Raw genomic sequence first — 141,503 nt, forward strand, 5'->3', positions numbered from 1 at the left:
AGGGAGGAGACAAACAGTGCTGAGTGGCTGAAGACTCAGACCCCAGCTAGATTGGCCTCCTTGTTGCAAGCGTAGAGGGGGAGGGGTGTCAGGTTTTCTTTGGCTCCTTAGACACCTGTCCCCCAATGTCCTTCTCAATTGTCTGTTTAGGGTGGGTGTTTGTCATGAGCTCCAGGGGCTGAGCTAAGGTTAGGAACTAATGAGAATGAAGTGCATAGCCAAAGCTGCCTTGTTTTGCACAGTGAGGTCATGGCCAGGGAGAGGTCTCCTGGCCTGGACAGCCAGCCAGTGTGGTGGGGCTGCCCTCTGCCTGACTTCCTGCGTGGCCCTGGATGTTCCCAGGGAAGGGGGAAGGTCCCAATATCAGTCAATGGGGTGGGAAGCGCGGAAGAAGACGGGCAGGAAATTCACCCCTCCTCTTGCCTCTTTTTTATAACCCGGGGGAGAATAGAGCAGAACCATGGTCACCCCTTGACCGTGATGCAGGTGTTACTACTCTGTGTTAGCTTAGAAAACTGGGCTCTGAGAGTCCAAGGCCCCTGAGGTCCTGACAGGCAGGGTTAGGAGAAAGCTAAGGACTGCCTGCCACCCCCTCCCCATCCACCTCTTAATTTAGGAGAAATTTTTATTTTATAAAAGAAATGCACCCACAGGTTGGGGCTCCAGAAAGCAAGTTTGGCCTTCTCCATTAAATAAGCATAAATTACATACATCAAAGTTTTATCAGATTCTTGGCATTTCATTTCTAAAGCCTAGTTAATTACAAAGGAAAGGGGGGGGGTCTTGTCAAATCACTGGGTGCTACACCTGAAACTAATGTAAGATTGTGTGTCAACTAAGGGACGCCTGGCTGGCTCAGTCGGTTAAGCGCCCGACTTCGGCTCAGGTCACGATCTCACGGTCTGTGAGTTTGAGCCCCGAGTTGGGCTCTGTGCTGACCGCTAAGAGCCTGGAGCCTGCTTCGGATTCTGTGTCTCCCTCTCTCTCTGACCCTCTCCTGCTCGTGCTCTCTCTCCCAAAAATAACACACACACACACACACACACACACACACAGATTGTGTGTCAACTCTCCCTCGATTAAACAAAAAGGGAAGGGGACATCTACAACCTACTGGTTGTAGGGCAGGGAAGCAGTACCCACCCCCCCCACCCCAACCCCATCTCCCAGGCCCGGTCCCACAAGAGGTTGATGCCATGGTCTGCCCTGCATTGGAGGGAGGAGCCAGAGTCCTCTCCCCAGAGGGGCTTGTTCTGAGTAAGGCAAAGGGTTTGGCCTGGGTCCCATTGTGTGAACCAAATAAGAAAGTATCCTCCCCCCAGCATGCTCTCAGTGGCATCAGAGGGCAGTGCTCTCTTTGGGGGTCTTTCTCCTCCCTCTCTCCCACCCCCAACCCAGTACTACCTTGTGTCCTCCTCTTGGTCTCAGCTCAAGGGGCTAAGGGGTCATGGGGAAAGCCACTCACACCCACAGCCTGCGGCACCCCAGAGGATGCGGACATCAGACAACCGGAGTCAAGGAGGCAAGGGGAGGGGGTCCTAAAAGTAGGGGAAACCTTAAAAAGAGCAGAGCTTACTTCAAAAGGAAGGCCTGGAAAAGCATGGCCACATAATCCCCTTTGCCTGGGCACTCTGCCTCTGAGCCTGGGTTATGGACCCAGCCATTACTGAGATCAGAGATCTGAGCGGGGGGTGGGGGCTGTGTAAGAACACAGCTTCAGGCCCAACAGGGCTCCTGCAGGACACATGGCCCCAAACGTGGCTCTCTGGAGCCACCAACTCCCCTCAGGAGTGACTGTGCTGCATTTTCCTGTGCCCCACGCTGTGTGAGACATCAGAAACACCCTCCTCTCTCCTTTTTTCCCCCCACAAAGTACCACTTACCTTTTAGGGCCAAGTCTTGCCTGCCCCTATCCCACTAGCCCGTGTCCTCCTTGCCCATGACACCTTACACGGCTTCTAGTTAATCCTTTATTTCCCTGTTTTCCTTCCCGGACCCTCCAAGCCCCAGGCCTGGCCGTGCTCCTTGGGTCCCACAGCTGGGGGCACTGAGGTGCAGAACGTACATCACAGACACCTGGATGGGCCAGCAGATGGAAGGACAGCTGTGTGGATGGATGGACAGGAGGCAGCATGATTCATAAAACAGGACAAAGGAAACGCTGCCCCCTTGGCAGGAGAAGGACCGGCAGGGGCTTTGAAGGGACTTGTTGGTGCCCAGTATCCATGGCATGCACGCCCTCCAAAAGCTCCTGGAGTCCAGGCTCCTCTGTGGTAGGCTAGGGGATTTAGCCCTGGACAAGGGTGGTTGCCCCCTGCCCAGGGTTCCCAGCAGTCAGGGACAAATGGCCCCATCTCTCCTGGCTTGGCTGGCTCATCCGTAAAATGGGGGTGGTAGTGGCACATCCCCAGATGAGGGCTTGTGTGTGAAATTCCTACCCCAGGAGACAAAGGGGTGTGCTGAAAGGTGCAGTGTGGCTGTGAGGGTGAGGACAGGGACTAAGCGGGCGAGGGGACCGCAGCCGGCTCCTGGGCTCCCCTCACAGCCGCAGGGCCTGCTGGAGCATGCGCTCATCTGCCACCTCCTGTGGGAGCGTCACCACCAAGCCCTTGTTGTCCTGCATCGTCTGGCAGATGATCTCGTAGGCCTTTCGGTTCCCAGACCAGCAGCGCCGAGCCACCTGCAGGGTGGGGACAGATGGGGCGGCTGCTGGTGCCAGCACCGGGTCCCCGGCAAGGCATTCCGGACACACCGAGGGCAGGCTGCAGATCCTGACCGTCTCCCATTTGAGGGACCCTCTGTGCTATGTGTGATGCACCTGCCCTATCTGTACCTCTGGCTCAGCCACCTTCTCTCTTGGCTGGATGACTCACTTAGCTGCCTCTCCGATCTGAAACTGGCCATCCTTCGACCCAGCCTACTCCATGTCCAAAAAAGAGCTCGCCTCCACGCAGGGGCAGCAGGCCAGGTATCGGGGAATCACCCTCCACACCCTCCTCCCTCCACCCCATCTTCAGAGAATCTGCATGCATCTCAGCTCTGCCTTAAAGTCTCTCTCCAGTCTTCTTCCTTCTCTCCCCCCTCAGTCTTCAGGGATCCCCCCGCCTCCCTGCTGTCATATTTGCCACCCCCCATCTTCATGCCCCCCTCACCTCCTCCATCCCTCCCCTCACTGCCTCACGGCCCTCAGGAGAAGTCCGCCGCCTCCTCTGGGAGCTCCCTGGGAGTCAGCCCCTCCAGGGATCCCCCCACCCCCCCACTCTTACGCTCACTCTCTCACCCGACATCCACCCACTCACTCAGCACCCCTCCCCATCATCGCCTGACCTCCCATTTGGGCCCATCACCCCTTCTCGCCACCTGTGATGTGGTCACAGAGAGGGAGGGAGTCCCCGCAGGGTCACACACACATGCACACACAGAGAAGACTGCATCTCCGCACACAGGTGATAGCAGGTGATCTCTGCCTTCAGAGATGTGGAAAGAAAACGCTTTAAAAGGAGGCCCTCAGCCCCAGAAGTTGGGGGTGCTCTCACTGGGAGGGAAGGGCCGGGACCCCTTGTGCACACAGATGCTGAAGCTGGACTGGAGGAGTAAGGCCAGAGGCAGGGAGACACAAAGGGGACTCGGAAACAGCCCAGAAGGATACACAGAGGGACCCCGGTCGCTGGAGAGGAGAGACGCTAATGTGCAGGTGTGGTGTGACTGTTTTCTGGGGAGGAAGGGAGCAGAACTCTCTCTCAGGTCTGCAGTCCGGGGAGGCAGAGCCCCCCACTGGAGACAAGGCCAGCGGAAAGGCCTGGGGTGTGACTTACCCCATTGGACACGTCCCAGCTGAGCATCATCCTGGCCTTCTGCTCAGCCTCCTGGGTCCCATCCAGCACGAGGCCAAATCCTCCATTGATCACTTCACCCCTGCAAGAGGCAAAGGGGTTTCCAGGTCACTCTCCAGGCCTGCCCCTGCTTGGAGCCAACAGAAGAACACACACGTTTGGGGACACTTTGGAAGCCTCAGCTCACAGAGGTAGTGTGGCGAGCACCTGCAGCCTGGAGCCCACACCCTCTCCACAGCCTAGGGGACGCTGGGGTCACTGGGCTCTGCACTGCCCACCTGTACCTCTGGGCTTTACCCATCCCCCACACCCCCCTTCAGGATCCTCTCCCGTGTCACCTCCTGGAGGTGACCTCTTCCTCTGTGGTTCTAAGTGTATCTTATAAAGACACGCTTCCTTGAGGGTCTCTTGTGTTGCTCAATTCAACTGTCATTCTTCCCGATTTCCCTTTATGCTCTTTTTCTTGCCTCTTCTTTCTGCTTGCTTACAGTGTATTTTGGGGTCCTGATAACTTGATCTGAAGGCTGAGTTCCTTTATTTCCCATATATCTTGTTTTCCAACGAACAGATTTCTCTGAGCACTGTTTGGACCCCCTCCTGTCACAGATCTGATACGTTCATGTGCTCATTATCGTGTCTTCCCAGTGACACGTGCCTCTTATTGAAGTACGTTAATGCTATCCGACTTTCCGCATGCTTGCCCTGAGGTTTTGTGCCATCGGCTGTGAGCACCCTCTCCTTCCTGGCACCCTGGATCTTCATCCTCACCCTTGGTGTCATTATCAAGGGCTGTGGCCTGTGCCGGACCTGACTGCCACACCTGCTCAGCGAACATCACTACACCCCTCATTCCCCCATCAGTTACACACACAGGAAACGCCCTCCATCTCGTCAGCACTTGCCAGGACTTTACTGCCAAACACGAACCCCTGGGACCACGGCATCCAGCCTTTCAGTCTCCACTTCCAGCCAATTCGCTCTTGCTCCTTCCTGCACCCAAAAGGTGCATCTAGCTTCTCTAGTCTCAGATCCTTCAGGCCTTACCTGCTTCTCTGCCCAGTTTGGGCTCTCCGGACAATCGCTGCCAGTTCCCACCAAGAAGGCGAGATGCCCTCTACCCCGGGAGCCAGCCGTGCTCCCCTCCCCAGGAGTGGGAGCCAAGCACCCCCACCAGCGGGCAGCCGCCCCTGCCCTGCCCTCAGCCTGTGTCCCCGCAGCTGGACAGCCCCGTGCCTGCTGGCGGGCTCCCTGCACATCTCCCACCAGCTCCTGCGCAGATTCAAGGTCATCGTCATTCACCTGCTGATGTTGGGTAACAGGGGAAAGCCGGTGCCAGCCAGAGTCACCAAGCGAGGACCTCAGTGTGTCCTTCGACCAGAGAAGTCTTTGGACAATCAGAAGTACATCTGTCCAGTGCACGTTTAAGTATGAGATGTGCTCTAAGACATTGTTTAGTGAGGAAAAGTGTTGGTATTAGGATAAAGATAGTGGGTCAAAGGTATGCGTTTATTCCTCAAAGACGTGGACCCTCAGGGCTGAATCTTGCTGTGAGATCACAAGGTACATCTGAGGGTGACATGAAAACACGGATTGAGAAGTCTCAACACCCAACCGCGAAGCCCTGTCCCTTCAGCTCAGCTCCCAGAACTGGCCGCACCCTCCCTACAAGGACAGGTGACAAGAGCTGTGTTTACTGAGCAGACCAACCAGTTTAAAACCAGAGACTGAGCACTGACCTCTTCTGCTCTGCAGCCCATGGTCCAAAGGTCCATGAGCACACCCGGCCACGGGCGCCATCTCTGAACACAAGCAGACAGCAAGGACCACTGCACAGACAGCACAAGGACAGACTCCAAACAAGCGACCAGAAAGAGGGGCTCTGAGGAGACAGAGGGAGAGAAAGACGACACACAGCTGATGCAGATGAGGCTTGTCTTGGAAACGTAAGAGATCCAAAGCAGGGAGCAAATAGACAACATAAAAACTGAAAGCAAATAAAGAAATGGGGGGGGGGGGGCGAGGGGGGCTTATCACTTAAAAATGGATTTGTGTAGAAAAAGAAAAAAATTAGCTGACAAGTTGGAAGTGATTTCCTCCTGGACCAGGAAAGGTTGAGGTTCAAATTTTTTTCCCTGCTGATTTTTGTAGTAAGCCTTGAAGGAGTATCCAACAGATTAAATTATGTGCGTGAGTATGATGAGAGTCCAAAGTGAATCTGAGGCACCTTCCCAAAAGAGCCCTCGAGGACTGCCAGGATGGGGGGGGGAAGGGGGGGGTTGATGCCGGCCTCTGGCTAGCCTGCAGCCCTGTCTGCACAGCCTGGGGGCACAGCCAGAGGGTGGGAGCAACTTGGGAATTGGCAGGGAGCCTTTCCTCTCTCGGGAGCTCCCCACGCAGGGGGTCCTGCCCAGAGGCCCTCAAGTCATGGATGCTTTCTCTGGCCAGCTCTGCTCCGCCCCTTCTTGCCCTCTGTGGTTCCGTTGGCAAACAGCAGGTGGATTCTGGGAGGTGAAAGATCTGGGTTCGATCCTGGCTCCACCCCCAGCTCTGTGGCCTTGGGCACATTACTCAACTTCATTCTCTTCACCTCCAGCACCGAGTCAGCAAGCCCAGTGCCAAGACGCCAGGCACCCCACAACCAGGCACTCTTCGTCCTGATTTTCTCTAGCTTGTGTATCGGAAAGAACACGTACTCCGGTCACATTTTCCATTAATTAGAGCCACCTGACGGCTCCAGCTCGGAATTCTGGCCTCGAAGCCAGCCCACCGGAATGCTCTGGGAAGCTCCAGTGCTGAAGGACTTGGCTCGGGAGGGCAAGGCCAAGCTTAATCCGGACAGCACGGGCTCAGAGATCAGTTCAGAGATTGCCCTCCCGGGAGCAGTCCTCTCCGAAGCAGCAGCGCCCCCTGCTGCCCGGGGGAGCCAGGAATCCAACTTGACCTGATATCCCAGACCCAGCCAGGTGAGGCCAGGTGAGCTGGGACAGGTCCAGCTCATTAACCTCCTGGTGCCTCAGTTTCCTCATCTGTAAAATGTATTTTCCTTCTAAGATTAGGTAAGAGACTAGATTCAAAGAGTTTATTTAGCAAATGCTTGCCACATCATCCATGTGTAAAAAATTTTAGTTATCATTATTCTTTGTGAATGACTATTCCTTGTGATATTGTGATTCATAATAAGAAATACACATTTATTTGGTCTTCGCTCCATTTCTGACACAAAGTTCCTAAAAACACTTGGAGTTTTGTAAGAAACAGAGCAGTAAACGTGTCTTTTGCTATGTTAATGAGGTGACTTTTGGACCACCTCTAAGGATGGGGGGGGGGGGGGTGGAAGTGCTAGTTTCCAGCGGGATCCAACCATATCTTTAGGGGAATCAGAACTTTCAGTCCCATATCCCCAGACCTCCAATGAAGGGAGAGGGGCTGGAATTTGAATGCTCATCAGGGATCAATGATCTTGTCAATCATGCCTAAATAATGAAGCCTCCATTAATACCTGAAAGGATGGGTTTGGAGAGGTTCTAGGTTGGGGAACCAGACTTCCACATGCCACCATATCAGGCCCCAAATTCCGCAAGAACAGACACTCCTTTATTCGGGACCTCTCCCTATGGCTCTTGATTTGCACCCTTTGATATCCTTTGTAATACATAGATAATCTAGTGAGTATACCGGTTTCCTGAGTTCTGTGAGCTGCTCTAGCAAATTAGTGGAATCCAGGGAGGCTATTGTGGGAACCTTGGCTTGGTGGCCAGTCGGTCAGAAACACAGGCAACAACCTAGACCTGCACTTGGCAGTCTTGTGGGACTGAGCCTTAACCTGTGGGGTCTGCTGCTATCTCTGAGTAGATAATGTCAGAACTGAGTTGAATTGTGGGTGTTGGAGAATTGCCTGGTAGTGTGGGAAAAACCCCACATGTTGGAGTTGGGGGTGCAGAATTAGAGCATACCTACTCATGACGGAGCTACAACTGTCAGCCATTATAGGACCCTCCCATGGACCCCAGTCAGACTGCAAACAGGCCTGGCAGGGCAGAGCCATGAGCTGGGGACCCAGGAGAGCTCAGAACCCAGGTCTTCAGCCTCCCAGCCCAGCTGCCCTGAGAATGTCAGTGGAGGAGGCCCGGGACCAGATAGCGCTGAACATTCCTGAGAAAAACTGTGAAAGCGAAGGGAAAACTGACATGAAAGGGGCAGGTGTGGTTCCTACGGCCTTTGTGTCCCGTGTGACAGGTGAGACCCCAAAAGGTAGAGTGGCTGGGGCACGCCCTCTGATTTCCAGCTCACGTGAAGAACACCTCACAGCCAAACCGTTAGCAGAGAGAGCTCAGGGGAGGCAGGGCCCAGGACCCTCGAGGGAATTCCCAAGACTTCTACACCAGCCGGCACCCACAGCACCCAGTTCTCCAAGAACCTTACCAGCCGACACCCCCGCCATTATGAAGAGCGACCCAGGTGGCACCTCGAAAGGCATCTCCCACGAAGTTCTGCACAGCCATGTCTGTGGAAACAGAGGCCGCCACCCATCATTCCCTGAATGAGGTGGGCCGGGGGAAGGCCAGGCCAGGCCAGGCTCCGCCCAGGGAGACAATGGGCTGAGTAGGGCCTGAAGGACAGACAGGGAAAGGGAACTAGAGACAGACTGTAGAAACAGCAATAATTTATGTTTGCAGAGCCGAGCAAAGCTGGAGTATTAACAAGTGCCCAAGTACCCACTGTTAGCCTTCTGGATAGTTATGCGTTCTAGCACTGAATGCCGCATAAAGTGCCCCAGAAGCAGAAAGAACACAAGGATTAAAGGCGTGGTGGTACTGATTTTAGCTCAGGCACACAGAGAGCCAAAGAGAGTCACTTCCGTCCTTAAAACAACAACAGAAAAATAAGGGTAGGGGAGAAACTACAAATTAATGACTGTCTTTGACCGCATCAGAGAACTGAGGTCCCAGGGCAGCTAGCTCATTACAATCTGAGACAGGCCCTTGCACAGAGAAACAGCACCCAGACTGGTCACTTTACATGTGTGTCTAACAAACTGCTAAATGACAAGCATGAGCTTGCCCCAAACCTTGAGGCCCCTGGGACACAGACATAAGGGGGTGTGTGTGTCCTAGCAGGCCCTTCCTCCAAAAATGCTGACTGGGCGCTCACAGAGAAGATAAGGGAGGACCCCGAGAATGCTCTTCTCCTTGTGCCAGGCTGTGAGATGTGAGAAATGCAGGTCTAGAAACTGGTAACGGCCCGGGAAACATTCTCCCCCAGGGCCTCCTGGGATGTCATGACCCTGCCACGTCTTGGCTCTAGCCCACTGAATCTGATTTCAGACTTCCGACCTTCAGCACCGTGAGAGAACACATCTGTGTTGTTTTAAGCCATTAAAGTTTGTGGTACTTTGTTACCGTGGCCATAAGATACTAACATCAACGATATTAATATCAGAGAATTTCAGAGCAAAGACTATTATTAGAGACACAGAGGAACATTACATGATGATAAAGAGTCTGTTCTCCAGGAAGACATCATAAGCTGAAATGAGTGTGCACCTAACAACATAGGTTTACAATACTTGAAGCAAAAATGGGTAAGACCTGAAAGGAGAAGTAGATAAATCCACAAACTCACTGCTCCCTTCTCAGTGATTTACAGAAAAATTAGGAAGAATATCAGTAAGGATCCAGATGACCAGAACGGCATTAGCAACCAACTGAACCTAGCTGGCATCTGTAGAACCCACCAAATAACAGCAGAACACATGTTCTTCTCAAGTGCACCAAAATAGACCATGTTCCGGGCCACAAAACAACACTTAACACATTTAAAAGAACAGGATGAATACAAACTAAGTTCTCAGACCATAATGGAATTAAACTAGTAACAGGGGCACCTGGGTGGCTCAGTGGGTTAAGTGTCTGACTCTTGACTTCAGCTCGGGTCGTGATCTCATAGTGGTTCGTAAGATTGAGCCCTGCATTGGGCTCCATGCTGAGAGCACGGAGCCTGCTTGGGATTCTCTCTCTCCCTCTCTCTCTCTCTACCCCTATTCTGTATGTGCACGTTCTCTCTCAAAAATAAATAAAATAAACTTAAAAAAAAAAAAAGACGTCAGTAACAGAAAGGTATCTGAAAAATCTCCTAAAACTTGGGAACTTAAAAGCATACTTCTAGTTTGGATCCAAGAGGAAGTCTTATAGGAAATTAACAAATATTATGAACTGAGTGAAAGTGAAAATATTTAAAAATTTGTAGGATGCAGTGAAAGCACTGTTTAGAGGGCCATTTATAGCATTAAATACTAGAATTCGAAAAGAAAAAAGGTTTCAAATCAGTAACCTCCTCATCTGCCTTATGAAGCTAGGGAACGAAGAGTGAGTTAAATCCAAAGCAAGCAGAAAGAAGGACACGCTAAAGATTGGAGCAGAAATCAGGAGTGCCTGGGTGGTTCAGTCAGTTGAGCATTGAACTCCTGATTTTGGCTCAGGTCACGGTCACACTGTTGGGAGATCAGGTCATGAGATAGAGCCCTGCATCGGGCTCCACACTGAGTGTGGAGTCTGCTTGGGTTTCTCTCTCTCCCTCTTCCCCTGCTTGCACTCTCTCTCAAAATAAATAATAAATAAACATTAGCACAGAAATTAATGAATTGGGAATTAATTAATGAATTTGGAAGCAGAAAAACAATAGAAATGGGTGCCTGGGTAGCTCAATCGGTTGAGCATCCAACTTCGGCTCAGGTCATGATCCTGCAGTCTGTGAGTTTGAGTTCCATGTCAGGCTCTGTGCTGATAGCTCAGAGCCTGAGGCCTGCTTCAGATTCTGTCAGAGCCTGGAGCCTGCTTCAGATTCTGTGTCTCCCTCTCTCTCTGCCCCTTCCCTGCTTGTGCTCTGTTCCTCTGTCTCTCAAAAATAAACATGAAAGAAAAAAAGAAAGAAGAAAGAAAGAAAGAAAGAAAGAAAGAAAGAAAGAAAGAAAGAAAGAAGAAAAGCAATAGAAAAAAATTAATGAAACTTAAAGCTTTTTATTGAGAAGATCAATAAAGTTGATAAATATCTTTACAGACTGATCAAGAAGAAAGAAAACACAGATCACCAACATCAGGAATGACAGAGGAGACATCACAACTGACCCCACAGATATTAAAAAGATAAGTAAAGGAATACAATTCTATACCTACAAATTTGATAACTTATATGAAACGTATCAATTCCTTGAAAAAAGTGTTACAGATTGGGTTCCTGAATGTCCACCTCCTTTCCTTGGGATCCCATCCATAATGGAGGGAGCACTCCAGTGCTGGGAATGAGCAAGCTATACCAGGCCTAGAACCCACCAGCCTCTGTGATGATTATAATTGTAGTGGGTACAGAAGCAGAATGGTAACAGCAGCTGCAGCAGATAACCAGTGAACACTGGCTGTGGGACACCTACTTAATGCTGCACAAGTATTAATTCATTTCCTTCTTCACAACAACCCTCTGAAGTAGGCACAATTGTTATTTCCATTTTACAGATGAGAATATTGAGGTTCAGAGACTTTAAGTCTTACTGAAGTTTGCCCAGCAAGTGACAGGGTCAGGTGCACACCCAAGTCTAGGGCATCCAACTGTCCCGTTTTGCCTGGCACTTGCCCAATTTAAAAATGAAAAGTCCCAGGTCCCAGAAACCTCACTGTGCTGGGCTGGGTGACCCTATGCCAATTCTCTCAGATGCCAGAACATTTTTTGCAGCATTATAACTCGCTGAATGAATCAAATGATTTCTAAACAAAGTCAAATCCAACATTAAAAAATTAAAAAAAATTTTTTTGTCTTCCTCACCTGCACAGAAGGCAGAACCATCGTAAATATTGGAGGTCTCCCTAAAGGGACTGTCTGTGCCACTCACATCATGGTGGTCTCGGCTCAGGACCACCGGTGCCTGCAGCAGGGAAAGATATGAGGTATCAGCTGACAGTGTTTACCACAGCTGCCTGGCAGAGGGCAGAAGTCAAAGGTCAGGCCATACCAGACACCCTTCAGATCCCTCCCCCTGGAAATAGACCTTCTTCAAGAAGAGGAAGCATAGGAGGCATTGTCTGTCTCCTACCTAACGTTCAGATTTCCTGGTCACTTCTTTGAGACATCCAGATGGCTAACAGACACATGAAAAGATGCTCAACATCACTCATCATCAGGGAAATACAAATAAAATCCATGATGAGATACCACCTCACACCTGTCAGAATGGCTAAAATTAACAACTCAGGAAACAACAGATGTTGGCAAGGATGTGAAGAAAGGGGAGCCCTCTTGCACTGTTGGTGGGAACGCAAACTAGTGCAGCTACTCTGGTGACACTATGGAGGTTCTTCAAAAAATCAAAAATAGAACTACCCTACAACCCAGCAATTGCACTAGTAGGCATTCACCCAAAAGATACAAAAATACAGATTCAAAGAGGTCCATAGACCCTGATGTTCATAGCAGCATTATCAACAATAGCCAAACTACAGAGAGCCTAAAGTCCATCAACTGATGAATGATGTGGTACATACATATAAAGGAATATTGCTTAGCCATCAAAAAGAATGAAATCTTGCCATTTGCAATGAGGAGGATGGAGCTGGAATGTATTATGCTAAGAGAAATAAGTCAGTCAGGGGCTCCTGGGTGGCTCAGTTGATTGGGCAACCAACTTTGGCTCAGGTCATGATCTCACAGCTCGTGAATTCCAGCCCTGCATCAGGCTCTGTGCTGACAGCTCAGAGCCTGGAGCCTGCTTCAGATTCTGTGTCTCCCTCTCTCTGTCCCTCCCCTGCTCACATACTGTCTATCTCTGTCTCTCTCAAAAATAAACATTAAAAAAATTTTTTTAAAAAGTCATTCCGCGAGAGACAAATATCATATGATTTCATTCATAGGTGGAATTTAAGAAACAAAGATGAATATATGGGAAAGCGGGGTGGGGGGGGGGAAGAAAAGAGGGAAACAAACCATAAGAGACTCTTAATGACAGACAACAAACTGAGGGTTGATGGAGAGAGGTGGGTGGGGGATGGGCTAGATGGGCGATGGGTACTAAGGAGGGCATTTGTGTTGAGCACTGCATGTTGTATGTAAGTGATGTACTACTGAATTCTACTCCTGCAATCAATATTGCACTGTATGTTAACTAAAATTTAAATTTAAAATAAGTTAAAAAAAAGAAGAAGAGGAAAAGCATAGATGTTTCAGATGTACCTTGCTAAAAGGGGAGCTCCCATTTCTCTGAATTAAGAGGCCCTCTTCTTCCCTTGAACCAGCCAGGCTTGCTGTCGCCTCTTTGTATGTGCCCTGAACTGCCAACCCCCCGGTATTCTAGCACCTCCCAGATATTCAGGTTTCAGTTCTACATCAGCAACTCAGAAGGCCTGTTCTGACCACCCATCAGACAGACCACTGCCCCCGACCCCCTCACCCCTACCTCATGTAGAGTCACCACTCTCCCTACTCCATAACCCCTACCCCATCTAGAGGCATCACACACACACACCCCGTCACCCCCACCCCATCTAGAGTCACCACTCCCCCCCCACCCCATCACTCATAACCCATCACCCCCACCCTGTCACCCCCATTCATTTTCTTCTCATGTTCATCACCATCTGAAGTTCCCTCTGAATTTATGCTTTTGTCCTGCGTTGTCAGTTTCCCTTCCCCAGTGAGTGGAGGAGGCCGGGACCCTGTCTACTTTGTTCTCTGCCACGTGGTCCCCAGTGCTTTAGAATAAGCCTGGGGTAGAGGAGGCCCTCAATCGAGCATGTGGAATGAATGAACGATTAAGACCTGGCTCTCTAGGCCAACCAGCCGACTGCAGCCTGGATGTGAGCGTTCCTGTGGAGCCCTCCTGGGGCAGCTGCCACAGCTGTCCTCATCTCCGTAAGCACGCTGAGTGGTGGCGCTGTGGCAGTGTACCCGAGATGGTCTGGGAGCTGTCCTTGCTGCCACTGGAGCCACCCACCAGGACAGCCTTCACATTCATCCAACTTGATTTCCCTTTCACATCTGATCATTAGCACTGGCACTCCCAAACACAGGGATGCCAGCAAGAACCCTGCGGCACGCGCTTAGAAAATGAGCCCCCAGAGGAGTGTGCCCAGAGCTCCATGTCCCCCAGGGTAGGCTGGCTGACGGGGAGGAAAATGAGGGAACACCAGGGAAATTTGTCATGGTTTATAAAAGGAGAATTCAAGGAAGATGTGGGAAGTGCTTGCATGGAAAGTGACTCTCTTAATCTTCCCACCCAGGCCTTGAGATTGACATAATTCTCCCCTCACAGAAGATGGCACCTGTGGCTCAGAGAGGGCATCTGACCCGCCAAGGTCACACAGCAGGGAACATGTCAGAGGCTGGGTTGCAGGACAGGCCTCATCACTGCAGGTCCCCAGTTATCTGCCTCCCACCTGACATAAACACAGAGCCGAGGGCCTCAGGGCAGTGCCAGCACCCAAGGGCAGGAGCCCAAGGGAAGTTTCCTGCCTGCAGCACAGAATGTGTCACCTTGATCTTCCCACGGGCGATGGCTTGGTTGAAGGCCACAGCGATGGCCACACGGCCTTTCTGGTCTGAGTACAGGATCCTCGCCTGGGAGCCCACCACCTGCAGAGAAAAGGGAGGGAAGAGGCACCTCAGGGACCTAGGGATACGCAGGGGATAGATGTGGGTGACAGGTCCCACCAGCAGCCAGATGGTCCCCTCTAGGGAGGTCACGGAGGACCCGGAGGTGTGTGGTACAAGGTAGACCCTCATGTCCAGCCCACCGGGCAGTCACACCAAACCCCTGCCTGTCCACGTGCAGTCTGGGACCCCAGCTGTCCCTCCGTGATCCACTGCCTCGAGGGTCAACCCCAGGAGTGGGCTCTGAGACCCTGACCTGCCCATCTCAGGGATGCTACCTCTTATGAACATACCCTTGCTTGAGTCCTTCCAATGACAATAATACCACCACCCAATGTAATTGTGGCCTGTGCCCGGCACAACTACAAGCACTTTGCACACAGTCACTCATCGGTGAGTTAATGAGGAAGTTGCTATTGTTCTCACCCTAGGCTCCATGTTTCAGATGAGAAAACTGGGGCACAAGGGCCAAGAACCCTCCCACAACCGCCCCGGGCAGTCGGTGACATGGCTGAGAGCCCGCGGACTCATCCATCAGGATGCCGCACCTCTGGAGGGTAAGACAGGTTACTCCCACGAAACGGAAACTTCAGCAAGTAAAAAGGAGTCACTGGCACAGTGGTCCTCAACCAGGATGACATTAGGGAATGACTGGAGACACGGTTGAGTGCTGTCGGCACGGGCAGGGGTCCTGCTAAGCATCCTGAGACAGCCCCCCCATGACAGAGTATCCAAGTCCCCAGGCACACAAGCAGATATTTGCACCCCCAAGTTCACAGCACTCACAACAGCTACAATGTGGAAGCAATCCAGGTGCCCACTGACGGACGAAGGGACAAGCAAGGTATATACATTCTATGCAGACAATGGAATATCATCCAGCCTTGAAAAGGAAGGAAACTCTGACACAGGCTACAACATGGATGAACCCTGAGGACATCACGTTCAGCGAAAGAGGCCGGTCACGAAAGGACAAATACTGTAGGATCCCACTTATGCGAGGCCCATAGAGTGGCCAAACACACAGAGACAGAAGTAGGTGGGGGTCAGGGGCTGGGGGAGGGTGTTGGGGGAGCCATTTTATTTGATGGGGACAGAGTTTCAGTTTGGGGAGATGGAAAAGGCTTGGAGAGAGATGGTGGTGATGGTTACACTCAATGGAAGTGTACTTGAAGTCACCGAGTTGTACCTTTGAAATGGTTAATACGGTAACCACGTGGAACTAGCCACACAAAAGTCTGAGGGAACAGTATTCTAGGCAGAGGGAACAGCAAGTGCAAAGGCCCAGAGGTAGAAAGAAGCTGGGCCTATCCCAGCAAAACAGGCCGGTCAGCTAAAGCATAGGGGGCATTTTATGTCAAAGTGTAGTCTGCCACAATTGAAAAAAATGATTTGGCCCCAAACATCAGTAGTTCTGAGGCTGAAAAGCCCTGGATTCTCCAGGTGTTTCCCTTCCAGCCTGGCCACGCGTCCTGGAATGGGTTGGAAGGTTCTGGAGCCAGTGATGGAGCTATGCCACCCCTGACCGCGAGCCTGAAGCCAACGCTCCGTCTGGACGGCCCCGCCAGCAAACGTGGCCCTTCCTTCCTCGTGACTTGCTATCCAAGGCCATACTGCCCTCACGCCGGCTGCCTCAAAGCCTTGTGGGAAAGACTATAGTATAAACCAGCACTGCAGAGATTTTCGGATGGCTTGGATCCAGAAAAAGGAAATTGGAGACAAACCGACATAGGACTGCCAGCTCCGTCAAGAGTGAACCTTACGCGAAACTCAATTAAAAGTGTTTAAAAAGGATGGCCTTCTGCAATCATCATCGTTCATGAGACAAAGAGCAACGTGAACTAAGTAGGGAGAACACAACCTCCAAAAACTCCAATTCAAACACAGAAGAGACAGTCCCGGTTATTCACGGCCCTTGTAGCGGCCTCCAGAGGGCCACTCCCCATGCCCCTGACCTCCCAACCTCCCGCCAGCCCCTTCCCACTCTGTCGGTGCCCCTCCCTCAAGGCTGGGGTCCTCCTCTTCTCCAGGCCCACCTCTGGATTGGCCCTGCACAATTCCACTCCCGCCCCATCCTCCCCGAGGCCCCAACCCTCGAGTTCAACAGCCGTCCGGTGGGTGTCTCAGACTCTGCGTGGTCACAGAGACCGCTGTTGGCACGGGGGTCTCTGTGCTGAAACACGTGTGCAAGCCACTGGGCAAGGAGGAGGTGGCGCTTTGGGTGGGGGGTGTTGGGCCACAGAAGCCCAGGACATGGGGGCGGTGCTCAAGGGAGTCCCCCTTCTGGCCCTGGGACCCCCAGGGCAAGGACACGCCAGTGCGGACGCGGCAGCTGCGTCTGGCTATCGGGGTCTGTGGACAAAGCCACGTGAGTCAAAGGCTCATTTCTTGCTCGTCTTCCGTACACCAAGGCCACTGCTGCCTCAGGGCCTGTGCATTGGCTGGTCCTCTGCCTCCCCCCACTGTCATATGGCTGCTCCCCCGCCCCCTAGTCCCCCAGCATTTAGAGCTGAACTCACAACTCAGCTCCTCAGAGACACGTCTCTGACCCATCAGTATAAAGCAGTCCCCACTGGGCATCACCTTGAGTCACGTTCGCATGCCCGGGAGCACGCGCATACACCCTCTGCCCAGCCCTGGCCGGGAGTGCCTCCTGCAGACTGCCACCAGAGGGCGTGTGCCAAGCACATGCACCACCACAGCCCCCGTGTGCAGACCGTCAGCAGCGGCTCCACTGCCCTGCCCAGCCCAGCCGGGACAGTAGGCTCAGAGAGGCTGAGCCACTCGTCCCAGGTCACACAGCTGAGAAGCCAGGAGGCCCAACCTGAGAGAGCGGTTTGCAAATCAGCTGGGTGAGCAACGACCCGACCGGCCCTGGTCACTGCCCCCGGGCCCCAGGCCACCCTTTTAAGGTCCCACAGCCCGCCGGGTGAGGTGGCTGCTGCTGCCTCCTCTGAGGCCAAGGAGGCTGCCACCTAGGGAGTCCCACGGGGTGTGTTTGGCACCGTCCCGGGGCTCATGTCTGCCAGCCCGGGCATGGCCAGCCGTACCCCGCCTCGGGCAGGGCAGTCCAGTGGCCCACCCCTGCCTCCCGCCAGGCGGAGCCCTCACCAGCCGGTGCCTGGCGGCCTCCCGGATCCAGCGGATATTGTCCACATACTGCAGCTTCACAGCCGGGTTCACTGCAGGGAGAAAGAGTGGTGTCGCAGGCACCAGGAGCCCCCGTCCCATGGGGCTCGGGCACAGGCCCTCCCTCTGGCAGGCGCTCATCACCATCCATCCATTCCCTCAACAAACATCTATTGAGTCCTCACTGTATGCCAGGCACTGGGCCAGGCACTGGGAACAGAGGAGGCTGTGGGCCATGGAGGAAAGAAGTATGGTGAAGTGGTCACTAGGGTGATGGGTCAGGGGGGCCCCAGGCCTCTCTGTGGAGGTAGCTGTCAAGCTGCAATCGAAATGCTAAGAAGGAACCCACCACACAAAAGGCTGAGGGAACAGTATTTGAGGCAGAGGGAACAGCAAAGGCAAAGGCGTAGAGGTAGGAAGAAGTTGAGTTCCTATCCCAGGAAAGCAGGCCGGTCAGCTAAAGTGTGGGGGACATGCAGTGTCGGGTGGTAGCTGTGTTGCTCAGGAACCTGCTTCCACTAGCTCATGAGAGCAGACGGTTAAATCCTCAGGGATGGTGTGACCCAGTGGTTGACACAGATACCATTAAAATTTCAATTAAATAAACTTACACTTTTTCAGAGAGAGTGCGTGCACATGCACACATAAGCAGGGGAGGGGCAGAGGGAAGGAGAGAGACTCTTTTTTGTTTATTTACTTATTGTGAAAGAGAGAGAATGCACGCATGAGTGGGGAAGGGGCAGAGAGAGAGAGACAGGATCCCACGTGGGCTCCGAGCTGTCAGCGTGGGGCCCAATACGGGGCTTGAACTCACAAACTGTGAGATCGTGACCTGAGCCGAAATCAAGAGGTGGTCGCTTAACCAACTGAGCCACTCTGGCGTCCCAGGAGAGAGAGAGAGAACCGTAAGCAGGCTTCACGCTCAGCCCAGAGCCTAACGCGGGGCCGGACCCCATGACCCTGGGATCATGACATGAGCAGAAACCAAGAATCAGACGCTTGGGGCACCTGGGTGGCTCAGTCGGTTGGGTGACTGACTTCAGCTCAGGTCATGATCTCACGGTTCGTGAGTACGAGCCCCACGTCAGGCTCTGTGCTGACAGCTCAGAGCCTGGAGCCTGCTTCGGATCTGTCTGTCTCTCTCTTGGTCTCTACCCCTTCCCTGTTCACGTTCTTGCCTGCCTGCTGCAAACGCTGCCACGGCTGTGCATGGAGCTTCGATGGGAATCAGCCACTCTGAGAGTATTTATGCAGGGGCCATCTGCAGATGCCGCAGCTCAGGGCTTCTTCCCGGAGGACAGGTTTCTAAGAGAGGATCCCTTCCTTCCCAGGAGGCCTCCACCTGCCCAGTTCCTCCCACCCTCCCCTTGTTCTCCAGCCCTGCACCCTGTATCCTGGACCCGTCCCAGCCCGCCCAGCCTGGATGTGGGCAGCAGGGGCGAATGGCCCTGGGGATCAAAAACAAGCAGCCAAAGGTTGAAGGACCTACGCAGCAAACCAGAGAGAAGGTGGCCCGGACCTGCAGAAAAGCTGCAGAGAAGTGCGGGTAGGAGTCCTGACAGCTGAGGAAGCTTCACAAAACCCCTGCCTTCTCTTCTCCACGTGAGAAGCAACGTCACATGCACTACACAGGAAACGACTGTGGTTAAACCAGGGGCGGGGGCAGGGACGCGGGGACGACCACCACCATCCACGTGGGAAGGCAGTGCAAGCTCTCTGTCGCAGAGACCACAGACCCACGGACATGGGGAGAGCAGAGTGGGCACAGAGGACAGCTACGAAGAATCAGAAGCACCACTGACAGGCACAAACCCCAAGTCCACGTGCTCTCGTGCCCCGGGGGCCAGGCCGAGCACGAGCAGGGAAGGGGGGGCTGCGTCAAGGGGGTGGGCTGCCCTGGAGCCTGTGGTGGGCCACCTGCCTGTGAACGTGTCCCATCCTGCAGCCTCACCTCCGTCAGCAATTGCTTCCTCCAGCACAGACGTGGCCAGCTGATCCGTGACCGTCAGGTCCTGGGGGTCCCCTGACGTGCATACCCAGCGGAAAGGCCCGAATCCCTGGGAGAATATGTCTCTGCAAGGACAAAATGCAGCCTGGCTGCACCCTCCATGGACCAAGGAGGGGGGGTCTATCTACAGTGCTCCAGAACTGAGAGGGGTGTGTTGGGGACGTGGTATGTGGGCCCGTGGAGTGAAGTCAGGGCTTCAGCATCCAGAACTGTTGCTGGACGCCCCTAAGCCGCTAACTGCACAGCAAGTTTCAGAGGCCAGCCCCCCAGGTCCCCTCCCCTGCTCAACCCCACCTTCTCCCCTCAGTGCCCCCCCCCCCACCCCGGGTCTCTGTCCCTCCTCTTAGACCGGCACCATCTCTTGCTGCAGAAGCCGGGACACAGGCAGAAATTCCTTTCTAGTGCAACTACTCTACAAAGACAACCTGAAAATCAGTGAACTAAAAGCAAGTAGTTGGGAGAAAGAGTTTAACTGTGGGGACTTGGCCAGGTTTGCCTTGGGTGAACTGACCTTCCTAGGTGGCCTCCAGGCAGAGGGATGGAGAGGCCTGGGCCCCGCCTGGCTCCTGCACTCACCCAGCCCCCTGGGCCCACCGTCCTCTCTGGACAGGCCCCCCCACCCCCACCCCGCTGCCCCCTGCTGCAGCCTGGCAGTGCAGCCCCCTGGGTCTCTGCCTCCTCACCCATGATGAATCCAAGAAGGAGACCATGGCCTTCCTCCTCTCCCTTCCTCTCTGGTCCCATCTTGTGCACAAATGGGCTGGCAAGCTTCCCATCCCTGTCCCTGTGTTGCTTAAGCCCAAATTCCTTCATGTGGCCTGGTGGCCTCCACCGTCAGCCCGATCTCTCTCTGGTTACCTCCTCCTTCTCCCTACTTGGGGACTTTTCCAACCTGAATGTCTAGCACCCAGATGCCGCAGGTGACCCCATCACTCACCCCATGATGTGCTGGACGTACGAGGGGTAGCGGAATTCTGTCTTGTTGGCGCCTTTCTTCTCCACGTCAGCTCCTGCGGGCACAGAACCCTCCCAGAATCACTTGGAGGGTCTGAGGGCTGGCGGGCCCCGCCCCGAGGTGAGGACTTATACCACTACCCAGATGGTGAGTTAAACAAAGTTTTGATAGGGAAGCCTCCTTGGGTCTCATTTTATGACGAAGAAGGGAGACAGCAAGTGCTGCCATTGGTGTGGGGCCGGGTAGGGGCATACACATGTTTGTGCCCACATTCCCGACATGACACGCCAGAACCTTCGAACTCCAGGAGGGGAGCTGGCACCAGAAAAAGGGCTGGGGGTGGGGGGGTGACTTTCCACTGTGTCTCTCTCTCTTTTTTTTTTTTTTTTACATTTATTAATTATCAAGAGACAGAGAGACAGGGCATGAGCAGGGGAGGGGCAGAGAGAGGGAGACACAGAATCCGAAGCAGGCTCCAGGCTCCGAGCTGTCAGCACAGAGCCCAACGCGGGGCTCGAACTCATGGGCTGTGAGATCATGATGTGAGTCGAAGTCGGACGCTTAACCAACTGGGCCACCCAGACGTCCTGGTACTTTGTGTTCTTAAGGCACATGGATAAACTGAAGCCCAGAGAAGCCAAGGACCTGGCAAGACCAGCTTCCAGAAGGTCCAGGCAGGGGCACCGTGAAACCTGCAGGCCGTGGCCCCCACCTCTCCAGGGCACCTGCCAGGCTACTCCTGGCTGGTGAGAAGGGAGTATTCCCAAGGGCCAAAATCTTGGCCCCTCCAAGCTTGGGAGGCTGGGGGCCCCTCATGTGACCTTCATTTTCTCTCACCTGCTCTCTGGGCCTCCAACAGGAAGGCATTGCCATAGTCCCAAAAGAAGAAGTTCTCTTTGGCCAGTCGGTTGATGGCTGAGACTTGCCTCCTCAGGCTGCAACAGGCCAGCAGTTAGTGATCAGCCCTACCCACCAGCAAGGCCCTGAAAGCAGGCCCTCTGTGCCTCACCGCTGTCACCCCCAGCCCCATCCCGTGGAGCTCAGCCAGCTCTGCTTACTTCCATCCCTTCTGACAGATGAGGAGACAGTTCAGACAAATTCAAGGTCTTGCCTAAGGCTGCACAGCTGGCCCCTGGGGGACCAGGCAGAGGCCAGAGTCCCCAGTCTAAAAGCTCCTGCTGGCTGTGTGTGCCCCCTGGGCCCTGGGAACTCATCACCTTTCCTGGACCAGGCTCTTAAATGCAGCCGGGTCGGAGGCCATGAGGCTCTGCGCCTCTGCAAAGCCCAGCTGCACAGGGTAGTAACCGCCATTGAACGGGTTGTGGCAGGACGTCTGGTCTGACCCCAGGTCCACCAAGAGCTCCCCCGTCATGTCCAATTCGTGGACCAGCCGCTCCCTGGGAAAGACATGAGGCGATCAATGCCTGGGGCAGGGGAAGGCACCGTCTGGGGCCTGAGTTCGAGGCCCAGCCAGCAGGGGATTGCCCTTCTCTCTTGAAAGAACATCTGCTGGAAGGCGGCCTGCCATGAGCTCAGGCCAGGATCTGGGCCTCGGAAGCTGGGAGCAGAGACTCAGGCAGAGCACATTGGAAGCTTCGTGTCTGGGGAGCCTGGCCACCATCAGTACCTTGTCTGGAGGGGGAAGTTCACCCAGGGTCCCCAAGGCTGCCAAATCCCATCCCCCACTTACCAAAGATCTACTACATTGCCATGGTAACCAAGGCTGAGCACCTCCTTCCTTTTCCTTGCTTCCCTAGAAGGGGACAAGAGCAGAGCAGATGGTCCATTGCACCTGCCCCACCAGTACCAAGCTGGCGAGAATGCAGAAGGTCACCGAAGGCACTGTGTGCCAGCATAGGGCCTGAGGCACAGGGACCTCCGAAGGGTGTCCACTGAGGACCCAGAACCGTAAGGGAAACAGAGACGTGAGTGCTCCATCAGGGAAAACTGAGAACCGAGATGACAGCAGTGATGAGCCAACTCGAGGCAATTCACAGAATCAGGACCCTTGCCGTTAGGGCTCTGATTGGGATTGTTCTAGAACTCGTGCAAGGTGATCCTAAAATTGCACTAAAGATGATTCCAAACACTGTTTAGAAAATATAAACGGACAAAATTAAAAAACAAGAACCCCCACGAAAGCCTATTTGGAGGAGCAGAAGGTTTTCACACATGAAGCCCCACGGGTGGCAGAGGTGTCGGAAAGCAGCAACACGTGGGGCGGTGTGGCGCCCACTCGAAGGCACCGTTCGACAGAACACCGTGCTTGGCAGAGAGATGCCAGTGGAGCCAACGCGCTCCTCTCTGCTGAGCGCGAGGAAATCGAAGCAAGAAGAGGGACTACAGGCCCAGGGCTGCGAGGAGGCCTCTAAGCAAGTGGCGAGTGGAGAAGGAAGGACTGAATGGCGGCCGCAGGACCAGCACGGACACTGGAGAACCCCCAGAAGCTCCCTCCGCGCCCGTCTGTGTCTTCCCCGGAAGTATGACCAGACGGGCTGCTTAGGGCACTTTGCTGAACTGACGGGAACTGATTTTGTGGTGAGTGTGTGAGTGTGCACGTGGATGAGTGCATGCACGTGTGTGCCAGCGTGTGCGTGCGTCCGGGATCCTAAGCAGCATTCACAGGCATAGGAGGCAGATCAGGCCAAACCCATCTGTGTCCCACCAGCAGTCTGGAATGTCTCCTGTATTCAATGGAAGCTCATCTGAGAGTTTTATACAGCGGTTGCCATGGGGCCAAACTAGCATTTTCAAGAGATCAGTGTCAAGCAGTATCCGATCCTAGTAATGGGAGTATTTCTCAGTTTGGTTTGTACTTGGACATTTTCCTCCAAGCCCCCTTTGAAGCCCCCTGGGCGACTGATCGTGGCGGGGCTGGAGAGCCGCTGTGTGGTGCGTCCTCCCTGCACAGAGCTCAGCTCTCCAAAGTGTGTTGGAGAGCGAGCTTCAAAAACGGCATCAGATCAGCAGCTGCCAGGGCAGTCCTTCCCCCGTTCCCGCAGTTTAGCCATCAAACCGGAGGGCAGTGTTGACGACACCCCCCTCAAGCAACCAGACCACAAGTGGGGAGGGAGATCGGCTTACCCCGAACCTGGTGGAGTCACACCGAGGAACGGTTCCGTCTTTCAAAGTTTCATTTCCCCCCAACAGATGAGGCGAGCACCTAATACGTGCCAGGCTCCGGGCTGGGCACTCAGGCCACAACAGTGAGAAATACAAGGCACAGCCTTCGCTCAGCCTGTGGCTGAGTATCAGGCATTTAACAGGCCCACGTACAGCAGCCCAGCCTCCGGACCCCTTCTTGTGGCCTCCCCAGGCCCAGGTCAGGCGCCGTACCTGAGTCTTTCAATGCAGTGGTCCAAGCTGTCAGTGACTTCCATCAGCCATCCTTGCTGGTGGCGTTTCATGAGGGCGGCTTTATCCACCTGGGACCACGAGACAGAGGGCCACCCAGTCAGTCACTGGGCATGTCAGGCTCCACCAGGAGGAGGCCATCCCCCGCGTAGATCGCCCATGGCAGCACAGGTGCCACAAGCTGTTTTCCCGTAGTTACTCCCCCTCCTGCATTCCTTGTCAACAGAACCTGGATTTTCAGGGCGACACTGTGACCCCACTCCAAGCTAACTACAGCTACTCTTTCCACTGTCTCCAGCCTCCCTTTTAGGGAAGAACTTCCATTCGATCCAAAACTGACCAGTGAGGTAAAAGAACGAGTTTCTGAGGTATCATCTTCCTGCTAAAATCGAGTCAGTCACAGCTGGCACCTTCCCCCTTCCTCCTTTCTGCCTTCAATGTAGATGCAATGGCTGGGGTGGGGGCAGCCATTTTGAACGCATGAGGGAAACCCAAGAGAATCTAGCGATGTTGGCCCTGACATCGCGGAGCCGCTGAAACAATGCCAGCACTGCGGGCTGCGTGAGAGAAACAAAACCTTATTTGTGCAAGCGGCTGTAGTTTGATTTTACTATTGGCACCCAGGTGGGCTCCTAAGAAATATAAGAGTGTATGACGCAGGCTTAGTACCAACTGAGTATAAATCACAAAGGTGGGTGCCTCTCTATTTTTAGGATTGCTTATTTGCCATCTGGGAATTTTATTACAAATATGTACTGCTCTCTCTGTGGCAAACACTTTTAAAAAATACATGCTGTATTTAAAACAATTTTTTAATGTTTTTATTTATTTTTGAGAGAGAGAGACAGAGCACAAGCAGGGGAGGGGCAGAGAGAGAGAGGGAAACACAGAATCCAAAAGCAGGCTCCAGCCTCTAAGCTGTCAGTGATATGGGGCTCAAATCCACAAACTGTAAGATCATGACCTGAGCCAGTTGGACACTTAACCGACTGAGCCACCCAGGTGCCCCATATTGTTTTTAAGTTTATTTATTTATTTTGAGAGAGAGAGTGTGCGTGCAGGAAGGACAGAGAGAGGGAAAGAGAGAGAGAGAATCCCAAGCAGGCTCCCTGTGGTCAGCACAGAACCCGATGTGGGGCTCAAACTCATGAAGTGTGAGATCATGACCTGAGCCGAAACCAAGGGTCAGATGGTTAACCGACTGAGCCACCCAGGCGCCCCTGTGACAAACATGTTTTGAAGATACAGGGGGAAGTAGGTGAGGATGAGGGTTGAGGATGAGACGAGGGGAAGTCAAAGCTTTTTAAAAACATAGGCTATTTTTCTGCAGATTCCAGGGGATGAGCTAACGTTAGTTGCTGTAACTTATTTTCTACATAGGGGCCAAGGGCACCCCCCCCCCCGGAAATGTGCCACCTTGGCATATTGATTATTTTAAATAAAAGTTGCTTAAGGGACCCCGTGTACAAGGACACTCAGGCCCTCCTCTGTCCCCTTGGAAGCAGGAAATATATCTCCCATGAGAAAGGTACCCCCGACCAACCAAGGTTTGTCTTAAAGCCCCTTGCCTCCTCTCCCTGGCTCCCTTCCTCTCCTTGGCTCTACCGAAGAAAGTTGTAAGAACCACTGGCCAAAGGCTGTGTGCACACACCTCTACTGATGTCTGTCGCCCTCACCTGACTGTGACCTGTCAGAGCTGGGGGAGGCTATGTTCATCTCCAGGGATAAGGGGAGCGGTGCCCACAGAAGGTCAGTTTCCTGGGGCGGGCGGGATCAGCAGGCATTGACCATGGGGGAAGATGGGCACTTTGAAGGCAGGAGGCATAGGCTGCCATGGGAACCCACCCTGGGAGGCTTGGAGGGCTGGTGGGGGGGGTGCAGGAGAAGAGAGGGCTGTGAGTGGGGGCGGCTCTAGACTGAGGGAGGACACAGGTGGGCAGAGTGCCTGCTGGGCTCACCTCTGCTATCACGCCGATGCACCCCACGATGACCGCAGCTTTGGCCTGAGCGCCACTCATTCCGCCCAGCCCAGAGGTGACAAAGACCTTCCCAGCCAGGTCCTTGACCCCCAGGTACCGTCGCCCGGCATTCAACACGGTGAGCTGCAGGGAGAAGAGGAGGAGTTCACTCTCCACTCCGGCACGTCCGCCTCCCACCCCCGGCAGCCAGGCGTGGCCCCTGTTTCTCACCACTGTGCCATGGACGATGCCTTGGGGACCGATGTAGCAATAGCTGCCTGCTGTCATCTGGCCGTACCTGACCACAGAGAAGGCAAGCTCAGGGCTGAGCTCGGTGCTAGGCACAGCTTTAAAAGGCACATGCTTTAAAATTCATTTTCGAGGGGCGCCTGGGTGGCTCAGTCGGTTAAGCGGCCGACTTCGGCTCAGGTCATGATCTCACGGTCCGTGAGTTCAAGCCCCGCGTCGGGCTCTGTGCTGACAGCTCAGAGCCTGGAGCCTGTTTCGGATTCTGTGTCTCCCTCTCTCTGACCCTCCCCCGTTCATGCTCTGTCTCTCTCTGTCTCAAAAAATAAATAAAAACGTTAAAAAAAAATTTTTTTTTAATATAAAAAATAAAAAAAATAAATAAAATTCATTTTCGATTACCCCAAAATGCATTCCTACATTTTCCTTTTAAAAAAAAGAAACCATTATAGAGAAAGCTGCAGTCCCCCAATTCTGGTCCCCTCTGGCCTCCGGGACCTTTTATACACAGATTTTGATCTGTTAAACACTGTAATATAAGTGGCAAAATCACTGTGGGGGCCATTTGGCCGTAACGACGGAGGCGGAAGGTGATCGGGCACCTTCACTTTCTGCGCTCACGCCCATGTGAAGACAGGCCCGCCACTGTTCGCGGCAACTTTGTTTGCGGCGGCCAAGCCCTGGAAGAGCTGGAGCTCCCAGCACGGAAGAGAGAGAAACAAACGGCTGCGTAAGAACACAGCAGAACGCTTCACAGCAAAGAAACAGACCAAAGTCTTCCTGTGCCACGTGGCTCAGTGAAGAAGCCAGATGTGAAAGAACCCGTTCTGTGGGATTCTGTTGGTATGACATTCAATGACCTCCAATGGGGGGGGGTCTACCTGCTGGAAGGAGGGCACGGAGCTGCGGGAGGCAGGGGTGACGCCTTCAGAAAAGGGCGCTCACAGAGCGGCACGCTTCATTCAGGTTTGTGGGCTATGCCATCACCGAATGGCATCGGGGTCACTGTTTGCAGGTGGGGTTATTGTCGTCATTAGTATTCGTATTATTTACATCAACAGCCTCATCTTGTAGGTATTGGTATTGCTTGTGCAGCTGGGCCCCTCACCTGCGGGGGCCTTTCCGCATCAGCACACACGGGTCCTGCTGATGGCTACTCATGGTTCCACACTGTGTGTATCAGAAACCACAGAATGTTCCCCTGCCCCCTCTGATCTCGTTACGCAAACCACACTGCAGTGAGTGACCTCCTGTCTGCCTCACTGGCCCGGGGAAGAAACCAGGAAGGGGTAGGGCTCAGTCATCAGGTGCAAGTATGTAAAATATTACTAGACATTGTCAAATTCCAAAGTGACTGTCACCAGCAATGCATAAGGGTGCCTGTGTCTATCCCTTGATAATTATCAAACACTTGAATATTTTTGGCAGTGCATTTTTCTGTTTTTTTTTTTTTTCTGTTGCCTTAATTTTACTCTTCCCTGGAGACCCCTGAGGTAAGAGATGCTCCAAGGTTTACTGCCGCTTGCTTTTGTCCTTGGTCCATTTCAACTCCCTGTCTCTTTTCTATTGGGTTCCTGTCACCCAGCAACTCTCCCCAGCCCCCTTCTCTTCTAGATCCTATTCTTGCAGGTGTGAGTCTGAATGCCAAGTCTATCCTATAATTTAGATAAGGTACTGGACCACGTGGAACCTCTTCATCTTCTTCCAAAAAAGGGGGAGGCATTATCCTTACCGTGGAAGGTTGTATGACTATTATACAATATAAAAAATGGTTCTAATATAATAGCCATCCAGCCAGGGAGATGAGTGAAACCATCAGAACCCCCCACAAGGCTGCATGGACCCCCTAATCTCTGCCTTGGGGACCCATATCCACTCAAGCAGAGGGCCCACGTCTCCCTTTGTACCACATACTAAGGGTGACCTCTTGATTTTTTCGTGAATTCTCACGGAACTCTTTGAGGCAGGAGCTATGAACAGACAGGACCCAAGTTCCGAGGTTATACAGGGATACACTGCAGAGCTGCGAGCTGACTTCAAATCCTTCTAATTCAGTCCTTTGTGCTCAAGTTACCCACTACATGCTGCTCCCAAAATAACTCTAGGAGGTAAAATTGTGGGATCAAGTTTCCTGCACTTGGAACTTTGACCCCAGTCACTAGGTATAGTCCTCCCGGCCACCCCCAGCCTTGCTAGACCCGCCCACAACCTGCGACCACCTGTTTTCCCACATCTACCCTGGTGCTGACTGTTATCTGTAACTTCATTGTGTCAGCCTGACAGCTTGGCTAAGTTAAAGGTTTAAACCCTTCCCGCCTGTGTGGGTGATTTGCAGCCATTTTAGTCAATTGCCCACAGCACCCGGGTCAATCCTCAGGTGCAGCAGACCAGGTCTGACTCTGCAGTTCTACTCTCTTTAAACCTCCACCCTGAATCTATAAAACAGAAGCATGCCACCTTGTCCAATGTCACACTTAGGAGGCAGCAGGTCCAGGATGCAGACCCTGTCCCTCTGCTTCCACTGGTGAAGAAGAGGCCATCAGGCCTCGCAGTAAATAGTAGTAACAGTAGCTACTTAGGACCAACCAAAAAAGTAATCGGGTTTCTGAACCTCGGTTTCTTCCTCCACAAATTGGGCCAATAAGGGCGCCTAGGTCAGAGGCTTGTACAGAGAGCCAAACACCATGGTATCTATAAAGCTCACCAGGACACCTGACACCTGGTAGTGACGATTATGATGATAACATTGTAAAATCTTAGCCTGAGGCTTAATTGGCTCCCAACACTACAGACCTGATCACCCTTTGTCCCTGGCAAGAGTCCTTGACCCCTTGAACTCAGGACTCACTCCTGAACTCAGGAAATGCCTAGACACTCCTGCCTGTCAATTTCTTTTAGAAACTAACTAAGAAAAGGCTGAAACAGGAAAAGGAACATTTGAGAACAATATAAGCCCTGCCACAGATGAATCAGAAAGTGCCTGACAGTTACCTCAGCTTCATTATAATATTAAAACCACCTTCTGAATATTCATCCTGAGCCCTCATAAAAGAAGCCTGCTTAGCTGTTGAGAGAGTGGCTTTGGACACGATTCCCCATGACCTCCTTATTCTGATGATTAAAGTGACCTTGTGAGGCACCTCCACCTGGTGTGGTCTTTGTGGATAGCTCCTGGGTAGAGCAGACCCACTTTGGGCCAGGTAGCAAAGAGCAACACACCCAGAGATCCGTAAAAATGTACAGATCAGGACATTCACTGTAGCGTTCTTTATAAGCCCAAAGAACCTGAAACAACCCAAATCAGGTGGCAGGGGCGTTAAATAAATCATGGTACAATTGAACACTGCAGGTAAAACAAGAGTGCATTAGACCCACGCTTCCCGAAATGGAACAGTCTCCAGCTATACTGTCCAGGGTGGAAAGGCTGGTGCAGATGGCATCCATAATGGTCTACCTGACTCTGTATGTGCATGAGAAATGTTTGGAAAGACACAATGTGAAATGGGGAGTCTAGGGTGGGAGAGGGGTTTCCTTTTCGCCATACCTCTTTGTAAAATAACGTTCCGGGGGTGGGGGGAATGTTTGCAATTCAGAGCACTCATTGCATTAATTTTATGACAGATGAAACGGTTGTGCTCTGCATTTTGGGGTTTGGGTTGCACAGGTGCACACATTTGTTACACTCATCAAATGGTGCACTGGGATATGCGCCTTTCATGTAAATTTCACTTCCGAAGAAAAAAGCCCTGTAAACAAATGCTGAATTCCTGGCGGTTGTATCTGCTGCTTACTTTGAGGCTGTCAAAAACCAAGTTGGACAGATGGATGCATGGAGAGAAACAAGACTTACATAGTAACTCCCATAGCAAAGAGCTTCTCATACTCTGTCCGGGAGGAGTAGTTGGGAATGACCTGGAAAAGAGGAATGGGAGCCAAAGGCTGGGGACTGGGTGGGGGGGAGGGGGACAGAGCCCTCTGAAACAATGGGGAGGCAGGTGTTGGGGGCACCTGGCTCTCCTGCTGCCCCCAGGCAGGCACTGTGCCCGGCTGCCCCAGGACCCACCATCCCGTTGGTGATGACCAGCCTGGGGGCCCCGGGGCTGCTTGGGAAGAGGCCCAGAGGGTGTCCGCTATACATGACCAGGGTCTGCTCCTCTGTCATCTGTGACAGGTAGGACATCGTCAGCCAGAACTGCAGGGGAGAGCAAAGCACGGAAGGCTCTGTAAGTGGAGGGCCAACACTGAGTCCCAAGTCACCACCCAGGCCCAGAGAGCTCCCACAGCCCCAGCAGTCCTGCCAGTGCCCTGTCCCTTCAGGCCCTCATTACTCTCCAGTGGCTCCTGGTGCCTCGAATAATGCCACACATGCCCTGAGGGCCTTTAGTACCCCCAGAATGCCCAGTGTCAGCATCTCAGGCATCAGGGAGGCAGAGACCTGAGTCCTGAGCCTTAGATTGTTAGATCCTACCAGGCCAGAAGATGTGGGGAGGGGAAAGGCCATACAGTCCAGCGTACCTGAGCCCAGTTGCTGAACACCTGCCCATTTCCTCCATAGGTCACGAGCTCCTGGGGAAACTGGAGAAGACATGGTGTCATCTGAGATGGGGGTCTGGGAAGGGAGGGCCCCCACCTCTGTGCTGTGCCCAATGGCTGATGGCCCTTGAAGAAGGAGTGTTAAGGGCAGGGGGAGAAGGCAGAAAGGGCGAGGCCCAGACACAGTGACCTCTGCAAGAACACTGGCCCCCCCATGACCTTGTAAGAGCTCAGCGTGAGGTGAGAGTCAGAGCTGGATCTGGGATCGCTTTGGGAAGTTAGCCCAGGGTCAATGTCAGGGGTCTGTCTGTGACCAGGTTCTGGGGTCAAGGCCAGGGCTGAGGAAGCTCTCACCTCTGGGTAGAATATTCAAATTCTAGGATCATATTGCCCTCAAGTATAATACTCAGAGACTCACCCCCGCAAAGGTTATCCTTTATCAGATATGGGTATCTGATGTACAGACTGGCTCTCAAGGACCCCCATGACAGATGCATGTGCCCAGACTTGCATCATCCACACAACAGTGTGGGTATTGAGCACTGGAACCATGGCTCATTTGACATGCCCTAAGTGTAAAATTCACCCCCAATTTCAAAGACTTAGTAGGGAAAAAGGTTGTAAAATGTCTCAGTGATTTTTATGTTCCATGTTAAAATGATAACATTTCTGATACATTGGGATGGACAAAATACAGGAGTATATCTGTTCGTTATTATTTGTTTGCTTTTTCATGTGGCTTTTAGAAAGTTTTTTTTTTTTTTTTTTTTAAGAAAGTTTAAAATGCCATGTGTGTCCATCATACCAACGTTGATATCTGGAGGTTCATGCTGTACTCTAGTCACAGACGATGTAGCCACCGGGGGGAGCCGGGAGAAGGGTCTATGGTCCCCCTCTGCACTATCTTTACAACTTCCTACAAATCGATCGTTGTTTCTAAATAAAAAGCTTAAAAGCATTACATGTATGTCTTGAGTTACATTTCTATTGGGCAGTGCTGGCCCCTGCCTCAGTTTCCCCCGGCTGTTACCTGGGCTACGGCAGGGTCCAGGTTGTTCATGATCATGTGCATGATGGCTGCAGCGGCCCTCGTCCGGCAGGGGTACTGCTCGATTGGGTAGGCCCTGCAAGGGGAGTCCAGCCACCAGGTGTGACGAGGGGAGGGCACCAGGCTTCCGGCCTGCTGAAGCCTAGGCCCTCCCTGGCCATAGCACAGCATCCGGCCACAGAGGTGTGCACAGCAAGACCTGGTATCCTGCAGAAGCCGCCTGGAAGAAGGCGGTTCCAGACCACCTAAGCCGGCCCACTCTGGTGCTCACATTGTGTTTAACACCCCTGCCCTTCCAAGGATGGCAAGTTAGGCCCCTACCACCCTCGGGCCACCCCTCCCACCCCTCCCTCCCCCTTGGCGGGCTCCAACTGGGAGAAGATGGACTTCAAAATAAAGCTGAAGTCTGCTTTCCAGAAGCATCTCCTCCGGGTGGAGTTTATTATCCATCCCTTCTTTCCTTCATGTCACCAGTGCTCCTGGCATCAATTCTAGAGCAGATGCCAGGCCAACAGGCCCCAACAGGAATGAAGGGACGTGGTGCCTACTTGATGGGGAGAATGACATCCCCTGGGGGTGGTTCCAGACAGGTCTGGACCTCTGGCACATTCAAGAACAAAGGTGCTTGGAGTGTGAGTCCTGGGCGGGGGCAGCAGCATCTGGGAACTGTGAGAAGGGCAGATCCTTCTGGCCCCCCTGCTCCCAAACTGCTGAATCCACAGTGTGGGGGGAGGCCCAGCCATCTACATTTTCACAAGGCCTCCAGTGCCATGCACAGTTCAGCCTGAACCTAAGCTATCTCCTTACTTCCTGGCAGGACAAGACATGAAGTTTAGAAAGGGATTTTGTACACAATTTGGCTCCAGAATTGCACAGGATTGACTAGCCAGGATGGTAGGCCAAAGAGACCTCTCTGGAAAGGATTCCCTTATCGTCTGGCCAGGCTGGGGGGCCTGCAGCCAGCTCCAGGCTACAGACCCCCACAGGTGACAACACAGCCATCATGCCCTCTCCGTGTGAGGGGCATTGACTCAGCACGCCACAACTCAGCACACCTCCTGGTGTGGACAGCCTGCACTTTCCCCTGCTGACCCCTGAATCGGCCCCTCCCTGGGAGCTTCTGGGCCCCCTTTGGAGCTGCACCTACCAGCGCTCACCTCATTTTAATGTCGGGGCAGAACCGGTACATGTAGATATGCCCGTACAGTCGCAGCTCCTGGGCAAACTCAGGGGCCAGCAGCTCCTGGACGTCCGGGGGGAAGTAGCGCAGGGCATTCCTCAGTGCGAGCTGCGGAGTGGGGGGAAGAGGGGTGAGGGGCAGCAGGGGGGGCAGAGGATCTCCAGGCCAAGGATCACGAGGCTTCCATGATGGGCCATCCTCCTTCCCTACTCAGAAATCCATGGCCCCATCCAGAGACCACCTAGTTCTCACTCCAGGCCCATCTACAAGGTCACCTTTTGCAAGAAGCCTTCCCAGATTGCTCTCCCCCTTCACATAGGCAGACGTCTAGGCCCTCCCTCGTCTTGCTCACTGGAAACCAGACTGCTTGATCCCAGTCAAGGACCAGAGGGTGGCCTGCCCTGAGGCTTGCAGCTACACTGGGAGATGCAGACTCAAGGGCAGGAAAGAGATGTCCCAGGAGCTCACAGGCACCTTGTGCAAATGCAGAGAAGCAACCCTCCACCAGCGCCCACCTTGGCAAGCTGCATTCGCCCACCTTGGCAAGCCGCATTAGACAGCGCACCCTGCACATTTTCCCCCAAATTCAGGCAGGCCTGGGGCAGGCCAGGAGAAAGAAGAAACCTTCATAGGGCTTCTCAGGCAGCCCAACTCCCAAGCCCCCCAACACTCCTCCACACATCCCTGATGTTCCTGGTCCTGCCGCAGGGCCTTGACACTTACCTCTCTGCCACCCTGCCTTCTCTTGGAGGGTCTCTCTCTATACTCAGGCCTCGATCCAGGTGCCCCCCTCCACAGAGGCCTGCCTTGACCTCCCCCTCTTGACTCCTAGCCTCTCTCCCCACCTCCGTTTCCTTCCCAAGCTTTTCACTGCTGGGTGTTCTACTGGTTGTTTGTTTCACTGCTCACAATCTATCTTACTAAGCACAAGGAGGGCCAGAGTTCTAGCAGACCCCTTCATAGCTCCCTTCCTTCCAACACCCGGACTAGAGCCCGGAGGCAGCAAAGCTAGGGAGGCGACCAAGGGTATCTGGGTGGAGGTTGAGGCCATTTATGCAACCAGCTGACCCTGGGGAGCAAACTGTTTTGGGGGTGGGGAGCTGAGGAGCTGAGAGTGGTGAATTTATTCCCTCATTCATTCAGTGCATGCCTACTGAGGGGGAGAGGTGGTCTGATAACCTGAAGACAGGTGGGCTTTGGACACGGGGAGGCAGGAGGTGATGGGAGAAGGCCAAGGCCCAGGACTGGGGACACCAGCTTTGGGCAGGGGCAGAAGTGCCCCCAGGGAGATGGTGCTGGAAGTCCAGCCAGGAGCACGGATTCCTGCCGGCCAAGGGCAGAGGGCTAGGAGGAGGGCGGCTTGTCTGAGGCACCCAGCGGTCCAACACTGTGTGGGCTAAGACACATCCCAGGACTGAGTGACAAGGATGTCACTGGGACCTCAGCAGCAGGGCAGGGTGGGAGGAGAGAAAGGAGAGGGGTAATCCGGGAAGGAGCAGATAGCAAGAGAGGCGATGAAGAAAACCCCAGCTCAGGGTGTTACAGAAACTTGGGAAGGTCTGCAGACCCACTCCCTCATTTAATTTTCATGTGGAACTTTTGTTCCCGTCATCCCTTCTCCCTTAGAAAAAAAGCTGATGAGAAATATGAGTTTCTCCCTCAAGAACAGTGGCCAGGAATACCCTGCAGCAGGAGGGTGTCGAAGTCCAGCTGACGCGGGGGTTGCCCACAGGGTCTGGTGTGGCCTCTGCTCTGCGTTCCTCACCAGTTCCCAGGTGCCGCGCTGCTGGCCCGGGGACCCCACTTTGGGAGCCGCTACAGGACAGCCAGGAGGATAAATGATCCACAGCAACCTGCAGCAGCCGGGTTGGCTCTCCTGACCCGCTGTTGAGTGAAAGAAGCCCACACCTAAGGGACATACTGCCAGCTCTGTTGAGAGGCTGTTCAGGGGCAGGTGTGGCCGTGCCACGTGTTAGAGGTCAGGCCAGCAGTTCTCCTTCAAGGCTGGGGTCTGTTCCCCGCTCCCCGCACCTGTGACAGACACATCTGTGCACGCGTGGTTTCCGTGGCTTTCTGTGCATGTTGTACCTCAACACAAAGACTGTTGTTGTTTTCTAGCTGGTGTATAGCTTCTAACAAGAGCTTGCAAGTGAAACTGAACATTTAAAGAAAAGTTTTGAAAGCAATATATCACACACACACAATCTACACAATATATATTACACGCATACACACACAATCTACACAAGACTTGACCTTACTACCCAACTCCTACTATATTCTATCCTGTTCTAGCCTGTTTTATTTTGCTTTCTGATGAATGCTACTTGCAACCCCCTAACCAGATTTCACAACCCGCTAAGAGGTGGCAAGCAGTGGTCGGAAAAAAACTGTCTTCACTGTTTCCCCTGGCTTCACTACTGGGCCTAAACCTGGTGTTCTTACTAAGGACCTGGATTCGACCTTGTCAAATGCTTTTGCAACCTTGTTCAGCTAATCACATAACTCAAAAAATACAACAGAGGTTCCTGTCAAAATCAATGGTTCTTAAATTGTGTCAGTTGATAGAAATGACTAGGCCATTTTGCTTGCTTTTTTTGCTTTCCTTCCTTCCTTCCTTCCTTCCTTCCTTCCTTCCTTCCTTCCTTCCTTCCTTTTTCTTTTTTCCTTTCTCTCTTTTTTTTGAAGTTTTTATTTACTTAAGTAATCTCTCTACCCAACATGGGGCTCCAACTCACCACCTGGAGATCAAGAGTCACACACTCCTCTGACTGAGCCAGCCAGGTGCCCTTTGGCCATTTTTCAAAATGTCTTTAAAGGCCGTAAGAAATTCAGTCTGTTCTGAAGGAAGAATGCATGTGTGCCATAAACGTAACGGGGATTCTGGCAAGGTCCATAGCCTAAATGCAGCACAGAAGCTCTGTGTGCTGTATTTCCCCTTGTATAAGATTTCCATTTTGTGACCATTGAATTTTTCTTTATCCCTGAAATTCACTAATTTAGTCTAGACCTGTCTTTTTTTTCTTTATTATTTTTTTTATTTTTTAATTTTTTTAATTTTATTTTTTAATTTTTATTTACTCTATCCCAGAGTGCAAGTGGGAGACAGGGGCAGAGGGGGGAAAGGGAGGGAATCTTTTTTTTTGAATGATTATTTATTTTGAGAAAGAGTACATGTGCATGAGAGCAGGAGAGGAGCAGAGGGGGCGGAGAGAGAGAATCTCAAGCAGGCTCCATGCTGTCAGCACAGAGCCCCACACAGGGCTTGATCCCATGAGCCCTGAGATCATAACCTGAGCTAAAATCAAGAGTTAGACACTTAACCAACTGAGCCACCCAGGCACCCCAGTCTAGACATGTCTTAATGTCAACTATTCTATATCAAGTTCTCATTTTTTTTCTGGGATAAACGATATCCTTTTATCTACAATTTCATGTTTTTACTTAGTTCAGGAACATTGTCTTCTATTATATTTTTGCTCAATAACTTTATCCCCTGTGTCTAGAGTTACCTAACAGTCAGGCAGTAAATCCTTCTTCAGTGAAAAAATCTACAAAGTAGCAGCTCTGTTTGCTGACCTGGGTCACTCTTCTGAGTCTCTGGTTGGGAGTTCTCACAAACTTCATGTTTGCCCAAGGTCCGCCAGAGGTCTGAGGCAGGCCTATGGGGGGCCCGGGGGCCCCCACAGAACCTCGGAACCTCAGCAAAGGAGGCTCAGTGAGGAAAGGGTGGGTGCAGTGACGAGGTTGGGAGCCCCCATGATAAGCATGGGGACAGCAGCCAGAGTTGAGTCTACCCTTGGCCCTCCCTCCCACTACCCATGTGAACTTGGGCCGGTCACCCCTGCCTCAGTTTCCTCATCTCTTGGCATGGCCTACTCAGCTGGGTAGTTGGAAGGATTTGATGAGCAAATGTACATTGTGTAGCATACAGTACCTCTACTCACCCACTCTTTTGAAGATCCCTAAACCAGAACCTAAGGAGTATTTCTTGCTTCCTCCCCTGCCCTGGCTTTGTAGCTTCCTTGTTTGCAGGGCTTGAGTTTATTGTAAGATGCCACAGCACCCACAGGGAGCACAAGTAGGCACCCTACTTGGCAACTCACACCCTGGGTGGTCAGCTGGCATGCTAATCACAGGATGCTCCCACAAACACTTCACCTCTGCATATCTCAATCTACACCAGAGGGTCTGCTATTCCATATCTCAATCTACACCAGAGGGACTGCTATGCAGCATATAGAATGTCAGACATGGATTTTCACTGGTCAAATTATGGCCCATTAATCATATAATGTATGTTCCAAGTGAGCTCTTATTGGTGAAATCAGATGTATTCAAGACACATAAATTGGAGAGAATATTCCAGACCACCCCCATTGCCTTAATAGGCCTAAAAATCTAACAAGCTCAGTTAGGGCCAAAGGATTGATTCATAAGATGTTCCAGGGTCAGTCAGCAGGTTGGAGAAGTCTGGGTGCTTGACAGTGTGGTGGGCAGAATAACGACCCCCAAACACATCTGCATCCTATTCCCCAGAACCTGTGAATTTGTTTAATGACAAGGCAAGAGAGACTGCAGATGTGATTAAGGTAAGGGTCTGGTGTGGAAGATTATCCTGCATCATCCAGGTCAGCCCTATGTATCCGCCAGAGTCCTGGTAAGAGGGAGGCAGGAGGGTCTGAGTCAGAGAGAGAGAGAGACCTGAATTTGCTATGCATCTGGCTTTGAAGACGGAGGACGAGGCCACAAACCAAAAACTGCAGGCAGCCTCTAGAAGCTAGAAAAGGCAAGGAAAGAGATCCACACCTCCTCAACCCCCAGAGCCTCCAGAGGGAATGCAGCCTCACTGCATATATTTTTTAACTTGACCCTTGTACAATGCATTTATTGCTGCTGAAAATATATTACACGTACGCATAAACTAGGCTGATCTGATATGTAATATTTGCGTCCAAAGAAATGAGAATCACGAGACTCAGTAAGACAGCAACTGAGCAAGCATGATTTCCATATTCTTGCATTTGCGCTAATGTTTCTTGCTCGTTGCCCAAGGAAACCATTTCAGCTTTCTGACACCCACCATTGTAAGACAATAAATATGTGCTATTTTAAAGCCACTCCGTGTGTGGAGATTTATTACAGCAGCCCTGGAGAAATAATGGACAGGGACAGGATCCTGTCTTGGGGACAGTGTTACTACTGCCCTGAGCAAACCTTTTCCACTGATCAGCTAAAAGGATGCCAGCCTGTGACTTTGTTTATAGCTCACGGAATGTGTGTGTGTGTGTGTGTGTGTGTGAGAGAGAGAGAGAGAAAGAGAGAGAGAGAGAGAGTTTGGCTCAGGCCTTACTTCCATTCTAACCTGGCAGTGTGCTGGTGGGGCAAAACCCACCTACCTGAAAGTCATTGGCTGTCACTACGTCTACCAAAAATGATGGCCATGACTGATTTGGTGCAGCCTTGTTTGAATCACCCCTGTCCTTGCACTCACTCTTGCTCAGTCTTCATTAGGTCTGCTCTGGCCTGACCTGGAGCCAACCAGACCAACTAGGAGGGTCCAAACTGAGGCTCAGACTCTTCCTAGCTGGGGATGGGGTGGCCTCTGCATAGGCTGCTGCTACGGTGACCCAGCTCTTCCTACCTCAGTCTACACCAGAAGGTTGGCTACATCACACGTGCACGCTTCACCTCTCTGACCTTCGGTCTCTTCTTCTGTAAAAAGAGCACACTGATAGCACAGGGCTGTCTTGGGGACTCACTGAATCAACACGCTCGGCACAAGGTCTGGCACACAGAGGTGCCATGTGAGTGACAACTGTCAAAACAATCATGTCCCACACTCATGGCCCTCCATGCTGCCAGCTCTTTCTTCTACTTGGGTCTCTGCCCACCCTGCCCTTCTAGATAATCTGTCGAAAGCTTTTATACTCTCTTTATAACTATATATATGTATATATAGTTAATGAGCAGGTTTATGCTCCTACTCAGACACCCTCAGGGTCTCCCCATGACTCAATCAATAAAGTCAACACTGTTTTTGGCTTTCAGGGTCCTCTATAACTTGGCTGGGCCTGACTCTCCAAGCTCCACAGCCAGCTCGAGCCTACACAGGGCCTCCTCCACCCCTGGTATACTTTGGCCAGGCCCATCTCTGCATTGTCACTCACTGCCTCCCCTTGTCTACAAATGGCCTTCCTTCTTGGACTGAGTCCAAGAACCTTGCCTATGTTGCCAAGACTGCCTCCTCCAAGAAGCCCTCCTAGGTTTCTCCTGCCTACTGAACTCTTGTGGGATTTGGTGGGGGCGCTTAACAACATATCAGTTCATTCAGCAACCCAGTACCGGTGTCACTGAAGATCCAGAAATGAACCCCACAGAGCCCCACTCTTAAGGAGTTCAAGATAGTGTGTTATTAGTGATGGGGACACAGACACACTGGGGTGGTCTCCAGGTCTGGTATCTGATGTCCGGAACAGTCCTTGTGGGTGGGGCAGGGTTTGGGGAACAGGTCACTGAGAGTAATTGCGTCAGGGGGTAGCTGAAGACATTTTGGGTACAGCAACCGCTCCTGTTAGATGATGGAAATTCCTGCACTGTAGAAGTCGTCTTGTGTTTGTGCTGAAAACGCATTGCCTAAAATGTGACAGCCAGACTGCCTATGTTTAAACAGAGAAATCTACTGAAAGAAGAGCGGAGAGTGAAGCACACCAAATAATGGAATACTATCCACCAGTTAAAAGGACGGGTAACTCTAAACTCACCGGTAATGAATGTCCAAAAAAACTGATGTGTATAGATTGCAGCCACTTACATGCTTAAGAAGGACACACACGCATATCGTATGTACATAAAACACATGTGGAAGGATATGCAAAAAAAAAAAAAAATGGCCGGGGCGCCTGGGTGGCTCAGTTGTTTAAGTGTCCGACTTCGACTCAGGTCATGATCTTACCCTTCGTGAGTTCGAGCCCTGCGTCAGGCTCTGTGCTGACAGCTCGGAGCCCAGAGCCTGCTTCGGATTCTGTGTCTCTCTCTCTCTCTCTCTCTCTCTCTCTCTGCCCCTCCCCCACTCATGCTCTGTCTCTCAAAAATAAACATAATTTTTGTCAATGGCCTATCAGGAGAAGTAGGGAACTTACACTTTTATAAGACTTGAGTTCCTCATCTTATACAATTACCTGGAAGGTTTATGTCAAACATCAAAGAGACACATTTAAATTTAAACAAAAAGAATAGAAAGCAAGCTGAAGGAAAAGCAGAAAGCGAGCTGCTGGCGGATTTGGAGGTTGCTGGGTTCGGACTGCCTGGGAGAAATCGCTTGTGTTTCTCCTCTGAGGCGAGTGTTCGCACACAGGACGCTTCTGTGACTTGTTTGGGGGGTCCCCCTCCCCCGACCAATTCTCCACACCAGCTGGGTGGCCCAAGCGTCATTCTGTTCTGACATCATCTGCCTGAGTCAGCTGAGACCCCGAAGCTTAAGGGCTGAGTCCCACAAGACTGCCCCTCCCACCTCAAATGCCATCACACACCCCCAGGCTTTCACCTGTACTGGGGACCAACCCGCTAAGTACCGGGGTTCCCACCACTTCCCTCCTTGGGTTCAGTAATTTGCTGAGCAGCTCACAGAACTCAGAGAAACGTGTCTACTGGTTTATTATACAATAAAGCATATGATCAAGGGTCCGGATGAACAACCAGATGAAGGTACACAAGGCAAGATGTGGGGTGGGCCCAGCACCTCAATGTGTCCTGCAACCCAGCTCTCGGAACCCTGCAGTTATGGGATTTTTATAGAGGTTTCAGCACATAAGCATGATGGATGATTAACTCAATTTCCAGCCGTTCTCTCCTATCTAGGGAATGGGGGGGGGGGGGGGAGGGGGGGGGGAGGGGCGAAAGTTCCAAGCTTCTTATCTTGGAACAGTCTTTCTGGTGACCAGCCCCTATCTAGAGTGGCTTCCTTAGAACAAAAGAATTTCCCTATCACCCAGGAAATTCCAAGGAATTTAAGAGCTCTTTGTCAGGAGCTGGGGTCGAAGGAAGGGAGGGTCAGGGCAGAGGTCAACATCCGTCCTTCTTACTATCTCACCAACCTAAGGCTGGCTGACCCTGGCACCCTGAGGGAAGATGTAGCGGCTTTCAACAGCCCCAACTCCCGGACCTGCAAGCAAACTGCGACCTACACAGGGCAAGGCTGAGGTGGCCCAGCTCCTCAGCTCCCGAGTGCCCCCCTCCCAGCACAGGACACCATCACGCAGCCATAAAGGTGTCACCTGAGATGGGCAGGTGACAGGGCCCTCCATGCCCTCACGGTCAAAGATTGAGCCCTTGGCGCCCAACAGGGAGGTGACCCAGGGGGAGGAAGCTTGAATGACTATTTTGACGTAGTTAAGCTGGGCCAGATAAGCACCATGGAAGAGGAGGCGGAGCCAGGCCCCCAGGGCCCAGGCCCCCCACTGCCCCTGCACCGGAGCTGTCCAGTCCCACCCCAACGCCCCCCAGCGCCCTCCAGCGGCCTGGCCCCACACTTCCCCTGTGCCTGCACTGTCCAGTGGTGCCCCAGCTCCGCCCAGCGCCCCCCAGGGCCCCCCTCGCAACACCCCTTACCCCCAGCACCCTTCCCCCACCCTTCTCCTGCCCTAGCTCTGCCGGGTCCGCCCCAGCATCCCCCAGCGCCCCATCCGCGCTTTGTGAGCTGCCTCCGCAGAAAGTTTAGGGGGCAGCCACTGAAGGGCGGCAGTCTTCACTTAGGGTGGGGTCGTGTGATTCCTTTTTTAATGTTGGTGCCTATTTGTATTTTTTTACTTTCCCCTGCACTGTTCCTGAATTTCTCAAGTAATTCTGAGTAAAGAAAAAGGAGGATACTTTATATCATTGTGCCACCTTCTTTTCTTTATTTCCTCTGGTCTCCTCCACTGCTCCGTGGTGTCATTTTCATCCCCAGTTTACAAGGGAGACAAGTGCGCTCCTGGACGGTCGGAGCTGCCCGTGGTGCAGGCTCGAGCGCCCCCAGTCCTGGGCTGGCTCCAGGCTCTCCAGGCTGTGGGTGATGGTCAGGGACACCTCGGCAATGCTTTCAGCAGCACCATCCCGCCCCCGCTAGGGTTCTAGCCTTGCTGGCTGCACACTCACTGCAAGACTGGGGGGAGGGACACAGAAGCGAAAACAAGAGCTGACCTGTTACGTTGTAGAACTTAAAAGTCATGTGCATGTCAGGGGTGGAAGGGTACACTTTGGGGGCGCTTGGATGGCCCAGTTGGTTGAGCAACCAACCTCTGCTTAGGTCATGATCTCACAGTTTGGTGAGTTCAAGCCCGGCGTCCGGCTCTGTGCTGACAGTTCCGAGCCTGGAGCCTGCTTGGGATTCTGTGTCTTCCTCTCTCTCTGCTCCCCTCTCCACTCACCCTCTGTCTCTCACTCTCTCAAAAATACACTAAGAACATTTTAAGAAGTAAAAAAGAAAGAAGGCTACACTTTGTTTACACCAGCCTCACTCCTCTGACTGGAAGCAGCCACAACTCCACTGCCTCCTGGCTGGGGGACCTTGAACTTCAGGATCCCCATCTGCAAATGGGTACCCTAATCTTGCACCCAAGGATGAACGCTGGGGAGAGAATGAACTACAGTAGGCGTGACGAGTGCAGAGCAAACACATTGGATCCCCCTGTCCCACCGACACCCCCTCTGGGCACTCTTGGACACCCCCTGTGGGCTCTCCTGGACACCCGCTCGGGGAGGCTTGGCGGTGAGGGGTGGGAGGCTGAGTTGAGAAGCTGCAGCTCCTGCGGAGAAGCAGGAACAGAAAATGCCCACCCGGACCACCTCAAGGGCACCCAGAGGGCAAAGGGCCCAGCAGGAATGGCGCCCAACTTCTTACCTGCTCCTCCGCAGGGCTAAGGCCAGGGGTCCTGATGGGTGCGTGGGGCACCCCAGCCCAGCGTCCCCGGTTTTCCGGGAGGGGCCGCAGTGGCAGGCCGGAGCATAGCACCTGGAGGCTGGACATGTTTGGCCGAGACTGAGACGGAGGCCAGCTCTGTGGGGAGGCCAGGGAGAGACTGGGCAGTCATGGCCCAACTGGGCGGGGACCTCCTGCTCCAGGCCGCCTCCTCCAGCCCCTCATTGGGCCCAGGACCTGCAGAGGGAGCCATGTGTGGGTCATTGGGTCATTGGCCCCTCGCCTGGCTGCCTGCAGTGTTGACCCGAGGTGGGGCTGGTGTTCTGGGTAGAGGCAGGCTTCACGCAGGGGACATTGCTACGTATTGGTTTGTTTGTCCTGTTAGCGAAGTGTTGGCCTTGAGGGGCTGTGTTTCCCAGGACGCGGCTTTGGAGGGCTGCTGGGGCTCTAATGCGGGGGTTCGCTTCAGCAGCCTTACACCAGGCAGGCGATGCTGGGATTTGTGTCTTGGTGACAGGGAGCATGTGATACTGAGGCTGGCACAGAACGCGGGGTCTGTGCAGAAAGCAGGCAGTGCGCCTTGTACCCCTCCTCCCTGCCACTCGTGCAGGGGGCACGGCAGAAGCCCACCCAGCAGCAGCTGTACCCTCCTCAACTCTCACATGCTGCTTCATCCCCTTCCCAGAGCTCTCTGTAAAGGGCCCACATGGAGATGCCTCTCATCCTCGATTCCATTAACAACTTAGCAAGGAAGTGCTCCTTATTAGCCTTATGCTACAGATGGGGAAACTGAGGCCCAGGTGGCACTCACACAGCCAGGAGGCGACGGCAATAGAATCCTGGTGGTCCTAGGAAAGCAACCCATCTGGGTGTGAACCCAGCTCAGCTCCTGACCAGCCCTGTGGCCTTGGGCCCTGTCCCAATCTATGCAAGTGGGTGCTAATTAATCACTGGGCTGTAGGAGGAACGAATGGGTTGTGTAAGCACCCAGTACAGTACCTGCGTGGGGCAAGGTGAAAGGAACAACAAACATCTTCCTAGTGCTCACGCTTCTGAACACATCACATGACACAGTTCCCTTTGTCCCCTCATCGGTCCTGTGGAGTTCACTGTCCCATTTTACAGGTGTGAAAACTGAGGTCGAGAGAGGTGGTGGGAACTGGGTTAGTCACACGGTGAGTCACCAGAGGTGCTAGGATCTGAGCCCTCAGAACCCAGAGCTCTGGCTCTAGCCTCCCTCCCAGTCACTCTTGCGGGCCCCCTGCCACAGTGACGGTGCTGTTCCTGGGGTCCACGGCATCTCGCTCCTCCGAAAGAAGAGCGAGAAGAAACTCGCTCAGCTTTGCTTTTTGTCATTTATCCATTCACTTGATCTTTCAAACATGATTGAGCACCTTCCTAGTCAGGCACTATTCTAGGCCCCGGGAACGAACATCCTCGCTGCAGACACTGCCCCCTACCCAGCTGTGCCTGCAGTGTGTCTAGGCATGTCTGGCCTTGACTGCCAATGGCCGGCCCCTGCATCTCTCTGTTCCAGGGCTGCTGCTGGTGAACCAGCACCTGCTCTCCCCCTTCAGAGGCAGGCTGGGAGGCCTGGGGAGCTGACGGCCCTGTCACCACCTGTCCCAGGAGCAGCCCTCAGCCAGCAACAGATGGAGGGAGGATGGTGGATAAATGCCCCAGGTCCCTTGCACCTCAGCAGGGTGGAGGAGGGAGGCAGGTGGTAACTCAGGGGAGTGCTCTATACGATCTGCAGAGTGCCCAGCAGGACTGTGCTGAGTTGCCCCCATGGGGTATGGTGCCCCGGCTGGTTGCTTTCCTTGCCCGTCCCACTCCCCGCCCCCCTCCCTGCCACCTGAACAAGACAGTACCTCAACAAAGTAGCTGTGCACAAACCTCCTCTTAGGTTTTGTTTCCCGGGGAGACCTCATCTTCTGGTGGGTCCAGATAAGCCAGAACTCAGTTTTTGTAGAATCCTCTGATTTTTAAAGGTTACCATCAATTAAGAAATGGTTTTAGGGGCTCTTGGGCATCTCAGTCAGTTAAGCGTCCAACTTCGGCTCAGGTCATGATCTTGAGGTTCGTGAGTTTGAGCCCCACGTTGGGCTCTGTGCTGACAGCTCGGAACCTGGAGTCTCCTTCAGATTCTGTGTCTCCCTCTCTCTCTCTGCCTCTCCCCTGCTAGCACTCTAGCTCTCTCTCTCTCTCTCTCTCTCAAAAATAAATAAACATTAAAAAAAAATTTTAATGGTTTTAAACATTGTACTGGACAAGATGGATGCATTGTATCAATGTCAGTATCCTGGTTGTGATATTGCAGTGTTGCAAGATGTTACCAGTGGGAGAACCTGGCACATGGGATCTATTGTTTCTTACAGTAGAGAAACCTACAAGAATCCCCAAATACAGAGCTTAATTTTTTTAAAAAATCGTATAAGCTAGTTAAAAGAATGAGGATCTCAACAGATGTTACACATGGCCAACTGGTAGGTTCGAACCCTGGCTACACTACTCACTCACTAGCTGTGCGTCCTTGGATAAGGTACTTAGGCTTTCTGTGCTGCAGTTTCCTCATTTGTAAAATGAAAGCACTAATAGTACCTACCTCATGGGATGTGTCTGAAGGTGATTAGATGAGAACATACGTGAAGGTTTTAGTGCTTGTTACAGAATAAGCATGGATAAGACATTGTTATTTTTCTAATTGTTGCCTGTATCTTTTGATACAAGGAACGGGTCAACGTATGTAGTACAGAAAGTATATACTACTTTGTAGTACAAAGAGTATATGCGCACATGTGCACGAACTGTCTCTGAAAGAAATACAAAGAACTGTGGAGGGAAGGAGACTTTTCACTATAAAACTCTTCCACACTTTCAAATTGTCAGTGTACCAAATGCCACTGAATTGTACACTTTAAAATGATTAATTTTAGAGGCACCTGGGTGGCACAGTTGGTTGAGTGTCTGACTCTTGATCTTGGCCGGGGCCATGATCTCACAGTCCGTGAATTGGAGCCCCGCATCGGGCTCTGCGCTAATGGCTTGGAGCCTGCTTGGGATTCTGTCTCTCCTTCTCCCTGCCCGTCCCCCACTTGTGTGCACTCTCTCTCTCTCTAAATGAATAGACTGAAACACTTTTATAAATGATTAATTGTATGTTACATAAATTTCACCTCAGTTAAAACAAAACTCTGGTGTTTTTGTTTTTTGTTCGGTGGGGGGGGATGGGGCAGAGGGAGAGGAGAGAGAGAGTCTTAAGCAGGTTCCACTCCCAGCTCGGAGTCCAATGTGGGACTTGATCTCATGACCTGAGCCAATATCAAGAGTTAGATGTTTAAGTGACTGAGCCACCCAGGCACCCCACTCTGGTGTCTTTGAATTTTGTTCCATGGATAAACCAAAAAAAAATAAAAAAATTAAACTAATAAGGAGTAAAGAAAGGCAGACAGGCACTGTAAGCCAAACCCAGTTTTGCTCAGTATGTGCCGGTCCCTGGCCCTCAGCCCTTGGGCTCATGGTGCTTGATGTGGTGGTCTCTCTCCAGCCATCAAGTGCCTGCCTCCGTTTCCCCTCCACTTGCCCCACTGGCTGCTTCTGTCCTAGCCAGCCTCTCCTCCCAGCAACTCTTGGCCACCAGCACCACACAGCTCAGCCCTGCCTGCCTGGCACCCCCAATCCAGACCACACTGGGCCTCAATCTCTGCCGTATCACCAGCATATCCAGCTGGCCTTCCCGAGCCAGGCAGGACTTCTGTCTCTTGGACCACAAGCCTGGTCCCAGCTTCCCCTCCTTCTCCATCCATTCTGCCACCCTGGACATCTTCTGCTGAACCATCCTGACCCCTGAGCCCTCCACCATGAAAATATATCTGGACCCTGAGACCACTCTAGCCTGGGTCATGCCCACCCTCTCCCCCCAAGATAGCACCAGCCTCTCTCCTGGTCCCCCACCTCCTCCCAGCCACCTGCAGTCAGCTAGCAACATGGCTGCAGACTATGCCTAGAATAACCCAAATGTGGGCCAGTTTGTTCTGGGCATGTGGATCCTCTGTCTGCCTCTGATTTCTCCATCCACTCTTGTCTACCCCAGAGCCTCCTGGCTGCTCCTTGCTCACACATGCCCACGGTGGTTTAAAAAAAACTTTTTTTTTAACGTTTATTTATTATTAAGAGACAGAGCAAGACAGAGCAGGAGCATGGGAGGGGCAGAGAGAGGAGGAGACACAGAATCTGAAGGAGGCTTCAGGCTCCGAGATGTCAGCACAGAGCCTGACGTGGGGCTTGAACCCACCAGCTGCGAGACCATGACCTGAGCCGAAGTCAGACGCTCAACCAACTGAGCCATCCAGGCGCCCCATGGTGGTTTTAAAACATGCCAGCAAATCCTTGCTTGGGTGCTTCTTCCAGTGATGCCGGGGTGTGGCCCTGCTCTTGAGTCTGGGCCAAACTTAGTGCTTATGGGGTAACTAACAGAAGGTAGCCTGAGACTCTGTGGAGCAGCCCAAATACCCGGGACCCCAGGCTGGGGCGTGCCATGTGGAGGTGCTGAGGTCAACCAATCAGCTGAGCTCTGGTGCATGAGGGAGCCATCGGGGATGGCCGACCCCAGCCAGCCTCCATCTGATGCAGTAGCATGAGATGAATCACCCAACTGAGCCCCTTCCCCAAATTTTGACCCACAAAACTGTGAGCAAAAATTTAAATGATTGGTTTTTTTGTGTGTTTTTTTTTAAATTTTTTTTTCAACGTTTTTTATTTATTTTTGGGACAGAGAGACACAGAGCATGAACGGGGGAGGGGCAGAGAGAGAGGGAGACACAGAATCGGAAACAGGCTCCAGGCTCCGAGCCATCAGCCCAGAGCCTGACGCGGGGCTCGAACTCACGGACCGCGAGATCGTGACCTGGCTGAAGTCGGACGCTTAACCGACTGCGCCACCCAGGCGCCCCTTAAATGATTGTTTTAAGCTGCTAAATTTTAGTGCAATTTGTTAGTTAATAGCTACCTAGGAACATTACATCAGGGAGTCAGCAAAGTCTGGTCCTCTGCCCAGGAATCTCCTCCAGGCTCCTCACCTGACTCGCATCTCTGCTGAAGTCAGACCCTCCCCGAGGCCTGTCCCTACCACCCTCGTTATGTGCAGTATACATACTTCCCATCCTTTATCCTGGTGTATTTTCTTTTCTTTTTAAAATTTTTTAATCTTTATTTATTTTTGAGAGAGAGACAGCGTGTGACCAGGGTAGGAGCAGAGAGAGAGGGAGACACAGAATCCGAAGCAGGCTCCAGGCCCTGAGCTGTCAGCACAGAGCCTGACGTGGGGCTCAAACCCCTGGACTGTGATATCATGACCTGAGCTGAAATCAGACGCCCAACCGATTGAGCCACCCAGGTGCCCCATATCCTGGTGTATTTTCTCTGTTGTACCATTATGCCACCTGACGTGATCTTATATATTTATTCCTGCTTTCTATGATGTAAATTCTATGAGGGCAAAGAGCCTATCTGCCATGTTCTCTCCACTGGAGCCCCCGCACAGTGGGCAATTCAGTATCTGTTGAATGAATGAATGAATGAATGTGAGCCCCTTTGAGAAAACAGAGGCTGCAGAAGCCGTCTTCTTACTGAAGCCCCGGGCCTCTGGCAGGGCATACTCAACCCTCCATCCCAAGACCCAACACTGAGATCCCACCATGGGCCTCGAGGAATCCGGTCTCCAAGAATTTTCTAACAGGGATGGGCTGAGATGTTGTTCTCAACTTTGGCCACCAGGTGGCAACACAGGAGACGGAGACTCTTGCCCTAAGGACGCAGAGGCTGGGGCATGGGGGAGGGTCAGGAATGCATGTGTAGGTGAGATTTGGGACCCTCTGGCTTGTGGATGACTGTTAATCCCTGGGTCCTGGATGCAGAGCAGCAGCAGCCCTGCCTGAGGGCCAGATTGGGGCTGAGCTGGATGCTTCTCAAGGCTCTCGGTCCACGTCACCTGGTAAGCCATAATAAGGAGTTTCTGGTTTTATCTGTGAGCTGGGTTTCCCACTTCTCTGCCATTTGAGAGCTATCATCACCATTTGGAGCCATATCTTCAAGCAAGCAGAACTATTATTTGCTTAATATTTTTCCTTAAATAGACCTTTGAAACTTGGATAAATGTAATAAGAAGGAATTTTTATATTACCACTGGTACAGAAACCAGTCACTTGCCAGAAACAGGCAGGAACTGTAAAAATAATCACTAACATCTAGGACTTAGACGGCACTCCCTGATCCATTGCACAGGGAACTGGGGCACAGAGAGAGGTCAGGCAAATTTCCTGATCTCACACAGGGGCAAGTGGCACCTGCTGGGTTTGGAATCAGATTTTTCAAGAGCAGCTATAAAACTGTGGTCGAGGGGCACCTGGGTGGCTCAGTCGGTTAAGCGGCCGACTTCGGCTCAGGTCATGATTTCTCGGTCCGTGAGTTCGAGCCCCGTGTCGGGCTCTGTGCTGACAGCTCGGAGCCTGGAGCCTGTTTCAGATTTTGTGTCTCCCTCTCTCTGACCCTCCCCCAGTCATGCTCTGTGTCTCTCTGTCTCAAAAATAAATAAACGTTAAAAAAAAAAAAATTAAAACTGTGGTTGACTGCAGCACCCTTTCCCACACACTCACACCGCCAAGTGTTGTCTCAGGTGCACACCCGCACACGGCATCAGCTGCTCCCCGGGTTCCCTCATAGCCTGACTTGTGGGAAGCAGGGAGCGGGGGTCAGGCCTGGTCTCCCCCCGCCCAGGACTAGCTGGATGTTTATCTTCTATCTTTCGATGGCCTGACTTTACTCTCCTTCCCTCACACACAGGAGGGAGGCCTCAGCAAGTTGAGCGCTCACTTGGAGTGTGGATCAGTGGCCGGTGACCAGGTAAGGCAAAGAGCCCCGCTGGCCAGCAGGGCGTGAACTGAGAACCCCCACCTCTCCTCCCAGAGTCTGGCCAGGAACGACCTACAATGAGGCAGAGTTCCGGCAGGACCTGGAGACACCTGTGGAAACAAGGCTACAGGGTGACCTTGGGGGGATTAGAGGGCAGTCTTAGGCCTGACTCTCAGAGATGGAAGATCCTGGGGTAGTCGTCTGTAGAGGTCTGCTTCCCCATACCAGCCCCCCTCCCTCATGTAAGGCAGCAAAACCCCCCCAAGAGGGCACAGTGCTCCCCCGACCCGCCGACACGCCACTTTGCTGACGCTTCTTGGCCTTGGGTGGAGGATGGTACCCCGGGGCCAACCGAAGGCTCCGCCCCACCGGCGACCCGGCTCTTTCCACCCAGGCTCCGTCCTTCCAGCCCCGACTACTGCCGGGCTAGATCGGGTGCGGGGCGTGGAGGCTGGACGAGGCCCGCCGCCCGCCGTCGCCCACCTCCCCAGTCCCCAGCAGTCTGCCGCCGCACCACCCTACCCCCCACCCCCGCGAGCAGAGCGCTCGCACCCCCGCGCCGCGCCTTGGTACGCGCCGCCGGGCGGGGTTGGGGCGGGTCCCGGGGCGGGTCCCGGGCCGGGCGCTGCCGCCCCCGCCGGACCAGGGGGACCGCAGCCCCGCGCGCCCCGCAGCCCCGCGCGCCCCGCACAGCATGGGGAGGCGCTGCTGGCGGCGGCGCGCTCTGGCGGCCGCGTGTCTGGGTGCCGCGCTCTTACTTCTGGGCGCCGCGCCCCGCGCCCTGCGCCCGGGTGAGTGCCCACCGGGCCCCTCCACGGGGGGCACCTGCTGTCCCCTCCCGCGCTGGGGGGTAGGGGTGGGTGGGCCCAGGGAGGCTCTAGGCGTCCCCGTCCAAGCCCCGGCTCCCTGAAAGGGTCTTGCCGCCCTTGGGAGTTGGTCTCCCAACGCCCGCGAGGGATGATCGTTCGGGGCTCGCAGCCCGGGGCCCCGGGTCCGTTGTGGGTGGCAGAGGGCATCGGGCCCACCCAGGAAGGCAGCCTCGTTTACGTCGCCGGCACCCCTTGGCGCCCGGAGGGCCCTTGACCGAAGCGGTGCAGCGTGGGTTGGGGAAGCCTGACGCTGCCCGGTCCTTCAGGTGGTCCCCCTCAGCCGCAGGCGCTGCTGCCTGGAGCGCCCCGCTCCGCCCCGAAGTTCACACCCAGGAGGACTTGGGGCTCCTTTGCACGCACTGCACGGTCTGGTTGGGGAAACTGAGGCAGCCAGTCAGGACCCTGAAGCGCGTGGTAGCTGCCCTGGACCAGGCTTGTGCATAGTCTTAACTCACTTCATCTCCTCCCCATTTCACAAAGGGGGAAACTGAGGCAGAGAGATTGAGGGGCAGGTGTGGGTGACTTGCCTGCTGGCTAGCCACCTGCCTGGGGCTTGAGATGCCCAGTCAGCAGCCTGTTCCCACCTCCGGCTCTGTTTGCCTTTCCCTGGTGTGAGTGTGTTGGGGGGCTTTGGGGGCTCAGGGGGTAGGTCTCCACTGGGCTCTGTGAGAATCCTCGGAGTGTCACCTTTGGAGCCTCACGGACAGGGTCTCAGGGAGTAAGTGACCACGCCCCAGGGTGGACAGGGACTGTGGGCAGTGAGGGTGGCCCAAGAGATCTAGCTGAGGAGTCTGTGTTTTGGGGGGCACTCACCCACCTGGCTGGGTCTAGGTTAGTGGATAAGGGTCATTCCACAGCCTTACCTGCTGGATGACCTATTCCCCTCCCTCCCAGGTCCTCAGTACTCCCATCTTTCAAATGGAGTGCTCAGGTTCTTCCTTATGGGTCTTTCGGGGAAGTGAAATTAAATGAGATAGTGGAAGAAACTCAGTCCTGAGTCTCTTCATCATGCCGGCTGTCATGATTTAGGGGTGGCACTGTGCTCCCTTCATCTTGGGAGGCGGGGCTTCCTTCTCCTGCTTTCCCTCCAACCTCCATGACTGCCTCTGGGCTGGAGGCCAGGGTTTGGCTGGGGTCCAGGTGAGCAGGGCTTGGGGAGGACTCCCTAGTGTGTTCACCAGAGTTCTACCTAGTCACCCTGCCGATCACACTGTTCTCTGCATGCCTGGACCCAGCCTCCCAGACCTGGACACCTCTCCAAGCTCACGGGAGGGAGCCGTGGTCAGTCTTGGCAGTCTTTCCATCACCACCCCGTTCCATGAGCAGGTGGGCTATCTGGGAGTGGTGCTCCTGGTTCAGAGTGCTCCTGATTCATGGCAGGTGCTCCTACTCCTGTGTCTTAGCAGAGCAGAGTGTCCCCTAGCAGTGTGGGCTGTGGTCCTAGGGTCTGTGGCCATGACAGTCTTTGTCTACCCACTCATTCATAGACAAATGTTTACTCAGGACCTGGACTCCCAGGGCTCAGCCGCTGGTGTGGGGTGTGAGAGAGACAGAAGGCTAGAGCATTTGGGCCCCGGTGTGTGGGGTGTGTGTCTGGGGGGTATCTATAGAGGAGTAGGCACGTTGGGGTAGGCATATTTATGTCTCTGTGTCTCCCCTGCCTGGACACTTCTCTCCTGTCACCTCCTCTACCCAGGTTTGAGAGAGAAGAAATGAGCCCAGGTACTGGTTACCTTCTGCGTTTTCTTCCTTTTGACTCTCTTCTGCAAAATCCGGGAGAGCAGGAGCTAGAGAGGGTGACGTGTGGTCCCTCTCCTAGTTTTTGCCCATGCTGTGTCCCTGCCTGAGATTCTCTGCTGTGTGAATACCCTTGGCCACGACCTTCTCACCCACCACGCTGGCCTCACCCTACCCAGTCTGACAGACCCTACTTGGCCTCTGCTTCCACTGCCCCTAGACTGGGATGGGCCTTTTCTCCGGGCTCCCATAGTGCAGGCCCGCCTGCCTCCCAGAGGCCCTCTTGCTCCTGCTAGGTGCTCAGACCTTTCCCCATAGTCTGTCTTCACTCATCATAGCTTTGAGGGTGACCCTGGACAAAAAAGGGTTAATCAGACCAACCTACCCAACCTACTCTGCTGGCTCTTTTTCCTCCTGAGCCATGAGCTAAAGCCCCTGACCTCAGAAGCCAGTGAGGAGGGTGTGCTAATGTTGGATCTGCAGGCACCTGGCAGAGCCAGAGAGGAGACAGCTGGGTGGAAAGGCCTTCTCCTGCCAACCGTCCAGCTAGAAGCAGATCCTGCTGTCTGGGGACTCTGAAAGTGGCCTCATAGGGCCTCCAGCAGCTCTGAGGATGTTCCCAAAGCTGTGCTCTGAGTTGGAAGGGGGTGAAGGGTGTGGTGGGCCTCTGAGCTAAGAAGAGGGCTCCAGAGCACAGGAGGAACTTTAGCATCTTACTCCAGGCACACAGGTCTGGCACTGTCCCCTCCTTCTCCAGAGCAGTTGGGCAGGGGACACCTAAAAGACTGCCACTAGAGGCCTGGGGCCCCTAATGTGCATTTACTAGTGGGAAAGTCTGGAGTAGCCCACCGTGGCATCCCTGAGCCCCCAGGACACCATCAGTGCTGACCTAGTGCTCAAGGTCCTGGGGACGAGGAAGATGCTGGGGCAAGGTGGGACAGTTGCCCAAGATACTGCTGCCCTCGACACCCCAGCCTCACCCCAGGGTCCCAGTGGCGCTTCCACTGTCACCCCTCGTCCCCTTCTGCCTTTTGCTTCCTCTGTGTCCAAACCTGGGCTTGAAGACTGTTCTTTTGTGCAACCCTGTTGACCATGGATTTGCTGGGCACGTGCTCATGCGAGGTGCCTTTCTAGGGCTGGGAACAAAACTTACTAATATACCTGCCCTTGCAGACCTTACGTTTTTAATATTAAAAATCCAGGGGCGCCTGGGTGGCTCAGTCGGTTAACCATCTGACTTCAGCTCAGGTCACGATCTCACGTTTGTGGGTTCAAGCCCTGTGTCAGGCTCTGTGCTGATAGCTCGGAGCCTGGAGCCTGCTTCACGTTCTGTGTCTCCCTCTCTCTCTCTGTGCCTCCCCCACTCACACTCTTTCTCAAAAATACATAAAACATTAAAAAAAAATTTTAAACATCCAAATTGCTGGTCTGCATCTTCTGCCCCCAGAGACACACTGAGGGAGAGTCTCAATTTAAATCCCCCACCTGCTGCTTCACAGGGGCCTCATTGGGCAGTGCCGGATTCCACCCTCACCTCCCTCCCTCCTCAATCCTTTCCTAGGTTTGCAGGGTTGAGCATCTTTCCTGGAGTTGGAAGTCTCTGTCCACTTTCAGGGGACCTAGGGTTGGGGGCAGGGAAGGGAGAGTGTGGAAGAAGGTTGGATGGAGAGGGGATTATTCCCAGGGGAGGCCACCTGTCCCTTCCAGGCTGGATTGCTGTCTTCCTTTCTTCCAGACCACCTCCCTTCTCCTGGGGTCCAATGCTTCCTGTCTGAGATCTGGGATGATGTGTGCTAACAGAGATCTTCTCCCCCACTGTCCTTCTTGGAGGGTTTCCAGGTGGGGAAGGGCCCAGGGCTTCTCTCCCTTTCCCTCTCTGTCCCCTTCCTTTTCTGGCACCACAGCACCTGGGGACTCAGGCCACAGAGACAACTGTTCAGACAGAGCGCAGGGGTCTATGATCGTCGGGGCACCTCTCAGGCAGCGTAGTGGCCCTGGAGGCAGCCATTGCTTTTAATGAAAAACCAGTATTTTGGTCCTATGCAGAATAAATGCAGAAATGCCCGATGACTCCTGGGGAGCCAGGGTGCCAGGGTTGAGGTGGGTCTATGACATGGGCCTGGCCTTGGATCTGAACAGGGCCTCTCAGCGCAGAAGCCAGGGACCTTCGCAGGGGCAGCTAGAGCCAGGAGCAGACAGCTTGCCCCCTGGATGCCCTGTGTCCACTGCCTCCCACTGAGCCCCCCGCAGGACCCCGTCCCATAGGCTCTCCCTCATTGTCCTTGCACAGTGGGGTCCCAGTGCCCAACTCTGCATGCTCTGACTCCTTCCCCAGTCCTGGCCCTGGGCCCTCACAGGTCACAGTGTCTCAGTGAGGACATCTCAACTCAGGCCCACTTAAGCCAGATGAAGCTGCCTTCAGGCATGGGTGGATCCAGGGGTGGAACCCTTGTCTCCAGCTCTAGGTTTGGCTTTTCTCTGCAATGGCTTCACTTTTAGCTGCCTCAGTCCAAAAGAAGGGCTCTTGACTGATTTCTAGGCAGAGTCCCAAGGATGTGTCTCATTGGCCTGAATTGGATCCCGTGGTGTCCACCTCTGAGGGACAGTTGCTGTGGCAGAAAGGGATGGAATGCTCCAATTGGCTAGGCCTGGTCACCTGCCTATCCCAGCAGCTACTGGAAGAGGGAGCCTATCAGAACCACGTGGATGGAGTGTAAGCAGGTTTGCTTCCGGAGGGACGCCCAGCAGGCTAGCAAAAGGAGTGGGAGTGGCTGCTGGCAGCCAAATAGATAGATGCTCCCACACTGCTGTCCATTCTCAGGTACTGTCAGTGTTCCCAGGGCTCAGAGGCACCATCCGGGCCTCCAGAAAGTACCATGAGAAAAGGTTAACTGGCAAGGTGGATGGCTCACTAGAGTACAGATTGGTAATTGCATTTTGCAGAGAAGGAGACTAAGATCGGGAGAAGGAAAGTGACTTGCTCACCCAACTAGGAAGTGTGAGGGCCAGGATTTAATCCTAGTCTAAAGCCCTAACACTTATGCTTTCTACTCTATAGGCTGGGGTATTTGGGTTGGGCTTTGCAGGCTGCATAGGACTTCACCAGGTGGGAAAATGAGGAAAGGGAATTTGGGGCAGAGGGAATGGCACAGACAAAAGAATGGAGGAGTGAAAAGGCCTGGTGTGCTAAGGGATGTGCTGTGGGCAGAGCTCAGGGTTCCTGAGATGAGGTGGTAGGGTGGAAGCCAGAAGTATACTCTAAGTTGGGGCCCGGTCATGGGCGGCCTTGAGTGGCAGGCTAAGAGTTGGGGCCCTCTCCTTATGGCCATGAGGGGCTATCAGTCTTTAAATAAATTATTCATTGGCACTAGGTGAGTTACAGGGGTAACAAGAAAACAAGACAGTCCCTTTTTACAGAGTCAACTTTCTGGAAAGGCAGCCAGACATCAACCCATACACAAACCCCATTGTTTCAGCGGTCATAAATGCCACGCATAAATTAAAAGGAGAGACCTGGGAAAGGTCCTGACGTGGAGTGCTGCTCTTTGGAGAGACCCTCTTTCTAGAGGGGACATCCGAGTTGAAATCTGAACAAGAAGGGTTACTCTAAAGAATAGGGGTTCCTGGAGGAGCATCCCAGCCAGAAAGAACAGTTAGTGCAAAGGCTCTGAGGTGGGAATGCCCCTAATGTGTTCACTGATTGGCAGAAGGACCAGTGTGGCTGGAGTTGGGGGGGGGGGGGGTTGGAGAGGAGAGAGGTGGACCAGGAGGGTTCTGGGAAGAAGCAGGAATTTGTTGTTAGCCAGTGGGAAGCCATGAAGGTTTTAAGATCACCAAGGTGGAGGGAAGAGAAATAGCCTCCTATTTCTGAGTCTCCTGAGTGACGAGATTTCTGTGACTGTCCTGGATGGAGGAGGCAAGGGGGCAGGGGGGTGGGATAGGGGCAGTTCTTAACCATCCTGGAGGCAGAGGTGATGAGAATATACCCAAGAATGAGCTGGCCAGATGAGGGGTTCCATTCCAGGTGGAGTTCAGCAAATAGAGTTTGAGTTTTAAGTACAAGTGGAGAGATCTCTAGTTCTCTTCAGGGAAAAAAAAAAAAAAAAAGTGGGATTGTTTTTTATTTGTGAAGGGCTTGTCAACGTGTTCCTCCCTGAGCCTGATTGCCAGAGGGAATGTCCCTGACCCTGGGGCATGCAGGTCACCCTGGAAGTCCCAGGTCACCTGGGGGACCGAATGGGCTGGGGTAACCTGCCCTCCACCCTCCCCCAGCAAGGTCCCTGGGGGCCTGTCAGCACTGTTTGGGCCTGGCTGCCCCTGCCTGTCTGATCTTGCAACACTGTGCCCAACTAGAACTTATTAACCAGAAACCATGTGTCGTAATCTTCACTAAGTGGACTGGGAATCACCAAACAGTGTTTCTCTCCCAAATGGTGAAGTTTCAAATGGCCCACAGAATGCCTTGTGCCCCCCGCCCCCGCACCCTGCCCAGCTGCAAGGGGCAGCCAAAGCCTTTCCTTAGGGGTGGGTGTGCCAGGGACCATCTCACCGGTTTCTGCCTTCAGTTTCCCTGTGTGGCAGTTCACCCACCTGCCTGCAGTTCTGGTGAGCTTGGGCGGGGCTGTGTGCTGGGCAGGATGGGTGCCCAAGAGATGTGCCCTCAGAGGCATACGTGCGCTATGGCCCGGGGTCAAATCCTTTTTCTGGCCTTTGCTTGCTGTGAGGCCTCAGGCCTGTTTCTTTCCCTCTCTGAGCCTCAGTTTCCCCATCTGTCAAATGCAGATAAGAATGGTTTCTACCTGATACCAGTGTCAATGTGTGCCGAGCTCAGTGCCAGGCACTGGCGACCCTAGGGCTGTGCCCCAGGTGCTTCTTCCTGGTTCCCGTGACCCTGCCCCAACCCTGCCTCCTTTGCCGACTGCCATGCCCTCCTGGCGGCTTCCTGCCTTCATGCAGCAGGCACCGCAGGGTGTTGGGCTGTCTTTGCATCGACCTACTGGATCAGGACTGTGGTCTGCTCTTGAGGCCAGGGCTGCATGGTTTTCAGGGCCAGGATCCCTTTGGGCATGGGTGCTGGGCTCTCCCAGACTGTGGTCAGCTCACACCACATCGCTTCCTCCCTTTCAACCCCAGCTGGTTTGCTTTGAGCAATTTCAAAACTCCAGCTGTTTTACTGCTGTGATCTGTTTCTCCTTCTCCCAGCCTCTGTCCCTGTCATTGTGTGTAGCTCTGTCTCTTTCTCTGTGTCTTTGGCACCCCCTAGTCCCTCCCACCTCCCTTCCACCACCCTCCCCCGCCTCCCCATACAATCTTCTGCTATTTTTGTCTCCTTTTTCAAAGCAGAACCCCATGGTGGTTTTGCCTGTGACTGCCCTGGGCTGGCCCAGGCCCCTCCCTGGCTGTGAGACTGGGCCTGCCGCCTGGCTCTCCCTGGCTTGTCTGTTCCATGGTGCCCTTGGCAGGGAGCCTGGGACCTGAAGCCTAGTGGAGGGGCTGCACATTGGAGGACACAGGCCAAGAGAGGCTTGGGGAAACCAGAGTGGAGGTTGGGGGATGCCTCACTGTGGCCCTGTTTGGGCCACCCTGCCCTCAGAGCCAAGCCCCCAGCTTTCTAGAGTTGGGGGCTGGATCGAGGGATCTTCAAGGCAATCCCCTTCTGGCCCTCCTAGTCCTATCCGTCCTCCTCCCTGGCCAGCCTGCCCATCCCACTGGACTATAAGTTCTTCTGATCTGTGTGGTGGGAAGAGGTGGGGCTGGGTGGAGGTGGCCCAGCCCTGTAATCACTGGCCACAGCTACTCTATAAATAGGACCTCACTCTGGTGCCTGCTCCCTGTGACCCTCCACCCACTGGCCCCTGAGGTCTGGTATAGGACGCACTTTCCTGCAGGCTGTGGCCTGAGCAGGAAATGAGAGGCCCCATGCAAGGGCTGGTGTTTCTGAAGGCTGGGTGCCTCCAAGTTGTGGGGCCTTGGGGTAGAAATGGACCTAGGTTTGCTTCACAGTCCCTGGGGGCACCTCCTACCCCCCCCCCCCCCCCGCCACCGCTGTGGGTACCAGCCCTTCCTCAAACCCAGCTGTGGCCCTCAGAGGAGCTCATCACTGGGTGACCTGGGGCTACAGGTAACACATCTGCAGAATGGTGAGAAGGGTCCCCTGCCTCCCTGGGTTGTGAGTGGTGCTGTGCTAATGTGATATAGCATCTCCTGGTGGTTGCTGCTATACTTTGGCCAACCTGCCAGCCCCAAGCCTGGGGCCTCCCTGCGCAGCCAACATGGCTGCCCCCCGGTCAGCTCATTTTCTGATGACAGTGGTGTTCCTGGGACACGTCCAGCTGCCGGGAGACAGACGTTCCAGTCCTAGGGCCATTGGTAAATCACAGGACACAATTAGGCCCTCCCCTCACCCTGGCTACAGAAGAGCCCAGACCTTGTTCCAAGGACACTGGAGTGGGGAAGGAGCCTGAGGCTGCCAGAGGCCCTGGACAGTGGGCTTCTGGTGCACACAGAAGGTTTTGGAGGCCAAGGCAAGGTCAATCTGTCATTTATGCATTCATTCAGCCAGCCTCCACCAGGCTTTGCTGTAGTACAGGGGTTCTCCAGGTGTGCTCCTGGGCCAGCAGCATCAGCATGACCTGGGGGGCTGTTACACATGTGGATTCCTGGGTCCCCCTCCAGACCGCCCGGACTAGAACAAGTGTTTTCTGTGTTTTCGTTGGCCCCCACGCATGCTAAAGTTTGACAACCACTACTCATGGTCAGTTTGCCAACAGATAATCAAATTTTCAGTTAATCAAATTTTCCAAGTTTATTTGTTCGTCAAAAACATGTCTTAAATCTTTTCGGTGAATGTGTTCCTCTTGGCAGCAGTTTTTAGATTCTTCATTTTATTGAAAGCCAAGGGTCATGGAAACGTCCGTTCTTCTTATGGATATATTCTTTTCTCTTATGACCCTGAATTCTTGAAGGTATTCTTGTTATGAACATGCAATGTTCTTGTGAGTTCAAGAATATCTTATGATAGCCATCCAATATATTTACATTTGTAAGCTAGATTTGCATAAAATGGTCTTGCATATATCCTTTTTGGTGATCAGTAATTTTATTTTCATTGAGCTTTAATTCTCACTCCATAAAATCACTTTTTCAAAGGACACAGTTGAGTGGTTTCTTAGCGTATTTAACAGTTGTGTGGTATGTCCATTCTATAATTCCAGAATATTAGCAGTAGCAGTGAGTCCCGTCTTTCCCAGTGATTTCCCCCAGCACCCCCAACCCCTAGCACCCACTCATCTATGTGCCAAGTTGAAGCCAGCGTCAGTACTCTTTCCTTTGTATGAATGAATAATATTCTTTTGTATGGATGGACCACAGTGTTCATCCATTCATCAGTTAATGGAACCTGAGGTTTGGGTTATTAAAAATAATGCCATGGGAACATTTGTGCGTAAGTTTTTGTGTGAACGTTGTTTTCAGTTCTCCTGGGCATGTACCTAGGAATGGAATTGCTAGGTCATAGGGTAATTCAATGCTTAACACTTAACTTGCTTTCGCTCACCTTTTGTTATTGTGGTAAAATACACATCACATAAATTTTACTGTCTTAATAGTTTGTAGGTGTACCGTTCAGTGATATCAATGCATTCATAGTGTCGTGTGACCATCATTCCAGACCTCTTTTCATCTTGTAACACTGGAAGTCTGCACCTATTAAATACTCCACATTCTCCCCTCCGCCACCCCGGCAACCGTCATCTGCTTTTTGCTCGATGGTTTTTACTACTCTAGGTACTACATGGAATCCTTCATGATTTGTCCTTTTGTGACTGGCTTCTTTCACTCAGCATAATCTCCCCAGGGCTCATCCAAGTTGTAGCCTGTGTCAGAGTTTCCTTTCTTTTCAAGGCTGAATAATATTCGTTGTGTGAATAGACCCCATTTTGATTATCCGTTCATCTCTTGATGGACACTTAGGTTGCTTCCGTGTTTTAGCTTTTGTGAATAATGCTGCTAAAAACATGGGTGTGCAAATACCTCTTAGACACCCTGCTTTTTCAACTCTTTTGAGTATGTACACAGAAGTGGAATTGCTGTGTTCTGTTAATTCCATTTTTTATTTTTTGTGGAGCCTCCATGCTGTTTTCATAGCAGCTGCCCCATGTTACATCCCCACCAACAGTGCACAGGGTTCTAATTTCTCCACATTGACAACACTTGTTTTTTTTTTCTCTCTCTCTCTCTCTCTTTTTGATAGTAGCCATAATGATGGGTGTGAGGTGGTATATCATTATTGTTTTGATTTGCATTTCCCTAATGATGAGTGATGTTGAGCATCTGTTCATGTGCTCATTGGTGACTTGTACATCTTCTTTGGAGAAATGTCTATTCAAGTCCTTTGCCCATTATTGAGTTGAATTTTTTGTTGTTCAATTTTAGGAGTTCTCTATATATCCCCTATCAGATACATAATTTACAAAAGTTTTCTCCCATTCTGTGTTATCTCCCATAATGCACAGAATTTAAAATTTTTCAAGTCCAATTTATCTATTTTTTCTTTTGTTACCTGTGCCTTTGGTTATATCCAAGAAACCACTGCCAAATCCAAAGTCATGAAGCTTTTGTCTTATGTTTTCTTCTAAGAGTATTATTGTTTAGGTCTTACATTTAGGCCTTTAATCTATTTTGAGTTAAATTTTCTATATGATGTGAGGTAAGGGTCCAGCTTCATTCTTTTTCATGTGAACATCCAGTTTTCCCAATGCCATTTGTTGAAAGGAGTGTCCTTTCCCCCATTGAATGGTCTTGGCACCCTTATCAAAAAGCATTTGACCATATATGTAAGAGTTTATTTCTGGACACATCTCTTCTCTTCTCTTCTCTTCTCTTCTCTTCTCTTCTCTTCTCTTCTCTTCTCTTCTCTTCTCTTCTCTTCTTTATATGTCTGTCCTTCCACCAGCACCCACTGTTTTGTTACTATAGCTTTGTAGTTAGTTTTGAAATGAGGAAGTGTGAATCTTCCAGTTTTGGTCTTTTTCAAGATATTTTTTTGATATTTGGGGTCCTATTGAATTTTGGGATGGGTTTTTCTATTTGTGCAAAAAACGTCATTGGAATTTTGACAGGGACTGCATTGAATCTACAGATCATTTGGGGCAGTATTGACATTTTAACAATACTAAGTTTTCCAATCCATGAACATGGGATGTGTTTCCATTTCTTTGTGTCTTCTTTAATTTATTTCAGCAGTGTTATGGAATTTTCATTGTACAAGTCTTTTACCTCCTTGGCTAAGTTAATTCCTAAGTATTTTCTTCTTTTTTTAGACTATTACAAATGGAATTTTTTTTGTACTTTCCTTTTCATATTTTTTATTGTGTATAGAAATGCAATGATTTTTGTGTGTTGACTTTGTATCATGCTACTTTGGTGAACTCATTTATCAGTTCTAGCAGTTTTTGTGTGTGGAATCTTTAGGGTTTTCTGCATATAAGATCATATCATCTGCAAACAGAAACAATTTTATTACTTCCTTCCAGTTTGGATGTCTTTTATTTCTTTTTCTTGTCTAATTGCTCTGACTAGAACTTCCAATATTGTGTTGAATGGAAGTGTCAAAAATGGGCATCCTTGCTTTGTTCCTGATTAGAGGAAAAGCTTTTAGTCTTTCACTATTGAGTCTGATGTTTGCCATGGGTTTTTCATATATGGTTTATATTGTGCTGTGGTACTTTCCTTCTGTTGTTTGTTTGTTTGTTTTGAGTGTTTTCTTTTTTATCATGAAAGTATGCTGAATTGTGTCAAATGGTTTTTCTGCATCAATTGAGATGATTGTGTGGTTTTTTTTTTTTTTCCCTCCTTCATTCTCTTAATATGGTGTAGTACAGTGATTGATGATTATATGTTGAACTATCCTTGCATTCTGGGACTAAAGCTCACTTGGTGATGATATATAATCTTTTAATATGCTGTTTAACTTGTATTTCTAGTATTTTGTGGAGGATTTTTGCATCAATGTTAATAAGAGATACTGTTTTCATTTCTTGTAGCGCCTTTGTCTGGCTCCCTTCCCCTCTCCCCCCCCCCCCCCCCCCCGCCCAGAGTTATTAGTGGCCATACAAACTGAATTAGGAAGTGTTCCCTCCTCTATAATTTTTGCAAAAGTTTGAGAAGGATTTGCATTAGTTCTTGTATAAATGTTTGATAAACTTCACCAGTGAAGCCATCAGGTCCATGGCTTTTATTTGTCAGGAAAATTTTTATTACTGATTCAGTCTCCTTACTAGTTATAGATGTATTCAGATTTTCTACTACTTCATGAATTCATCTTAGTACATTTTGTACTTAGTACATTTTAGAAATTTGTCTATTTCATCTAGGTTATCCAATTGTTTTGGCATACAATTGTTCATAGTAGTTTCTTATAGTTCTTTTTACTTCTGTAGGGTCAGGAGTAATGTCCCACTTTCATTTATGATTTTAGTAAGCTGAATCTTGTTTTTCTTGGTCCATCTAGCTAAAGGGTAGTCAATTTGTGGATCTTTCCAAAGAACCAAATTTTGGTTTTATTGACTTTCTCTATTTTTCTATTCTCTATTTCATTTGTCTCTGCTCTAATCTTTATTATTTCCTTCTTTCTGCCAGCTTTGGGTTTATTTTTTCTTCTTTTTATAGTTCCTTAAGTTACGAACTTAGGTTGCTGATTTGAGATATTTCTTGTTTGTTTGCTTGTTCATTCATTCATTCATTCATTTGTTAATTTATTTTTAATTTATTTTAGAGAGAGAGGAAGGGCAGAGGGTGAGAGAGGATTTTAAGCAGGCTTCATGCTCAGTGTGAGCCTAAAGTGGGGCTTGGTCCCACAACCCTGGCATCATGACCTGAGCTGAAATCAAGAATTGGACCCTCAAATGACTGAGCCACCCAGGCACCCCTCTTTTTTTTTTTTGATGTAAGAATTTATAGCTCTAAATTTCCCCTAAGCACTTTCACTGCATCCCATAAGTTTATGTTGTTTTCATTTTTGTTTCCAAGTATTTTCTTTTTTTTTTTTAAGTTTATTCATTGTTGAGAAATGAGAGAGAGAGACAGAACATGAGCGGGGGAGGGGCAGAGAGAGAGGGAGATACAGAATCTGAAGCAGGCTCCAGGCTCTGAGCTGTCAGCACAGAGCCCACTGTGCGGCTCGAACCCATGAACTGTAAGATCATGACCTGAGCCAAAGTCGGACGCTCAACTGACTGAGCCACCCAGGTGCCCTTGACTCCCAAGTATTTTCTAATTTCCCTTGTGATTTCTTCTTTGATCCACTGGTTGTTTAGAAGTGTGTTCTTTGATTACTACAGATTTGTGAATTTTCCAGTTTTCCTTCTGTTATTGATTTCTGACTTCATCCTGCTGTGGTCAGAGAATATACTCTGTATGATATAATGTCTTTTATTTTAACTTTTTTTTAAACATCTATTCATTTTTGAGAGATGGAAAGATAGAGCATGAGTGGGGGAGGGGCAGAGAGAAAGGGAGATACAGAACCCGAAGCAGGCTCCAGGCTCTGAGCTGTCAGCACAGAGCCCGATGCGGGGCTCAAACTCACGGACCGTGAGATCATGACCTGAGCTGAAGTTGGACACCCAACTGGCTGAGCCACCCAGGCGCCCCTTTTAAGATCTATCCTGACTTATTTTGTGGCCCAACATATAGACTATCCTGGAAAACATTCCACATGTGTTAGAGAAGAATGTGTGTGCTATTGTTGTTGGATAGAGTGTTTTGTATGTGTCTATTAGATCTAATTGGTTTATTGTGATGTGTAAGTGCTTTGTTTCCCTCCTCATCTTCTATCTCATTGCTTAATTCATTACTGAGTGGTATACTGAAATCTCCAACTATTATTGTAGAGCTGTCTATTTCTCCTTCCTATTCTGCCAATTCTTGTTTCATTTACTCTGATAGCCTGCCATTAGGTAAGTAAATGTTTATAATTGTTCTAGCTTCTTGCTGTATTAAAACTTTTATTCATATATAAAGTACTTGTCTCTTATTTCTTTGATTCAGAGTCTATTTTGTCTGATATTAATATAGCCACCTTTGCTCTATTTTGGTTACTATTTGCTTGGAGTTTTTTTCCATCCAGTTTGTATCACTGGATCTCAAATGAGTCTCTTGTAGAACACAGATTGAGTTGGGTCAGGTATTTTTATCCATTCTGCCCATGTCTGTATTTTGGTGAGTTTAATCCATTGACATTTAAAGTAATTACTGATAAGGAGGAACATCTGTCATTTTGCTATTTGTCCTCTCTATGCCTTATAGTTTGTTTGTTTTTTATCCCTCATTTCCTGTATTACTGTCTCCTTTTGTGTTTAGTCAGTTTATCTTTTTGTAAATTCCTTTCTCACTTCCTTTGTGGCTACCATGGGGATCACATTTAATCCTAAAATTATATGTTGTATTTTGGATTTATACAACTTTAACCTTGCTAAGTACAGAATTTTGCTCTTTTACAGCTCTGTCCCCATCCCTTTCAGTTGCTATTATATAATTACATCTTTATACACTATATGCCCACACACATAAACTAGTAATTCTTTTAAATGCATTATTCTCGGGGCGCCTGGGTGGCTCAGTCGGTTAAGCGTCCAACTTCAGCTCAGGTCATGATCTCATGGTCCGTGAGTTCGAGCCCCACGTCGGGCTCTGGGCTGATGGCTCAGAGCCTGGGGCCTGCTTCCCTCCCTCTTCTGTGTCTCCCTCTCTCTGCCCCTCCCCTGTTCATGCTCTGTCTGTCTCAAAAATAAATAAACGTTAAAAATAAATAAATAAATAAATAAATGCATTATTCTCTTAAATTACATAGAAAACAAAAATTTGGAGTTAATAATACTGGCTTTTAGACTGATAATTGTTTTTCTTTTTTTTTGCTTTAGATATAGTCTCTTTTAAATCATATAGAAAACAAAAAGTACAGTTACAAACTATTGTTACAATAATATTATCTTTTATAATTGCCTGTGTATCTACCATTATTGATATTTACTTCTCCATACAACTTCGAGTTACTGTCTAGTTTCCTTTCATTTCATCTTGCAGGACTCCCCTGAGCATTTCTGGCAGGACAGATCACGAACTCCCTCAGCTTTTGTATATCTGTGAATATACAGATATTAAGCTCTCCCTCACTTTTGAAGGAGAGTTTTTCCAGATATAGGTTTGTTGATTGACAGTGCTTTTTTTTTTTTTTCCTTTGAGCACTTTGAATATATCATCTCATTGTCTTCTGGCCTCCAAACTTTCTGATGAGAAATCTACTCATAATCTTATTGAGGCTCCCTTGTATGAGTGATGAGTTGTCTCTATTTGCTGCTTTCAAGATTCTCTGTCTTTTGAAAGTTTGATTTGCAAGTCTCTTTGAATTCATCTTACTTGGAGTTCATTATGATTCTTGGATGTTTATATTCCTGTCTTTCATGAAATTTGAGAAGTTTTCAGCCATTATGTCTTCAGATATTCTTTCCGTCACTGTCTTTCTCTTCGCTTCCTGGGACTCCCACAGGAGTATGTTGATTTTGATGTTGTCCCACAGGTCCCTTAGGTTCTGTTTATTCTTCTTGAATCTTTTTTCTTTCTGTTCCTTATACTCAGTAATTTCCATTGTCCTGTCTTCAAGTTCACTGATTCTTTTTTCCGCCTACTTAAAATCTGTCTTTTAATAGCGCCAGTGAATTTTTCATTTCAGTTATTGTACATTTTAGCTCTAGAATTTCTTCTTAGTTTCTTTTAACATCTTTACTGATATTCCATTTTTTTCATCGATCATTTTCTTGATTTTCTGCACATCTTCCTTTAGTTCTTTAAGCATCTTCAAGACAGTTGTCTTACAGTCTTTGTCTCATATATCTGCCATCAGATTTTTTTCAGGGTGTTTCTGTTGATTTATTTTCTTCATCTGAATGGACCATACTTTCCTCTTTCTTTGTATGACTTCTAATTTTTCTGTTGTTGTTGAACACTGGACATTTGAATCTAATAATGTAGTAACTGTGGAAATCAGATTCTCTTACTCGGTGATTGCTATTTTTAGCTTGTTTTTGTTTTTCTGATTGTTGTAGGCTGTCTGTGCTGAGGTTCAGCCCACGTTATAAATTTAAGGTCTTCTTAGGTCTTTTTCTGAGCCTCTCCCTGGGCATTCACAGTCAGTTTCTAATTTTCCCCATTTTTGCCGTTGCTTTGAATGTTTTAGTGTTTAATACCTGGCTCCCCAAAAAGAGGAAAAGAGAAAAATGGAAGGTGGAGAAAAGGGAACCAGCCTTTTAAGTCCTTAGGAAGTCACTTTATGTGGAGGGAGAGGGACTTGCAACAATGTGGGGAAGCACACCTGATCAAAGCGTGGATCTCTGATATTTGGAGAATGGCATCCTTTTTGCCCACCCCGCTTCCTGCATGCTGTATGTAAGCTACTCCAGGAACACATGCACAGCTGTCTGCCATGTGGCTGTCTGCCATGTGCTAAGAGCTGTAATCGGGGAATACTGCCACCTTAATGACATTAAATCTCCCAATCCACAAACATGGGATATTTTTCCATTCGTTCAGGTCTTCAATTTCTTCCAGTGATGTCTTAGTTTTTAGCGATGAGTTCTGCACTTATTTTGTTAAATTTAATCCTTAATGTTTTTCTTTTTATGCGATTGTAAATGGAGATGTTTTTGTAATTTCAATTTTGGGTTATTCATTGCTAGTATTTAGAAATACAATTTACTATTGTATATTGGTCTTTTATTCTACAATCTTGCTGAACTAATTTATTAGCTCTAATCGTTTGTGGATTACACAAATACATACATACACATTCTCTATATATTCGTGTTATCTATGAATACACATAATTTTACTTTTTCCTGTCCAATCTGGATGCCTTTTTTCTTTCTTTTTCTTGCCCAATACCCTGGCTAGAACTTCTAGTACATTGTTGAATAGAAATAGTGAAGGTGGGCATCCTTTGTTTTGTTCCTGATCTTAGAGGTAAAGCATCCAATTTTCACTATTAAATATGTTAGCTATGTTTTCTAGATGGCTTTTATCCGCTTGAAGAAGTTCCCTTCAATTTCTGGTTCATTTAGTGTTTTTATTAGGAAAGGGTATTGGATATTGTGCAACACTTTTTCTGCTTGTACTGATGATGATTGTGTGGGGTTTTTTTCTTTATTCTATTAATATGGTGTATTACCGTGATTGATTTTTTTTTATGTTGTACCACCTTTGCACTCCTGGGATAAGCCTTACTTGGTCATATATAAACCTTTTTATATGTTTATGGATTCAGTTTGATGTGTTGTTTTGTTTTGTTTTGTTTGTGAGGATTTTGCATCTATGTTCATAAGAGATGTTGCTCTGTAGCTTTCTTGTGATGTCTCTGTCTGGTTTTGGTATCGGGGTAATACTGGGCTCATATATGAGTTGGGGGGTATTTTCCCTCCCCCATTCTGTTTTGTTTTTTGGGAGTTTTTTTTGAGGGGCATAAATAGTTTAGAAGATACTGGTGTTAATTCTTCTTTAAATATTTGATAAGATTCAGGAGTGAGGGGCGCCTGGGTGGCGCAGTCGGTTAAGCGTCCGACTTCAGCCAGGTCACGATCTCGCGCTCCGTGAGTTCGAGCCCCGCGTCAGGCTCTGGGCTGATGGCTCGGAGCCTGGAGCCTGTTTCCGATTCTGTGTCTCCCTCTCTCTCTGCCCCTCCCCCGTTCATGCTCTGTCTCTCTCTGTCCCAAAAATAAATTAAAAAAAAAAAAATGTTAAGATTCAGGAGTGAGTTATCTGATTCTGGGCTTCTCTTTGTGGGAATTTCTTTCCATTACTATTTCAATGTATTGTTATATGTCATTGAGATTTTCTGTTTCTTTTGAGTGAGGAATTTGCATCTTTTTAGGACTCTTTCCATTTCATGTAGGTTATCTAATTTGCTTTTATATAATCGTTCATACCTTTCTCATTTCTGTAAGATTCAGTACTAATAGCTTTTCTTTCATTCCTGTTTTTACTAATTTGAGACTTCATTCTTTCCCCCACTCCCAGAGATGTCTTTATTTAAAAAAAAGAAAACAAAAAACAGCATTTAACCATGTGCACATGTGCTAGGGTCACTGTGATGGTACCAGCCTTTCATTTTTATTTATTTTTATTTTTATTATATGTATTTACTTTTAAAATTTATTTTTAATTTTTTTAATGTTTATTTTACTTTTGAGAGAGAAAGAGAGACAGAGTGTGAGTGGGGGAGGGGCAGAGAGCAAAGGAGATGTAGAATCGGAAGCAGGCTCCAGGCTCTGAGCTGTCAGCACAGAGCCCAACTTGAGGCTCGAGTCCACAGACCGTGAGATCATGACCTGAGCCGAAATCAGACGCTTAACTGACTGACCCACCCAGTGCTCATTTTTTTTTTAATTTTTTTTTTAACGTTTTATTTATTTTTGAGACAGAGAGAGACAGAGCATGAACGGGGGAGGGGCAGAGAGAGAGGGAGACACAGAATCGGAAGCAGGCTCCAGGCTCTGAGCCATCAGCCCAGAGCCCGACGCGGGGCTCGAACTCACGGACCGCGAGATGGTGACCTGAGCTGAAGTCAGACGCTTAACCGACTGAGCCACCCAGGCGCCCCATCAGTGCTCATTTTTTAATCTATATCGAAGTTAGTTAGCCTATAGTGCAACAATGATTTCAGGAGTAGATTCCACTGATTCATCCCCTATGTATAACACCCAGTGCTCATCTCAACAAGTGTCTTCCTTAATGCCCCTTACCCATTTAGCCCATCCTCCCTCCAGCAACCCTCAGTTTGTTCTCTGTAATTAAGAGTCTCTTATGTTATGTCCCCCTCCCTACTTTTATATCATTTTTGCTTCCCTTCCCTTATGTTCATCTGTTTTGTATCTTAAGGTCCTCGTATGAGTGAAGTCCTATGATATTTGTCTTTCTCTGACTGGCTAGTTTCACTTAGCATAATACCCTCTGGTTTCATCCACGTAGTTGCAAATGGCAAGATTTCACTCTTTTTGATTGCCGAGTAATACTCCATTGTGTGTGTGTGTGTGTGTGTGTGTGTGTGTGTGTGTATCTTCTTTATTCATTCATCTGTCGATGGACATACTTTGGCTATTGTCGATAGTGCTGCTATAGACATTGGGGTGCATGTGCCCCTTTGAAACAGCACACCTGTATCCCTTGGATAAATACCTAGTCGTGCAATTGCTGGGTTGTGGGGTAGTTTATTAATTTTTTGAGGAACCTCCATACTGTTTTCCAGAGTGGCTGCACCAGAGACGTCATTCTTTTCTTCTTGGTCAGTCTAGCTAAAGTTTTGCCGATTTTGGTGATCTTTTTTGAAGACTGCATATACTTTATTCATTTATTAACAAGTATAATCATATTTAATCATATTTAAGAAAAATATGATCAAGAAGCATAAGATCATAAACCTATGCTTACCTATGTCAACTATATACTAAGAATATATTCATATTAATTGAATATGTAGGAAGATATTCCTTAAGACACATTTAAAGTAAAAGAATAAATTTAGTAAGCAGAGTTTGTGGTAGTTTTAAGATTGAAGAGTGCAGTACTGAGACAGATAGACAGTATCCCTGCCCACTGTCTTCCAGTCTGGGAGACCGTGAAACCTGCCTTTACCAGGAAGTGGCATACACACTGGCCAGGGAAGTTCAGGCTCCTGTAGGAGCCCACGGCAGTCATGTGACCTGGCGGGCTGTCATTGGAGAAGCTGAGTTTGGCTGTGCCACCTCTCCTGCTACCCAGCCCTTACTGGCTGCCTGGACAGCAGCTAGCTTGGTGATTCCCTTCGGGCTCCGTGGTCATGGGGCTGGCGGGGGTGGGGCATGAGATGAAGGCAGATGGAGACAGTGGGTGGTCAGGCCTTCACCAGAGGGCTGGATAACACCTTTCCTCTCATCCCTGCCTGCCTGGCATCCTCCAACTCTGAAGGGCAGGACATGGGGCAGGAGTGATACCAAGTACTCTGCCCTGGTGGGTCAGGGGACCTATCAGTGCCGCACACTCCACCAAGCCCCCTGGAGGCAGGTGAGACACAACAGGGAAACTGATTCCCAGAGGTAGATCAGATGTGTCCAAGCCCCCTGAGAGCCACAATCAGTCCATTTGATGCCTCTTTCCTTGTGCCCCACAGCATTTGAAAACAGCCTGGGCTCTGGCTGGCTCAGTGGGAAGAGGAGGAGTCCCCTGCAGATGCTGTATGATGCGGACCAGGTAGGTGGACAGACACCCACCCAGTGATGCCTCCCTCTACCTCCAGCCCCGGGAACCTGAAAGCCCACGTGTAGACCCGCTGTCATGGGACTGGAGTCCGCAGGAGGGCATGACGAAGCTTCCTCGGTAGTCAAGGCTCTGTGCAGAGAGGAGAATGCCTGTGACAAGGGCAAATCTTGGGGCAAGCTGGGAGATCCGCCCACCCACCCTCCACCATTGACCCAACAACAGACTGAGGCCACACTGTGCCAGACACTCTTTTGTGCATTGTGGGTATAAAAGACTGAAGCAGACCCTTAGGAGGTCTAGTGGGGAGACGGTAATTAAGTGAACCCCCAGATTTTAGTACCCGCTGTGGTAGGGGGTAGGCTACCTGCCCTCGCAGTGTTCTCAGGCACACGGACCGGGAGGCTTGCTGGCCCGTGCACTCCACTTCTGCTCTGGGCCTGCCGGGAGCACCCACAAATCCCAGCCCCCCTCCCCGCCATGGTTATACCCCACTGAGAGCCACAGGCCCCTGGCTCACACACACCCCAGCACGTACAAGGAGAGGCACCCATTCAGACAGCATGTGTGGACCACCTACTGTGTGCAGTCTGTGCTCGGGATGCTGCTGATCCAGCGGCAAGCAGGTCAGCTGGGTCCCTGACCTGGTGCAGCTGACATTCCCATGGGGCGGGGGGAAGACATCATCCCATTGCCACCTGCATTAACCTGTGACTCGTTTGCATCAGGGCAGCCCTAGGTGCAATAAGAGATGGACCAGGAGGGTTCTCGTTTAGATCGGGGGCTGTGGGGGGGAGGGGAGCCTCTCTGAGAAAAGGACATAGGAGCTGAGAACTGCTGAAAAAATGTTGAGAAACAAACAGTAGGGGGCTGAGTGCCTGGAGGTGAGGGGGCAACGGAAGAGGGGGTGTGAGGTGAGCCAAGAGTAGGCAGCAGCTTGGTGGTGCCTGGCAGGTGGGGAAAGGGTAAGAGGGAGCCATAGAGGGTTTTAAGCTGGGGAGAATGATCAGACAGGTTGGGTAGGTAGCTGTTCACTGAATCCCTAAGTGCTGAGCCAAAGGGGCCTGTGGAGCTTATCTGACCTTGGGTTTCAGGTGTAAAGGCCTTGGTTCAGAGAGGGTGACTGGCTTGCTCTGGACCACACAGCAAGCTGAGGGCAGGCCAAGCTCTCTGTAGGATCCTGGGCCCCGCTAGTTCCACAGGCCCCTGAGGGTCAGATGGAGTTGGCTCAGCCCCCTAATGGCCTGAGGTCGCACTGACTGTTGGGTGTTAAGGCCCTGGGAGCTTAGCACCTTGCAGCTGAGAAATAAAAGTAATAAAAATAATCCGGCCAGTGAGTGCTAACTGTGTACCAGACACTTCAGTTCTGTGAACATATTTAGTCCTCATGGCAACCCTACAAGGTAGGGCTGTAGGGCTGTTGTTTTCCCTGTTTAAAGATGAGGAAACTGAGGCAAAGGGAGGCCAAGGACACAGAGAAGGTGACAGAGCTCATAAGGACTAGAGCCACGCTAAGGATGCAGGCAGCTGAGTCCAATCAGGCCAGGAGAGAGGAGAGTTGTAGCTGCAAGACTCGGTCCTGGACCAGCAGGCGTAGTGGCAGCTTCTGAGTCCTAAGTGGCCTGAGTTGAGAGTTCCAGCTTCTGTACTCGAGAGCTGTAGGCAACTCATTTCTTCTGAGCCTCAGTTTTCTCACTTGTATGGAGATAACATTGCCTGTCTTGGTATTTACGGAGCTCCAAGCGACAGAAAAGCTGACTTTAAGCCATTAGGACAGTCGGTGTTTACTTCCCAAGATGCTCAGAGACCAGCCAGCCCTCTGGAACAGCATCATGTTGGCATCGTCATCGTCTGGATGTTGATATTTGTTTCATGTCTTGTTGTCTCCTGACTGCAATCTGACTGCCAGGGCTCCGGACCTCTCCTCCTAGGACAGTAGCCCCGAGCAGAAAGGGAGGGGGGCAGGCAAAGGTTTTTTTCTTCAAGGGCCCTCTCTTTTTGTGCTGAAGTCTTTCCTGGGACTCATCTAGCAGACTTTCCTGTAATCTCTTTGGTCAAAGCCAAGCTACGTGTGCACCGCTGGCCCCAGAGCTTTCGTGAAGTTGTGTGAGGTTGCTGTGACTGGTTCTTCCCCAAGGCTGGGCACACGACCTACCACAATTGAGGTCTGCTGTCAGGAAAGGTGGCCCAACAGGTGGGGAGATGGCCAGTATTCCGTGCCATAGGAAATATGTTGGGTTGTCTGGAAGCTGAAAGCAGACCTGGGCTGTGGGGCACCTGGATGCAGCCTCTCCTGGCACTCGTGTGCAGCCAGGCTTCTGAGAGCAACCCTGTGAGTCTGCCTTAGAGAGTAGGGGATCCTCCCAGGCCCCCCACAGCCGTGGCTGAACTTTGCAGCCACCTTTCAGTGCGATTTTGAAAAGGTAACATAAGCACGATAGGGCATTCAACCTCCCAAAAAGTACATACAGTGAAGAGTACCTCTCCTTCCCACCCTGTTCCTGCTGACCCCTGGAGGTGACCAGTTAGTCTCCTGTGTGTCCTCCCAGGCACGTTCTGGGTATGTGTGTAGTGTCCAGTGCTCAGTCATGTGCTCAGGTCACTTTGCCAAAATCACACCTACAGGGCATATATGTCCTTTCTCTCTGCTTTATGTTTTAATTGTGAAAAATTCAAACATATACAGAAGTACAAAGTACATTAAACCCCCATGTTCCCATCACCCAGTTTGAACAGTCATCAACTCTTATCCAGTCCTATTTCATCCAGACCCTTCTCCCCTCCATTCCTACCTGGGATTATCTGGAAGCAAATCACATCCTTGTTTATTCTGTGACAATGTCAATATATATCTAAAAGAGAGGCTCCCCACAACCTATCCTTTTCTGAAACATTTATTTCCTTCCCCAACCCTTTTTAAGCCCAAAGTGTGGGGTGTTGACTCTTGTTCTGTATTTCAGCTTTTTCACTGAAAGTATCGTGGATTTATTATTTTTTTTAATGTTTATTTTTGAGAGACAGACAGAGACAAAGTGCAAGCGGGGGAGGTGCAGAGAGAGGGAGACACAGAATCCGAAGCAGGCTCCAGGCTCTGAGCTGTTGGCACAGAGCCCGATGTAGGGCTTGAACTCATGGACCATGAGATCATGACCTGAGCTGAAGTCGGACACTCAACCAACTGAGCCACCCAGGTGCCCCAGTATCTTGGATTTCTGCAGGATGCTTTTAAAGGCACCAGAAGCACAACTGAGCATACATGCATGTGTGCGCACACGCGCACACACACACACACACACACACACACACACACACATCCCTGCCCCCTCCCCCCAGCGTCAGATACTCTCATGAAGGCACGGGGTACAGTGTGCCCCCATTTCAGAGGCTGCTTTGTCCCCTTGCAATGGAAGCACTCAGAAGGCTTTTTTCTTAACTGAGATATAACTCAAATACCATAAAACTCACTTTTAAAGTGTACAATTCAACGGGTTTTAGTGTATTTACAAGGCTGCATAGCTGTTGCCACTCTAATTGCAGAACGCTTTCGTGACTCCAGAAAAGAAACCCAGCACCAGTTAGCAGTCACTCCCCCTTGTCCCCTCCCACCCGCCCTTGACAACTAGCAATATGCTTTCTGTCTCTGTGGATCTATTCTGGACATTTCTTATAAATGGAATCTATCCGACAACATATGGCCTTTTGTGCCTGGCTTCCTTCACTTAACATGGGCAATCTTTTCAAGTTTCATCCATGTTTTAGGGTGTATCAGAATTTCCTTTGGGGGCGCCTGGGTGGCTCAGTCTGTTGAGCACCCGACTCTTCATTTTGGCTCAGGTCGTGATCTCATGGTTTGTGAGTTTGAGCCCCATGTACTGTCAGCATGGAGACTGCTTGGGATTCTCTCTCTCCCTCTCTCTCTACCTCTCCCCCATGCTCACTCTGTCTCTCTCTCTCAAAATAAACACTGAAAAAAAGAATTTTCTTTCTTTTATTGGCTGAATAATATTCTATTGTATGGATATGCTACATACTATTTATCCATTCTTTGTTGATGGACATTTGGGTTGTTTCCAAACCTTTTGGCTATTATGAATAACGTTGCTGTCAACATCATTTACAAGTTTTGGTGTGACATATGTTTCTAGTTATCTTGGTATATACCTAGATGTGGAGGGCTGGATCATATGTTTATTTATTATTTTTTGAGAAGCTGCCAAGCTTTCCACAACAGCTATATCATTTTACACTCTCAACAGCAATGAATGAAGGTTCCATTTTCCCACATCATCAACAATGTTTGTTGTTGTCTTTTTTTTATTATGTCTTGAAGGTTTTTAAGGCAATTCTGAGGAATTAAAAACACTCTCCTAGAAACTCCTGAACCAGGAAGAGGAGGGGTGGGAGGGGGGTTGGAGGGTTAGTCTTGGAAGTAGAGAACCTGTTTAGTGCAGAAGGGACTTGAGGAAAGGAGGAGGGATGGGTGGGAGGTGGTGGCTTGGGTCTTAGCATGGCCGAGGCAGGCTAGGAGGGGCTGGCCTGAGTGTCCTAATACTACCTAATTAATAGAGTCGTAAAGTGCACAGAAGACTTTCTGGCACACAGTGGGTGCTAGATAAATGCTCGATGTTAATATCTCACAGAAGAGAGACAGGCTTCAGAGAGGGCAAGCTTCCTGCCCAGGCACTGAAGTTAGAGATGGTTGGCGGTAATAAAAAGAAATCAAGACCCGCAGGAACATACAGAAGTAGCTCATTTTATCATTGAACAAAAAATATCTCGGTAGCCTGCAAGTGGCTACATTTTTCAACTCTATATGGATTTAAAGTATACTGTTCGTATACACTATGCTTTCAGTAAAAAGGGAGCGGATATTCAATCTGCGCCCACCCTTACCACTCTGATGATATAACTTCTTTATCAGGCTTACTCTGATGTGGTCATATTCATTCTGAGGCCTTCCTCGGTCCTGAGCACCCAACACTTGTTTGTCACATCCTTCCACGTGCCTCAGCGAGGTCAGAGCCATTTCTCCCCAAGTTCAGGTCCAGGACAGATCCCTGGGTCCCAAATCACAGAGCGATCAGTGGCAGTTGCTGGGGTTTCAGTCCCCCATTCCTTCGCCGCGGCCGGGTGGGCGAAGGGCCCGCAGCGCTGACCCGTCCGTCCCCCGACCTGTCGCCCGCAGGGCCCGCGCTCGGCCATGGCCGAGGTGCACCGGCAGCGGCGCGACCTGCTGCGGCGCGCCTGCAGCCGCCACACACGGCGGCAGCGCCTGCTGGGGCCCGAGGACCTGCGGCACGTGCTGGTGGACGACGCGCACGGCCTGCTCTACTGCTACGTGCCCAAGGTGGCCTGCACCAACTGGAAGCGCGTGCTGCTGGCGCTGAGCGGCCGCGCCCGCGGCGACCCGCGCGCCATCCCCGCGCACGAGGCGCACGCGCCGGGCCGCCTGCCCTCGCTGGCCGACTTCAGCCCGGCCGAGATCAACCGGCGCCTGCGCGCCTACCTGGCCTTCCTCTTCGTGCGCGAGCCCTTCGAGCGCCTGGCGTCGGCCTACCGCAACAAGCTGGCGCGGCCCTACAGCGCCGCCTTCCAGCGGCGCTACGGCACGCGCATCGTGCGGCGCCTGCGGCCGCGCGCGCACCCGGACGCGCTGGCCCGCGGCCACGACGTGCGCTTCGCCGAGTTCCTGGCCTACCTGCTGGACCCGCGCACGCGCCGCGAGGAGCCCTTCAACGAGCACTGGGAGCGCGCGCACGCTCTCTGCCACCCGTGCCGCCTGCGCTACGACGTGGTGGGCAAGTTCGAGACGCTGGCGGAGGACGCGGCCTTCGTGCTCGACCTGGTGGGCGCGCCGGGCCTGCGCTTCCCCGCGCCGCCGCCCCGGGCCAAGGCGGCCGCCGCGCGCGACCTCGCCGAGCGCCTCTTCCGGGACATCAGCCCCTTCTACCAGCGGCGTCTCTACGACCTCTACAGGATGGATTTTCTGCTCTTCAACTACTCTGCTCCTTCCTACCTGCGGCTGCACTAGGCCGCGGAGTCCCGGTGGAGCCTGGCATGTGGATGCCCCAGGGTCTCGGGTGGACCGGAGAGTGTGCATTTCTGGTGGTCCCCACCCCCACCGTCCCCTGCACCTCCATGCTGGTGCCACCCGCCCGGGACTCCACTCTAAGTACCACTGCCCCCGCGATTCCCTGATTGGCCAGCACGCCTGGCCAGGTTTAGGTGCAGTCCACCTTGTGTGACTGCCTGTCACTTGACGCTTGCTTCCTCTGACTGCTCCAGCTGGACGGCCTTTCTCCAGACCCCTGGATGGGAGAGCATTGAATAACTAGTCTGTTTTCGTTTGAGGCCATTTTGGGGGTCGGCTTTGCCCCCAAACCTGTCTGTGGTGCAACAGAGCAGAAATGATGGTTCAGTGTGACCTCTTCACCTCACCTGCTTTGGTGGTCACATCCCTGTCCCTCGATGGGCTCAGGCTAGAGCCATCTGTGCCAGTGGGCATGGCTCTGGAGCCCATCCTGAGTTGCCTTCCACTCTGCCTGTCACAGAGCAGCACTGTGTCTGGCCCCACCTTTGACCTCAGTCTGGCCAGATCCCAAGTCTTCCATGTGTGCTCACAGAGCTCAGAATGGTGCCCGGTTTTATAGGACCTTGGTGAGCTGGGGAGCTCATGTTTTTGAAATAAACGTTTTGTTATTTTCTGACGTTTGGAGTTTCTCTGCTTCACTTTGCCATTTGCTCTGCTCCATGGGGTTGTCCGATCTCGGGGATCTCAACAAACCTCTGAGCCTCAGTTTTCCTTTGCTGCTAAATGGCACAAAAATGCCAGGTGGTCAGGAAGATCAGACGAGAGAGAGACGGAGAGCCTGGGTTACCTTCACAGCAGTGCACCGGTGTGAAGGGCTATATGGGTAGCGGGGTAAGGAGTCTGTGCACTGTGGACGGGGCGTGCTAAATTCTGCCTGGAGGGGCAACTGGGAGAACTTGGGGGGGGAGTCTAACCTTTCGATCTGCTTAGGCTGAAGATCAAAGCTGAAACCAGCTCAGTGTGTATATGTGTGTGTGTGTGTGTGTGTGTGTGTGTGTGTGTGTATTTGCAGCGTGTGTCAGGCCGCTTGGCAAGGAGTATCCACCCTTCTGGCTTTGGGAAGACAGCCAGCTGTGGGAGTGCTCCCTTAGGAAGGACTGAAAGTCCCCTTAGTGACTGGTTGAATATATGGTGTCCTCTTTCAGTTTCCTTGGATGATAAAGTAAAATGCCAGTACTTTGGGAAGAACAGGGCAGGGTACACTTGAGGTTTGAGAAACAGACATCAGAACACAGCTGAGGTAGGACAGCTTGGCAGGGATGAGGCCAAACTTCCCTGGTGGTGCCCCCACACCCTGCAGTGAGGGCCTGTGAGCCTGGTCACAGGGCCAGGCTGGCCGGGACCGGCAACTCAGTCACATTCATGCCTCGGGTTTTGTTGATGTTGTTCCCTGTGTCTGCAGTGGATGCTCTTCCCTCCAGGCCAGTCCTAGGGTTCCCTCTTCTCAGGAGCCTGCTGAGGCCTTCACGGCCACTGTGTTCTGGGCCCTGCCAGTGGGGCTCAGTGGCAGCCAGCCCTGTGAACTTGGGGAGGGGCCGCCTCTGGGCTCCCTGTGAAGTCTCACCCCACTCACTGGAGGGCTGTGGAAAGCCCAGGATCCTGAACCGTTACCAGGGGGAGGGGCCGGGCCTGTGACATGCCCGGAGGCCCTGTGTCCTTGTTCCTGGCCCCTGTTGCCCACATGCTCCCCCGTATGCTATACACACAACCGTGTCCCACACCACATCCTGGTCAGCTGTCGCACACCCACTTCGATGGCACACACCTTTGTTCCGAGCTTCCTTGGTGCCCACACAGCCTGTGATGTGACCTGTTTGCTGAGGTTATCACCCACTCAGGTGTCACCCAGAACCAGGTGGTCACCTTTAGAAGTCACCCTCCCGTTCGGTCATCACACGACCTGTTGCCATCTCCTGGGTGCCTGCTGCATCCTGTAGCTCATCACATGCACGCACACTCCGTCATGCGGGAGAGGCACTCCACTGCCCGCCCCCAGCTGATGGCACCTGATGTACTCTCTGCTGTGACCGCAAGGCCCACACCCCAGGCCTTCTAGGGTTAGAGGCACCCCTTCCTCCTGTCCTGCTGGCCCTGGGGGATTCGTCGTGCTCCGGTGTCCTCTGACCTGCTTCCTCTCTGGCTGGCGCCAGAACGTGTCTGTCCTCACTGATCACAGGCTGACTGCCCACCCCTCAATGGCAAGGTCCCAGCTGGGTCCTCCGATGGCCCGAGGAAGACGGGGTCTCACGTGAATAGCTGGACAAGACAAGAGGGCGCCCAGATTTTCTGTTAAAACGCTGCACCAGTTCCTAAAGGGATCCAAAGCACAAACTGGGCATTTTATTTTTTTTTTTTTCTTTTTTTTTTTTTTTCAACGTTTTTTTTTTTTTTTTTTTTTTTTTTTGGGACAGAGAGACACAGAGCATGAACGGGGGAGGGGCAGAGAGAGAGGGAGACACAGAACCGGAAACAGGCTCCAGGCTCCGAGCCATCAGCCCAGAGCCTGACGCGGGGCTCGAACTCACGGACCGCGAGATCGTGACCTGGCTGAAGTCGGACGCTTAACCGACTGCGCCACCCAGGCGCCCCCAAACTGGGCATTTTAATGTACTGGGAACTTTTATTTCCTGGTTTTCCATCTCTCAGAACTGAGTGGTGCTGGTCACCACCCTCCCCAGCGTGGAAGTGACACCGGTGGGTTGGGTTGCAAAGACTTGTTTAGAATGTTTTAGCGTTCTGCTGTTTCTGGCTTTGTCAGGAAAACGTTTCCCGGATTTTTTGTAGTTATGGTATTGGTTTGTTTTTGTTGTGTTGTGTTTTGTTTTTTCAGTTTTATTTTGTGGCTTTGTCATCCAGGCGGCTTCCTGGGAGGCTTATTTCCATCATTTAAAGTTGTGCTAAAAAAAATCCCCGGTTCTTTGTAACAACAGCACTTCATGCATTATTCAGTTTCGGAATCGCAGCCAGTGGCATCTGCTGGCCTTGGCGACTGGCTGGGTGGCCTCCGGGTGAAGGCAAGGCTCATAGCTGCTCAGGTTGCTGGGTCGTTACGGCACCCTGCCAGGTCGGTGGGCCATGCCTCGGGGTGCTGCCCTTCCCCACGGGCCTGCAGCCCTCTTCCTGGGGTGAAGGCGCGGCTGCCTGCGGCACAAGTTCAACAACGGTGACTCCTCTTGTTCAGCAGAAGGGAGTCAGAACAACTGCTCCATGGAGCCACTGGGGACACAGACTCCTTCTCTCCTGTTGCTCCCCCGTCCCTAGGCTGTAGCCCTCCTCCACGTGGTCCGCAAGACCAGATCGTCCTCTTCCCAAGCATCAGAATGTTGAAGACGCAGACTGTGGATGGATTCCACATTCTTCCTCCACTCAGGTGCCATCGGCCAGAGCCTACCATAGCAGCCTACCTACCGCTATGCCCCTGCTTCAGGGGAGACTGGGGACAGTACCCACCCCACCCCCGGCCCACATCCCGCTAACCACTTCCAGGTACTGTGCCCCAGTGGCTCCCAGCCACCGCACCTGCAGCCCTCCTGTGGGTTCCCTCTGACCTGCTTGGCCTGAACACAGGGATATTGGGTGTGAGGGAGTCGGTGTCCCCAGGCAGCCCTCAACCCACGTCTGCTGGAAGTTGGGGGACAAATACTGCAGCCTTTGCCCCTCCGGTGGGATACCATTGAGGCATGACCTGCAGAGTTCTCCCCTGGGATTCAGTGGCGCCAGCTCAAGAGCACACCCCCTGCCTCCTTTCTCGTCCCCATGTCTCTCTGGGGCTTCCTGGAATCTCTTCCCAATGACACTACTTGCATCCATATCCTTATCTCCAGATCTGCTCCAGGGGGAACCCAGCTTGGGATAGGGGACCAGTCAGGACTCCATTGCAGACTTGCTTTTATTTCATTGGTCCCTAAATGATCGGCAATTGGGTTAATTTGTGTCCGTTAGCGTTACTGTGCCGCGGTGAATGTCCCTGCATAGTTCTCGTCCTGCGTGTGTGGGTACGATCGCAGGATAAATTCTTAGAAGACAGATCCACACCCCTGGGCATGCTGTTGACTGTGCCTGTTCCTCGGGTGGCTTCAGCTCTCTGCCGATGTATGTTTTACTGTGGCTGTGCTCATGGCACCAGGACAATCCGGGATCTGGATGTTCGCACTTAAATGCTGGTGGCATGCCCCAGGTTGCTCTATGGGCCGCTGTGATATGCTTACCTCATCCCTCTGCACTCAAACATTTAGGTGTTGTCCATTTTCCTGTGAGGACTCCTGCTGTGCATGCTTCCTGAAAGGTCTGTTTTCTTCTTTGAGGACATCATGGACGGAGAAACACTCGGCACACAGCAGGACCGACAGACAGCTCCTTTGTTTTTTTCTATTTTACTTATTTATTTTTAAGTTACATCCAAGTTAGTTAGCATAAAGTGCCATAATGATTTCAGGAGTAGAATCCAGTGATTCATCCCCTGTGTGTCCCCAACAAGTGTCTTCCTTGATGCCCCTTACCCATTTAGCCCATCCCCCACCCACAAGCCCTCCAGTAACCCTCAGTCTGTTCTCCGTATTTAAGAGTCTCTTAGGTTTTGTCCCCTTCCCTGTTTTTATATTATTTTTGCTTCCTTTCCCTTATGTTCATCTGTTTTGTCTCTCAAAGTCCTCATATGAGTGAAGTCATATATTTGTCTTTCTCTGACTAATTTCGCTTAACATAATACCCTCCAGTTCCATCCACGTAGTTGCAGATGGCAAGATTTCATTCTTTTTGATTGCCGACTGATACTCCATTGTGTATATATACCACATCTTCTTTATCCATTCATCCATTGATGGACACTTGGGCTCTTTCCATACTTTGACTATTGTTGATAGTGCTGCTATAAACATTGGGGTGCATGTGCTCCTTCGAAACAGCACATCTGTATCCCTTGGATAAATACCTAGTAGTGCCATTGCTGGGTCATAGGGTAGTTCTATTTTTAATTTTTGAGAAACCTCTATGCTGTTTTCCAGAGTGGCTGCACTAGTTTGCATCCAGATAGCTCCTTCTTCCCTAAATATTCTTTTTTTTAATGTTTATTTTTGAGAGAGAGAGAGAGACAGAGTGTGAGTGGGGGGAGAGGCAGAAAGAGAGGGAGACACAGAATCTGAAACAGGCTCCAGGCTCTGAGCTGTCAGCACAGAGCCCGACGTGGGACTCGAACCTATGAACCATGAGATCATGACCTGAGCCGAAGTCTGACGCCCAACCGACTGAGCCACCCAGGCGCCCCTCGAGATACTCATTTTAAAAGGTTAGGAGGTCGGGGCGCCTGGGTGGCGCAGTCGGTTAAGCGTCCGACTTCAGCCAGGTCATGATCTCACGGTCCGTGAGTTCGAGCCCCGCGTCAGGCTCTGGGCCGATGGCTCGGAGCCTGGAGCCTGTTTCCAATTCTGTGTCTCCCTCTCTCTCTGCCCCTCCCCCGTTCATGCTCTGTCTCTCTCTGTCCCAAAAATAAATAAAAAACGTTGAAAAAAAAAAAATTTAAAAAAAAAAAAAAAAAAGGTTAGGAGGGTGGGGCGCCTGGGTGGCTCAGTCGGTTAAGCGTCCGACTTCGGCTCAGGTCACGATCTCGCGGTCCGTGAGTTCGAGCCCCGTGTCAGGCTCTGGGCTGATGGCTCAGAGCCTGGAGCCTGTTTCCGATTCTGTGTCTCCCTCTCTCTCTGCCCCTCCCCTGTTCATGCTCTGTCTCTCTCTGTCTCAAAAATAAACGTTAAATAAATAAATAAATAAATAAAAGGTTAGGAGGGAGATGTGGTTACCTTTGGCAGAGGGAGGCGGCAGCGGGCCGCTGGAGAAGAAGCTCCCAGGCAGGTGTAAGCATCGGTCACGTGTCACTTGATCCTTCTGCTGCATCACAGGCGTGCAGCACTGTATTGTGTATATATCAAGTAGGACACAGCTGTGCACGTTGCAGGAAAACTCCTGAGACACACACGGTCCAAGTGGAGGTCAGCTGGGTCCGACCCCAGCAGGAGGGGGCCCTGGGGGTCCCTGCTTCCTTCTACCACCAGATGCTGCATGGTACACCAGGCCTGCTTCCCACCTGGGCCTGGAGGGAGGGAGGCCCAGAGTCCTTTGCTGGGGTGTCCACCCTGCGGCAGTCCTCTGCACCCCAGACACCCCAGGAGCAGGCAGCAGAACTGACTTCTGCCTCCTGCAGGCTGAGAACCAGCACCCACCTGTCCCAGGGCCTGGGGAGGGCCCCTTTGCAATTCTCACTCCACTGGGGACCTCATTCCCCCTTCTTTCTGGAATAGGGCCCTTGTCCACCTTACTCAGTGCAGCCCCCATAGCCATTTTCAGGGTCCCCACACCCTCTCTCCTAGGGAGAGGGCTATCGTTAGTGTCCCCAATTTTATTCACCCAAGGACTCCAAGGTGACATCCTAGTCCCTCTCTTTGTAGAACAGAGCAGAGGAAACCCTCACATCCTCAGCAGGCACCCTCCTACCTAGTGCCGCCATTACAAACTCCAAAGCAGTTGGTATTACGTATACTTCCTTTGAAGACTTTGTAATGCACTGACGGCGTGCTGTTAGGTTCATGTATGAAAATTGCTGAAATTAGTAGCTCTGTCGCCAAGTTCCCCAGTTCTACCCAGAGGTAGATTGTTACCTACTACACACACACACACACACACACACACATGCAGGAGCATATCAGCCACACTTCTGCTGTGCCTTTAAAAAATTCTTAATATGCTTTGTGGATTGGTCGAGAGCATTATATCAAGAGCTGTTTCTTCATTTCCGTAGCCGCCTACTGTTTCAGGGTACAGCCCTGATGTCACCGAACAGCCCCCTGTTAGTGGATATTAGGTGGCCTCCGATGCTTCGCTGTTTCTTAGGGAGCTGTCATGAATGTTTTGTCCACATACGTTTCCTCACATGTGTGAGTACATCTTTGGAATCAGTTCTTGGAAATGACGTCCGTCCTCCCACTAACTCTCACGCCAACCCCTCAAGATTAAACATAGATGAGAACACGGAGGCTCAGGAAGCAAAGTGCTCCATGCAAGTGGATACAGGATGTGAACCTGCGATGTTTATTTACACGGTGTGGGTTCTGAGGAGATGAATAGCCCCTTCGAGGCGGTGCCCCCCACTCAAGTTCACCTCTGTCCGGGAGGGCGGGCACTGGGGCCGCTGCAAGGTGGCCGAGAGGGAGGCCGCACAGAGCCGGGCGCTAGGAGAGGCCTCTGGAGGGGTGGGCAGCATGGGCACAAGTGAGGGCAGCAGGGACTCCTGACCCAGGGAAACGGTGGCTCAGTAGCTTGAATTCCCAAAGGTAGTTCTGTGGAGGCAGCAGTGGCGGGGGGCTGAGGCTGGACAGTGATGTAAAATCTGGTGCCCCAAGCCTAGGGAAGCCACGCGGAACCCCGCTGGTCCAGAGACGTCGGCCAGGGCCACAGCCAAGTCTCTGCTCCCAGCCCAGACCTGCCCTGGGACCCCACACCAGCCTCTGCTGCCCCCTAGCCAGCCCCCCACCCCAGATGTCCAAGTCAGAACTCCTACGTGGCCAGGACTTGGTCCCCCAGGCCTGCCCAGACACTGAGTGAGTGTCATCTTCGTGCCTGCCAGAAGGTTCACCAGCGTTGTGTGAGGCCACCGATCCTCCCCTAGGCAGCGTTCTCTAACAGCTACATCAGGTCTGGACATGCTACCCTCCTGCTCCCCAGACTTCAGTGGCTCCCCACTCCCCCTCAGACAAATGTTGGCATTTAACGTTCTCCCCTACCTGTCTCCTAAGCATCCCGAAAAATGGCACTTCAAATTCCTTAAGTGGGACATTAATCTGTCCCACCTCAGGACGTTTGCACTTGACTTCTGCTGCCTGGAGCATCTCTTCGTATAAGGTTCTTCGTATAAGGTTCTGCTTCTCACCCGGGCCCCCATGCCCTCTCTTACCCTCTCTCCCCATCCACTCTTTGCCCTACTTTGGCACCTGCTGGCCATGGCCGTTTGGCCCCCAACAATCCCACTCTGGTCAATTCCCCAACAGAGGGCTGGTGGGGGTTCAGGGGGCGGAGGATGAGGTGGGGGATCTCTGCCGCCTGCTCCCCATTACTTCAAGCCTTTGGCAGAGGCCCCACAGCCACAGCCCCCTGCCTGCCCTGGAGCTCACGGCCCCTGCCCACTCCTCCACCCCAGGGGAGGGACTGGCTCCCCACTGGTGCTGGCCCCTGGTGGGTTGAGAAGCCCACGGCCTCCAGAGCTCCCTGACACATCCGCTGACCACTTCGGTTTGTCCTCCAGATCTCTGCTCTGTGTCATCCGCCGGGAGACCTCTTCCCATAGCAGACCCTTGGGGCAGGCCCCAGCACCAAGAGTCTGGGCCCTTGTGCACAGCCTGACTGGTCCCCACAGGACACCTGGCTGGAAGCTGATTCCATTCTGCAGCAGTAGAAGCTGAGACTCAGGACCCCCTGTGCTCTCAGACTCCAGCCTCTGCAGTTCAGTGCCCACTGGATCGGTCCAGACAGTTGGAGCAAGAGCCCACAGCCAGATGAGGGAGGGAATGTGACACCCAGGACAAAAGTCAGGGCCAGTAGGGGCAGGGAATAGGCACGCAACTGTGTGCGTGTGTGTGTGTGTGTGTGTGTGTGTGCCTGCGCGCAAGCCTGAGTGTTTTAATTGCTTCTCCGGATATCTGGTTAGGGGACTGTGCAGGTGTCTCTGTGACCTGCCAGAGGTGATATACAGTGTGTGGAGCCAGGGGCTTGACCAGTCAGAACAGACACAGGGCTTGGAGTTGGAGGGAGGCGCAGAGGCAATCAGGGCAGAGCTAGGGTCTTTGGGAGGTGGGGTGATGCCCGCCCCCAAGGGTCAGGGAAGCCCTTCATTGTGTAACAGCTGGTGGGTGCCAGCCAGCCCACTGACAGGGCGAGTACGTGAAATGTTGTGTGGTGGGGTCTTCCCAAGGGTTTCCGGGTGCTTCACCGTGTGTGCCCGTGGGTGGGAGGTGCATTCACGTCTATGCGGTCAGTTTAGAGGTGGCCAGTCCAAGAGTCCCTTGCAAGTGCCTCCACCCTCAGAGCAGGCTGCACGGAGACCTGAAGCTTGCCGGCCCTTCCTCTGCTTTGCCTGTGCCGTGTGGAAGGATGGCGGCAAAGCCCCACCCCCTCAGGCCTGCTTCACCACCTGCGGACGGGGCCCGCCCGCCCGAGGGTCCCCTGCAGCCTCTCCCACAAACTGCCTTGCTGTGGGAGGAACCACCGGACATTAGCGCCTCCCTTCTGGACCTCGGTTTCCTCAGCTTAGACGTGGAGCATGCTGGGTCATGAACGTCTGCGTACAGACCTGGGGTGGGAGGCTTGTGTGTGGTCAATGGGCAGCGGTGGCTGTCCACATCCTGGGCCTGACACTTACCCTCTGACTGGAATGGATCTTGTTGGCACCAGCATCTTCTGCAGGGGCAGCTGATCCCGCAGTGAGTCATTTCTCTTCGTGGCCTCCCAGGGCTTCGGGAACTCTGCGTTGGGGGCCGTCAGCCAAGAGAACCTGCAGTGGGGCACCTGGCATCTTTAGGTGACCGGCAGCCATCAGCCACATGAATAGCTCTTGGTCATCTGGACCTTTCTGATTGCCAGGTGGCATTCTAAGTGCTTTATCAACATTAACCCACATGTCAATTCACAACCGTGCTATGAGGTAAGTCTGGTTGCCAACACTTTGTAGATGAGGAAATGAGGCAGGGAGAGGTCAAGTGACTTGCCCAAGGTCACACAGCTAGGAAGCCCTCCAGAGTTGCTGCATTTTTTTCCCCCAGGACCCTACACAAAACATTTAGTAACTGCTGCTGGCTGAGGCCCCAGAGCTACCCAGTCTGGGGGTCTCTGCTGCTTTCTGAGTGCCCTGGGGGCTTTACAAACCAGTCCCCACCCCAATCTGATCCCATCACATGTTTGGTAGGGGGAGGTGTTCACGAACATGCTCCTCAGGTGGTTCCTGTGAGGCCACTGGCCCAGAGGCAAGCAACTGGCTATGGCTCTGGGATGGCCCCGGGGGTCCTGGGCACCCACCTAGAGGCTGTCAGCTCAGATTGGGATGGAGGTGGAGAAGGTGAAACCCAGACCGTCACAGAGCTGCACAGAGCTCCCTGGGGATGAAAAACCCCACCCCAGGCCCAGGCCATGGAATGTGCTAGGGGGTGAGCTGAGGGGAGGCGGGACTTTGCCCTAGTGGTGGGGAGGTCTTGTACCTGTACGGAAACTTTCTGGCAAAATTTTCCTGGGTCTTGGTGCTCCTCTTCTTATATTGGGGGTACTTCTTGGGGTCCTTCAAGCTCATCATGGAAGGGGATTAAACTCTGGCACACCCTTCAGCCATGGCTGGAAGGCAAGAGGAGGCATCTCAGAGCCAGAGAGGCGGTGGGAGGAGCCGTTCTGGACCCAGACCAGGCACACGGTATCCCTTGAGGACCATAGAGGGGACAGAAGTTGGGGGCCCTGCCAGCCTCGTGAGGTTGAATGAGGGCCGGGTCATGCTGGCCTGTCACTGATGCCCAGCATCACCACACTGCACCTGTTATACACGCTCTCATGTGTGTGTGTGTGTGTGTGTGTGTACGCAGCTTTGTGTACCTGCGCCTGGGATGGTTCTCAACCAAACAGCCCATCCCGAGCCCCAGCAACCAGGAATCTGTTCTCATGTCTATACTGATGGGATTTCACAAACGTTGTACCAATGGAATTACCCAGTAGGCATCTTTGGGAGCCTGGCTTCTTTCTCGCAGCATCACTCCCTTGGGAATTCTCCCAGTGGGTGGGAGAATCAGTGGGTGGTTCTTTTTTTCAGTGCTGAGCAGTATTGGTTTTATTTATTTTATTCATTTATTTTTAAAAATTTGTTTCGGTTTATTTATTTTTTTGTGGGAGGGAGAGATAGAGAGTGAACAGGGACCAGGCAGAGAGAGAGAAAGAGAGAGAATCCCAAGCAGGCTCCATGTTGTCAGCGCAGAGCCCAACATGGGCTGAAACGCACAAACTGTGAGATCATGACCTGAGCCGAAATCAAGAGTCAGATGCTCAACCGACTGAGCCGCCCGGGCGCCCCAGGGGTATCAGTTGTAACAGGAACTTCCAAACAGCCTTCCAGAATGGCTGCACCGTTTCTGGTACTCACCAGCCATGTACAAGGGACTGTCCTTTTAAGGCACCCAGTGCACATGCAGGTAGGTCAGGGCTGAGAACAGCAGGGGTTAAGGCCTGACCACTACTGTTTCCTTTGCCATCGAATCGCCCGACCCTTGCCCACCACTGTCTGTGCTAATGTATCTTCACCGTGGCCAGAACAGCCATCAGGTCGTGAACATGAGCTTAGAGCTTGTGATAGAGCCAGCCCCCTGCCATCCTTGGCTCCAGATTTGGTCCCTCGAGTGGACGGGTGAAGCCGTGGCGAGGGGCTGGCTCCTGGTGTGGAAAGACGCCCAGAAGCAGGGCTGGCTGACAAGCTAGTGTCAGGCCGGGACTTGGAGCAGGGCACCCTCAGCAGCCCCCCACAGCTGCCCTGCTCCCACCTCTGCAGGGAGGTCATGTCTGCCACTCTGAGAGCGGTTCTCTGACTGCACATGCGTGCCAGGCACACACACAAGTCACGTGAGCCCCAGGAGGCTTCTGCCCTCAGAAGCAGCCTTGGTGGGGGGGGGGGGGGGGCGGGGGGCAGAGGGTGACAACGACATAGGGGGAGTTGCAGACAAATGTCCCGGCTGCCTCTCCCCTCGGTGGGGACAGCTCCACCGGCCAAAGGACCCAGTGGGACTGGGCTGGGTTGCCCACCGTGGTGACCACACACTATGCCTCCTTCGGGCCCCTCCTCACTTCCGGCCCCCTGCTTGTGCCTCCTGTGAGCCGCTCCCAAAGTACCCGCACTCGCGGGCCTGTCCCAGGGTCTGTGCTGGAGAACTCAAAGCAACAGTCCTCTTCCCTGCAAACTCTGGAAATGTCTGCACTCACCAACCCATGTTGGGAAGGTGAAAAGTAACTAGCCATCCACCTAGCTTCGTGTCTCCACGCACACACATGCACAGGCACACACGCGTGAACACAGGGCCCGTGTGGCCGCCGTGTGGCTTCCCTCCCTCACACCACTCTGCTCCCTTGTCCTCCCCATGCCCCAGGCTGACCTGTGGGCTCTCTTCCCTTTCTATTCACCGCAGCTACATCCCACCCTCGGTAAAAGACCTAGTGAAATCTGGAGGGATGCCAAGGGAGAACACAGTGCTTTTCCTAAGTCTGGGGTTCTGGGGTCCCCAGGAGGCCAGTGGACCTCGGGCAAGGCTGTTCCAGTGGGGACTCGGTGAAATGGGCCACGCTGCCCATACTGCTCCCCTCGCCTCTGGGGCTATGAGGGCTTCTGGAAACCCTCACTGTGGGCAGAGGGTGTCCTTGCCTTGGGCAGGGGGTGGGAGTTGGCTGTGGTGCTGTCTGCTCCAGTGTTAGGGCACACTGACCCCGGGGTCCTCGACAGAAGCTGAATGGCCTCCTGGACACAGACGCTCCTAGTCCAAGGCCAAGCCCACCTATCTGTGAGCCCAGCACACCCCACTCACCTCCCCAGCTGGCTCGGTCTCTGATTCTGGAAGATCAGTGTTCCCAGAGGGCCTTTGCCTGGCCCAGAAATGTCAGCAGCAGCCCTGCTTATGACCTGTTCCCTCAATCCTACCCAAAGGTCTTCCTGACCCTGAGCAGGGGGCCTTTTCCACTGACTTGCCCACCTGGCAAAGAGCTTTGCTTGAGGTGGGGTCCCTTTCATAGTCCTGGCCCTACAGCCCTTTACTGTCAGCCATACTTGGGCAGGTGGCTAACTCCTGGCTATGGCTTTTGGCCCTCCTCCTCCTGAGAAGCCAGATGAGGGACACTGCCCAGGATGGTGCCTGTGTCATGGTAGGAAGCCCAGGCTCTGGGCTCAGCGAAGTGTCTGCTAAGCTCTATGCTTGACCTGATGGAGAACAGAATACGATCACCCCTGTTTTTCAGGTAAAGACACCAAAGCCCTGAAAGGTTAAGTGTTTGCCTATGTTGCTCCCCACCGGGTGAGCAGGGGAAGAGGTGGGGTCCAGAAGCCCATCGGGACTTCACAGCCTCAGACAGTCCTGAATGGGGCTAGAAGAGGTGACCGCACCAACGACGGACCCGAGGAAGAAGCCCTACCACAGGAACCTAGGAGTCTGGAGGAGGTGGGGGAAGGGACACCCCTCACACCCGCCTTGTACCTACCTGCAGACCCCCTAAGCCATGCATGTGACCCTGCAAACTGACGGGGTTGAATCTACCTCCCTCAGGGGCAGGATGGCCCCTGCAGAGCCCAGGGTGGGACTCTGACATCATAGCCTTCTGTCACAGGCACCGTCTCACTGCAGCTTCCCAAGCTGACCCGGAACTGTCCTTCCCAGCTGCCCAGACTGCCTCCCCAAGTCCTGGCAGTGATGGTCGGGGCTTAGATCAGGGCTCCCTGGCATTGCCCCTACCCAGGTGTGAGAGAGATGCTGTGCCCCTTCAACCCCCAAGACTGGTCCCAGAGCATGGAGGCAGGGCCCTGGCAACAGCACTCTCTTGGTTCAGCAACGTAAAGAAACACAGGCCTTGGTGCACAGAGCCTCCAGCTGGAAACAAGTGGGCCATTGAACTGTTCAAGCTACAGGCTACTCACGGGCTGGCTTACGTGGTGCCAGAAGGGCGGAAGCTGGCCATGATCCTGGCTTCCAGGCTACCCCAGGAGCACTGGCCCTAGTGCCCCAATAGGCCAGGCCCACAGGCTCATTGTGACATCAGAAGCCCTTGAAGTCACAATCAGTGACACCCCCAGCTGCTGAACTATGTGGTTCACAATCTGGCCCGAAGCCCCTCGGGCCCAGAGAATGGCTGTAGAGACAGCAGTGATGGCCTGCTGGCCTTCCTGCTCCCAGCACCCTGGGTGGAGCATGCACATGAACATATCGTACAGCAGGGATCTCTTCCATGCAGGTTCTGGGAACAGAAGAGATACCCCAGAAATAGCTGAAACCTCACTTCCATTACAAATCTCTTTCCTGGCCAACTCTGACCTGAGCCCTACCCACAGCCTAGGAATCACAGGGATGAGGGTTTGAGCCCAGGGCAGTGTGAGAGTTTAGGGCATGGGCCCTGAAGGTCAATTCTCTGTCTCCCAGTCTGGGCCACTGGCTTCTATGTGGCCTCAGGCAAGCATGTCAGTCTCTCTGTGCCTCAGTGTCCCAGACTACATCTGTGTTTGGAAAAAAATCTCTCTGGCAGGAGTGTGGAGAACAAAGTGAATGGGACCAGGAGTGAGTGTGGGTAGACCAGGTGACCAGCAAAGGCAGTAATGCAGATGAGAGGAGGCGGTGCCTTGGGATGAGGTGGTGATGGAGATGGAGGGAAGGGGGTGGGTTTGAGAGATGTCCAGGAGACAGAGTTAACACAGAGCGGTGGTAGAGCCTGTGGGAGGGTCAATGAGGATTCTGGGTTTCTTTTACTATCACTAGACGGGACTGGACTAAGCCTTGGAGGGAGACTGTGGGTTTGGCCTCGGTCTGGTTGAGTTTGAGATGTCTTTGAGGCATCCCTCCACTCAGGCACGTCATAGATCTGGGTCTGAGGTCCAGAGGGGTGAGGTCTGGACCTAAAGTGAGTTTGGGTGTTGTTGACGTATCAGTGCTAATCGAAGATCATCATCCAAATGGGAGACAGTGTGGAAGGAGAAGAGAGCAGTGAGCTGAGTTAAGATACTCCAATATTTAACGATCAAGTGAGTATTTAGTGCCTGCGACCCAGCCAGAGGCACAAAGAAGACAAAGTAAATAGTGTCATGGAAGCCGGGGGATGGTCACAGCTCAAGAGGCATAGACTGGTCAGCGGTGTCGGTACAACAAGGACGCAACAAGGTGAGAAGGAACAAATAACTGCGGGTTTTAGGGCTGTTTAGTTTTATGCAAAGCTGTTTTTGTGGAAGCACGGATGCCAGATTACGAGGAGTTGAAGAATGAGGTGAAGGAGTTGAACCCGGGTGGTATGGCCATTTTGCCTGTGCTACATGTCCCCCAGCCACTCTCCATTCTTTATTCTATTAATGTGATGTATTACATTGATTGAGTTTCTTATTATGAAGTACACTTGCATTCTGGGGATAAATCCCACTTGGTCATGATACATAATCCTTTTAATATGCTGCTGAATTTACTTTGATAGTATGTTGTTGAGGATTTTTGAATCTGTATTCCTAAGGGGCATTGACCTGGACTTTTCTTTTCCTGTAGTGTCTTTTTCTGGCTTTGGTAGCAATATAATCCTGATCTCATAAAATGAGCTTGGAAGTGTTCCCTCCTTTTCAGTTTTTGGGAAACTTTGATAAGGATTGGTGTTAATTCTTTGTAAATGGTAGAATTCACCAGGGAAGCCATCTGGTATTTCGTTGAAGATTTTTGCATCAATATTCATAAAGCATATTGGTCTTAGTTTCTTTTCTTGAAGTGTCTTCTTCTGGCTTTGGTATCAGGGCAATGCTGGCCTCTTAAAGTAAGTTAGGAAGTGTTTCGCCCCTCTTCAGGTTTTTGGAAAAGTTCGGAGGGGATTAATATTAGTTCTTTAAATGTTTGATAGAATTCAGTAGCGAAACCATCTATCCCAGGGTTTTTATTTGTTGGGTGGTTTTTGATTACTGAATTAGTCTACATACTATTTATCAACCTATTCAGATTTTCTATTTATTCATGATTCAGTGTTGGTAGGTTGTGTGTTTCTGGCAATCTGCCCATTTCATCCGGGTTATCCAATTTGTTAGCATTCAACTGTTCATACTACTCTCTTATAATCCTTTTAATTCTATACAATCGGTAGTAATGTTCCCATTTTCATTTAAGATTTTAGAAATTTGAATCTTCATTTTTTTTTTTTTTTTTTTTGTCTTAGTCAATCTAACTAAAGGTTTGCCGATCTTGTTGATAATTTCAAAAATCAACTCTGGTTCTGTTGATTTTCTACATAACTTTCTATTCTGTGTTTTATTTTTATTGTAATCTTTACTATCAGCTTTCTTCTGCTAGCCTTGGATTTAGCTTGCTCTGCATCTTCTAGTTCCTTAAGTTATATAATTAGATGATCAATTTGCGATCTTTCTTCTTTTTGAAGAGAGCATTTACTGCTATAAATTTCCCTCTTCACACTGCTTTCACTGCATCCTGTAAGTTTGGTATGTTTTGGGTTTTTTTGTTCTCATTCATCTGAAGGCATTTCCTAAATTCCCTTGTGATTTCTTCTTTAGTTGCATGATTATTATTATTTTTTAATGCTTTTTATTTATTTTGAGACAGAGAGAGACAGAGCATGAGCAGGAGAGGGGCAGAGAGAGGGAGACACAGAATCCGAAGCAGGCTCCAGGCTCTGAGCTATCAGAGCAAAGCCCGATGCAGGGCTCAAACCCACAGACTGTGAGATCATGACCTGAGCTGAAGTCGGACACTTAACCGACTGAGCCACCCAGGTGCCCCTAGTTGCGTGATTGTTTAAGAAATGTTGTTTAGGGGCACCTGGGTGGCTCAGTCAGTTGGGGCTGAACCCTGCATCGGGCTCTGTGGTGACAGTTCAGAGCCCTGGAGCCTGCTTCAGATTCTGTGTCCCACCCCTCCTTCTCCTCCCCCACTCACGCTCTGTTTCTTTCACTCTCTCAAAAATAAACATTAAAAGAAATTTAAAAAAAAAGAAATGTTTACTCTCCACTTATTTGTGCTTTTTCCAGTTTTCTGTCATTGGTTTCTAATTTCATTCCATTGTGATCAGAAAATACATGTGTATGACTTGAAAATTTTAAAACTTATTAAATTTAGTAAGACTGGTTCTATGGTCTAAAATACCTTGGAGAACATTCCAAGTACACTTGAGAAGAATGTATATTCTATTGTTCAGTGGAGTTTCCCAAATGTCTATTGGGTCTAATTTTGGCTTAAAATGTTGTTCAAGTGCTCCATATCTTTATTGATCTTCTGTCTGGTTCTATCTATTCTTAAAGGTAGAGTATTGAATTCTCTATTATTGTAGAACTGTCTATTTCTCTTTCCATTTGCTAATTTTTAATATATTTTGGTGCTCTGTTGTTAAGTGTATATATGTTATAATATTTATATCTTCTTTAAAAATTTTTTTAATGTTTATTTATTTTTGACAGAGAGAGTCAGAGCATGAGCAGGGGAGGGACAGAGAAAGAGGGAGACATAGAATCCAAAGCAGACTCCAGGCTCTGAGCTGTCAGCACAGAGCCTAATGCAGGGCTTGAACCCATGAACCATGAGATCATGACCTGCGCTAAATTTGGACGCTAAACTGAGCCACCCACGTGCGCCCTTTACCCTGATTCTAATGGTGGTTTTACAACTGTATTTAAACCAAAGAAATTGTCATTTTTTTGTAAGTCAATTGTGTCTCCATTAAAAAATTCTTTTTTCAAATTTGAAAGCTCTGAGCTTGTGTTTAGGGCTTACTGAATTTGGATTTCACTGTCCAATTATCTAACAGGGAAGTTTATTTGGAGACCCTTATTCAGTATCTTTAGGTCATTCTCAATGGGCTTGTCAGAGTCCCTGGAGAAATCAGACTCTACCAAGCTCTGGCCAGAGCAGGGTGACCGCTGGTTGCCAGAGTTCCGGGAGCTCAGTGGGAGGAACTGTCTTGGGATTCAGTATGTATTTGCTCACTTCAGGACTGTGCTGGGATAGCACTGATGCCTTCATTTGATCCCAGTGCCCCTAGTCAAGAGGATTTGGTTTTAACCATCTCCAGAAAATAACTTTCCAGGTTTTGCCAGTGTGTGGAAAATGCTCTGTAGAGTGTCAGGGAGGTGAGAGCCTCACTCTTTCTTAAATGGGCTTTCAGTTATCTTGATGTCAGCTGGCCCCCCCACCCACATCCTCCAGAAGTACATGGCGTCCCTAATTTGTGAGACTTTGATGACTGGATGTGAAACCAAGCTGGTTTCTTGACTTTCCCCACACCTGATTATAAATTTTTAAAACCTATCTATCTTCTTTTCTAAAGAAGAATTCCACTGTTGTTTGCCTCTGCTGCGATTCTGAGGGAAATTAAATAATACCTAAGTAAATAAGGAGACAACCCTGTTTCTGGATTTGAAGATTTAATATTGCTAATATGGCAATACTACCTAAAATGTTCTACAGGTTCAAGGTGGCCCCTGTCAAAACCATATCAGATTTATGCAGAAATCAAAAAGCTGAGTCTAAAATTCACATCGAATTTCAAGGGGCCCCAATTAGCCAAAATAATCTTGAAAAAGTAAAGCCCATTTGAAAGACTCACACTTCTTGATTTTAAAATTGCTACAAAGCTACAATAATCAACAGTGTGGTACCAGCACTGGGAGAGACACAGATCAACGGAATAGAAACAAAAGTCCAGAAATAAACCCACAATTACGGGTTAATTGATTTTGACAAGGATGCCAGGACCACTTGGAGACCACAGAATAGTCTCTTGAACAAATGGTGCTGAGACAGCTGGACAGTTCCACGTGCAAAGGAATGAAATTGGGCCCTTTTCTCATACGATATACAAAAATTAACTCAAAATACATCCAAAACCTAAATATATAAGAGTCTTGCTAAAACTAACAACTCAGGCAACAACAGATGTTGGCGAGGATGTGGAGAGAGAGGATCTCTTTTGCATGGTTGGTGGGAATGAAAACTGGTGCAGCCGCTCTGGAAAACAATGTGGAGTTTCCTCAATAAATTAAAAATAGAACGACCCTATGACCCAGCAATTGCACTACTAGGAATTTATCCAAAGGATACAAAAATGCTGATTCAAAGGGGCACATGCACCCCAATATTGTTTATAGCAGCGCTATCAACAATAGCCAAAGTATGGAAAAGAGCCCAAATGTCCATTGACTAATGAATGGATAAAGAAGATGTGGTACATAGATACAATGGAATACTGCTTGGCGATGAAAAAGAATGAAATCTTGCCATTTGCAACTATGTGGATGGAACCAGAGGGTATTATGCTAAGTGATAGAAGTCAGAGAAAGACAGATACCACATGACTTCACTCATATGTGGAATCTGAGAAACTCAACAGATGAACAGAGGGGAAGGGAAGGAAAAATAAGATAAAAACAGAGAGGGAGGCAAATCATAAGAACCTCTTAAATACAGAGAACAGACTGAGGGTTGCTGTGGGGGGTATGTGGGGGATGGGTTAAATGGGTGATGGGCATTGAGAAGGGCACTTGTTGGGATGAGCACTGGTGTCCTATGTTAGAGATGAATCACTGGGTTCTACTCCTGAAGCCAAGACTATACTGTATGTTATCTGACTTAAATTTAAATTTAAAATAAAATAAAAAATAAAAGATATTCTATGATATATGTATAAATATATATATTTATATCTTTATATATCTTTATATATATATATATATATATATATATATATATATATACATAACTCTCAGAAAGAATCTTCTAAACTCTAAAACTCCGAGAAAGAAACATAGGTGGATATCTTTGCCACCATAGGTAAGGCAAGAGCTTCTTAAATATAACACCAACAGCATAAGCAACCAAAGAATAAGCAGATAAATTGGACCCCATCAAAATTAAAACCTTGTTTCTTCAAAGGACAAGAAAATTAAAAAATAACCCATGTGAGGGGAGAAAATAACTGGAAAACACAAATCTGATGATGGCTCAACATCCAGACTCTGTGGCACTCTTACAACTCAACAACAAAAAGACAAAACATTACCTTAAAAATGGGCAAAGGACTTGAATAGGTGTTTCGCCAAAGCAGAAGGACAAGGAGGCAACTAGCCTATGAAGAGATGCTCAATATCATCAGACCTCAGGGAAATGCAAATCAAAACCACAGGAGACACCATTTCCTGCCCATCCGGAGGGTTATTATAGAAAGAAAGAAAGAAAGAAAGAAAAGAAAGAAAGAAAGAAAGAAAGAAAGAAAGAAAGAAAGAAAGAAAGAAAGAAAAACAAGCGTTAGTGAGGAGGAGGAAAAATCAGAACCCTTGTGCATTGTTAGTGGGAATGTAAAATAGTGCAGCCTCTGTGGAAAAACAGCAGGGCAGTTCTTCAAAAACTTAAATGTAGAATTACCATATGATCCAGCAACTCCACTCTGAAGATATACCCCAGAGATCTGAAGACGAACTCGGAATGATACTTGCACAGGAAGGTTCACTGAAGCATCCGTTACTCATGACAGCCAAAAAATGGAAACAATCTGTGGCTGTCAAGGGACGAACGGAGGAATAAAATGTGGCCTGTCCATACAGCGGAATCTGAATTGGCCTTAAAAAGTTCTGATCCGTGCTACCACAGGAACTTTGAAAACACCAGGCTGAGTGGTATAAGCCAGACGCAAAAGGACAAATATTGTGATTCCACTTATATGGAATATCTAGAATAGACAAATTCATAAAGGCAGAAGGTAGAATGGAGAGTGCCAGACACTGGGGTGGAGTGGGGAATTGGGTGTTACTGTTTAATGGGCCAAGTGCCCCTGAACTGTACTCTCTTTTTATGTTTATTTATTTTATTTAAATTTTTAAAAAACTTTTTAATGTTTATTTATTTTGAGAGAGAGACAGCGAGCAGGGGAGGGGCAGAGAGAGAGGGAGACACAGAATCTGAAGCAGGCTCCAGGCTGTCAGCACAGAGCCTGATGTGGGGCTCGAACTCACGAACCGTGAAATCATGCCCTGAGCCAAAGATGGATGCTCAACTGATGGAGCCACCCAGGCACCCCAATGTTTATTTATTTTTGAGAGAGAGAGAGAGAGCACTAGAAGGGGAGGAGCGGAGAGAGGGGGGGACAGGGGATCTGAAGTGGGCTCCACGCTGGCAGTCATTAGCCTGATGTGGGGCTTGAATTTTCAAGCTGAGAGATCACGACCTGAGCTGAAGCCAGATGCTCAACTGACTGAGCCACCCAGGCACCCCTGAACTATAAGCTTTAAAATGGTTAATTCATGTTATGTGAATTTACCTTATTAAAACACACACACACGTGTACACACACACAAACACACAGGGATGTCAGGTGGCTCAGTCGGTTAAGCGTCTGACTTTTGATTTTGGCTCTGGTCATAATCTCATGGTTTGTGAGTTTGAACCCTGAGTCAGGCTTTGCACTGACAGCTTGGAGCCTGCTTGGGATTCTCTCTCTCCCTCTCTCTCTGCCCCTCCCCTCCTTGTGCACACTCTCTCTCAAAAATAAATAACATTCAAAGGTTTTTTAAAAAATACACACACGAGTCTAGAACATCTTGTTCACCAGAAAGACAGGAAGTAATCAGAGAATGATGAGGACATAGCAAAATGACAGAGAACTAGCTCAAACTGGTCAAATTAAGACAAGTGGGTTTTATTGGTGCAATGGGATATTACTCAGCCATAGAAAAGGTTGGACAGCCTACAGCCACAATAGGAAGAGTAGCACATGCATCAAGCTGAATGATAAAACGAGCCACTGAAGACTAGGTACCATCAGATTCCATTTGCAAAACTATCATGACAGAAACAGACTGGTTCCTGCCAGGGGTCAGCACTGGGAAGGAATGGATTGGCTTCAAATGGGCACAAGGGAACTTTTTTAGAACTGTGGAATTGTTCTGTGTAATGATCACGGTGGTGGCTGCCTCAATTAACCTGATGGTAAAGGAGTCAGTTGCCTGTATTTGAGAGAGATTCGTAAAGAAAAACGAATTTGTTTCTCTTAACTCTTTGGGAGGCCATTTCCCCACAGGTCCACATTACCAGGGGACACAGTGGGAAGGGGGGGGGGAACTGGAGCCTGCCCGCTGTGCCTTGGCACCCTCTCCACAGGTGTGTGCTTTCCTGGCTGTTAGTGCCTGGCCCTGAAGAAACTCAAGGCTCCTAAGTGGATTACAGGACAGAACAGGATGGAAGCGATGCTGGGACTGACAGCTGTGTCCGGGGAGCCCAAGGCCCGTGCAGCTGGTGTGAGTCTGTGGGAAGAGCCCACTCCTGACCTAGAACCCCCACTCCCACACTTACCCCTACACAAACCTTGCTCAACCCTTCTCCGGCAGCCAGGAAGCTGCCTCCCTGGTGCCATCGTGTGGACACAAGGGGGAAGAGCACCAGTATCTCCTTGGAGACTTTAAACATCTATCTCCCTTTGGGACTTTGCAGCCCCTAGAGATTTTGAGCATGGAGAGAGGGCGATAAACACAGGGGTGCACATGTATCTTTCTGAATTATTGTTTTCATTGTCTTTGGGTAAGTGCCCGGCAGTGCAATTACAGATGGCCACCACACTTCCCTGTGGTTAGCAGCAGGTAATGTACAGTTGACCCTTGGACAACACAGGTTTGAACTGCATGGGTCCATTTATATGTGGATTTTTTTTTTCCTGTACAGTACTATAACTGCATTTTCTCTTCCTTATGATTTTCTTTAAAAAATTTTTTTTCTTTTAAATCTATATTTACTTTTGAGAGAGAGACAGGGTGTGAGCAGGGGAGGAGCAGAGAGAGAGGGAGACACAGAATCCGAAGCAGGCTCCAGGCTCCCAGCTGTCAGCACAGAGTCCGATGCAGGGCTCGAACCCATGAATCGTGAGCTCGTGACCTGAGCCGAAGTGGGACGCTCAGCCGACTGAGCCACCCAGGTGCCCCTTTATGATTTTCTTAATAACATTTCCTTTCCTCTAGCCTAATTTACTGTAAGAATACAATATAGAATACATACAACACACAAAATACATGTTAATCAACCATTTATGTTATCAGTAAGGCTTCCGGTCAACAGTAGGCTACCAGTTAAGTGCTAGGAGAGTCAAAAGTGCGTGTCTGTGGCTTTTTAACTGTGCCCCCACCCCAACTCCCGTGTTGTTCAAGAGTCAATTGTATATAATTGTTAAATCACTATGGTGTGCACCTGAAACTCATACAATGTTATATGACATATGTCCACTATTCTCGGGTTAGGGAGCAAGGGGATGAGGCAGCCCCAGCGGCCCAGCAAGCCTGTGCCCCCTGACAAGCCGTGTCTGGGCTGGAGGGATGAGCTGCATATGCAGGAGCAGAAGCCACATTTGCCCCCAGAGTTTCTGGAACATTCACACCCAGCAAAGAGGTCTGCATGTTTACACCCCCAGTATGGACAAAACCCTCTTTGTCCTGTTCAACATCTCTTCCTTTCAATTATTTTTTTCTGACATTAGGATTGTGACCCAGGACTTTGCCTGGGCAGTGAGGTTTCTTATGGGATAATGCGACCATCCCCCCCACCCCCACCTCAGACACACCTAGAACTTGGGACCTTGAATCCTGCTGAAAATTGTAATCGAGGAGGCCTGAGAGTCCATTAAAGAGAAAACTCAAACCTTATATTGTTAAACACAGGGACCCAAATTCAACTTTGGGGGTAGAGTGCTGTGTTTGCAGGGGAGGGGGGCGCTGCAGGGGGCCCCACGGGCAGCAGGCGGGGCCTGTGAGAGAACCCTTCCCAAACTGGGGTCTGGCTTATGACTGCAAGAGCAAGGCCATTTCATATTGTCGACATTTTATTTGTGTGAAACCCTCAAAACTGTGTGGCCTCAGAACGTGGGTCATTCTGGGTGCCCGGTGTGGCCTGGGCCTGTGTTGGGAGCTGCCCACGCACCCACCCCCTCCCTGCACCCACCCCCTCCCTGCACCCTCCACTGCCCACGCACCCACCCCCTCCCTGTACCCTCCCCCTCCCTGCACCCTCCACTGCCCACGCACCCAACCCCTCCCTGCACCCTCCACTGCCCAGGGAGAAAGGTGGTCCAGAGACCCTGTCTCCTCAGGACAGCAGTGATGAGAGCTGGGGACTCCGGTGCCACCACCAGCTGTGTGAGAAGCCAGGAGTCCCACCTCTTGCCCCAAACACCACAGTCAGGTGGCCCTTGAACCGGGAGGAATATACCCCCATGCGTTTTCTGGGCTTGCGGGTACTGCTGGGTCCTCTGTGCACGCTGCCCGGTGGTGTTCCAGAAAGCTCGGCCAGCAGGGGCGGGTGCAGAGAGGTGCTGGTGGCAGAGCGCACGAGCCCGAAGCCACGGTGACAAAAGCCGTCAGGATGAAGGAGGAAGCCCTCAGCGCCTTGCCCCAAACACGCTCCAGCCCCTTAAGCAGCTCCCAGGCCTCGCTGTGGTCCTGTCTTCAGCTGGGAAGCGGGGACACCAGGGGACCCGCTTGCCGGGATGTCTGCGGGGAGGACGTGTAGTGTGCCGCTCTGTCTGATGGCGCACCCCATCCTTTCTTCCCTTCGGGGCTCACAGGTCTCCCCGACGCAATGCTCCAGTGTTGGCAGTGCAGGGTTTCCTGCAAGAACACACACACACACACACACACACACACACACACACACAGATAGTTTGTAGTCACGCAGTTCATCATCAAAGACCTCCCACGACCTGCCAACAGCTCTAGGACTTAGTCAGGCTTCCCAGGCAAGGCCTGCACCATGTGGGGAGCCGGAAGGCTTGCTGGCGGGTCTTCCTCAGTCTCTTCCTGGCCTGGACGACAGTGGCAAGTGGACAAGGAGTCCCTCTCCCTCATTTTGCAAACAGCACAGAAGAGCCTGATGTGTGTGGAAGAGCAGATGCCAGAGCTGGCCCTAGAAGGCTCCTGGAGATAAACCACCACGGCACCAGGGCTCTCCACCCCCATCAGCCAGGTTCGGGCAGGAAACACTGGGTGGTCCGCTCCAGGGGGCTGGGAGAGTCCCAGAGGTGGGGGAGTATGCCAGAAGATGGGGCAGGGCGATGGGGACCGAGGGTCACAGTGGGGAGCTATTGGCACCCACGCTGGGAAGGGAGGGCTGGCAGAACCTGTGGAAGAGCCAACCTAGGGGGCCCTGGTCTCTGGTCTCCCATGCGGGCCTCCCACTGGCTGGACCCAGCTAGAAGCGAGGCTGGATGACGATGCCTCCAGCATCTCCTGGGGCCCAGGGCAGGTGGGGACGGGTCTGGAGGGGCCAGCGGAGCACACAGCACAATCACTTCGTTGCAGGACTTGCTCTGCTGGACGGGACCAGCAGCCAGAGCAGCAGAGAAACCGCTACATCCCACGCTTTGCTCCCCTACACAAGGGAGGCAGGGGTCTGCCCGCTGGCTGCCTTCACAGCTGAAATCCAGCCCTCTCTCAGCAGGTGTCATCGTCCATCCTGTCCGGCAACTGCAGCCCCCTTCGCCAACCCCCACCCCAGGCTGTGATTGCCCCCTGTAGCGGTTTCTTCCAGCATTTCTACCCCAGCGCATCGTAACCCATCCAGAAGCAGTGCTGTCTCTGGATTCTTCCATTCCACTTCCCCTCCGTGCCCCTCTCACCTCCCCAAAGTAGTTCCATGAGAACTTTTGGTTAAATCAATGTCCATTGCCTACATCTCCAAGCCCGAGTACGTATTATCTTTTTTCTGATCCTTTCCTTTACCCCAGGGCCAGAATCACTTCTCCAGGCCTTCTGCCCAGCTGCTCAGACCCCCAGGAAAGCCTTTTCCAGTCTCTTGGCTGGAAGATAGAGGCCAGGAGCTGAGCAGCTCAAGAGGGCCCGACATCAGCCTCGGCCACTGACCTCTGGATTAGTCTCTCAATCCCTCCCAGGTGCTGAGCCCCCAGTTGAACCCTTTTTTCCACATTCTCCAGAGAACACAACTCTGCACTGATGGGGACCGGTGCTTAACCTCCTGGTGATGGGGGGTGAGCAGGGCCAGCCCAGAGTGTGACTGCTTTTTTCTGTCCTCCCAAGCCCCCTCCTCACCCAGGCCCTGTCCCGGGATGGCAGGGTCCCGGCTTCTGCGGTGCCCACGGCTTCTGTCACTCAGCTCTCAGCCCTGGAGGCCTCTCTCCTCTAATTCACGTCCCTGAGTTAGTCACGCCTTGCCCTCTGCTGCGCCCCCCACACCCTGGTGAGTCTGTGCTTGAAAGAACCATCCCTTTACTGCAACTTGAGAGGGCTTAGAACAGGGAATATTATTACATTTGCTTTCAACCCACCATCTTAACCCAGAGGCCATTTTATTTTTATGCTGTAATATTTTTTCTTTAGTGTTTTTACTATTATAATTACTCTCCGTGTAAGGCAAATAAGGCCGGTTTGCCTTTGTGGCAGTACTATGAAGTTTCTTTTTAAAAGACATATACTTAAGTACATATTTATAAAATGTGAATTGATTTACAAAGATATTATCGGGTAAATAGTATAAGTGAAAAGAGACTGTGACAAATATCATGAGTGATAGAAGTTTGGGAAACAGAGCTCAATGGATTTCAAAGTTTCTCATATTCATTTTTTTTAATCCAATTTTTTTGAAGTTTATTTATTCATTTTGAGAGAGAGAGAGAGAGAGAGAGACAGAGAGAGAGAATAGGGGAGGGGAAAGGGGCAAGGGAGACAGAATCCCAAGCAGGCTCCGTGCTCTCAGCACAGTGCCCGATTCAGGGCTCCATCCCACAAACCGTGATGTCATGACCTGAGCCAAAATCAAGAGTCAGACGCTCAACCAACTGAGCCACCCAGGCGCCCCTCTTACATTTCTGAAATTCAATGATTTCTTTAATCATTAGGAGAGTAAAAAGCATACCTAACTGAATCTTCAAATTTGTTTCCTTTGAAAAAACCCACATGATCATTTTAATAGACAAAGAAAAGCATTTGACAAAATCTAACACACTTTAATGATAAAATCTTTCAGTCAACTAGGGATAGAAGGAAATTTCCTCAACCCAGTAAAGGGCATGTATGAGAAATCTACAGGTGACATTAACACTTAATAGCGAGAGACTGCATGATCTCCCCCTAAGACCAGGAAGGATGTCTATTCTCACCACTCTTATTCATTCATCATTATACTAGAGGTTCTAGCCAGTGTGACGAGGAGAAAAAAAAGAAATCCAGATTGGAAAAGAAGTAAAACCATATTTATCTGTAGACAACATGATCCTGTATGCAGAAAGTGCTAAAGAACCCATCAGAAAAACTTCTGGTCACTATAAACTAGTTCAGCAAGGTCTCAGAATACAAGATCAATACATTAAAAAAAAATCAATTGTACTTCTATTTATTAGCAATGAACAATCCAGAAATGAAATTAAGAAAACAGTGCCATTCACAGTAACAGCAAGAAGAATAAAAATTTGGGACTAAACTTAACCCAAGAAGTACAAGTACCCTGAAAACTAGAAAACACTGCTGAGAGACATTAAACAAGATCTATATAAATCCCATGTTCATGGATACTAACACTCTACTTTTAAGATGGAAATACTCTCCCAAGTGATTCATATACTCAGTCCCATCCCTATCAAAATCCCACAACAGACTTAAAAATGCTTTTTTCCAGAAACTGATAAGCTGATCCTAAAATTTATATAGAAATGCACAGGATACAAAATAGCCAAAAGATTCCTGAAAAAGAAGAACAAAGTTGTAGGACTCACCCTTCCCACTTTCAAAGCCTCCTGTGCAGCTACAGATTAGTAATCCAGACTGTGTGGTATTGGCAGAAGGACAGACAGACAGAACAAGGAACAAGGAACAAGAAGGAGAGCCCTTCTGTCCTTATATTCATGACCAATTGATTCTTGACAAAGGTGCCATGTAATTCAGTGGGGAAAGGGTAGTCTTTTCAACACATGGTTCTAGGACAACTGGATACACACAGGCCAAAAGGTGAATTGAGATGCATACTTCACATCATACACAAAAATTAAAAATGGACCATCCACTTAAGTATAAGAGTTAAAACTACAAAAATTCTAGAAAAAATACCAGGAGGAAAATCTTCATTATTATGGGTTAGGCACAATTCTTAAATAAGACCCCACAATCCCAAGCCATAAGAGCTTTGATTGATAGATTACAGATTTCATCAAAATCACACATGTTTGCACTTGCAAAGACATCCTCATGAAAAGGAAAAGACAAGCCTCAAACTGGGAGGAAATATTTTCAAATCACATATATGCCAAAGGACTTGTCTCCAGAATAAAGACCTCTTACAACCCAATAATAGGACATCAACCCAGTTACAAAATGGACTAAAGATGTGAATAGAAGTTTCATCAGAGAAGGTTTTTGATTGGCTACCAAGCACATGAAAAGATTCTCAGTAGTGTTAGTCATTAGGAAACTATAAACTAAAAACTCAGTGAGATACCACTTTGCACCCACTAGAGGGCTATAATTATTGGCGAGGACGTGGACAAACCAGAAATGTCATACAATGTTAGTAGGAATGTAAATTGGTACAGCCGTGTTGGAAAACAGTCTGGCAGTTTCTTAAAAAGCTAAACATCAACTGACTATCTGACCAGCAATTCCTTTTCTCATTTCTTGCAGGAGAAATGAAAACACACCCCATGAAGACTTGTACATGAATGTTCATAGCAGCCTTATTGATAATCGCCAAAAAGTAGAAACAACCCAATGTCCACCCACTGGTGAATGTGTAAATAAAATGTGCTATTAAACAGTCCAGGCAGTGGAATATTGCTCAGCTGTAAAAATGAATGGAGTTTTGATGCAGGCTACCACATGGATGAAACTTGAGGACATTATGCTCAGTGAAAGAAGCCAGGGGCGTCTGGGTGGCTCAGTCGGTTAAGCGTCCGACTTCGGCTCAGGTCATGATCTCACACTCCGTGAGTTCAAGCCCTGCGTCGGGCTCTGTGCTGACAGCTCAGAGCCTGGAGCCTGCTTCGGATTCTGTGTTTCCTCCTCTCTCTGCCCCTCCCCTGCTCATTCTCTGTCTCAAAAATAAATAAAAACATGAAAAAAAATTTTTTAAATAAAAAAAATAATGAAGCCAAATACATAAAAACTACATATTGTATGATTGCGTTTATACATGATGACCAGAGCAAGACAGGAAACAGATTAGTGGTTGCCCGGGTGGGGGTGGGAAAGGGATTGACTGCCAATGGGCACGAGGCATCTTTCTGGGATGACAGAGATGTTCTAACACTGGATTGTGGTGATGGTTGCACAGCTCTGTAAATTTATTTAAAACCATTGAGTTGTACCCTGAAAACAAGGTGAATGTTACAGCTTGTAAGTTATACCTCAATAAAGTTGCTAGGATGTTTGTTTGCTTCAAAAACATCAGCTTGGATATGAATTTGACCTTGCCTAAATCGAAAGGTTCCATTTGATGATAACAGAGCAGGGACGATTCCTACACAGGTGGCTTGGGGGGGAGGCTGTGGGAGATTCAGGTGACGGCACATTGATACACCAGGTGGCAGCATGACTCAACTGGGTGAGCACAACACTTTAGAAAAGCGACCCTCAACGCAGAATTTTTGGACAATACAGAATATTAGAAATTAAAACATACCCTAGCTTACCAGCCGAAGAAAACCAGAAACACATTAGAGACTTCGACCAGTGGCCTCAGAGAATGCTGGACGTGCACAGACAGGCTCAGTCAAGACCCAGCATCCCAGAAGAGGCAGGGGTCTTTGACAGATTTTAAGCAGGAGGGTGCCACTGTCAGGTTTGAGGACATGGGGAGGACAGATGAGGAGCATAGGACACGCCAGAAGGGACCTAGGGACAGGAAGAGGGAGACATGTGGAGAGGGTGGTGAAGGAAATGTCAAGGATGATCCCAGTTTGGGGCTGGGTGGGGCGCCATTTGCCAAGATGGGGGTCCTGAGAGAGAATCAGATGCAGGTAGGACAATGAGATGGGCTCGGGCCGCTGGGCCTGGGGGGATGACTGTCACAGGGAAGGCCAGAGCTCTTGGCTCAGCTCTGAAGACTGAGGTGGGTGAGCTCTGGGTGCTGTGGCATGGATGGGCGGTCCGGGAAAGGCGGTGCAGGGAGGGCTGAGGGGGGGTCAGGAAGACTGGGGGTCTCCAGCCTCAGCACTGCTGTCATTTGGGCCATGATGCCTTGCTGTGGGGAATGCCCTGTGCTTATAAGATGTTTGCCGACATCACCCACCTCTAAGAACCAAAAGCCAGTAGCAGCTCCCCATTCACCAGTTGTGACAACCAAAATGTCTCCAGCCATTGCCAGATGTCCCTTGGAGGCGAAATCACCTCCCTCCCCGCAAGGCAAGAAGAACTGCTCTAGGCCTAGAGGCCAGCCTACTACCCACCGGCAATCCCAGACTCCCAGCCCACTCTCTTCTTGACACCGTGGCTGAACCCACCAGACTCTGGGTGCAGAAGGGACAGCCCATTAGCCCCTCCCATGTTATTGTGCTGGGATGTGGCCCTCCACTCCCTACTCCCTAATCCCTTAGCCATGAGCCAGCCATGAGCCTTATAAAGTGGTTCACTCTGGGGGTGCCCGGGTGGCTCAGTCGGTTGAGTGTCTGACTTTGGCTCAGGTCACGGTCTCCCAGGTCGTGAGTTCGAGTCCTGCGTCAGGCTCTGTGCTGACAGCTCAGAGCCTGGAGCCTGCTTCAGATTCTGTGTCTCCCCCTCTCTCTGCTCCTTCCCTGCTCACACTCGGGCTCTCTCTGTCTCCCAATAATCAATAAACATTAAAAAATAAAATAAAGTAAATAAATAAAGTGGTTAACTCTGTTAAGGGCAGCTTACACCAGCATCTTATACGGAGGTCGTTGGGAACAGGCCTTCCCCACCAGGAATGGTCAGAGGCGAAGGCTCTGCATAAAATAACACAGCTTCAGCACAGCTGGATCACAGCACAGCACAGCACAATCCAGCTCCAGGGCCAGCCAGGCTTTCCCATGGGTGTGCCCCAACAGAGAGAGGGCATCTGGAGGGTGAGACTCGGCCTCGGCCTGCCCTGGGCCTGCCCTGCCCTGCCCTGCCACATACAAGCTCTATGGCCCTGGGCAAGTCCTTCCTCTCCCAGAACCTGTTTCCCCAGATAGAGAAGGGGAGTACACATAACACCTTGCAGTCTTGTTGTGGGCTTAAAGCAGCCAAGAGCGATTCCCAGGCTTGCTGCCTGCTGTCTTGGCCACTCACAAGGTGGTGGTGGAGAAGGCTGCCCTCATTGGGGGGCCTCAGAGTGAGAGAGGTCAGCCCCCAGGGACTCCCATCACTGTGCTCAGGAAGGTCCTGGGGCACCTGTGCCCTCAGGAGGATCGGCTTGGGGGCTGGTGGCAGGAAACGAGCTGTAGAAAGGGCTCCCGCCCTGACTGTCCTCCCCTGGTGCTCACAGACCTGTTTCCAGATTGCTTTCTGTGAGCTCTTCTCCTTGTGGTCTTAGCAAGAGTCACACACACCAAGGGCTGTTTGCCCCTCCCCCTCCCATGTCCAACCTCGTGCAGGCCAGACCCGGCTCTGCTCCCATGGCGTCTCTGGCTCTGGGGCTCACCCAGAGCCCTCGTCGTCCTCACCTTCTCCCACTCCCTCAAATCAGAGGCCAGAGCTAAGAGGGGGCAGAGGGGGAGGGATCCTTGATCAAAGGTCAGCAAAATGGGATCAGAAGACAGATGCCTGGGGTCCAATCCCAGCTCCCCCACCTGCTAACTCTGAGCTTTGAGCAAGTTTTAAAAATCTGAGTCTGTTGGGGCACCTGGGTGGCTCAGTCGGTTAAGCATCCAACCTTGGCTCAGGTCACGATCTCACAGTTTGTGAGTTCGAGCCCCGCGTCGGGCTCTGTGCTGACAGCGCGGAGCCTGGAGCCTGCTTTGGATGTTGTGTCTCCCTCTCTCTGCCCCTCCCCCACTCATGCTCTGTCTCTGTCTCAAAAATAAAGAAACATTAAAAAACATTTTTAAAATAAATAAATAAAATAAAATCTGAGCCTGTTTCCTTGTGTGTCTCATGGGGATGGTAGACATAGTACCTACCTCACAGGTGTGGTGAAGTTAAAGAGAGAAGTGCCTGGCACCGAGCTCAATAAATATTGGCTATGTTGTTGGGGATTCGAGCAGGAACTTTTTTAGTGTTTCACCTTAAAATATTTCGACGAGCGTGATCATTCCTGTTTTACCATGATGAAGAAATGCAGGGGGTGTGCTAGCAGAGGGGCACTGTCCAGGTCACCTGGAGTGTGGCCAGGTGACCTCTGCCCACTGGCAGAGTGACGTCTGGGGATAGTCACTTGGGGACAGCTTGAAGCCCGGCACTCATGCTTGTTGGGGATTCTCCCTGCCTGCCTTCTTCGGGAGGGGCGACCAGGACCGAGAGATGCCGGGTGAACTGCCCTGGACACACAACAAGCAAATCAAAGGGCTAAGATTCTGCCCCACAGCCAGTGCTCTGAAAGGAGCAATTTACAAGAAACAGGACACCTTTGGCAAATAGCTATTTGTTGACCGGAGAAAGTAACAGACACCACCACTCGTACCCCAACAAGGGGAATGATCTGCTTAAGTTACAAAAGGATTTTGTGTGTCGTTAACCCACCAGAGAGCTGAGAAGGCAAAAACAAACAAAACAAAACAAAACAAAAAAAACCCAAAACCAAAAACAGAAGCAAAAGACAACGAAGTAAAATAAATTCCCAAAAGCGGCAAGCCCTTGCTAGGAGAGAGACTCAAAGCTCTACTCCTCCAGGTGAAACGGTGGGGGGAATGGGGACCAGCCAACAGCTCAATAGGCTTCTGAGCCACATCGGAGTCGTATCACGAATTCGAACCCCAAGGAGGCCAGGCCACAGGGCAAGTTCGCACCCACCCACCAGGAGCCCTCACAGAACCACATGCCAAAGGCTGAGAGGAACCCCTCGAAGGCACTCCACGCCTCACCAAGCACACGCTTCGGCCCACTGAAAGCGGGAGTCCACACAGCAGGGTGACACGGGTCATGAGAACATGAGAGCCGGGACAGGAGAGCCAGGAGGACGCCTCAGCGACCCGAGAAGCTGGAAGCCAGTCCGGAAGCCTGAGAGGTCTCCTGTGTTCAGAAATTGGGGGCAGGCTGCGAGGTATAAAGAGATGTCCGGCGTCTCACCAGTGCTCAGACCCTAAGCCCTACTGCAGGGTAAGTCTTGATCACACCCTCGAAACCTGTGAGGCCAGTGGGAGATGAGTTTAACTACAGCCACAAGGAAGCCCAGCCCAGCTTGCCTACGTTAAGGTTGATGGTGCCACCCTCACCGATAGGCCAACAGAAACGGAGCCCTCTTCTCTGAGGGTATTACTTAGTTCAGCTGCTCCGTTCCTTCATACGTGATGCCCAGCCTACATCTCTAAAAGACATGCCAAGAAGAAACAAAATGTAATCCATCAACAAGAGATAAATTCAGTAAAAGCCGACACAGAGATGGCTCAGGTGTTGGAAAGAGGCAGGGGCCTTAAAACTATGGTAAATGTGTTAAATAGTCTAAAAGAAAAGGTCAATGTCATGTGTGAACAGATGGGGAGTTTGAGCAGAGAGATGCAAATATAAAAAACCTAAGAATGGAGCGCCTGGGTGGCTCATTCGGTTAATTGTCTGACTTCAGCTCAGGTCATGATCTCATGGCTTGTGGGTTTGAGACCCGTGTTGGGCTCTGTGCTGATAGCTCGGAGCCTGGAGCCTGCTTCTGATTCTGTCTCTCCCTCTCTCTCTGCCCCTCCCCTGCTCATGCTGTCTCTCTCTGTCTCTCACAAATAAATGTAAAAAAAAAATTTGTTTTAAATAAAAAACCTAAGAAAATGAAAAATACAGCATCAGAAACTAAGAAGCCATTCAACGGATTTAACCGTAGATTAGACACAGCAGAGGCAACAAAAACCAGTGAACGCAAAGACAAGGAGCCGCCAACCTGAATGATAATGATCCCAATTGAAACACAAGGAGGAACAAAACTGGGGGTTTGAGATATTTAGGACCAGAGAAAGTCTGATGCACTTGTAACTGGAATTCTAGAAGCAGAGGAAAGAGAGAATAGATAAAAGCTATATTTGAAGAAGTAATGGCTGAGAACTTTCCAAAATTGGTGTAAGATATCAACCCACAGATCTATGTTACTCAATAAAGCCCAAGCAAGAGAAGTACAGAGGAAAACACAGAGAGGCACCTAAAAGCCAAATTGCTGAAAATTCGAGATAAAGAAAAAGTCTTGAGAGCAGTCAGGAGGGGGTGGGGTCACGGCACATTGTACACAAGGGCAAGCAGTAAGGGTGATGGTTGATGTCTCATCAGTACTAATGGAAGCAAGAAGATGGTGGAAATTCCTTAAAGAGCTGGAAGGCGGGGCTTGGGAGGCTGTCAAACTAGACTTCTCTCTATCCAGCAAAGTATCCCTCAAAAATGAAATAGAGATAAAGACATTTTCAGGTAGACAAAAGCCGGGGAAATCTGGCAGATCTGTGAAAATTCGAAAATTTCTCCAGATAGATAAAACTCAGCTGTTTTTTTGCAGTACGAATGATAATGGGGCCCCTGGGTGGCTCAGTCGGTGAGGCGTCCAGCTCTTGGTTTCGGCTCAGGTCATGATCTCACAGTTCGTGGGATCGAGCCCTGCGTCGGGCTCTGCGATGACAGCCTGGAACCTGCTTGGGAGTTTCTCTCTCCCTCTCTCTCTCTGCCCCTTCCCTGCTCCTGCATGCTCTTTCTTTCTCTCAAAATAGATAAACTTAAAAAAAAATAATAAAATGGTTTAACTTCCTAGAAATCAAAATATGTAAATATTGAGTCCCAAGGCCTCATCTGGGAGGTGTGTGGCCTAGGAGGCGGTGGACAGGCGGTCCAGAGAGCTAGGCAGAGAGGAGCGGGGGAGCGATTTGAGGTCCAAGAGTTCCCTAGAGAGGCATATGGAACCAAACAGCAGCCTGCAGCGTGAAATCGCTCAAGAGCAGATGAGGCAAACTTCTCTTGTCCCAAATAAGCCGTATTTATTTTGGCTGGAGAACAGCCTGAGCCCCGGGGCTTTACGTTGATGGCTATAAGCAGCATTTATGGCTGAGGGACCACGGCTGAGGGCTTTGTCTGAACCGCTTGGACAACCACAGCATGGTCCCCGATCACCCAGAGATGCTATAATTTCCATCAGTAGAAGAAATTCTATGTGAGGATGGCTCCCTGCTTGTAAATGCATATGCTATTTTTTATGGCAGTTTTAATGAGTGGAAGATAGCAGACAAGTTATGCCCCTCCCCACCAAAGGTAAAACGTCCCAGTCACATTAAACATCAACAGAGCCCCGATCCATGAATTTATTAGCATTCTTCCCTGCGGCCTTGAGGCAGTGGAAAAAGAATGTGTTTGGAGTCAGCAAGCTTACCTATGAAACCTGGCTCCACAGGTCACTATCCCCGTCGACACAGCTTCCTCGTCTATGCTTATAACTGAGATGATTAAGTTAATTAAATAAATGTATAACCCAAACATCGGTCTAGCTTACTGGAGAATTCAATAGCCATTCTCTTCCCCGTAGGTGACCAAAAAGATGTGTATACTTGACTAGTTCTCTGTGTGTGGTGTTCCCACTCAACTGTAAACTCTTTGAGGGAAGAGACCACATGACTCCCATGCAATGCTGGGTCTAACCCCAGCGTGTCCCACACAGGCTGAACAAGCAAGCGTGATTTAATGGCACTGTAGGAGTTACCCAGCTCACTGAACCTGCCAAGTCCATTAGACGAGCTAATGGCTGTCAGTGAGAGTGAATGAGCTCATTGGCTTTATTTTAAGTTGAAGGCGCCATATGCATGCCACCTTCCAAAGTCATCATAGCCTTCCATGATGGGGGCTTTTGCCTTAGAAGGGGAGGAAGGCAAGATAAACAGTGCAGAGAACATTCCCCACCTAGTATAATCAGCCAACCTCCAGGGAAGCGCTGATTCAATAGTCTACGGTCATTAATATCACACAGAGAAAACATACTGAGGGAACAGTTGTGTTTGAAGAAGGCAATTTGGGGTGACAGAGTCACAGCATGTTTGCCACGAGTGGGTGCACTGAGGGCGCTTACTTACACAGCCCACTCGATCTGCACAGCTTTGCTAACAACCAGCTGTGATTTCACCCGAAGATTTACATCACCGAGCCAACAAGTACAAAACTGCCATCCTGCATTCATCCCCGAGGTAGAAACGTCTTCCTGGGAAAGCCACAATAAATTTCAGTTTTTTTGTCCCCACTTACTTGGCAGGTGGTTTGGCAAAAGAGAACTGAAGCCAAGTTCATTGCTCCCCAAACTGTGACAGTCACGTATCATCTTTGAATTTGGGGGAAATGTGGAATGAGTAGAGAAATCTGGGTGACCTGGGGTAGGGGTAGCCTGGTTCAATCCATAGGAGCTCTAAGCTGGTAGTGTAAATAGCAGAAGTAACACAGCCACTAGGTCGGGGCACTGATGATGGCACGTGGCCTTTCCCAGAGGCTGTTCACGTGGGGGAGCAAATAATCAAACACCAGGCAGTCTGTCAGTGCTAATAGCAAACATTATCGAGCAGGAGAGTTCATAAAATTGCCAATCTTCTAAGGGGTAAATTCTGAGGCCAACAGATGCCAACTCAGGATCTCTCTCTCTCTCTGTCTCTCTCTCTCTCTGTCTCTCTCTCTCTCACACACACACACACACACACACACACACACACACACACACACACACACTCATCAGACCTGCCCCTCTACCTGGATCCTTACCTCTCCTAATTCATCCTTTTCTCAACCACTTCAGCCAGAAACATTCGAGAGACCCCAATTCTTCTTGCTACAGTCATTCTTCTCAACCAACCAGTTCCTACCACTTAGGAAATGGTCAATAAACATTTGAGCATTGAAAAAAAAAAACAATTTTGAAGTATAATTTACATGCAGCAAATGTGCACCCATTTAAGTATTCAGTTATTCAGTTTCACTTGTGATTGATTGATGAGCTGATGACTTCATGCGATCCTGTAGCCACCACCACAATCAAGATCTCGAACTTAACCATTACTCCAAGAAGTCCCCTGTATCCCTTCCCAATATCTAACTCTCTCACCGCCAGGCAGCCAAGGATCGCTGTTTACTACTGTAGAGTAGATTGGCCTTTTCTAGAATTTCATACACAAGTAGAACACACACAAGTAATGTGTATTTTTTTCAGCCTGGCTTCTTTCGCTCAACATAATGATCTTGAGATTTATCTATGCTGTTGCATTTGTCAGGGGTTCATTCATTTTTTTTGTTGTTGTCTGTGTATCCTACAATTTGTTTATCCATCCATCTTTTGATGGAGATGTAGGTTTTTGACAATTTCATGCTATTACGAATAAAGCTGCTGTGAATTTCACACACGAGTTTTCGTGGGACACCCCGGAGATGAATTGCCGGGACATCACGGTGGGGATGTGACTTAGGAACCGCCAAACTGTCTTCCAAAGTAGTTCAACCATTCCACAGTCTCTACCAAAGATGCCTGAGAGTTCCTGTTGCTCCGCATCTGCACCAACATTTGGTTTTATCAGTATCAACTATAGCCATCCTCGTGGGTGTGCAGTGATTTTCACTTGCATTTCCCTATCACACTGATGCCGAGCAAGTTCTTAGGTTTTGTTTGTTTGTTTGTCAAGTGTTTTTGTTGGCCAGGTATGAAGAATTTCTGCTCCAATCTTTTGCCCATTTTTTATTGGGTTGTTTTTCTTCTTATTAACCTGTAAGGAAACTTTCTGTATTCTGAGTACAAGTCCTCGGTTGGATATGTGCATTTTTGTACTCACTAGGGGCTCTCGTTTTACTTCTTCAACGATGGAGATTTTCAATTTGGATCAAGGACAATTTATCCCTATTTTCTTCTATGGTTCATACTTTCTGAAAGCTAAGAAATCTTTGTCTGCCTCGAGATCATGAGGTTTTCACCCGATGATTCCTTCTAAAACTTTTACGGTTTTCACTTTTCTTATGATCCATTTTAGTTGATTTTTGTTTGCGATTTGAAAAGGCCAAAGTTCACTACTTTCCACTTACGGACACTCGGTTGTTGCAGCAACACCTTTCATTTTGTTGAAATGATTATCATTTTGTCATAGATGTACCTCGGGACATCTGTCAAAGGTCAACTGACCACTATATGTGGGTCTACTGCTGGACTGTGCTCTGCTCCAATGACCTCTTTACCTATCCTTAGGACAATACCACCCTGTCTTGGCTACTGCAGTGTTACGGTATGTAAAGAAATGAGGTAATGTAAGTCCGCCAACTTTTATTTTCGAAGGTAGTTTTAGCTATCTGGAGATTCACTGCATCTCCAAATAAATTTTAAATTCAGTTTTCACAGTTTATTTTTTTGTTTGTATTTCTCTTTTCCAAATGATACATGAATCTGTTTAATCTGCGGGAACTTTATTTTTTTCTCTTTTGTCTTTCATTTTGCACTGAAATACAAAACTTACATTATCAACTTACATCATTGTTGTCCACAGGGGTCAGCCAACCGACTTAGTAAACAGACCACTTCCAGCTGCTCAAACGAATACATTTGTCTCTGCTTGCTTTTGCTGTATAGCAAAACTTAGGGCGTATGTTTATCATTTATGTGTTTTTGATTCTGTAGATTAGCAACTTAGGCTGGGCTCGGCTGGGGCAACTCATTTCTGCTTTCCATGGCATCAGCTGGGCTCCCTTGTGCATTTCTGGTCAGTTGACAGATTATTTGGAGGATGCTGGTCTTAGGTGACCTCGTTCACATGACTTGGAGTTGGTGCTGGCTGTCGGTTGGGCCGTGTGTCTTCAGCAGATTTGTCTGTGCTCTTTCAACATGGAAGCGAGTCCAAAAAGAGCAAAGAGAGGGCAGACCCCAATGTGCAAGTGCTTTTTAGGTTTCCGTCTGTATCACACTTGCTAACGTCTCATTGGCCAAAGCAAGTCAAATAGCTAAGCCAAAATCAATGTGGAAGGAATTACACGAGGGCCTGACACACAAAATGGCATGATTCCCTGGGGCTACTGCTGAAACAATCTACGGTAGCATTAAGTCCAAAAACCTATGGAAAGTGTGTTATATCAGGGCTACCTAAGTTTGGCCCCAACCCAATGTTGTATTGTGTTCTCCTTGATCTGATACCCTTAGAATCCATCTCTGCCTATATTGGGTTTCTTCTAGCATGAATTTAACACACACTGTAACACACAATGTTACATTAGTTTCAGGCAAACAACATGGTAATTTGACCGTGTGTTAGGCTCTGCTCAGCCACAAGGTAGCTACCATCCATCATCATACAACACTATTACAATAGCATTGACTCTATCCCCTTTGCTGTACCTTTCACCTATGTGATTTATTCATTCTGTTTAAACAAATTTTTTTAATGTTTCTTTATTTTTGAGAGAGAGACAGAGACAGAGAGCAAGCAGGGGAGGGGCAGAGAGAGAGGGAGACACAGAATCTGAAGCAGGCTCCAGGCTCTGAGCTGTGAGCACAGAGCCCGACATGGGGCTCAAACCCACAGACCCTGAGATCATGTCCTGAGCCCAAGTCAGAAGCCCAACCAAGCCCCTGATCTATTCATTCTATAACTGGAAGCCTGTACTTCCCACTCCTCTTCACCCATTTTGCCCATCCCCCCTTTGCCTTCCTCTCCTCTGGCGACCATCAGTTTGTCCTCTGTATTTATGGGTTTCTGTTTTTGTTTTTGATCATTTGTTCATTTGTTTTGTTGTTTATGTTCTACATATAAGTGAAATAATATGGCATTTGTCTTTCTGTGTCTGACTTATTTCACTTAGTATAATAGCCTCTAGATCCATATTGTTGCAAAGGGAAAAATCTGATTCTTTCTTATGGCTGAGTAATATTCCATAATGTGTGTGTGTACACACACACACACACACACACACACACTATATCTTTATCCATTCTTCAATCCATGGACACTTGGGTTGTTTCCATATCTTGGCTACTATAAATAATACTGCTATAAACATAGTGGGTGCATGCATCTTTTCAAATTAGTGTTTCTGTTTTCTTCGGATGAATACCTAGTAGTGGGATTATTGGATCATGTAGTATTCTATTTTTAATTTTTTGAGGAATCTTCATTGAGTTTTCCACACTGGTCATGCCAGTTTACATTCCCACCAATCGTGCATGAGATTTTCTCCACATCCTCGCCAGCACTTACTATGTCTTGTCTTTTTGACACCAGCCATTCCGACATATGTAAGGTGATATCTCATCATGGCCCTTATTTGCATCTCCCTGAAATAATACTGAATAATATCAAACATCTTCTCATGTGTCTGTTGGCCATCTGTATGTCTTCTTTGGAAACGTGTCTATTCAGGTCCTCTGCCCATTTTGTAATTGTATTATTTGTTTTTCACAATTTATTTAAAATAATAATAATTTTAAAAAGGCTGGTGGGAAGTTCTAGTTCCAGGCAAGAAAAAAACTAGCATTCTCCATCCTGTCTCTCCCAATGAATGCAGGTATAACATCTGGACTGAATTCAGAATAGCAATGAAGCCTCTGGAAAGTAACTAGTAGCAGGAGAATTGGGGAAGAAAATAAAAAAGAATTGGAACGCCAAACTGGCCATGAGTTTACCATCTATTTTTCTATTTGGTAGCTTCCACTCTGGACTCAGTGCAGCCTGAAATGCTGAAGTGCGTATTGGTGAGGACAGAGAATGAGCTAGCTGAAGCCCTTCTACTTCTGGCTTGAGGAATGGGGATGGGGGTCTCCTAACGCTCTGAGAGGGTATGTTTTCTTCTCTGTTCTCTCTGCCCCATGGCAACAACAATGGTACAATAATAGCAGGGAAGGCAGGTGCCTAAAACTCTGAGGGAGAGTTTAGGCAGGTGCCTAAAACTCTGGGGGGCCCAGAGAACCAAAAAGTACTGCCTAGATCATGGAGAGGGAGGAACATGGGGAAGTGACACCATAAAGTTGTTTGTAAACCACTGGGCTCAATCCCCATACTGTGTAATCATGGATATGACCCTATAGCACACTACTAATGTTGACAACTGAATTATGGGACAGTTCAGTCACACAGAGAAGATGGGGGCCACAGACACTGGGAAAAAGGAACTTGAAACCACAACTGCCTGATTAAAAAAAAAAAAAAGGCCAACTTCTTCTGTAAGACTTAAAGAAGATCAAGAGACTCATAACACCCAAAATGTCTGCGACACAATACAAAATAACTTGGTAGAAGAAAAACCAGTAAAATCTCTATTTGCATCAGGAAAGACAATAGATGCCCATGCTGAGACAACACAGACAGTCATAGTTGGCAAAGATGTTAAAACAGCTGTTATAAAAGTCTCCAACAAGTAAGAGAAAACACTCTTGAAATGAATAAAAGGGCAGAAAGTCTAGGGCGCCTGGGTGGCTCAGTTGGATACGCGTCTGGCTCATGAACTCAGCTCAATCATGATCTCACAGTTCGTGAGTTCAAGCCCCGCATCGGGCTCTGTGCTGACCACATGGAGCCTGCTTGGGATTCCCCTCCCCTGCTTGTTGCACTCTCTCTCTCTCCCTCTCTCTCAAAATAAATAAACCTAAAAAAAGGTAGAAAGTCTCAGGAAAGAAACAAAAGACATAAATAAGAATAAATGGAAATTTTAGAAAAATTCAATAACCAATAAAAAATTTATTGGACTCAGTAGCAAAATTGAGATTGTGCAGAAGAGTCTGTAAACTTGACGAGAGATAAATAGAAATTATCCAACATAAAAACTGAGAGGAAAGAAGAGATTTTAAGAAATGAACAGAGCCCCATGGAACTGTGGGGGTAATGACAAGAGATCTAACATTTGTGTCATTAGAATCCCAGAGTAGAGGAGAATGAATGCAGAGGTAAAAATATATTTGAAGAAATAATGGCTGAAAACTTACCAAATTTGATAAAAGACATAAACCTACAGAGTAAAGAAATTTGGTGAACCCCAAACAGATTAAACTACAGAAATCCACACCTAAATGCATCAGACTCACACTGTGAAAAACTAAAGACAAAGAAAGGCCTTAAAAGCAGCCACAGAAAATCAACACATTACCTACAGAGGAACAACAATTCAAATTATGGCAGATTTGTCATTAGAGCCAAAGAAGCCAAAGGAATTGGCACAGCATTTAAGAAACAGTTTTTTATAATGTTTATTTATTTTTGAGAGATACAGAGAGAGACAGAGAGAGAGAGTCGGAGCATGAGTGGGGGAGGGGCAGAGAGAGAGGGAGACACAGAATCGGAAGCAGGCTCCAGGCTCTGAGCTGTCAGCACAGAGCCCAACTCGGGGCTAGAACTCATGAACTGTGAGATAATGACCTGAGCCAAAATCAGATACTCAACTGACTGAGCCACCCAGGCACCCTGGCACAGCATTTTTTAAACACTGACAGGAAAGAACTATTAATCCAGAATTCTATATACAGCAAAAATATCCATCAGGAATGGAGATAAAAACTTTCTCAGATGAAAGAAAATTAAGATTTTTTTTTTTTTTTTTTTTTTTTTTTTTTGCCAGCAGACCTGCTGGCATTTTTGACTGGGGTTGCATGGGATCTAAAAATCAGTTTGAGGAGAAAGGAATAACTTAATACTGACTCTTCTAGTTGTGAAAATGGCATATTTTCTATTTATCTTTTTAACTTCTCTTAGCAGTGTTTTATAGTTTCAGTCTACAGGTCTTACATGTATTTCATTGGATCTATTTTGCAGTATTTCAGATTTAATGCTCTTATTTTCAATCCACAATGCTTCGTTGTTAGAAATGATTGATTTTGTATATTACCTTATTACATACCTTGTATATTCTCTGACTTCTAATTCAAGTTCTAGTAGTTTTTTTTGTAAATTTTTTAAGATTTTCTCTATACACAATCATGCTACCACACAGTCTATGTCTCCCTTTCAAATTTGTGTGCTTTTTATTTATGTTTCTTGCATTATTGCACTGCCTAGGACCTCTACTACAAGGCTGAATGTAAGTGGTGAATGTTGACATTCCTGCCTTGTTCTCAATCATTGTACACCATTAAGTATGTTGTTAGCTACAGTTTCCTTTTGTAGAGGCTCTGTATTAGTTCGAGCATGTTTTCTTCTCATCCTTTTTGGTGAGAGTTAATAACACAATCAGGTATTAAGATCTGTCTTCTGTACCCACTGAGACAACTATATTGTCTTCTCCTTTCCACCCATAACTTAAACCAATCCTGAATTCCCAGAGTAAACTTGATTCTGATGTATCATCCGTTTTATATGTTGTTGGATTCAATTTGATGGTATCTTGTTAGGAAGGTTGCTTTCATGAGTAATACTGGCTTGTAGCTATCTTTTCTTCCAAAATATTTGTATTTGATAACAGGGTTACACTGGACTCCTAAAGTGAGTTGGGAAGCGTTCCTCCTCTTCTATTTATGAAACATTTGTAGAATTCGTTTTTTTCTTCCTTAATGTTTGAGAGTTTCACAGCAAACTTGATTTTTCTTGATTTTTCACCTGTCTTTAAAGACAGGAAGTCTTTAAATTATAAATTCGATCTATTTAATTAATATGGTGACAGGTTTTCTATTTCTTCTGGAATCAGTTTTGGTAATGGGTCTTTTCAGGTACTTGTTCATTTTCTCTAATTTGCTGAAATTACTGGGATAACATTGTTCAAGGTATTCTATTTTTTAATGCCTGTAGGATCTTTTTCACTGAGAAAAAGGTTTCTAAACAGTTTAGATTTGCAAAGAAGGAGGAGGAGGAGAAAGTAAAGTTTCCCTCCACGCCCTCACCCAGTTTCCTTATTAGTATGGCACACAGTGCAGTCCAGGGACCAATACTGATACATTGCTATTAACTAAACTCCACACTTTATTTAGAGTTCTTTAGTTTTTACCTAACATCTTTTTCTATTTCCAGATCCCATCCAGGACACCACATTAAGTTTACTTGTGATGTCTCCTTAGGTGGCTCCTGTTGGCTGTGATAATTTCTCAGACTTTCCTTGTTTTCATGACCTTGACAGTTTGGGTCAAGGGTCTTGTAGAATTTACCTCAATTGTATCTGATGTTTTTCTTATTCAACTTTTTGGTCATTAGAGTACTGCAAATAAAAGTCACAATAAGATACCAATTCACACCTATTTGGAAGGCTGTTACAAGAAAAAAATAAAGGGAAAATAACACTTGTTGGTGAGGATATTGAGAAACTGGAGTCCTTGTGCATCGTTTGTAGGAATGTACAATGGTAGCCATCGTGGAAAACGGGCTGGCAGTCTCTCAAAGGTGACACATAGATTGCCATATGATCCCCCAATTCCACTCCTAGGTATGCTGAACCAGAGACTCAAACAGATACTTGGATGCCCATGTTCATAGTAACATTCATCACAATATCCAAAAGGTGGAAATTCAAGGGTCAATCAAGAGTGGAACAGAGAAGCAACATATCTATACAACGAAGTATTATTTAGGCATATCTAAACAGGAATGAAGTTCTGACACGTTATGAACAGATGAGCCTTGAAAACATTATGCTGAGTGAAATAAACCAAAGCACAAAAGGACAAATATTATGCGATTCTGCTTATCTGAGGTACTAAAATAGGCAGATTTATGAAGGCAGAAAAATAGAACAGACTTCACTGGGAACTGCAGAGAAAAGCGACATGGAGAGTTATTATTTAATGGAGACAGAGTTTCAGTTTGGGAAGATCAAAAAAGTTCTGGAATGGATGGTGGTGATGGCTGCACAACGTTGTGAATGTACTTAATGCCATTGAATTGTAATGGTAAAGAAAGAGCAGTCGATCAGTGCCCTTTAATATTTTTGTTGCATGAATTATTTTAGTAAAGTTTAGATTCCAATTGATTCAAATTTTGTGCGTCTGGTTGAGGTTTTGGGTTCTTCCCCTATATTCCCTTTCTTCCCTCCCTCCGTCCCTCCCTCTCTATTCCTTTTCTTGTTAATAGTGGTTGCTGGATATCCTTCAGTGATGGTGTCATCTTTATCCTCTAAAGAGTCTCAAATCAGTATCACTAGGGTTAGGGACCTCCTACAGGGCATGGTGGAATGAGCTGCTTGGCTGTGCCACAGGCATGGCATGGGTGATTTTTTTCCCTATAAATTTGAAGATTAGGATCCTTTTTGGTGATGGAGGCATAGGAGCAGCACCAGCAACAAAGGCATTTGGGGGCGTGTGACCTCAACATGCCACACAGTAACTGCTCTTCCTTCACACAAGCAACAACTTGAGGGGCCAAGGATATCAGTCTTTCTGCCAAGCACCCTACGGATTGGGGTCGATGCCTGCTTGAGACACGCAACCAGTGGCCACAGGTTAAAAGTCACTCCCCTGGGGCGCCTGGGTGGCGCAGTCGGTTGAGCGTCCGACTTCAGCCAGGTCATGATCTCGCGGTCCGTGAGTTCGAGCCCCGCGTCAGGCTCTGGGCTGATGGCTCGGAGCCTGGAGCCTGTTTCTGATTCTGTGTCTCCCTCTCTCTCTGCCCCTCCCCCGTTCATGCTCTGTCTCTCTCTGTCCCAAAAACTAAATAAAAAACGTTGAAAAAAAAAAAAAAAAGTCACTCCCCTGACTCTAGACTCAGTTACGGCTTATGCTCAAGACACACGATTCAATCTGAGACACACAGATGCAGCTCATGACACATGACCCAGGGCCACTTAAAGGAGAGTCCCACTTCCATGCTCCTGTCCCTAAATACCAAAGATCAGAACTGAGTTAGGCCAGTTAAATCTTTCACAGAGGCTCGGCAGAACCACGCAAATGCAGCACGAAGCAGCACAGCTCAAAGTGCACGCTCACCAGCAGACAGCAAAGCCAGGAAGTGTATTCCTCACATAGTGAGGCTTTCTGGGAGAGCAGGGCAGACTTCTCTGGTCCAAAAATGGCTCGAGAAAGCAAGGTAAGGAGATTAGATTGGGATTTTTAGAGTGGCTAGGGCGTGGACTGGAGTGAGGATTTGCATGCACGGGCTGGGGCTTGCATGTTTTGAACTTCCCATTGGGAACCAAGAAAGAACATCTGGGTCTTCTTATCAGCTTGCCCAGATATGGGCCTAAGGGAAAAACCAAGGGGTAGCACTTAGAAGCTGTCAGCCAACATCAAAAAGTGGAGTCAGACTCTGTTACAACTAGTGTGTTTGTACCATTCACATTTTTAGTGGTTACTGATATAATTGGATTCGTATCTACTGCGTCTGTAACTGTTTTTGTTGCATTCATGTTTTCTTTTTACCGTTTCCTCTAATTTTTAAAATTATTTATTTTTCAGAGAGAGAGAGAGCAAGCAGGGGAAGGGCAGAGAGGGAGACAGAACCCCAAGCAGACTCTGTCCCGTCAGCACAGAGCCTGATGCGGGGCTTGAACCCACAAACCGTACGATCATGACCTGAGCCGAAAACAAGAGTTGGGACGCTTAACCGACTGAGCACCCAGGCGCCCCGGTTTCCTCTACTTTTAATTGAGCATTTTATGTGATTGCATTTAATTTTCTCTTCACATATTATGTACTTCTTTTTGAAATTTAGTGATTGTTCTGGAGTTTCCAATATAGATTTCTAGCTTTCAAATAACACTATGCCACTTCAGACATTGTCTGAGGAACTCTTTGTTTCTCCTTCATATCTGAAGAATAATTTCCATAACATGGAATTTTTAAGTTGATGGATTTTCCCTTCAATGTGTAAAATATTTCACTCCACTCTCTTCCTGCTTTTATGGTTTCTGACAAAAAGGCTGCTGTAATTCTTATCCTTGTTTCTCTATAGGTCAGGTCTCCCCAGCCCCAGCTTATTTCAAGATGTTCTCTTTGATTTCCTATAGTTTGAACATGATTTTCCTAGCTATAGCTTTTGGGATGCTTATCTTTCTTGGTATTCTTTGAGCTTCCTAGATCTGTGGTCTGGTGTCTGTAACTGACTCTGGGAAGTTCTCAGCTATTACTACATCAAACATTTCTTCTGGTCCATTCTTTCTTTTCTTTCTGGTGTTTAAATTACATGTTACATCTTTAGAAACTGTCCCACCATTCTTGGATGGTGTGTGTGTGTGTGTGTGTGTGTGTGTGTGTGTGTGTGTGTGTGTTTCTTATTCCTTTTTTTTCTCTTTGTGTTTCAGTTTGGGATGCTTCTATCAGCCTATCTTCAGGTTCACGGATTCCCCCTTTGGTCATGTCCAGTCTCCTGATGATCCCATCAAAGGCATTTCCGCATTTCAGTTAGTGTTTTTGATTTCTAGCATTTCTTTCTGATTCTTAGAGTTTCCATCTCTCTGCTTATATTATTCATCTGTTCTTGCATGTTGCCCACTTTTTCCATTACAGCCCCTAGGATATTCACCATAGTTGCCTTCAAGCCCTGGTGTAATAATTACAACATCTCTGCCATATGAAGTGGTCTCTTCAAGCTTTGTTGTCTTTTAGTATGCCTTGTAATTTTCTTGTTGTTCAAAGCCAGGAATGATGTACTAGGTAGAAAGGACTAAGGTAAAAAGGCCTTTAGTGTAAAGCTTTAGGTTTACAAGACTTGAATTTGTGAGTTTATAGTTTTCATCAAATTTATAAAGTTCCTCTCCAAGTATTGTTCTGCCTTTTGCTTCCTTTCCCTTTCTTGGACTCTAATTATATATGTTAAACCACTTGGTATTGTTCTAGAGTTCACGGAGTCGTCTTCTATTATCTTCCAGTCTTTTTTCTGTCCTTCAGTTCGGATAGTTTCTATCATTAGGTCTTTGAGTCGTTAATATTTTTCTTCCATGGAATCTAATCTGCTGTTGATCCTATCCAATGAAATATTCTGTTCTGGTATTGTAAGGACACAATGCAGAGGGTCTATTTTACTCACTTCTTACTTATCTCTGTAGCCAGGGCAGTGATCTCTGGCCAACCTCTGAAAACTAACTTCCTGGATATTTGCATAGTTACTAGTTAATGTTGTTATGATATATGCCTGAAGCGGTGGCTCAAGAAGAACCAGGCTACTTATAGCCTGACATGAAGATTTCCAATATGCACGCCTGACTTGGGGTCTGCACCATGACTGTGCACATAGCTATGTGACTAGTCCCCTTTAAGAACTCTGAATTCCAGGGGCGCCTGGGTGGCTCAGTTGGTTAAGCGTCTGACTTCAGCTCAGGTCATGATCTTGCAGTTCATGGGTTTGAGCCTCGCATCGGGCTCTGTGCTGACAGCTTGGAGCCTGGAGCTTGCTTGGGATTCTGTGGCTCCCTCTCTTTCTCTGTCCCTCCCGTGCTTTTCTAAGATAAATAAAACATAAAAAAAAAAAAAATTTTAACCTAGTTCTTTCCAGCTTACTCTGTGCTAACCCCTCACTTAAGTCACAATACCTCCATACTCCACTTACCATCATACTATATGGACTTTAAGGTCTCTAGGTTCATAGTGTTAGTTCCACAGCTGAAATCTTCTTGCCCAGTACCGGTCTTCTGAAATTTGTTGAGGCTAGCACTAGCACAGGAAAATTTCATAAATATTCAACGTGTGCTTGAAATAAGTTTTTGTGTTGAATGTGATCTCCTTCCTAAATTCATTAAACCGAGCTTGTTAATTGTATTATTCGAATCTACATTTTTATGGACTTTCCTGGTGTTTGATCTAATTACTGAGGAATATTAAAATCTCCACTATGACAGAGGATGTCGATGTTTCCTTGCAAATCTGTATGCATCTGCATGTTACTAGGTGCATACAAGTTTTACCTTCCAGGTAAACCTGTCACCATTATCTCCGACCCACCTTCCCCCCAGGAGAGGAGATTAGAGGAAAGAGATGAAGGGGGGCCGGAGAGTATGGGGGGAGGGGTAATTACAGACAGGTTTACATTTAAGCCCAATCTTCTCCGTGCAAAGGAAAGAAAACTGGCCTTCCCAGTGGTCTGTTACTTGGACAGTGGTTAAAATTCTTTGGGTGAACTATTTACTTTCTCCTAAGAACACAGCCAAGCCCCCTTGCTGCTTCTGTGAAACACAGTATGTTTTTCGCTCACCCTCCCACTGGGGGGAAAAGCCCACCGGGGTCTCAGCTTTGCCCGAAGTTCCCTGTTCGAAACCTCACCTGGGCTTTGAGGGTTTTTGTACCATGTTCAGTGAAAAGCAGAACCCACTCCCAGGCTTCCTGGTTTCACTTCACCTGGGGTCCTGCAAACCCTTGGCTGGTGCTCAGCAACACAGTAACAAAACACCTATGTAGAATTTCCATTGACCCCATCCAAAGCATCACCCAGAGCCACTCCAGATTGCTGCAAATCTTTGACATCCTATTTATCCCTCATGGCTCAGTTCAAATCCAGCTGCTTTCATTAAACTCTGATCAATCAACAACCCCCCATCCTCACTTCCAATGGAAATTAATAGCATCTTCCCCCTTTTCACTGCTATTCCCACCTCAGTTACAGCAACAACGACACCCTGCCTTACTTTACAGGCAGTTATATTTATATCTTTCTCTTCCTAATAAAAAAAAAGCAACTCATCGACCAGATCCTCTGTCAGGTCATTGGGTCCCTGTCCTCACTCCAGCCTTGTCTACTCCCTGCCTCCAGAGAGGGGGCCAAAATGTTCATCTACACATGGTGTTTCCCATCTTAAAATTTTTCTTTTAAATTTTTAACAAATGTTTGTTTATTTTTGAGAGAGAGAGAGAGAGAGACAGAGCATGAGCGGGGGAGGGGCAGAGAGAGAGGGAGACATGGAATCTGAAGCAGGCTACAGGCTCTGAGCTGTCAGCACAGAGTGCGACGCGGGGCTCGAACTCAAAAGCAACGAGATCATGACCTAGGCTGAAGTCGGACACTTAACTGACTGAGCCACCCAGGCGCCCCTTAAAATTTTTATTTTAAAACATATGCACAACTGTCCAATCCTGTGACAGTGGGCTCATGGCTGACGTCCTGTTCAAGAGAGCACTGCCTGCATCCCCTGTGTTGGGCTGCTCCGTGATGTGCTCCCCAAGAAAACAACAGATTTTCCACAAGGGCCTTGGATAGGCCCCCACTTCAAGGGCCTTTTAGATGCCACCAGGTGTGCAGATTCAAATGGAGTCTCCTACCACCAAACTCACTTACTGCATTTGACCACAATTAGATACGGACTGAATCCTTTTCAACAGTTTCAAATTAGCTATATTTCACATAATCCAGTATTGAAAACTTTTTAATATTACTCTTAAGATCAAGGTGGAGAAGAAATTAGAGCATGCCTCTGACAGGAGATGCTAATAAGTGAGGACTCCAAGGTTGTTGCCACCGGGAACCAGGACAGGGCGAGGCACGAGGCAGGGGTCTGACGGTGGGTAAAGTGTAGGTAAGACTGAAACCTACATAGCGGGCACGAGTTTCTACTCACGCACCCGGGCCCCGCAGCCAGCTCCTCGAAGGCATTTCCAGGACACCCCCCATCAGCCACCATGCGGAATCCCAGGCCCATGTACTGAAGGCTCGCTATGTTGTAGTCCGTTTTGTAAGTCAGAAGATACTTTCATGGGAACCACGAAGCCAGGGGATAAAACCGGCAGCCACCAGAAAAGCTAACTTGGATCCATTGTGCGCTTGCAAGGTCCCTCAGAGGGAAACTCGATTCTGACATGGAAGACCGTCGGCCTTAGCTCACCTCACATCGGGCTCCGAGCTAAGACGTCAAGGAGGCAGCCTACCTGCCTCTCCCAGCCAGCCGAGGCCGCGGAGCACACGCCCGCTGCTGTCTGGTCTCCTCGTCTTTCCCATCTCCATGCTGGTCCCGCGCAAGAGAGCAGGTGCATCAGCACGGACTCACTGTACTGGAGGGCATTCTTATCTGTGACAGGAATGGGGATGGGACAAGGAAAACCGAACAGCAGCGGGGCTAGCCTCAGCAGCCTTTCTGAGTGATGTCCAGTCCCGACGACTTGGTGATTTCCAAAGTTGTAAACACCTGTTCGAAAGGAAGAATGCCAAACACATTCATATTTAGCCATCGATGTTTCTGTATTGCTTTTAAGAAAGCACATTTTGAATAGTACATCGACGTTAACCTTTAAAATATGCAAAGCAGTTACTAATACAAAATCTTTCTGACAATGTGCTTTATAGTTTTTCAAATGACACCAGTTGAAATCAATAAACACACAACCCTATCTCCGTACCTCACCACATGTGGGATGAATTCCAATGGTGTCATCGAGTAGCTGTTTTGTGAGCCCACATTTCATTGCAGCTGCAAATCCTTGGGTGACCTCACCAGCATTTGGTCCAAGAACATGGAATCCTATCACCCGATACTTTAATATGCAAGCATAAGAAAGAGAAGCCCTGTCAGTTAATGGTCTGAACAGGAATCTATTTATTGCAAGTTCACAGTTAACATTTACAGCATCTACTACAGAAAAAGAACTCTAATGCTGAAAGCAGAGAACATTATCATGAAACTGAACCACTGTAAGAATCTGTTAAATGAGCCAGTAAATGCACATCCAGAGTTAATTTGCACTCAAATTTACTAGAACAAGCAATTTACCCACTGCATGAAGGAGTTCATTAGTATGATGTAAATTTCCAAATTATGCTGAGATAGTGCTAAACAGCAACATAACAAATCTGAATTAAAGTCCAACGCTAGAATAATTCTAAGACAGCAGGTTACCCTGCTCCTAACATAACTAAGCAGAGATCAAGGAGTGGCCAGCACAGGGCTTTGCCCAGTCCTGCGTGTAGGGAGGGGCACGAGCAGACCCACCAAGACAGGAAGCAAGATTCAAACTGTCCTTTGGCCGATGTTTTTTTCATCAGACTCTTCTCTTCAATAGTGACCGTGAACAACAGATAAGGAGAGAGAAGGCAGAAGGGTCTCTGCACACCAAATCTGGAGAAAGTGCAAAGAGCATGCGATCTCCTGCACATCTACTGGTGGATGGTCACAGAAGGCGGCGTTTCTCAGGGGGCAGGCCGTCAGAGGCAACGGGAGTGGGGGTGAGGAGTGGACTTCCCAGGGCCCCACGGAACTGGGGATCTCTGAGATGGTGCATTGCGCAGCAAAGTGGGGAAGGGGGAGCAGCCCAGAGCGACAAGAGACGTCCGACGGAAATCTCCACTTATAAATGAAAACGAAGACAGGTCTGTGAAAGGGAAAACCTTGTTCACAATTTTCACCATACAGCCACAGTAAGGGAGCAAGTACGAGGGCCATATTCTAGAAACAGCAATTTGGGAAGGAGTAAAAGGAGGGGCAGGGGACAGAGCAGAAGGCGTCCAAAGAGGGGTCGACAGACCTTGAAATTCTGCCCCAGGTCCAGCAGTCAGAAACCACAGGCGGCTCCCGGCTTCAGCAGGGGCTCTACCAACGTGACCCCAATCCCACTCACGTAGGCAGCAGTGGCGCGTGCAGACCATCTCTGCCTGCTCCCTTGGGAAAGGCCACCCACCGGTGGCAGGACAGTAAGCTCCATCACTCACATCCAGAGTCACAACAAGCACCACACAACTACCACCGCCCCCGGGCGCACGGCAGTGAATGTGTCACAGCCCCGGGGTGTTTCTGGAGACTTTTGACCAGCATCCCCCTCACCGCCCTGCACACCTCTGCAAGGACCAAGGGACTAAGTTCTGGAGTTCTGGCTGACTTCACCTCAGGCACTGGGGCACATGCGAACTGGCCATGAGCCTGTGACACCTGTTTTCTGTTATGCTGAGAACCAGATGGATCCAGACACGTGGACTTAAACAAGAAGATGATGGTTACTTTGTAAACTTCGTACAAACATCACTTGTTGCTGTTCCTATTTATCTAATTTTGTTTTCTCTCCAAGATTATAAATTCTTAAAAAGGGAGAGACCAAGTCCTACTGCCTTCTGCACTCAGCCTTCTTTATTTATAAGTCGTAAATAAACTGCTTTCAGTTATCAATTCCAACTCATCTCTGGTAACAGGGAAGAGACTCCAATGGCCGGCTCTCCACCTGACAGATTCTTCTTTAATGAAAGCCTTCATTAGGAATCAGTTAATTAACTAGTTTTCAGGGGCGCCTGGGTGGCTCAGTTGGTTAAGTGTCTAACTTTGGCTCAGGTCATGATCTCGCTCACGGTTCATGAGTTCGAGCCCCGCGTCGGGCTCTGTGCTGACGGCTCAGAGCCTGGAGCCTGCTTCGGATTCTGTGTCTCCCTCTCTCTCTGCTCCACCCCCTCTCAAGCTCTGTCTCTCAAAAATAAATACACATTAAAAAAATTTTTTTTAATTACCTAGTTTTCACTTCATGCAAGCATTGCTTTCTAAATGCTTCTGATACACGTCCAGCTTATAAACTGCACAGAAACACACACATCCTACATTTTATTCGTTGATGACCAAAACTTTCATAGATCCTCTGGTTCTACACTGCCAAATTAGACAGCTCTGGAAAGAGACAACTTTCAGTGATTTTGTTTTTCTGAAGGTATTAGTGAGCCACTTGTTCAGCCTCTACAGATACATCAACGGGGTAACCGTTGGAAGGATTTCTGCCTTGCCCTGAAAGCCATCTTTAAAGACGATTCAAACCCAATCCTAGATTAAAAGCTACAGTTTAAAATGACGGCTTTTTAGCCTCCAAGCGTATTACGTACATTGTCGAATTTATTGCAAATTATCTTTGCGTAGCAAGTATTGTTGTCCCTGCCAGCCACCGTCCACTCGAGAGGCCAGAAGAAGGTATGATACACCTGCAAGACATGGGAGACAGAGGCCAAGGTTAGTGTCTGTGAAAGCCACTCCCTGATATGTTCCTCAATGATATAAAGACGATAATGTCTGTAGCAGCTTTCAGAAAGTTCAAGGTTCACTTTGCAACAACGCGGATGGAACTAGACGGTATTATGCTAAACGAAATTAGTTGGAGAAAGACAAATATCATATGACTTCACTCATATGAGGACTTTAAGATAAAAAAACAGATGAACATAAGGGAAGGGAAGCAAAAATAATATAGAAACAGGGAGGGAGACAAACACAAGAGACTCTTAAATATAGAGAACAAACTGAGGGTTGCTGGAGGGGTTGTGGGAGGGGAGATGGGCTAAATGGGTAAGTGGCATTAAGGAGGACACTTGTTGGGATGAGCATGGGGTGTTATACACAGGGGATGAATCACTGGAATCTACTCCCGAAATCATTATTGCTCTATATGCTAACTTGGATATAAATTAAAAATAAATAATAATTTTTAAAAAAAGTAATTGCAAGTTTGATGATCTCAACTTTGTGTCTGATGGGAGCACCTGGGCCACAGCTCCTAAAATACCAACTACACAAGTGTGTGGGCCTCTTCCCCCGCCCCCCCCCCCACCTTGGCTCAGCTGTTAGTCCAGAAAAATCTCCTAATTAACTAAACTCAATTTTCAAACATTGATAGCATCCTACTCACCAGGGCAATGCAGCAGGCCCTGGTCACCTGAGAAGGTAAATAAAGACTTCGATTCTGCTTCAGTGAATTTACAGCCTGCCTACAAGGTTCACAGCCACCCCAAATGTAGGAAAAACAGAAGAAATGAAATCGTCCCAGCTGCTCAAGGATATTCAGAACACAACCTCTGCTCCTTGAGAGCCGTCACTCCAAGCACTCTGCGCGCACCTCTAAGGTTCCCCCATCCGGCTCGGTCAGCGAGGAACCAGGACGAGGACCACATGCCCTGCTCTCACAGGGGCTATGTCTCCCCAGCCTGTTCCTTCTAATCGCTCCATACAGAAGGTGATGGATTATCATCAGCTGTCAGGATAAGAAATGTATTCCCGAGTAAAATGCACAATGGAAGGATTTAAGTACGGATTCTTTGTCCTTTAATAGGATGACGTATTTTATATTTTGAATAAAGTCTTTAGTGTTTTTATAAAAATGATATAAGGTTATCATAATAATGCAGTGCAGAAAGTCACTAAGTGAGAAAAAACAAAACAAAACAAATCCATCTCCCAGAAATAACTATTTTAAATGCTAGGGAAGTATCAACTGTTGGTGCACAAGTAATAATAATGAAATTTTTATTTGAAAGATATTGAACATAGTTATTTGTAATAAAAAATGTTAGATTTGGGGGGCTTGGGGGGCTCAGTCAGTTAAGCATCCGACTTCGGTTCAGGTCACGATCTCACAGTTTGTGTATCTGAGCCCCACGTCAGGCTCTGTGTCTGACAGCTCAGAGCCTGGAGCCTGCTTTGGATTCTGTGTCTCCTCCTCTCTCTGCCCCTCCCCCGCTCATGCTCTGTGTCTCTCTCTCTATAATAAATAAACGTTAAAAATAAAATAAATAAAAAACGTTAGACTTAACTTGTATCTAACAGAAGAAAACACCTCTCCCACACATTTTATGTATTTATTTAAAAATTTTTTAATGTTTATTTTTTTATTGTTTTTTAAATTTTTTTAACGTTTTATTTATTTTTGAGACAGAGAGAGACAGAGCATGAATGGGGGAGGGTCAGAGACAGAGGGAGACACAGAATCCGAAACAGGCTCCAGGCTCTGAGCTGTCAGCACAGAGCCTGACGCGGGGCTCGAACTCACAGACTGTGAGATCATGACCTGAGCCGAAGTCGGACGCTTAACCGACTGAGCCACCCAGGCGCCCCAACATTTATTTTATTTTTGAGAGAGAGAGACAGATAGAATGCGAGCAGGGGAGGGGCTGAGAGAGAGGGAGACACAGAATCCCAAGCAGACTCCAGGCTCCGAGCTGTCAGACACAGAGCCCGACGTGGGGCTCGCACTCACAAACCGTGAGATCATGACCTGAGCCGAAGTCAGATGTCCAACCGACTGAGCCACCCAGGCGCCCCATTTTATTATTTTTTTAATGTTTATTTATTTTGAGAGAGAGCATGTGTGCATGCAAGAATGTGAGGGGGAGGGGCAGAGAGAGTGAGAGAGTAAGAGCGAGAAAGAGAGAGAGAGAGGGAGAGAATCCCAAGCAGGCTCCGCGCCATCAGCACAGAGCCTGACGCCGGGCTTGATCTCATGAACTGTGAGAGCATGACCTGAGCCAAAATCAAGAGGAAATCAAGTGTCTAATGCTCAACCGAGCCACCTAGGCACCCCTCCCGCGTATTCTATCACAAACTTTTCAATCTCTGTGGCTATCTGGAAGAAAAGATAAATGTTTCATAACCTCAAGATAGTAGCTCCTAAAATATAGGCTGAGAAGAGAGACGATGAAAACTCTGGGGTTTTAAACAAGATTTGCCCAACTGCACGCTTGTTTCTGATTCGTCCTATGCCGCCCGCTGTAGGGATTACGGGGGTGTGCACTGACGCGTCCCACTGCCCTCTCGTTCTTTCTCGGGTTTTTGCTCCGTTTTTTTCCTTTTAGTACTTTGAAGATTTTTATTTTATTTAAGTCTTTGGTCCTCCTGGTTCAAAGCGGGTGTGAAGTATGGATCTAACTTTACTTTTCTCTTGAATGGCCGTCCACTTATTCCAACACCCTTAAATAATTTAAGATAAAACACCACCTTTACCATGCATGAATTCTTCTAAGCATCCAAATCAATTTCTGGGTTTCATATTCTGTTCCACTCATCTTTCCATCCATCTGTATGTCACTATGGCATGATTTTAATTACTGTGCTGTATGATCAAGTTTAATATCTAGTAGGCTCATCTCCCTGCTCCTCTCCTTATTCAGAATCTGTTATTGCTTTTCCCTTTTAAGTTTTACTTTTTTATCAAATTATGCACAGTTATTAGGCATGATTAAAAAAATTTTTTTAATGTTTATTTATTTTTGAAGGGGAGAGAGAGCATGAGCAGGGGAGGGGCAGAGAGCAAGGGAGACACAGAATCTGAAGCTGCCTCCAGGCTCTGAACTGTCAGCATAGAGGCCGATTCGGGGCTCGAACTCATTAGCTGTGAGCTCATGACCTGAGCTGAAACCAAGAGTTGGACGCATAACCAGCTGAGCCGCCCAGGCGCCCCAGGCATGATTTTTGACACACTCTCTCTGCCCCCGTGCCCATATCAATCAATCAGAGGCAACCACTTTTTCACTTCTTTTATTTTATTTCCCTCCTTGTTTCCAAATAAAATGTTTCTGTTGCTATTCCTTGAGTTTTCTATTTTAGGCTTTATTTACTGACTTGCCTCTACTGAAGAGGAGGACTTAACTCCCTTTCTTCCCCAGCCCCTACCACTCACTGGACATCCTTCCTGTCCCACGCTCCACCCTCCCTCCTCCCAATTACAGTTATATTCGCAGCTAGATCAGTATCGTACTTCCTTTACTAGGTAAAGCTGTTCATGGACAACTGGATATTCACATGCAGAAGAATGAAGTGGGATCGCTACTGTGCATCATATGCAAAAATTAACTCAAAATGGATCAAAGATCTAGGTGTAAAAGCCAAAAGTTTTTATAAAACTCTTAGAAGAAAACAAAAGTATAAATTTTCATGACTTTGGATTGGGCAATAGTTTATTCAATGTGGTATCAAAGACAAACAAAACAAGATGAACTGGATTTCATCAAAATGAAAGGCTTTTGAGCTTTAAATAATTTTTTTAATGTTTATTTATTTTTGAGAGAGAGAGAGAGACAGAGCATAAGTGGGGATAGGGCTGAGACAGAGGGAGGGGCAGAGAGAGAGGCAGACACAGAATCCAAAGCAGGCTCCAGACTCTGAGTTGTCAGCACAGAGCCCGACACGGCGCTCGAACCCATGAACCATGAGACCATGACCTGAGCTGAAGATGGACACTTAACCAACTGACCACCTAGGTGCCCCAAAGACTTTTGAGCTTTAAAGGAAACTATCAAGAGTCAAAAGACAACGCACAGAATGGGTGAGAGTTTTTATAAATCATCTCTCTGGAATGAGACCTGTATGTAGAACATACAAAGAACTCTTAGAACTCAACAATAAAAAGACAACCCAATTTTTAAAAGGGCAAAGGATCTGGGCACCTAGGTGGCTCAGTCGGTTAAGCGTCCAACTGCAGCTCAGGTCATGATCTCCTGGTTCATGGATTTGAGCCCCACGTCGGGCTCTGTGCTGACAGCTCGGAGCCTGGAGCCTGCTTCACATTTTCTATCTCCTTCTCTCTCTGCCCCTGCCCCACTTGTGCTCTGTCTCTGTCAAAAATAAATGTAAATAAGATAGATGGATGGATAGATAGATAGATAGATAGATAGATAGATAGATAAAAGGGCAAAGGATCTAAATAGACATTTGTCCAAAAAAAAAGATACACAAATAGCCATTAAGGCCATAACATGATTCCCAATATCAACAGTCATCAGGCAAATGCAAATGGAAACCAAGAAGAGACACCACTAGATTGATGTATTAGTTTCCCAGTGCTGCTCTCACCAATTACCACACACTTGGTGGCTTAAAACAAAAGATGTTTATATTCTTACAGTTCTGAAGGCCAGAAATCTGAAATCAAGGTATCTGTGGGGCCAGGCTCCTTGCAAAGGTTCCAAAAGGAGGATTCCTTGCCTCTTTCAGCTTCTGACATCTCCAGGTGTTTCTTGGCTTCGGCTGCTTAATTCCAACCTCTGCTTCTGTTTTCACTTGGCCTTCTCTTCTGTCTTATAGGGACACTTGTCCTTGGGTATGGGGCCCACCCGGAAAATCCAGGATGATCTCACCTCAGGATTCTTCCTTCACTTAATTCCGCCTGCAAAGACCCTTTTTCCAAATAAGGTCACCTGCACAGCTTCCAGGGGAATGGGCTGTAGACATATCTTTTTGGGAGTCACCATTCAACCCACTACAGAGAGCTATCATCAAAAAAGACCACAACAAACGTTGGTGAACCTGTGGAGAAACTGGAACCCTCACACGTGGGTGCTGAGAATGTAAAATTGTGCAGCCACCTTGGAAAACAGTCTGCCAGTTCCTCAAAACATACGGTTAACCTGTGACTCAGTAATTCTACTCTTAGGTATATACTCAAGAGAACGGGCAGCATTATGTCCACACAAGAACGTGTGCAGGAATGCTCATGGCGGCTCTCTCAGCCAAAGGGGGAAACAATCCACATGCCTGTCGACTGGCGAATGGATAAATAAAATGTGGTATTATCCGTATATAATGGATTGTTGTTCAGCCAGGACAAGAGATGAAGCACGGATACTGACACAGCAAGGATGAACTTTGGAAACTAGCGGGTGCTAAGAAAAAGAAGCCAGTCACAGAAAACCACATACTGAATGATTTCACTTCCAGGAAATGCCCACAAGAAGCAAATCTAGAGACTGAAAGGAGATTAATGATTGCCTCAAGCCACTGGTAAGGGGATGGAGGAAAACAGGGAGCAATTGCCAATGGGTACAGGACTTCTCTTCGGGATGATAAAAATGTTCCAAAATTGACTGTGGTAATGGTGACCCAACTCTGAAGTCTAAAATCCATTAAACTGCACACTTTAAGTGGTTGATTATATGGTACAGGACTTACATCTCAGTAAAGGTATTTAAAAAAATTAAGTATTCACATCTGAGTCACATGGTAAAACTATGGTTATTTTACTCTCATGAACTTTTAATTGCCATGGAATTAAAGAGTATCTTGTTTTGCCATAGATTTGATATTCCCTGGACCAACCCTAATTTATCCCAAATCTTTTATTTTTAATTTTTTAAGCCTTATTTATTTTTGAGAGAGAGTGTGTGTGAGAGTGGGAGGAACAGAGAGAGGAGGGAGGAACACAGAGAGGGAGTCACAGAATCCAAAGCGGGCTCCAGGCTCTGAGCTGTCAGCACAGAGCCTGACGCGGGGCTCGAACCCAAGAACTGTGAGATCATGACCTGAGCTGAAGTTGGATGCTAAACCGACTGAGCCACCCAGGCGTCCCTACTGCAATGGTTTTTAAACTTCCCTTTTGGATAGCTCATCTTAAGTACACAGCAATACAACTGATTTTTCTGTGTTTTCATGCCCTGCAACTTTGCTCAGTTAAATTCATTTAGTTCTGTTATGGGCGGAAATTAAGTCACACCCTCAAAACAAAGCTGTATTTTGACATCCTAACTCCTAATGCTCCAGAATGTAAACACATTTGGATAGGGTCTTTAAAGAGGTAAAGTGAGGTCATTAGGGTGGCCCTAATCCAGTATAACTATGTCCTTATAAGATCAGGAAATTAGGACACAGACACTCAGAGGGAAGATGATGTGAACACACCGGGAAAAGACAGCCATGTACAAACCAAGGAGGGGGGGCCTGGAATATTCTTCCCTCATGGCCCACAGAGAAAACCAACTCTGTGGACACCTTGGTGTCAGATTTCTAGCCTCCAGAACCAAGAAAATAAAAATTGGTCTTTCATATATAGCCTTTATCATGTTAATGAAACTCCTAATTCCTACTTTGTTTTTTTTATCATGAGTGTTAAATTTTGTCAAGTGCTTTTTTTTTCTTCATCAAAATGATTGTGTTTTCTCTTCTTTCTATTAGTAGGGTACTGACTGACTTTCACATGTTAAACCATTCTTGCATTCTTTTTTTAAAATTTTAAAAAGTGTTTATTCACTTTGAGAGAGAGAGAGAGAGAGAGAGAGAACAGGCATGAGCAGGAGAGGGGCAGAGCAAGAGGGAGAGAGAGAATCCCAAGCAGGCTCTACACTGTCAGCACAGAATCCAATGCAGGGCTCAAACCCATGAACCACGAGATCACAACCTGAGCCAAAACCAAGAATCGGGCACTTAACCAACTGAGCCACCCAGGGACCCCAAACCATCCTTGCATTCTGGGAATAAATACTACCTAGTTTTGACACAGTCCTTTTAATATGCTGTTTAAATTGATTTGCTAGAATTTTGAGGATTTTTGCATTAATATTCATAAAGAATTTTATCTGTACTTAATTTTTTTTAACACTTATTTATTTTGAGAGAGAAAAAGAGAGAGAGAGAGATAGCATGAATGAGGGAAGGGGCAAACAGAGAGAGGAGAGAGAGAATCCCAAGCATACTCCAGGCTGCCACATAGAACCTGATGAGGGGCTCAAACTCATGAACTGTGTGATCACGACCTGAGCTAAAATCAAGAGATGGACATTTAACTGACTGAGCCACGCAGGCATCCCTTATCTATGCTTTTTTGTAGTGGAAATGCCCATGGTGGAAGGGTAGTGGTGGCCTCATGTAAAGTTAGAAAATTATTCTTCTTTAAATGTTTGGTAGAATTCACCAGCAAAGCAATCTGGTTCTGGGATTTTGTTTGTTGAGAGGTTTTTTGATTCGCCATTGATCCGTCACCTTCCTAGTTGCTTTCTTTTTCCTCATGACTTAGCTTTTCCTGTTTATACAGTGTATCTAGGAATGGAACAGTTTCTCTAGGTATCCAATTTGCTGGTATAAAATTGTTCACAGTATTCTTCTATAATTAAAAAGGATAATTTCTGTAAAGTAAGAATATTCTCACTTTCATTTATGATTTCAGATATTCAAGTCTTTTTTCCTAGCCAATCTACTAAGTTTGTCATTTCTGTTGACCTTTTTTCATAGTTTTCCTTCTGTTACTGATTTTTAGTTTCATTACTGTGATGAGAAGAGACACTTTGTACGACTCTAATCTTACAATTTATTAAGACTTGTCTTCTGCTCTAACAGCTGCTTTATCCTGGAGAAGTTTCATTTGCACTTGAGAAGAAGGTGTATTCTGCTGTTGTTGGGTGGGGTGTCCTAACGTATGTTAGGTCTCATTGGTTTATAGGTGTTCAAGTACCCACTTCCTTCCCCTGTCTGGTTGTCTGGTCCATTATTGAAGAAAGGGTATTTTAAAGTCTCCAGCTATTACTGTAGAAATATCTATTTATCTTTCTGACAATTTTGTTTTCATATATTTTTGGGCTGTATATGTTTATACCTGTTTCATATTTTAGCTGTATTCAATTTTTAAAAATGTTTTAATGTTTATTTTTGAGAGAGAGAATTAAAGAGAGTGTGAGTGCAGGAGGGTCAGAGAGAGAGGGAGACACATTATACCACAGGCTCCAGGCTCTGAGCTGCCAGCACAGAGCCTGATGTGGGGCTCAAACTCACAAACCATGAGATCATGACCTGAGCCAAAGTCGGGACGCTTAATCGACTGAGCTACCCAGGAGCCCCGCTGTATTGAATTAAAAAAAGTTTTCTTTTAATATTTATTTATTTTTGAGAGAGAGAGCATGAGTGGGGGAGGGACAGAAAGAGGGAGGGACAGAAAGAGGGAGACACAGTATCTGAAACAGGCTCCCGGCTCTGAGCTGTCAGCACAGAGCCTGATGCAGGGGTCGAACTCAGGAACAGTGAGATCATGACCTAGGCTGAAGTCAGATGCTTAACCAACTGAGCCACCCAAGCGCCCCTACTGTATTGAGTTTTTAAATCAATATATAAATCCTTTCTCTACTGTAAACTTTTTCTTTTTTCTAATGTTTTATTTTAGTTTTGAGGGAGAGAGACAGAGTGTGAATGGGGGAGGGACAGAGAGCGAAGGAGACACAGAATGTGAAGCAGGCTCCAGGCTCTGAGCTGTTAGCACAGAGCTCCACACAGGGCTCGAACCCACGAACTGTGAGATCATGACCTGAGTCGAAGTCTGATGCTTAACTGACTGAGCTACCCAGTGCCCCTCAATTGTAACCTTTTTAATTTAAATTATATTTTGTCTGATAATAATAATAATAATAAAGCTCACTTTTTGTTATTATTTGCATAGAATATCTTTTTCTATCCTTAACTTTCAATCTATATCTTTATATCCACAGAAAGTCTCTTTAAACAACATATAGAGATCCTATTTTTTTAATGTTTTATTTTTTTTGAGAGAGAGAGAAAGAGAGAGAGAGAGAGAGAGAGAGAGAGAGAGAGAGTAAGTGGGGGAGGGGCAGAGAGAGAGGGGGATAGAGGACCCGAAGCAGGCTCTGAGCTTTCAGCCATGAAACTGATGTGGGGCTCAAACTCCAGAACTGTGAGATCATGACTTGAGCTGATGTCAGATGCTCAACCCACTCAGCCACCCAGACGCTCCTAGATCCTATTTTTTAAGTCAAATCTGACAAACTGTCTTTTAATAGCACACCTTCATCCATTTACTTTTAACATGATTACTGATAAAGGAGAATTTAGTTTTGTGTATATCTGCTGTAGGTCTTATATGGGTTTCACGCCTTTCACTCCTTAATTCCTCTACTCTTGCCTTTTTTGTACTTAGTTTATTTTTTGTAGTGCACCATTTTGACTGCCTTATTCTTTCCTTTTTGGTATATTTAAAGTTATTATCATAGTAGTTACCTTGGGAATTACAATTAACACTTGAAATTTATAATAATCTTGTTGGAATAATACCTACTTAGTTGCAATAGTATGCAAACATTCTGCTTCTATATACCTCCATCCCCCCCACCTTTTATATTCTTACTGTCACAAGACACATTTTATACAATGCATGCTCATTAACTTGGATTTATAATTATGTTTGCTACATTTTCCTTTTAAATCACACAGCCAAAAGAGAGAAGTTACAAACCAAACCAAAAGTGCAGTAACACAGGTTAGTAACACCTTAGTAACACCTAAGAAGTTATCTTTGCTAGTGTTCTTTGACTTTTCCGATAGCTTCTAGTGTCCTTTCATTTCTGTCTGAAGGAGTCTTTACAGCATTTCTTTAGGGCAGGTCTCCTAGTAAATTTACTCAGTTTTTATTTTTCTGGAAATATCCTAATATCCTTCATTTCTGGGGGCGCCTGGGTGGCTCAGTCAGTGAAGCGCCGACTCTTGATTTCAGCTCAGGTCATGATCTCATGGTTTGGGAGTTCAAGCCCTGCATCGTGCTCTGCTCTGATGTTGCGGAGCCTGCTGTGGATCCTGTCTCCCTCTCTCTCTCTCTCTGCCCCTCCCCTGCTTGCACTATCTCTCTCTTTCTCAAAATAAATAAATTAATTAAAAAATATATATATCCTGGGGCGCCTGGGTGGCTCAGTCGGCTAAGCATCCGACTTCGGCTCAGGTCATGATCTTGCGGTTTGTGAGTTCGAGCCCCGCGTCGGGCTCTGTGCTAACAGCTCAGAGCCTGGAGCCTGCTTCGGATTCTGTGTCTCCCTCTCTCTCTGCCCCTCCCCTGCTCACGCTCTCTCTCAAAAATAAATAAATGTAAGAAAAAAAAATTTATAAAAAAAATATATATCCTTCATTTCTGAAGGACAGATTTGCCAGATACAGAAGTCTTGGATGATAGTTTTCTTTCTGGACTTTAACTATTTCACCCCACTGTCTTCCAGCCTCCGTTGTTATGAAAAATCAGCCGTTTACCCTGTGAAAGACCTTTTCATATGAAGAGTTGCTTCCCTCTGGCTGCTTTTAAAACTCGCTCTTTTTCTTAGGGTTCGAACAATTTGATTGTAGTTGTCAGCATGGATCTCTGAGATTACCCTGCTTGGTTGTGTAGGTTGACTATTTCATCAAATCTGGGAAGTTTTGCCCATTACTTCCTCAGATATTTCTTCTGCCTCTTATTCTCTCCCGTCTCCTACTGGGAGTCTTTTAAGGCATAGGCTAGCATGCTTCACGCTGTCCCACTCGTCTCTTGGGATTTCTTCATTTTTCTCCATTCCTTTTTCTTTCTGCTGTGCAGACTGTAATTTCAATGGTCTTATTTTCAAGTTCATTGATGCTTTCTTCTGCATACTTACATATATGCTGCTGAACCCTTCGAGCGAGTATTTCAATTCAGTTATTGTACTTTCAGCTCCAGGATTTCTTCTTGGTTCTTTTTCATAATTTCTATCTCTGGAATGATATTTTGTTCAGACACTGTTCTCCTGATTTCCTTAGTTATTTGTCCACAGTTTCCTTTAGCTCACTGAATATATTTAACATTGATTTAATAGTCAATTTAATGTCTTTGACTAATAATTCGAAAGTCTGGGCTTCTTCTGGAACAGTTTCTGTCAAACTCTTTTTTCCTTTTCTGGGTTTTTTTTCCCCCCTTTGGTAGGTTGTTACTAGTTAAACTGTGTCCTCCCAAAAATTCATAAGTTGAAGTCCTAGCCCACGGTAT

The 141,503-nt window shown here is 49.0% G+C and overlaps 4 protein-coding genes across 8 annotated transcripts in view; 1 reads left to right on the top strand and 3 right to left on the bottom strand.

Moving 5' to 3' along the window:
• Positions 1-1,956: 1,956 nt before the first annotated feature.
• Positions 1,957-42,948, bottom strand: UROC1 (urocanate hydratase 1). The gene is made up of 20 exons (XM_058725757.1): positions 42,757-42,948; positions 32,854-32,984; positions 31,679-31,772; positions 30,631-30,690; positions 30,179-30,307; positions 29,966-30,027; positions 26,101-26,167; positions 25,870-26,013; positions 23,894-23,982; positions 22,248-22,310; positions 21,775-21,954; positions 21,395-21,492; positions 20,540-20,612; positions 19,546-19,667; positions 17,577-17,647; positions 14,349-14,447; positions 11,649-11,748; positions 8,256-8,337; positions 3,816-3,915; positions 1,957-2,680 (listed from the first exon to the last, which is right to left on the bottom strand). The coding sequence occupies exons 1-20, from the start codon at positions 42,880-42,882 to the stop codon at positions 2,540-2,542; spliced, it is 2,031 nt and encodes a 676-aa protein (XP_058581740.1). The 5' UTR covers positions 42,883-42,948; the 3' UTR covers positions 1,957-2,539.
• A 7,341-nt stretch (positions 42,949-50,289) lies between these two features.
• CHST13 (carbohydrate sulfotransferase 13) lies at positions 50,290-77,275 on the top strand. 2 transcript variants are annotated; one of them, XM_058725758.1, is made up of 3 exons: positions 50,290-50,474; positions 70,483-70,562; positions 75,754-77,275. In XM_058725758.1, the coding sequence occupies exons 1-3, from the start codon at positions 50,378-50,380 to the stop codon at positions 76,597-76,599; spliced, it is 1,023 nt and encodes a 340-aa protein (XP_058581741.1). In that variant the 5' UTR covers positions 50,290-50,377; the 3' UTR covers positions 76,600-77,275. The 2 variants fall into 2 exon arrangements, with proteins under 2 accessions (XP_058581741.1, XP_058581742.1); XM_058725759.1 differs by lacking the exon at positions 50,290-50,474 and adding an exon at positions 54,830-55,002.
• A 6,424-nt stretch (positions 77,276-83,699) lies between these two features.
• Positions 83,700-90,461, bottom strand: C4H3orf22 (chromosome 4 C3orf22 homolog). 4 transcript variants are annotated; one of them, XM_058725761.1, is made up of 4 exons: positions 90,353-90,461; positions 86,892-87,021; positions 86,060-86,191; positions 83,700-84,072 (listed from the first exon to the last, which is right to left on the bottom strand). In XM_058725761.1, exons 2-4 carry the CDS (start codon positions 86,981-86,983, stop codon positions 83,877-83,879), a joined length of 420 nt encoding a protein of 139 aa, XP_058581744.1. In that variant the 5' UTR covers positions 86,984-87,021; positions 90,353-90,461; the 3' UTR covers positions 83,700-83,876. The 4 variants fall into 4 exon arrangements, with proteins under 4 accessions (XP_058581744.1, XP_058581745.1, XP_058581743.1 ...); XM_058725762.1 differs by having other exon boundaries at positions 83,700-84,048; positions 90,341-90,454; XM_058725760.1 differs by having other exon boundaries at positions 90,341-90,454.
• A 36,191-nt stretch (positions 90,462-126,652) lies between these two features.
• Positions 126,653-141,503, bottom strand: part of TXNRD3 (thioredoxin reductase 3) — a 54,432-nt gene continuing 39,581 nt past the window's right edge. Inside the window, exons 14-16 of the mRNA XM_058725765.1 lie at positions 130,090-130,185; positions 127,638-127,772; positions 126,653-127,426 (exon numbers count right to left, since the gene is read on the bottom strand). Coding sequence (XP_058581748.1) covers positions 127,364-127,426; positions 127,638-127,772; positions 130,090-130,185 — 294 coding nt within the window. The 3' untranslated portion in view covers positions 126,653-127,363. The remainder of the gene's footprint in view (positions 127,427-127,637; positions 127,773-130,089; positions 130,186-141,503) is intronic.

This window comes from Neofelis nebulosa, chromosome 4, assembly GCF_028018385.1.
Source record: "Neofelis nebulosa isolate mNeoNeb1 chromosome 4, mNeoNeb1.pri, whole genome shotgun sequence".
NCBI classification, from domain to species: domain Eukaryota; kingdom Metazoa; phylum Chordata; class Mammalia; order Carnivora; family Felidae; genus Neofelis; species Neofelis nebulosa.

What these genes read in the sequence shown, in the direction of transcription:
- CHST13 (XM_058725758.1), top strand. Translation starts at nt 50,378, where the DNA reads ATGGGGAGGCGCTGCTGGCGGCGGCGCGCTCTGGCGGCCGCGTGTCTG. An exon ending in GCCCCGCGCCCTGCGCCCGG is followed by an intron (nt 50,475 to 70,482) that starts GTGAGTGCCCAC and finishes TGTGCCCCACAG; the next exon opens with CATTTGAAAACAGCCTGGGC. An exon ending in TGCTGTATGATGCGGACCAG is followed by an intron (nt 70,563 to 75,753) that starts GTAGGTGGACAG and finishes TGTCGCCCGCAG; the next exon opens with GGCCCGCGCTCGGCCATGGC.
- UROC1 (XM_058725757.1), bottom strand. Translation starts at nt 42,882, where the DNA reads ATGTCCAGCCTCCAGGTGCTATGCTCCGGCCTGCCACTGCGGCCCCTC. An exon ending in GCATCGGCGTGATAGCAGAG is followed by an intron (nt 23,983 to 25,869) that starts GTGAGCCCAGCA and finishes TCGTGGTCCCAG; the next exon opens with GTGGATAAAGCCGCCCTCAT. An exon ending in TCGCCCGTGGGAAGATCAAG is followed by an intron (nt 11,749 to 14,348) that starts GTGACACATTCT and finishes TCCCTGCTGCAG; the next exon opens with GCACCGGTGGTCCTGAGCCG.
- C4H3orf22 (XM_058725761.1), bottom strand. Translation starts at nt 86,983, where the DNA reads ATGATGAGCTTGAAGGACCCCAAGAAGTACCCCCAATATAAGAAGAGG. An exon ending in GCCAGAAAGTTTCCGTACAG is followed by an intron (nt 86,192 to 86,891) that starts GTACAAGACCTC and finishes GCCCCACTGCAG; the next exon opens with GTTCTCTTGGCTGACGGCCC. An exon ending in AGATCCATTCCAGTCAGAGG is followed by an intron (nt 84,073 to 86,059) that starts GTAAGTGTCAGG and finishes TCTCTGGACCAG; the next exon opens with CGGGGTTCCGCGTGGCTTCC.